Genomic DNA, 139,002 nt, shown 5'->3' on the forward strand with positions numbered 1-139,002 from the left:
AAGTCATGCATGTAGTGTACTCATGCACATGTACCGTGCATGTAAGTTCTTATCTTTTTGTACTCGTCTTTGCACCTGCGTCTATTTCAGTGTGAGTTCCTGTGACTGTGTGCAAGTGGTCAGCAGTGACACAAAGTGTGTCTCGGCAGCAGCTGCAGTCTGACTTTGCTTCCTGTAAGGCTGACAGCAGGAGTTTGTCACTTTTCTTTAGTAAACCGTACGTTCGCGGCTCTGCAGGGAGAACAAAACATACATGGTGAGTAGCACAATGTTTCTGCCTCTTCTGTCGAGCACAAACAGCAACACATTGTCATTCTGAATTATGGTTTGTTGGCTTGCTGTGTTTTTTTCAGCTGTCAGTTCAGACTTTCCTCTTAGTCCACTGAAGGTAAAACATACTGGATGCAGTTTCACTCCGTGAAATGCAGGTGAAATGAATCCAGATGAAGCTTGTGATAGCTTATTGGTTTCACCTGTCAAGTCTATTTTATTAATGTGCATCAAAGAAAAAATGAAGAAGAGGTGACAGGTTAAAGCACCTTTTGTGGTACTTTTGCAAATATCAGTTTGTTGTTCCTGTTCCTGTGAATAAGACATAAAAGAAAATATAATAATATTTGAAAAAACAATATATTTTTTTACAGATAGAACTGCTGTTCCCCTTAATGCCTGTATGTGAACATGTAGCGCACGTGGGACTGTAACAGATGTTTATTTTCATTATTGATTAGTCTGTCGATTTTTTTCTGAATTAATATTTTATTGTTTGGTCCGGAAAATAGTGAAAAATGTTGATCACTGTTTACCGAAACTCAAGGGAACATCCTAAAATGTTTTTTTTTGTCCACTGCCCACAAATCTCAAAATATTCAAATTTCAGAAGCTGAAATCAGAGAATTTTGATGGGGTTTTTTTCTTTAAAAAATGACCCATTGGTTACTGGGTTGTTAAACTGTTAAATGATCAAATAGTGTCAGCTAATTTGCTACATTATAAGGTGAATAAAACTAGAAATGTACTATGTAAAGCTACTGCAAGGAACTTTCATATTGTGTTGATTTTGGAGGCCCCTGTGGAGAAAAGCTGTCATGTTTCCACCGTAATAACCACAAAATATAACAGCCAATATAAAATTATCTCAAGCAAACGTTCCCCCTGCTTTTTTACTGGCTGATGTACAACTCACTATAACTTTGGGAAAATGTAAACAAAATTGTTTCATCTGATTTCAAGGGGAATCTCACCCAGTAGTAGGCATTAAAGACAATCATACAGAAATAGCCAATCACTGATGGTTTTGTTTGGTTACGTAGGTCATATGGCCACTTCAAAACTCCTTGTAGTAGCTTTAAGTAAAACAACTAATGCTTTTTTTTTAGTTTGTACATTTGTAACACCTTTATACCCTCTTAACCTTTCTTTTAGCTACTTTACCATGGAGGCTATGGCCAAGTTCGACTATGAAGCTGCGATTGATGATGAGCTGAGTTTTCGAAAGGGAGAGAAACTGAAGGTAAAGGAACGTACACACACTGTACAACACGCCCACGCTAAACGTTCACCTTCAAGTTATAAATATCTCTTAATATGAAAAAACATTCAAAGTGCCGGACTGTTGATGTGGTGCTATCAGCATTTCATGCAAACCAGTGTCACCTAGATGACTAGACATTCAGTATATTCACACAGAATTAGTAACAACAGCATTTGCATCGGTGTCACTGTTCTCCGCAGCGCTTTACAATAGTTTGTGCAGCAGGTTATGAAAATGTTTGTTTCGTATTTGCACGTTCACAGAAATGAGATCATGGTCTTTTGATAGAAGTGTTAAAAAAAAAAACAAAATAGCAAAAGCAAAGACAAAGACAAAGTACAAGTAATACTGATGCAGTGACCACACCGGTCCAAATAAAGTACTGTAATAACTAAATTGTACAAACAGTGTTCAAGCACAGAATGCAAACTGATATCAGTGCTCTAAGTAGAAGGTGAGCGGCAAGTCCAGCAATCAGCGTGCAACAGGTTCTGTGCTTTTGTGCATGGATGGAACTTGTGACTCTCACGCCTAAACCACGTGTTAGTTTTCTTTTTAAGTTACAGTGGTGTTTTAAACCTGATCCTTCACCGTTTAACAGTGGCATGCAGACATTTTGGGGTTGGTGCTCAAGCGAAAAACAAAAAGGCACTCCTCTCGTAATCCTTTATAAATAAAAATAAAGTTTGTAGCACATCTTTTACTTGCGTATTTATGTGTTTAAACACTAATGCAAATATACACTATCACAAGAGACGGCAACAACAAAGAAAACAATGCCACATTGTGTTTTAGTGGTCTATAAAATAAATAACCATTCAAAATGGCTGGCAAAAGGCTGTTCTCTGTATAAATAGAATAAACTACCAATTAGCACAATAAGACTTTTCCATCCCCTTTTTTTATTCTCCACTCCTATCCTTTTCTGTCCTCTCCTCATTTTCTTCTCCTCCTCATTTTGTAACAGTATTTTGTACTTTTACTTTTAATACTTTAAATACATTTTCCTGATTTACATGAGTATACTGTCACTTACATAACATACTGTATATTTTCAGTGCAGGACTTTTATTTGTGTCAGATTATTTTCACAAATTATTTTCTGTGACGGTTTGGATTTTTTCTTGCAGCTGTGACAAAGCAACGTATTACAGCAGGATGGTGGTTCACCAGGACCGCGTGAATAACTACGTTTTTTTGGTCTTTACTGAAACATATGGTTGTTAGCCGAGCGGTGCTCGTTTAAGGAATAGGGCAGTACATAAGTGAAGCAGAGCGAGCGGCAGGCAAGTGACGATGCTGCTCATGGCGGGACAGAAACTTTAACTTAACACTATGTTGTCAATCTGGCAGTAAATGCACAGAACAGGTTACAGTGTGTCAGTTAATAAACACTGCAGCCTCTCGAGATCAAGGAAAGTCTCGTCTGTTGGCTTGGGACATTACCATCATCACTGCAGATTTTATTTTGAAGGGTCAGTCTCATGTTGAGATCAAGAACACAGCCTCTGATTGGTTGACAGACACAACCCAAGGTATTTCGGGATTGCCCATGGGCGGCTAACAATATGCTGACGTCAAAAACTGTTTTCAACATGGAAAAATGGATAAATAACTTCAGAAGTCATTCAATGATGGATTTATCACACACACACACACAGACCTCAAATACACACAGAGAGAATACCATGTGTAATGATTGACACAAATAGTCAAATACTACCCGCAGCATGCACACACATTACGGTAGCTCTCTCTCTCTAGGTTAATGTTCAGATATCCAGATATGATTACACAGACTGTTATTAATCTGGTAAAGCATAGGTGCTTACTTGTTTCAGCTGCCCTATTGCCTAAGTTCGTCTGGCTGTACCGAGATGTTTCAATGGTGGTTTAATTTCAAAACACTGACAAACAATATTTAGGCTCAGGGCAACCACTATCGTGACTTGGCTGTCTGTAACCTTTGAAGGCTGCAGGTCAGGGAGACGTGTGGATCCTGCTGCTCCGTAGGGCCCTTGATTCAGGTGCTGAAGGGAAGTGGAAGAGGGAGAGGCAGGGGTTTGTGCGGTTTTACAGAATTAGAAGTCAGATGCAGTTCGTGGGCCTCACAGCACAGTTTTAATTAAGAATTGATGCCATGGGCCAAATTTAAAAGCTAAAATATAAAATTAGAAAAAAGAAATAGGAAAAAGGTGTCTCATTAAAAAAGCACATATTTGGTCAGAGGCTAAAATGGTTGCTTGAGCACCACCAGGAGTTTATCTGTGCACGTGCCTTCACTTAAAGATCCAGTGTGTATGATTTACAGGGATTTAGTGACAGAATATGGCAGAAATGGAATGTATGAGTATGTTTCATCAGTGTATAATCACCTGACAAACACAAGAAAGAATTGTTGTGTTTTGTTATCTTAGAATGAGTTGTTTATCTAAATCTTTACTTCCAGAGGGTGCGGGTCCTCTTTCATGGAGTCTACCATGTTGCACTGCCGTTTTTCCAAATTAGCCCATAACGGACAAATGAATAAGGCCTTCTGCGTTCTGTGCGAGTTTCATGGCCACCGTAGGTTCTCCTACATGCTTGGAAAAGGAGAGTGATACAAAGTGTTTGCAATCTGCAAGCTGGATGCCGCTAAATCCTACACACTGGTCCTTTAATCAGTACAGTTAATTTACAGTTTAATAGAACTTAGTATTGAAAATGCAGATAAAACTAAACTTTTTCACGGCAGCCATATTAATATGAAACTTTTGACCTGAGTATAATGGAAACTTAATTAGTATCAGTGGGAACTCCTGCGTCTATTACTTCATGTCAAACTGGCCGTTGTGTAAAAGATCTGTTCTAGTCTTTTTGTTTTGGGTGCTCACTGAGCTCATGGCTAATGTTAGATGCATTAACCTCATCCTCTGCACTTTCTCTGGTGGTTTCTGAGGTGGAAGATATGTCAGAGTCTCTTGTTCGAGAAGTTACAGAATGATGTACTGTGACTCACAATTATATGTGAAGACTTTAGATATTAATACAGCCAATTGGCCAGTATGTTTTAATAAAATGTAGCTAACTGGTTTGGCTGACATGAATATGTGGCACACAGTGATTTAGTGAGTTAGCTAGCTCACATGATTGCACAAGGATTAAATGTTTACTTTTTATTTTTTTTTATAAGACCCAGGCCTTAGAATGAGACATTTATATCTACAAAATGTGCCAGTCCTTTCCATAGAGGCGGCCATGTTGCACCGTCATGCTTGTACAGTAGCCCACAACAGTCAAACCAAACACTGGCTCTGGGTACAGAGTTTTGCACATGGCCAACATAGGTTCTCTAGACAAAAGTGAAACGAGGTGTTTGCAATCTGCCAGCTCATCACTAGTTGCCACTAAATCCTACACATGGGTCGATTAAGATGACAATAAATTCTACTGCGTCTAAGAAGTTTGGCTTGTTTTGCTGAATGTCTAAATTCTATATTCCCTTAGGTGCAAACTGCAGCACCAAATGTAGTTTACTCTATGTACTTTGATACTGATTTAATTTCTGTTGTACCTCCATACCAGTATTAAGCAAAAAGAATGCTGTAGCATATTCAGCTTGATGTGAATGTCTTATGTGATTGTGTCCCACTGTTTCAGATTCTGCAGACCACAGGAAACTGGTACAAAGCGGAACTCAATGGAACTAAGGGCTTTGTACCCCAAAACTTCATCAACATTGATCTGCCCAGGTAAAACTTGAACAAAGCCAAAAAATAACTGAAACATAGGCAGAGACAGATAGACATGACCTATTTCTGACATTACACAGAAGAGAGTATGAAGTCATCTTCATGTGAAATTAAACAACCTAAAGTTTCTTGGGGAAGCAAGAACTGAGACAGCGTACAGTGGAAATATAGTCATCACGTCATGCTCGAAAATAAATTAACGGTGATTCATACTTTTTACTTTTTACCCTTTTTCTGCCTCCTGCATGACACCAGCTGGTACCAGGAGGACTCCAGTCGCAGCGACGCCCAGGAGAAGCTGATGTCACAGCCGGTGGGGTCCTTCCTCATAAGGGGCAGCCAAAATGCAGCCTCAGGAGGCTTTTCCATGTCTGTCAGGTGCATTCAGCGTGTCTATTTGTATATCTACAGCCGCCGAGAGCTACAGTTTGGTTACTACTATATTTTCCAACGAACATTTAGAGAGATTTATCTATATGGTTAGTGACTGCTAACAGCATTGTTTTGATTAATGCCCATTACATGTACATAGTACATGTAATGGCCATAGTACATAGTATATTGCCAGCAATTATTGATATTGTGACGCTGCTGCTACTAGCTTTAGCATATGCTAGCCCTACTTTCAGAGGTGGGATCAAGTCACTGTTATGCAAGTCACAAGACTGACAAGTCCCAAATCTTAAACTTTGAGTTGTCAGTCCTTAACAAGTATACTAAGTATAATAAAGTAACATTATCCACCTTCATTGATTTACAAAGTTACCTAACTGGTAAGCTCAGTGGCTAAGAGTTAGCTTGCTAACTATGTTAATATCAGCCTCAACTTACCATTGTTTGTGCGACTTCAAATGTCCAATCCTGTTGGAAGTTGTTGCATCTCCATCTGTAATCGGATTGCAGGTTTTGTGCATTTTCCTTAACCAATGGATGAAAGTATTAACAATCAATTACCAATTAATCAGTAATATTAATAAAAATACACGTCTTCTTTTCTTTAAACAATTCTAGTGGTACATTCCTTTGGTAAAAGAACAATAGCTGCTCTTGATATCACTGCTCTGTAATGTTCCACCCACAAGTTTGCTAGTTTTTGTACCAGAACAAACTTATCTTTGTCATTTTTTTAAAACTCGAGCTAAGTAAACTTTAGATAAGTTCTTTGTGGTTCTCTTCTGCACCATGATTGGCTGCTTTCACCGTGGTTCAAACAATGTGGATCTGTGTTGACTTCAAGGTATCGATTCATTTTCCAATCAAAAGGCTCAAGTCGAAGTCACGAGTCAGTGGTGTTCAAGTCCAAGTCAATCAGCAAATCAAAAGTCATCAAATTTGTGGCTGGAGTCCAAGCTGTGACCTCTGCAAAACATTTTCAGAGCTTTTTGTAGAAATCTCAACCAGTGTTGATGGATGCTTTGTTACTTTTGATAACTTGTAAAAGTGTAAGGTAAAAGGTAAAAGTGGCCTTATTAAGCTCTTCTGCCATTTTCACTTCTCCTATATATATATTTTTTTTTTGTTCTGTTTTGTGTTTCATACCTGACAGTGATCCAACTGTCTTCTCTCATTCTGTCAATATCACATCATTGTGGGATAAAAAGACCCAAGCTCAGTTCTTCTATTTGCACTTTCAGTTTTATGCATATTCTTTATTTAACTATTTGACCACATCATTTCCTCCAGCAGATGAACTTTCTGTTTGAGAAACTTTCCCGCATGCAAGAAAGTGACAAAGAGTGTGGGATGTCATAGCAAAGGTTAGCTAGTGCCTGAATTCACCAGTGACATAAGGCAGTCACGCTGTGATGACAAGCCCTATTCCATACTGGTTAAAGGTTATGAGACAGGTTGTTATACTAATAATTTGTCGATGCAGATGCCAGGCGAGTGGCTACATTGCTGCTAAGATGGAAGTTGTCTATTGACTTGTAAATATTTCTAAAAAAAAAAAGTAATAGGAATCAAATATAGGGAGCTGCCGTCTCCTCTTCTTTTCTGTCTTGTCGTTTCTTACGGCCACTTTTATGTTTGAAAAGCATAACTGCTCATGAAACTACTGTATTATCATATTTTCTTGTCATAGGATCAGACAGAGACTTGATATTGGACAACATCAACATACATGTTACCCAGCAGTCATCAATGACAAAAAATACAAATGAAAATATTAAGTTATTCATTTAATTGAATAGTCTATTTACAATTTCTATAGTTAGTGTAGAATAAGCATATGATTATGTTATAGATGGCTACTGGATAGGAAGAAAAGAGAAACCTTGACAGAAACGGGTTTGCCTTTTTGATAGTATATCTAGCAAATAGCACAGGTTTAATATGGGTTCTTATTTGAACACAAATACAGTATATTTCTGATGTGATCTGAATGTCTTGCAAGAGCCCGTTTTCTGCTGAAGACAGTACTGGAGGTCTCTGTCTCTCTAGGCCACCCACCCCCACCCTACAGGCCCGTGGAGCTCACTTACATTATTTGTGTAGATAATTCTGCAGCTTCCAGACATACAAAGCTTAACTATTCAGTACAGATGGTTATGGTTAACATCACGATGAACGGTGGGCAGACCAGTCAGTACAAATCTGATCAATTGTAACAAGCAAGACATTAAAACGCTGAGTACTGCAGTATTGACCTGGAATCTTTTTTTTGACAAGTTACTGATCAAGATTTTTTTGGATTTGATGAGTTCCACAACTTTTAAAGGTATAAAAACTCAATATTAAAAAAAAAAACAACTAAGTATAGACTCATTTAAACAGAATGCCTTTCAGTTATCACTTATGACCCACTAGAAGTGTGTGGTGGTGGCTGTATCTGCAGAAACGCTGGCCTCTGCCTGTACTTCCTTTTTTTTTCTTTTACTATTTTGCTGTGCTCTGAACACTTTACCAACCCAAAACGTCAATATTTCACTTCCTGATATCTTTCTGGTGTGTTTCCAGACAGCTCAGACAAATCTCATCGATTCTACCTTTAAATTATAACTGCAGGTCTTTTCCGTGTCACTGTTTTGGATCCATATGGATGCATTGCATACGCTTGCCACTGAAAACACTCAGTGCTGATTGACTGGAATAAACTTTTAGTAACCTGATACGAAGCAGGTGTTTCTTTGCAGTTTTAAATGACTGTACCAGTGCTCATCTGTCAGCAAAGACAGCAAATGAGTCTCAGGTAAAGATCTTGGTGCAAACGTGTAACCACAAACACCACCAACCACAAAAAATATTAATAGCTGCTCAGTCTGAACAAAGTTTGACCACATTATTTACATGGTGCATCTCTCTGGCTCTGCTATGCTTTTGAATATTCTTATTTATTCGTAAATGGGATTACAAGCTCTAGAAGCCTTAGGGTTGCTTTTCACACAGCATCTCACATTTTAACCTTTATAAATGTAGTCCAGCTGGGTCCTTCACGACACAAGAAAAGGCATACACAGAAAAATAAAGCATTTTCTGTATTTTACTCCTCTGTAGGCATGCAGCAGATGTGCAGCACTTCAGGGTGATGCAGGACAGCAGAGGGCAGTATTATCTGTGGTCAGAAAAGTTCTCCTCTCTCAACCAGCTGGTGGAATATTACAAAAAGAACTCTATCTCCAAACACAGTCGGGTATTCCTACAAGAGATGCAACAACAGGTAGGAAAACCTACTCGTGGAAACCTATACAAGAAATGTGTCATGTGTTAAGAGTAGAAACATCCATTGTAGTATAGGAATGTAGTCATTGATGTATTTAACCATTTCGAATAAAGAGCACAGAAGGAAAAAAATATGTTTTTGTCTCCCAACAGGAAAAAAGAAGCTCAAAAAGTCTATCGCCTCTCCCCACTCCTCCACTCTCCAAATGCCCACCTCTACCTGCACCACGACAGGTATTCAGCAGTAATTTATGTGTCTCTTATGTGTTTTGCTGTATATTCTGAGTATGTGCATGCTCTTTGTTGTAATGACTGTGTTTTCATGTTTGTTTCTGTCTATATTTAGGCTACTTTGTAGAATAAGTCAATTTAAAGGTCCAGTGTGTAAGATTTTTTGGCAGAATATATCAGAAATGGAATATAATATTCATAAGCTTGTTTTCATTAGTGTATAATCACCTGAAAATAAGAATTATTGTGTTTTTGTTACCTTAGAATGAGCTAATTATATATGTAGTGATTTTGAATGAATAAGGGCAATATGAAAAGAAAATGTTTGTCCTGCTACAGCTGAAGGGGCTGCAACAAAGAAAAGCCCACCATGAAATGTCTACAGATCTCAGTAAATAAGAAACAGGAAGTTGAAACAGTTCAGTTCAGTGACATTTGGTCCATGTCTGTCATCTGTCTGTCCGTGTCTCATCCTGTATGTCCTCCTCTTCTGTGTCCAGGACAAAGCCTCCCCCACGCTGCAAGTCAGAGCTCTGTACAGTTTCCACGCCGAAGAGTCGGACGAGCTGGAGTTCAACGCCGGTGATGTCATCAAGGTCCTGGAGAGCTCTGACCCGGCATGGTGGAAGGGCCAACTAAGGGGCAAAACAGGCCTGTTCCCCTCCAACTACACCAAACCCATTTGAGAGGAACACAAAGACAAACACGTGATATTTCCGTACCCACATCATATATCTAATGCAAAATCTTGCAACTTAACGTAAACCAACAGCAAAATGCTCAGTGTCTGCTGACAAAAAGCATCAGTCGTCATGTTGCTTTAGACGCACATATTGTTCGCTGTCTCGCCGGCGCCCCTCTCAACACTCATTTCTGTAACTTGTACTCTCTACTCACCTTATCATCACTTCATACCCAGCTCCACTGCTTTTAGTTCATTTATAAAACTGTCATTGGCAGACCCTCCCCCCATACCTCTGCTCACTGCTCAGTATCTCAAACAGCACCCACAGTTTACACTCCAAGAATTTCATTAACATGATCATCCCAAAAGTCTGCACCTCCTTCGGCCGTTTCTCATTCCAGTTTGCTACAAAAGAAGCTAAAACTCCACACCTTCATTCAGTTACTCATCTTTAGTAACTCGTTACAAACGATCGTCTTCTGTATCTCAGGAAAATTGTTGTTTTATATTCTGTACGTGTTGTGATGTTTTAATATTGTGTAAGATTGTTTTCAAACCAGTTAAGCTTATGTCAGTATGTAGCCTACTGTAGTTACCTGTCATGATAACACAATTCCATTGCCTATTGTTGCTCTCTTCTTCAGTGCCTCAGTATACTGTACTGTATGTTAGGTGATAGAAATAATTTATTTGTGCACCTGCAAACCTCAGAAAATATAATAAAAACTTGGTCAAAAATAAATAAATAAATGTAAGCTACAATATACAAGATATTAATGAAACAATATTTATTTTCAAACTGTTTTAATTAAAAACAACAAAAAACAATGACGAGCATTATTATTTAGAGTTGATGATACTTGGGAGAAGTGTTCATATAATATCTGTATTCATAAACTGTGCAGCACTGTAAGTACAACATGATGTAAAAATCCTTTAGCGTTCCCTGTAATATTATTGTATTTAAGGAACCTAAGTCTCCATAGTCAGTAATATTCTGCGAAAACTAAACTATGCTATAAATCAGAGGTTTATATTGTCTCTCCTCAGACAAATTTAATATTCAGTCTCAAACTCAAGTGTTTCACTTAATTATTTTTAATCATGATGATGTTATTTGGTGACATATATACCCAACAATTAAGCTGACATAGTCTAACCTTACTGAGAAAGATAATAAATTCGCAGGAGGCCAACTTCCTGCTTTGAAAACCTGTTCTAAACCACTGAGATGACTGATGATGATTTTGTGTGCCGTGATCATGTCTGCAAAGGTATACAAGACGTAGGCTTCTGAAATACTGAACACCTGAGTTTATTGGGACATTAATGGGACATTTGGACACCCTTAAGGTGAGGGAGTAGGACCCACAGACTTCAATCTTCAAGGTACAGAGAGAAGATAGAGAAAATACTACAGAGTGGTTGTAAACCTTTGTCAGATTTAACCTTGGGTTTGTCATTCACTCCGTGAGGTCATGTGACTCAGCTTATCTTGTGTGACCCACATAGAAAGCTGCCATTCACTCAGTTTATTACCTGGGCTGGTTTGTTTTTGAAAGGATGACCAAGAGGTGAAAGACAAGTTCCTTCCTTGACAGCAAGTCATGTTTCCACAGAACCAGTCCTTTCCAAGCTAAACGCTGCTGCATTCAAGTACCATCTGTAAGTCAGGCATTCTGATTGGAAATCCTAAATGTTACCAGTCTAGTTCTACTCTTTGCGTTTTTATGTCATTTTTAACTTCTACTCCATTAAATTTCAGGGGGAAATATTATAGTTTTTACTTCACTACATTTATCTGACAGCTTTAGTTAATTATTACTTTACAAATGAAGATATTTCCATTAAAAACATATTAATCTGTAAAATACAATGTTTTGACATAAAGTGAACCACCCAATGATTTATACAAGTGTAACCAAAATGATTAGTTAATTAATTTATGCCACCATTTTGGTAATCATTTTAATTTATTTTTCATGTAAGATACTTCATGACAAGCATGTCATTTTGATGTTTGGGTGGTTGATTGGATAAAACAAACTTTGTAAAATTGTAAAGGTGTCACTTTTGGCTCTTGATAATTGCATTTCTCACTATTTTTAGAAATTTGACAAACCATACAAATCAGTAATTTAACAGAAAGAGTTGTAAAAGAGTATTTGTACAGTGTGGGACTAGAACTTTTACTTAAAGGTAGAGTTCACCCCAAAATCAAAAATACTTGAAACTGCTCACAACAAGGTCTGTACATTTTCTAACTGGGTCGTGATTTTCGCTATTGAGTCTTTCAAATGCATATTTTTGGCACTTTGAGCACCACATGCCCAGTTCCATTTAGTCCCATTATATTTGAGAGAGGGTAGACATCTCTACAGCTCATATCTCCAAAACTCTGCAACTCACACCAAATCCAGCAAAACAAGATGGATGAATAGCACTACAGATAAGAGGGAAAATACCTATTTTTGATTTTGGGGGTGAACTGTCCCTTTAAGTAAAGGGTCTGAATAGTTCCTGCACAATTGTTTAAAAGATTAATAATTAAATTTATGTTTGAAGGGTCTGGTCGTGGTACAGAAGTGAGTTGTTGCATTTGGGTTGCAAGAGTAAAAATTAAACAACAAATAGCCTAGTGGTTCTCAAATAGAGGTCTGGGGACCCAAGAGGTCTATGGCAGTGTGCCAGAGATCTTTGAAAACTTTTCAGATTCATTCATTTAATTATCATGACTTTAAAAGGCTTCATTATAGCTAAACAAGCATGATTAGACTTTTAGTAATCATTACTTTTTTACACAACTATATCCTTTTCACAAACAATTTTATAGGCTAAGTCCCAGGATAGGACTATTTTATTGCTTCTTTTCATTTGCTATTCAAAACGTAACTTTACCTGACAGTTACAGTATTCACACAGACCTTGAGTAAATTGGCTCATTTTAGCAGTTTATAGACGTGCCAATATTGCAGTCCTCTTTATTCCATTTGCACATGAAGGCAGCATGGGTTGTCCGCCTCGCGCCCCACCTCTCTCCCCCTAAGTCAGGTGAGAAAACTTTCCCAGCTTCATTGTCACCTGTTCGGCTACACGCACAGGGAGAAAACACCAAACAGACCCCACGGGGTGAGCGAGAGGTCCTGAGCTCCAGGAGGGGAACCCGCTGCCACAGCCATGGCCGAATCCCAGCTCATGTGCATGGAGGACGGCCACATCGGAGCCAAGATCCCGGAGTCCAGACCGGAGTTCTACTACAGCGAGGAGCAGCGTGCGGCCATCGAGGAGCTGCTCAAGAACGGCGACGGCGCCTTCAAAATGCGACTTAAAGATGACAACATGAAAGACTTCCTGTCGGCCAGAGAAGTCAAACAGCTGATGGGAACTTTCAAACAGTACGACTCGGAGAATGACGGCAGCAAGGCGTCCTCCGGCACCGACGCGGATTCGGGGGTCCATTCCACCTACTGGCCCCAGATGTCGGACACCGAGGTGCCGCCGCTGGACATCGGCTGGCCCAGCGGGGGGTTCTTCAAAGGGGTGACCCGGGTGGCCGTCCACACACACCCGCCCAAAGACAACGGACCTCACATCAAAGAGGTGGTGCGGCGGCTCATCCAGGAGGCCACCAAGGTGAGGACAGGGACTATCATACAGTATGTCATCTTTATTATCAGGGTTGTCAAGAAATTATATCTTCAAATATGGTACAACACTTTTTAAAAGTTGACATTTATTGTCATAAAATGGGAGCCCTGGGCAAAATACCAAACTTTTTATTGCCACATCTCAATTAATACCCAGTATGTATATGTGGTCCAATATGCCCATATGAAAACTTTTTTTCATGACAACATAATGTAGATTGTTTTTGTTTGCTTTATAAGCAGAATTTTATTGATCTTCTTTCTTAATTCAGGTTTTATATATATGTATATTTTGCTCTATTTGTGTTCTTCTGTTTATACTTGTCAAACTGTAAAATGTTCTGCCTCCATAACATATCTGTAGATTATTTTTTCGATTAATCAATCAGTGATTTGCTCCATTAAATGTCAGAAATGGTGAAAAATGCTGATCACTGTTTTACAAAGCTGAAGCTGATGTCCTCAAATGAAATCTTGTGTCCAAAACATGAAGATATTGAGTTTACTCTCATAAGAGGAGTAAAGAAACCAGAAAATATTCACATTTGACAAGCTGAAATCAGAGATTTGGGCATTTTTATATTGATCGATTATCAGAGTAGTCGGTAATTAAATTAATAATCGATTAATAGCTGCAGCTCTTCTATCTTTGTCACAGGTATTTATAGGGGAAGGTAGTATGGCTTAAAAATAATTGTAATTTTTGGGCTAGGCACAATATATGATATATATTTCAATATGCACATTTTCTCTAAAATAAAGTAAAATAACTATAAATGATCGATTAGTGCAAACATATGATGATCGTATGCAGTATGATGCACTGCTGTAGATAAAGCTAACAAACACCAGTGCTGGGCAATATGGATAAAATCCAATACACAGTATTTTTGACCAATACCTCAATATTGCCACAATAATGTTAGAATATTTTTTGTTGTCCAGTATCAGACAGGTCTGAACTGAGATGAATAAGAAAGGTTTATGATCTACAGTGAGAGGAGATTCCAGATAGAAAAATCTCAGTATTTATGGCGACAACAGTTGACTGAATAGGTGATTAGATGCTGGAGAAAAAAAGAGTCGTGTTGTGTTTTGTTTTTCTTTCTTTTTCTTTTTTTAACCACAGATAAGGACTACAGAGTTATGAAGTGGTGAGTGAGTTTGAAGTAGTTGAAGAATGCAGTTTACACATGAAGTTGTTCTGCTTTTATGACCTGCTTGAATCCCGTAATTTCCTTTGACCCAGTTTACTTAAGCCACATTACATTTTATCACACACATACTCATATCTACACTGTTGTCAGTTTGCCTGATCACATAATTAAATTGGATGTGTAGTTATTGTTTGGAAAATTAATGATGTTTAGGTGGAAACAGTCTGACATGTTGAGCTCAGCCTCAGTGGGCGGGGCAAAAGAATTATATAACTAGAACACATCATCACACATGTGACCAGGACAAAATATTATGTTTGTTAAATATTATGTTTAATTTATGATGATTAAAAGTCAGTTTACGAACACGCCTTTGATAATTCTAATTTAGTGTGGTTTATTTAATCATGGAAGGCCAATTGGTTTCTGTTGCAACGCTGCCACACTATAAGGACAAAAATATGTGGACATTAAAATGAACCTTTATGGCAGAACAGTCATATTGGATTGTACAGATTTACCCAATAAAGTGGCAACTGAGTGTGTTATTATCAATCACTTACTAGATTTTTTGTTTCTTTTTTTGTTGCCAACAAAGGGACCAAAATCTGAATTTTACTTTTAGGTTATTTAGACAACCAGCAAATATCCACACACGAGAACCTGGAACCAGTTTTTCTGGCATATTCTCTGAAGAATCTCTCTCTTAAAAAAAATCTTAATTTATCCAATAATCATTTTCTTATGATCAATTAATCAGTCAATCTGCAGGAAGGGACCTTCCCCAAACTGTTGCCACAAAGTCGGCAGCACTTTTTCTTTAAAAATATAATTTTATGTTGCAGCATTGCATTTTTCAGAGTCACCTCAGATAAAGCTTGGTAAAAGTTCTCCCCCTTTAGTTTTCTAGCGTAGTTTTGCCCAATTCCCGGTTAACTGTGGTATCATGATTATGTTATTTGATCCAGTTGAGCAAAGATAGCATGATATTTGTTTGTTCAGACGACACCAAATACATTGGAGAGATTTTTCAAAAGACACTGCCTTAAAAAAACCACTTAACACCCTCTGACATCTGGCCTTTGTCTTCAGTGGGAAAGGGTACAATTTACATTCAGTCCGGGGTCAAGTGAAGGCTTTTCACCTCCACCTTTGGCCCTTCAGTCATCCATACCTACGTGGCATTTGGCTTGACTCAGCTCGACTCCATGCGTCAGCGCAGCAGAATTTGCACCCACTCGAAGGCGTGTGATCGACTGATGAAGCACTCGTCCTGAGTCGAGCGGCTGAACAGTAGATAAAAATCTTGTTTCTTAGAAATTCTTCACAGTAAAAGTTCCACATTATTTTCTTATCTTGAAGCTTTTATCATTCCCTTCACTGATCCTCCCCTGAAACTGTTTGGACCAAACCAAGAAGACAAAAAAAAGTGCCATTATGTGGACAGGCATGTCCATATACTTTTGGCCATGTAATGCACATTATTAGTAATATTGCCATTGTATTAACTTGCAAAGTTCCCAGGTGGGGTGAAGTAATGTTTGAGTGATTAATCCCTCCCCACACAGGAACTAAGAGCTTCAAATGGGTCTGTGTTTGAGTTGCCCATCGCAATGTTTACTCATACGCTGCTGGAGCCCGGCTGAGTCATCTGTTCCGCCTGCTCACGGCTCGCCCTGCCTCATTATGACTCTTTTTTTCTTTTTTTTTAAACTGGGTCAAGGAAAGACTGATACAACTTTATTATGCAACTCATCTATGGATTTCCCTCAGAATTTCTTTGGGAGTCCAGCTTCTCTTCTGTGTTTACCTTCCCTCCCATTCTTTCTTTCAATCTTTTCTTTTGTTTTCTTTTTTTTTGCGCTTTCTTGTTCCCTTAAGCTTTTCTTCCTCCCCTCCCTCCTTGTGTCAAACAAGTTCATGCTGTACCTCCTATACAAGAAGCATTGTAAGTGGTGAAACAAGATCACCAGCCCTCCTCTTTTCCATGCTTGCAGTTTTTAAAGACAGTGATTTACAGTATTTACATACGAGTCTGTACACATTACCCTGCTCCCTGGTTGTTCAGCCTTCCAGTTATTACCCTGTCATGTTGGGAACACAGAGTGAGTGTTTTATTTATAAGTTTATTTCCTCTCAGTTCTAAATACTTAAATTTATATTATACATATTTTTTTCCAGTCTTTTTGGGGTGTTTCCTGGAGTAGTCAGAGAATGATGGTAAATGCATGGTGTGCATGTGTGGAGCATAACAAACATACCAGCTTTGTTGTCGTTTATCAGAAAGGGAAGGAGCTTTTCTTAAAATAACACACACACACACACACACACACACACACACACACACACACACACACACACACACACACACACACACACACACGCTCAACATAACTCAACTCATGTTGAGCAACCAGTTCTCCAACAGATTAGTCTTGGCATGCAGATATCAAATTTCTTCTCAGTTTAGTTGATGATGATCCTGTCAGGAGGCTTCATGTCTCTGAGTCTGCCGTCCGCGCACGTCCCAGCTTGCGTCTGTGTTGTTCACCTCACTCAGAGTCCACTCAGCATTTTTCCTCAGTGAGACACTGTGTGGAAAACAACAGGCCTTTTCTGCCTCACACAGGAGCATTTGTTACAAATTTAAATACAGGACACTTTTCTCTTTTTTTTCCATGACTTTGCTCTCCGGGGGAAACAGTGGAACATTTGAATATGATACATCTCCTAAACCTACATCCTCTGTTTGTGCTGAACATGTCCTAACATGTTTGAAATGACCTTCTCCCTCTTTCTGTGGCCTTTCTTTGTCTTTCACTCATATCGATCATATCATTCTATGGACATAACATGCAACTTCTGTCTAAGTGGTTTGACTCTGAATGTAACCTATAAAGTTCATTAAACATTCCTGACCTGAAGACTTTGCCCTGTACTCTCAGCCACAGGGCCTAAGAATGCCTCTTTTGGTCATGTGTTGGTCTGTCCAACACTTGTCTACATATCATAACTACAACACACCAGACTCACCTTACATTTTGATATTTTATGGTCCTAGATAAGAAATCTAATGTTTTCTGTAACCCTGTGACTTTTTGTGTAGTAGTACTACTCATATTAAGGCCTCGTGAGCAAAAATATGTAGTCATTTACATACCAACAGCATCATATTAAAGTATGAAACAACAACTGCAACAAGCCACAAAGGCAGACAAAATAGGCTCCCAGCGATGGAGTACAACCGAAGAGTCAGTTCTAGGGGTGTCACAATTTCAGTACCAAAAAGAAAATCGATTGAAGTGAACCTTCAATTTCAAGAATTGAATCACAAGGCAGAATCGGTGTTTCTTATCGCCAGCGCAAGAAAAAAAAAAGAACACTTCAAAGACGACACGGCGTAGCTTACCGGCTATTTTATCACACTTGATACCAAGAATATGAATAACAGTTATCGGGGCATAAAACCAACAGTCTGTTGATCTTTGCTAATTGAAACTCAGTCAAATAGTCTAACAATGACATACCCATCCGTGAAAAAAAAAAAAAAAAATGCTGTTGCTGTTGCCTGCTGGTTAAAAACGGTACTAAATGTGTTTTCTAAATAAAATATTTGAAAAAATTAACAATTTTCTTTGTATGGTACAGTCTACTGGAACTACTTTGCAGGAGCCTAAATGCAATTGTTTGTTTTTTGGTTAAAAAGGTTAGTAATAAATCATTTAATTTAACAGTTTAAATGAACAGTAATATAAGTTAATAGATTTAGAAGGAATTAAATGGTATAGTTGCAGGTGTTTTCAGTTCGTATGTATGATGTTGTAATAAGAGAAATCATTTAAAATGTATTTAGATGGAGTGTAATTTAAAAGTGTAATTTATGTAATATTTGTAACGGATGGGAGCATATAACCATTTGGTGTTTTCAAGTTGCTGCACACCTTTAATTACTTTAATTGAGGCTCCCATGAGAGGTCAGTCAGACAGTCAGGCAAGAGTGGACGTTTTTTTTTTTTTTTACCTCTCTCCTTTTTCTCCTCTCGTTGTTGATTTTTACGTGGATGTGATGGATGCTTAATGCACAAGTTTGACATTTTTTCTGTACTGCCTTTTTTTGTGTGTGTTTTCAAGAAGTTTGTACGAGTGGTGCTGTGGAATTTTTCATAGATGTGGATTATAATTAGAGCGCAGAGCTAAGCTCCATTCTATGGAAACCTATTTTCTTTCTGCAGCAGAATCTACTGGAACTATTATCTTTCTACTTGAAAGAAAGTAGTTCCCACATGAAACTGCTTACAGCAACGTTAGTTCTAGAGCAGGCAGACATCTCTACGGCTGATATCTCCAAAACACGGAGACACCAAGTCCCCACCAATTCCAGAACAATTTAGATGGATAAATGGCACCACAGGTCTGAGGAGAAATATGTATTTTTGGCGTGAACTGTCCCTTTAATGCCAGGTGTAACAGGACGCTAAACTTCTACACTTGTTTAAACTTCCTCTAGCTGACCCTTATTCTGACAAGACTCAATTTTTGCTGCATAATTAACAGAATAGACTAAAAACTATTAAATACACCACAGGTGGACACAGTTTAACCTTTAACTTTCAGCATATTGTTGTCATTTTTGCAAGTTACAGTTAAATCTGTTCGATTTTGCCAACATACACAACTACTGGGTCTGATTTCCTTTATTTGGTAAAAACAAACGTCTCCTAATTCCAATGCTCTGACAGAGGAGAAAGCAAAAGCTGTAGGGAAGCCTTTCTTAAGACAGAGACAGATTTAAGTCCTAAATTCCTCCACTGCTCTCCTTTTGTTGTTGTACAGCTCTGTGTCTGTGATGTGTCAGCCTGACTGGAACTCAGCAATGGGATGAAACTGTGGTTTTCTCCACTGTTGCAAGACCAGCCCCCGGGGTGAATGCATCACTGGGTGGCAAAGTGCTTCACTGAGACAGATTAGCTTCTTCTGCTGGTTCCTTTGTTAGCTGTGTAAAAAGACATGCTGCCCGTAAGCATCTTATTGGCTTTTTTGAAAGGGAACATGGATGAGAAACAGAGCGCTTCATTCATGCCTTTAAATGGTTAGTCTGTGTTTTTTTTTTTCCTGCCCCAACATGATAAAAAATACCCTGACCCAACCATGAAGGAAATTTCATAAATTTACATTAAAATTTTCTGTTCTGTGAACAAAGCTTTGTCTACAAAAGGATTACATAACATGACGCACTCAGCGAAGTCCATTACAGGCTTGTCATTAAGTCAAGAGTCATATTAAGAAGTTTGTTATACAACTGTACATAGTTTTGGTTTGGCCACGTAGAATCATCTGTGTTATTCACATCATCCAGCCAAATAAAATCCAGTGATTTCTGTGTTTTGTTTTGTTTTTTTTGCTTGCCCAAATTAGATTCCTGGTTCTGGTTAGTTGTAGTTATGTAACTGACACTGGTTTCTTTTTCTGTGAATACCATTGTGCTGGTGCTGTGTGTACATTACGGTTGGGTTGGGTGCTGGCATGTCGCTGAACAGTGGCTGTCACTTGTTCTTTAACTTAGCAAAATAAAACAACAGAAATTACCCGAACATATGCCCCCCGCCCAAAAAAGTGACCGGCGATAAACTAGCCAGTCATCAAACACTGATATATTTCTGTAACCCTAGTATACATTTGTGTTGTTAAGTGGAGGTTACCTGCATTTTTAATTTGTTCCATGGCAGTGAATGAATGAAGACTCACGATTTGTTTTAAATCTTGCAGTATAAGTTGCATTAAATTGTGATTTCCTCAGGCACTAATCTGCATGCTCTTGTCAAAACACATTTTGAATTGTCGTCGCCTTTAAAATAAATCAGTTGAACCCGTTTCTCTCGCAGGTCATAGCAATAGTGATGGACATGATCACAGACCCCCAGATCCTGCAGGACCTGATGGACGTGGCCTCCCGTCGCTCCGTGCCCGTTTACATCCTGCTGGATAGCCAAGGTGTGCCGCACTTCCTGGACATGTGCTCCAGGCTGCAGATCGGCTCACAGCACCTTCGGGTAAGACGGCCCTTTAACATTGGATACTGGGGGAGCACAGGCATGCGAGAGGATGACCCCGAACATATTTACATACACCATAAAACCAAATGTTGTGACTGATTATTCATTGTTTATCGTGTTATTATATTCAATTTTTGCCTTATTCTGCTAGAATAGATCCTTGAAAATCTTAAACACTGGTCCTTTAAAACATGTACCCAGGGTTCTGTGCAAAGCACTTTTACAACTTGTTAAACTAGATTATCCTGGGAGAATGAAGTAACTTGAATTAAATTATTCTCATGTCAGAACCTGTTGACAAAACTCAGTCATGTCTTACTTACAGTAAGCACCATCTCAGAAAAAAACACATAAGGCACAGCATATCGCTCACAAAGTCTTTACGTGGGTGAAAACTTTTGTCCAGTTTTTAGCAGATTTGTACTCCGGTCATTACTTAAACAAATCGGCTGGCTGGTTGGGAAATCTGCCACATAAAAGGTGATAGCTTGAAATGAAAATAGAAATGAAAGTAACAGAAAAATATGTAGGCAGAGGCCAAACAATAAGGACAACTAGAGAAGATCTTGAAAACAGACAATCAGTGCCATCATCAGAGTTATGTGTTTCGTTTAATCCTTAAAGAGACCAGGCATAATTGCAGCACCAAAATCACCATATTTCAAGACATATTTCCATTCAAGCTTTAGTTTTGCTTTATTTTACATTTCATCTGTACATTTTGGCCTAAAATATAGACAACACTAAATCGGTCAGCATTTGTGTGGCTGCAGTGTTTAAAAAGCAGACTGCAGGATTTGTTTGTGACCAGGAAGGAATTTAATTTTAAAGGTCCTCGTGGAGGAGACTGAGAGAATAACATTCACGTTTCATCAAATTATAGATTCAGCAAACATCATTGCATGAAACATCAATTCTCTTCCATAAGCAGCCAGTAGAAAGTTGGGGTGCAGTGAACCTTGGTGATTTTCTAGAGGACGGATCCCGTCAACTGTCTCCTGTTTTCAACTCTGATATAATGTCACCCTGTTGACGTTGCTGTCTGTGTTTATTTCCCATTCAATCCTCTGACTGTGACCCTCTGCGGCTGCAGAACATCAGAGCCAGATCACTTCAGGGAGTCGGCTTCAGCTTGTCCTTCGGCAGACTGCCTGGGTCACTCTGTCCTAAATACATGCTGGTGGACGGAGACAAAGTTATGTTTGGCTCATACAGGTGAGGACTGTCTGTGTGTGTGTGTGTGTGTGTATGTGTGTGTGTATGTGTGTGTGTGTGTGTGTGTGTGTGTGTGTGTGTGTGTGTGTGTGTGTGTGTGTGTGTGTGTGTGTGTGTGAAGGTCTGCTTATGTGTACAATAAGCCCATGCTAGATGGATAAATATGGAAAAATATTTGTGTTTGCAGACTATTGTTCCTCTTCTGTTCTCTAAAATTAAAAAATTTGAATGTCTCAAAATAAATTGGTCCTACAAGCAGAGAGTTCTTCATGGCCGGCAGCCAGTGCAGCCAAAATGTTTACGACTGTGTGAGAGAGCGTGAGCCAGAGCGAGCTTAATGTTGTTGAAAGCAAGGCCAGAAGTATAACTCACTCCTACACTTCCTAGAAGTCTGTATGTCACATCCTGCAAAACCCAAAGTGCCTTAAAAGTGTACGAAATCTGGACACCTGTGACCTTCTAGTTCAGAAGAAATGTGGCAATATATATCTTTGAATAGCAAATATACATAGCATCACTACTAAGCAAATATTAAGCTTGTGTGAACATCTGTGAGTCATGCAGTGAAGTAATTATCAGAAAAGTACAACTATTTTTCTTCTTCTTATTATTATTATTATTATTTAAGTTTCTCAACAACTTCTAGCTTCTTCTTTATCACAATGACCACAAAATATAGGTGCGGAAATAATATATTATTTGTTCAATACATCGGTTAGTTTACTTCCTGTTTCCTTTGTATAAGTGTGGACTGAATGGCCACAATGGGTATTTTATTTTGAAATCTTTTTATTGAACGTTTTCATGTCCATTTACTCGTCACAAGATGCATCACAGCAAACAACATCAACAACAAGCTTGACAAGGCACACTAATGTCAATACACAAATAGATATATGTACACATACAGTTACAAAATACAGCAACAAATATACACACAGAAAGAGCCAGACAGATGTTCAGAGAACCCGACTTAATGCTTAATGTTTTGATATGAAATTTTGTTCAAAATGAGAGAGGAAAGGTTTCCAAACATGAACATGTACTGAGCGCCTAGTGGAGCAGTTAAACAATGTATTTAACAATGTTTAAAGTTTTCCGAGGGCTTGTCTTTGTTTTGTGTTAATACATTTGCATGAGCTACAGTACTTAGTTACAATCATCTGTCAAGTATTTAGTAGAATAATAGCATACATAGAATGTGACATAGATGATTTGTGCATACGTGACCTCAGTCTCAATAAAAAATGCTCAAATGATAGAATGTAACATAGAAAACTTGGATTTTAAAATAATAAATACACAAAAATGTTGCTGTTTGTACTTAGTATGCAATACTGAAAATGTGTAAGGACCCTGTTTTTTATTGTCCTTCGTTACAAATAATGATAACAATAAAATGTTCTCAAAACTGCAAAATTCAGACCCAAGTTGTAAAAAACACAACCTGGAATTATCTTCCAAGGACCACAGATAAAAATAAACTCCTAGCTACATCTGGTATAATATGAGTATTGTACCTTGTCCCTTTAAATAAAGCATGAAAAGTCCACATTCCTTGATTTGATTCTTTGGACACATGCTTATTGCATTTGTGAAATATGTCTTTTATATTTAAATATTAAATTTCTTTGTATAATCATATTTGCTGTTAATCTAATGGACCAATGAGGACACACAAAATCTAATGAAGATGATACCTGTTGTGAAACATTTCTCTGTCTCTGTCCCAGTTTCTCCTGGTGTACGTCTCGTATGGACCGGAACATGATCACTGTGATGACGGGACAGGTGGTCGACTTCTTCGACCGGGACTTCCGTGAGCTTTATGCCATCTCTGACAACATGGACCTCTACAAAGAGTTCCACGTCAGCCCGCCTGCTGCTAAAGTGACCACCACATTGCGCTCCAAAGTGGGGCCCAAACGCCCGCCTTTACCGGCGACCACATCCCGCTTCCAGGTTAGCTTGGGGGATTCACGGAAAGCGGGCATCCAGGTCCCCGCACACAAATTCTACAACCCCAAATACTCGCTGGTGTTTGGCGACACCCCGCGTCCGCCGGGGTCTCTGCAGGAACGCGGACCCAAGAGGGGGTCGATTCTGGCCGAGGCTCCTGAGGAGGTGGAGCAAGAAAGCCAGCGATTGTCCCTCAGTGAGAGGAAGGACCGGTTTAGCCCGATGCCGTCAGAAGCGCCAAGCGAAAGCTTCCAGAGACCCAACGGAGTCAAGCCGGAAAAGAAGGGGTGGCTCAGTTTCAAGCGGAAATTCTCCAGAGGGAAATCGTCCAGTAAGCTTTCGGTTAACAGCCTGACGAGCAACACGTGTCCTTCGCCCACAGAAACCAACCGGACTGAAGAGAACGAGGACAGCTTTGAGGTTATCGTGAAATCTCCATCCAAGTGGAGGAGTAAGAAGCTGGGCAAGAAGACAGACTCTGAGCAAACTGTCAACACTGTACAGGACAATGAGAGTAAGTCAGGACTAAAGTGGATTTGTAAAGATTGGATCAGGAAATGGTGGTAAATCTGAGGGGTCACGAGTAGATTTGGGCCTCAGTCAGGCAAGTGGGGCAGAAGTCTACCTATCTGATAGTAATTCTTACTTGCCCCTGTGCAGATTGTGTTAGTGGTTATTAAATAACAACAAAGACTAAAGTTAATTGTCATGTTTAATCTAGGGCTAAAACGTTTATAAAATAACAGAAAATAATGGAAAAATGTCCGTCCCAGTTTTTCTGTGAAGATTCTCTGTTATCCAGGTCACGGCGTTAGTAGAAAAGGTTGTTTAGCCTCTTGGATGAACCCTACCAAGTCCAGTTGCTTACAACAACCTTTTCTTCACGTCTCAGTTTCTTAAAGTCTTTAAATGTCTGGTTTTGTCAGTCTGAAACCGAAAGATATTCAGTTTAATAAGATAACAAACAAACAAAAGGAAATCTCTATATCTGAGAGGCTGAAAACGGCAGTGTCTACCATTTTGCATGAGAAATTACTTAAATGTTTATCAAAGGTAGTTTAATTCCTTTTTATTTACTTGCCCAATATGGCATTTTACTTGCCCCGAGTGTGCAGGCAACCCTTACTGTTGAGCCTTGCCATATACTCTAGTGAAATGCCAAGAGGGTATGAATAGGTAAATACCACCAAAGCCAAGAGACAATTTTAAACTTTTTTTTTTTCTCTAGTCTTGAAAAAGGCTCTTTAACTCTGTCATGATCTATGGATTATGCTACTGGCTACAATCGATTTTCTGTCAAAGGGTTTAAAACCTCCAATCCAGTGGTTCTCAAACTGTGGGGCAGTGGGGACTGAGGGGCATAGAGCCGCTGCTCTGTGAAGTTGAATCAATAGAATTTATTTATGGAAAATCAACAAACAATAGTTTGCTGATGCTATTGTGCTGAGCTTTACATTACTGGAATTCAACTTCGTTCATTTGTTATTTGTTGGTTCCCATATCATTGTTGACAATTTATGGAAAAAAGAAATGTGGGGTTGGAGGTGCTAAACTTTTTTTAGACTTCTGACTGCTGTTCTGATCTTATTTTATGGCAAATAATAGTTACTTTTGAGTAATCCTGGTTTAAATATTTTTAAATATTTTTACAATATAGTGATGAATTCTATGTAATGATTTTCTCACCTCACAAATCTCTTTTTATAATAATTTTGTGACTGTTTCTCTTTTTTCTCACAGGTGTTAAGAGTCGACGTCGAGGAAGACAAGGCTGTAAAGTCTCTTGAGGACCCCAGAACAGAGTACAACATTCTTACAGATGGATTACAAAGTGACTTTCTTAAAACTAATGCCACCTTTTTTATTGTGCAATACAGTAAGTACTTTATCCAGTGCCTTACAGAAAGACCAAATGAATGTACAGTCCTTCAGGTACAAATGTTACCAAATGTTACAATGTTTAAATGTTTGCCGCCAAAATGCCAAAACTCAATAATCAAAGTGTTGTGGGATGCCTGTTACCCATATGGGCTGCAGAAAGGTCTGATGGGATACTTCCTGGTGATTACCTGCATCATGTTTGCTCTGAACCTTGGTGGGGCTTGAGGGACGTCGGGCCGACTGTTTACCCCCTGGACACGTGTATGTATACTTGCATAGTGAATATTTGAGAGCACAAAATGTGAAGTCTTCTTCGGCTCATTCTGGAGTTTTAAAGAGAGCAGTCATCAGACAGACTTAAAGGGCCAGTATGTAGGATTTAGTTGCATCTGGTCGTGAGTCTGCAGATTGCAAACACCTCATAGAAGAACCTGCACCATGTAGATTTCTGACTTCCATTCAATACTTAAAAAAAAACATCCGTTCAATACTATTTTCTCTAAAGAATTGCCACAGCCCTAACCCTAAAATCTTTTATTTGTATTAAGAATAATTCAGTATTTCCCCGACAATTTGAAGACAAAACATTTTATTGTTATGTTGTGAAGTCATCATTTTCACAGTAATATTGAAAGACCTTTATTCTGAAATGACCTTCCATTTCCTCTCTATCCGCTTATAAAAAGCTATGAGCTGTTACGTTGACTGTATGAAGATCTAAGGTTCTAAGGTTCTTCTTGCTCTCTGTCTGAGCTGTTCATGATGTTGCATGTTACTGAAATCGTTTCAATTGTTCAAAACGGATACATATTGAAAATCTTCATATCTTACAATACTAGAGCCTGTGGTGGCTGCAGAACGTGAAAGGCCTGTATCTAGAACCAGTGTTTGGTTTGTCCGTGCAACATGGTGTTCTTCATTGCAGAGAACCCGCTCCCTCTGTAAATACAGATTCTTATTTACATACTTATGAATATTACTTCATTTCTGCCAGTAAATCCCCATCAATCTTACACACCAGGCCATTAATTTTGTCCTTTACACCTGGTGTTAAAATGGGATCTGTATCCAGAAGTGTTACCTGAATCTCGCCTTTGTGTTTACATCTGTTATCTTTAATGCGTTCTGGTTATCCTCATTGACACTGGATCCTCACTGAGACTGGATCTCTGTCCTCCAGAGCAAAACCTGCACTGTGTAATCTGAGATAGAGGCGGATCAGCCCCAGACTCCTTTTTTAAAAAGCAAAGGTTTTGTGAGTTATTGAGTCAGGTGAAACGTTAGAAACTTTGCAAAACACTGTTTACAACATATTCTTAATTTTTTGCCCCCTCTTGTAAATTTGGTAAATGCAATATGTCAAGTTATCCCTTTCTTTGTGTTAAAAGTATTGTCAGTTTGTGTTGCAGTACCAGTGTGTAGGTTGCTGTGTAATTAGATACTGTTTATGAGGCGTATTAAATTTCTGTGGGCAGCAGCCCTTTAACAGCCTCAATCTGGCCCTTTGATTACTCAGAAATGTCAAACAAAAATTATGAATAAATACATTTTTCAAAGTAGAGAGGCTGATTAGCCCATTCATTGATTATGTCTTTTGTGAAGCACAAACATTTATTTCAGTTAAAAGTTTTAACTCGGGTTGTTAAAGCAGAGGGAATTCAGGAGAGTTGAACAGAATTTAAAAAATGCAACACTGCTTTTAAAAACAACTTTACTTCTAATCTAGGATTACAATGGTGTTTTGTTTTTTTCCTGTGACTTTGTACATGATGTTTCTTTTCCAGTTTTGAAAACTAATGAAGTGGAGAAAAAAAATGAAAAGGTTCATTGTTTTACCCATTTAAATTCCTTACTTTAGGTCAGACAGAGGAAATGTGATAAAGTAATTGAATTGGCCCACTGCACAGTTTATCGTTCACTCCTCAGTCCAGTATTGCTTTCTTTTTTCATGCAGTCATGTTGAATAATTTATCTTTTGGTGCTTAAATCCTCCCTTGTTGAAGAGCAGACTCACCTGCAAGACCCCAAAATGGATCAATACCACTCTGATCATTAGCAGCTTATAGCAGGACATTGTCACACCTTGGATGAATCTTACTTTTGCACAGAAAAATTCTGCTAAAACAAAAAGTAAATGTCAATTGTACCGTGGCATTGTGGGTCATTGCATGTGTACAGTAAAGTACTGCAAACCTTTGTTATTTTTCTTTGTTGAATTCATATAAATGTCTGTTTGATGCACTAATAAGCTGTGGGATCTCTTGTTCACCGTGCTTAATAAATGGTTTCAGATAAGGAAAATTCTGATTCTGATACATTGCTAGTTTTGTGTTATATTTGTACAACAGAAGTATGCTTGCATTCAAAATTTGAGTTAGATTTTGCCTCGTTTAAAGCAAGTGTGTTAGGAACTTTATTGTGGAAAATCTTTCAGTGGCTTTACAAGAGCAATACAGAACATGAGACGAGGAAAAGTACCACAAGCTGTCCCAAAACAGTCCGTTTAAGAAAAATAATAGAGTAAAAATGAAATGGGAGATGGTTTAAAGTAAGCCCTTTGCATGTCTGTGCAAACTTGAGGCATCACTTTGACCGCAGCTCCACCTAGTGGTGTCACACAGCGATGCACCAATACCTCAGGTGGAAAAACTAACGATTGCACTGCACAAACCCACCGCCAGCCGCCTCCACTGTCCCCTCTCTGCTCGTCTTCTTTGGGTGTTTGCTCATCAACTCAGACCTCAGAGGGAACCACAGGCCTGCTGGGACCTCAGGGCCTGAGCTGGGGGGGGCGAAGGGGGGAGGGTGGAGATATGGTGCAACACTGAAACAGGAAGTTAGAGCTGCAGCAGGAAGAGGCGTTCTCGCACTGCTTGACACACACTAATTTTACTGACACACCACAGGCATAAAAATGTTATTTCCTGTGAGCACTGCATGTAAATGTTTATCCTTGGGTTCATATCTTGTCTGCGAGAGATCATTTTGTTTATCCCAAGATAAATTGTGTTTTAACAGCCAAACTGTCCTCAAATTTCACACCTAGCGGACACAAGCTTGATTAAAACTAACACAAATTACAGTATGTGACAGTTGATGCTCAGTGGGAGAATATAGATCACATCTGTTTACTGTTTTGGATTACTTATCTGTTTGAAAATTGATGTTTTTGCTGAGAAGATTATGATAAAATAACACGTATCGTGCAAAAAGAAACAGATGTACAGGTCAAGGTGCAACATTGGCCTTTTAACAGTTTAAAGCGATAGTTCACCGAAAAATTAAATTTCACTTAATATCTACTCCCCTCTGTGCTGATGTGAGGATGGGTGAAGATCTCCAGTTCACAAAACACTCCCGGAGCTTCAGCAGAAAACAGCGTTGCAGACAAATCCAGAACAATTGAAGTGAATGGTGACCAGTTTTAAAATGTAAAAAAAGAACACAAAAAAAACCCCACGAAATGTCTCCATACTGTTCGTGTGGTGCAATCCAAGTGTTCGTAAGCCACAACATTAAAATTTGACCCAAAAAGACATCATTTACGACATGTTTTTAGGCTCTAAGACCTGTGCCACGTGCACACGCCTGAAGCGGCTACACAGGCTCTCGCCCAAGCGGTACAACATGATACGAGTGCTTTGTGAACTGTATATCTTCACCCATCCTCACACGAGCACAGGGGTGAGTAGATATTGAGTGAAATTTCGTTTTTGGGTGAACCATCGCTTTAAGTAACTTAGTGGAGCTTGTCGTACTTGAGTACATTTTTGAAAATGAGATAAATTAATGCAAGACAAATAGTACCTCAGTTTTTACTTTGGTTGTATCTTGTAGAACCGCATCAAGCAGAAGATATTTTACTAACTGCAGAAGGCACAAGCAGGTCACCTTAAAGAGACAATTCAGCCCAAAATCAAAAATTCAGATGTTCCTTTTGGCCTGTATGTTAGATTTCTGCCTTCTCTGCTCAAAGCACCAAAAAACTAAATTGAAAAATTCAAAGCCGGTGTCTTGTCAGCACGGTTTTGGTCAATTTCAGGAAAATAGATGTCAAACTCAGCACTGAAATGGCTTTAACTTAGCATTAAGAAGTAAATCTTGATTGCATGGTACAATGGCTATAAAATAATGTTGATCAGCATTTAGAAAGGTTCCCATTAATCAGGTCCACATGGAATCTGCGCTGCAGAATTCTGACAATATTTGTACAGATTTTCTGCAAATTTTAAACTAATAGAGACGCTGCTTGTAAGACTCAGAATGTTAACAAGCACATTACCTGTTACAGTATTTATTTGCTCTGTCTGCTCCACGTCGACCCTTTCATTTTAGCAGCCATGTGTCCTACATTTTATGCTGATCAACTTTTCTAGAATACACTTTGTTTTAAATTCTTGGTGATGAAAAAATTTTTAAAGGTTCTACTAAAATCTACACAGATTCCATTTGGCCCTGCCTTTAAGCCTTATTTCAGCAATCTGTCGATTTTCCTCAGGAAAATGTCTCCCAGACAGACTAAATCAATCAAAAAAGTTTATGCTTTTCCTCCTAATGTTTCCTTCTAACATTACTTCTGTAGTTACTTGTTTGTGCGAAGCAAAAGGCAAACGTTACTCAAACAATATTCTTCCTATGCAATGCACATCACTGCAAAAACTTTCATTTGACTCCTTCGGTGAAAACGCCTCTTTCTTCTCTCTTACCTCCAAAGTGGTGTTAATCGTTTCTCTGTGGCGCTGGACTCTCAAGGAAACAGAAAGCGGTCTGACAAACAATAATACCACTTGGAAATGCTAAGGTGAGAGTTGAAAAGTTGTGTTTCCACTTAATGCCATTGACAGAATGGATATAATGTAAAGTACACGTCCAAAATTTTACCTCCTCAACAAAATCTAGCATGAATCTTTTCTTATTGTTTACTGTATGTGAGATTTTCTAAAATGAACTTTGCGCTATCCAGATAAAATTAGATGGTTTTTACACCTCTATGTGTGATATTGCATCTAACCACAAAGGTGTTTTAGATGCTTCACCCTTCGAGAGACACATATGAGGATGTGAACCGAGCATGTCAACATGCTCACACATACAAACATAGACACAGTCAATATGAGGAAGTGAGGAGTGGCCTGATGGTTTCAGAGTGCACTCGGCTGAAAACACAGCTGTCACCGTGTTCCTTAAACCATAAAACAGTATCCAGGCTTACATTTCAACAGGCACCTGAATTCTTTTTATTAAATAATAAATTCATGAGAACAGAACTAATGTAATACTTAAAATGACAGATAAAAGAATTTTCATTTACAGTACAGTTTACACAGGGCAGTTCAATCAAAGCAGACAGAATGCATATTGCACTTATTGCACTGTGCTAATAAAGATTTGTGAAATATAAACAAATGCAGGCTTGGTCTGATTAGAACAAGTGTTCTATGTCATGCTATAAAGTACCAGAAACGCTACAACAAAAACATTAATATATTTACAAGCACTCGTCTTCAGACGATGCTTAACTGTAACAGTGCGGCACAGGGCTTTCTTTTCATGCAAAACATAATGACCCACTAGACTGAAGCCGTTTCCTGTCACTTCACTTGTTTTTTGAGCCTTTTGAAAGCTCTTAAAAAGCTGAGAAACATCTTGCCTTTTTTATAGCATACATACATATACATACATGGGATATCACATGCTTAAATTGATGATCTGGATGATTTGAAGTGGAGTTGCATGTGGCATCTGTGTACTACCTACAGTAGACGGTATGTCAGCATATCCCCAGTTTGGAAAAGCAAGAAGCAGCACCAGCACAGAAGCTAAGCAATGAACTGCTGTGCACAGGGTCAGCAACAAAAGGTATTTTAGTCACTTATGGAATGTCAGCCTGAAAAAAATAATATAATTTTTAGTGTACTCTGTACAAACTGCTGTTTTAAAAAAAGCCAAATATCACTCTCTCCAAACCCACCAAACCCCACTGGGAAAATAAGTAAATTTACCTCACAGACCACCAGAGTTTGTGGTCTACCTCAGCCTTGAACGGTTCATTTGTTTGTATTAATGTGTCACTCCGGTGTTTTAGAAGGATAGTTCAGATCCACCCAAGTCACCAAATAACACAACAAACTAATAGATCAGTCTAGCAGTACACTGACAACTAGTGTTGTGTGAGATAAAAATGGCTAATTTTTCCCATGGAGTTTGGTTTGTTAGGAGAGAGCAGTATTTGGGTCATAAAACCACAGTTTCCCTAAAGAAAAAGCTGTCTGCCAAGTAAAGCAGAGAAAATACTCTATAAACATCATATACATCTTCTTTAAGTGGTTAGAATACCTTTTGCTGCTGACCCTGTCAACAGCAGCTCTTTGCTTTGCATCCATGCTGGTGATCCTCTCTGCTCCTCCAAACTAGAGGCACGCTGACTGGCATCTACTGCAGGTACTACTCTGACTATGAACAAGTGCCTCATACATCCCCGCTTGAAATGATCTGAACTGTTCCTTTAATTTGTCCTCCTGATCCTTGAAGCTAAATCTTGTGAAGCAGACGGACATAAACCAAAAATCAACTTCTCATGGTAAATTATATTACAAAGTGCATAAATACACAGCCATGCTTTTATAACTACTGTAAACCGAAAAAATGTCCACATCATGTACTGACAAAGTTTCTACTAACACCGTTCTGTCAATAAATTCTTCGTGGATTGTCAGACCGACAGTGAGAACAACAAGAATGAGTCGACGTTTCCACCTTTGACACCGTGAAGTCCAGTCTGTAAAAAGAGAAGTGGAAAGAGAAGTCCCACTTTTAGCCCGAACAACCACAGTCAGTGTCTCGTCTCCAGCGTCCTCACTCAGCTGTGTTGCAGGGTGCTGAAGACAACTTGGGAGGGGGGGAGGAGGGACTGAATCCCACCGCGGTGCAGTACCTTAAATGTCCATGGGGGGATGCTGGACAGCTCAGTCCTGGGGAGCTTGGTTTATCACCTTCTTCTTACGGATTGAAACCAAGTCATAGAACGGATCCTTCGTGATACTCGCTCTGTTTGAAGGAAAGAAGATCATCATTATAGAGACACTAACGCACCAAAATCAGTGTGTGTGTGAATGTGTGGGCTTGTAATGCTGTCTGCATAAGGTCCAATGTCAGTTTTAAAACATCATAGTGAGGACATTTCAGTCCCCACAACTTCAAAGGATAGTTTGAAGGTTAAGACTTGGGTTTACGGTTAGGGGAAGGTTTAGGTTAGAGAAGGGTGGGCCAAGGATTTAGGACCCACTCTGTGTTACCTGTCGAGCACCAGACGGTGGACAGGTAAAGTTAATTACTAGCTTGTGAACATAGTAGATGTTTTAGCAGCTAATGAACTTTTCTCAGGAGTTCGTCAGGCCGGAGGGAAGCAAGAAGCGAGATATGTTGAGTCTAAGCCAGAGTTTTCAGTGTAACCAAGGTGGGTTTCTTTTAACTTGCCTCCATCACCAGGATAACTTATGCCGAACCCAGAAATAATCACAGTGCAGCTTACATTCAGCATCTCAGATTAAATCAACTATAAAACACGCTTCTCTTTTATTAATTTATTTTTCTAACAGCACAAATTGTATGCATCACTTCGTCACAAGAACCTCATCATTTTTCCACCGTTTTGCTTCAGGTCATGTCAACACAGCAGATCATCCACACACTAACAGAATGATGAAGCAGCTGCAGACCCGTTTGTCCTAAAACTTAATTAATTTCCACATTTCCTTCATTGTTGGAGGGTGTCAGATCAATAAGATCATGTTTCAATATGCTGTATCAAGTTCGATTACGAGCGCATTAAGTTGATTTGTAATTTTCTGCAGCATTCCTCTTGCAGCAACGGTGTTGCTTTTTGCTGTAAAAGTTGTTATATCCTTCATAGCTCTTTAGTATAGCAGCCTCTTCCTCTTGACTGAAATAGCTTCATGCAATCAGCCCATTCTGTGCACAAGACGAGTCAAATGCTGCACTGAACGCCCCTTTTTACGGGTCTACGATCTCTGAAAAGGCGAGTGAACGTTGGACTTACATCCAGCAGGTGGCTGCTGAATGCTAAACCATATGCAATATCAACTTTATAAAGTGATAACAAGCTATACTGCACAACCCAGTGACCAGAAGTACATGTTTAGGAATATAATTTGTATTAAGTGGATTTTATATAGATTTTACTCTAAAACAAGTCCATTAAAGCATGCAGCAAATGTGGTTAGACTGTAGAGTTTAACTGGATTATTTTAAGATTGATGAATCTTTTATTATAATCTTTCCTTGTAATTTCTCAGTGCACTATGGTCAAAGCTGAAAAAGGAATAAAAGTATCCAACAGTCATTCACAGATTTGTTTAGCCGCTGAGTTAATGAGTAAAATGTTACAATCAAAACATGAAGAAGTGGTGGCTAAAACTGCAGAAATAAAAGGTAGGTTGTAAGTTTGTAGGTTGTAAGCAGCCATGATCTTCACTGTAGTGGTAACAACATGCTCTTTCCACATCCTGTTTAGCGTAGCACTCCATAGTCGAAGACCTGTTCAGTACTGGATGTGGTCTCAAGCAGAACACACCACACCTGACTTCACCCAGCTGTGATGTTGGGTGTGGACAGATGTTTAATGCACTTTGATTCCACAGATGTGAGCGCAGCAGCTTTTTTCCTCCATACAACCTCAAGCAGACGGTTGGATGTAAAAATATTACAAAACGAACCAAATTAATGATGGTCTTGAAATGCACAGTAATGCAAAGAACTAGATTGTGCAGGTGTGTGTGGTTATGTATGTTGCTGATTGTGTGCGTGTACATGTATGTATTTGTTTGCATGTGTGTGGCCTGACCTGATGGCCTCGATCCAGGAGTCTCTCTCCTCTGCGCTGGCAGCACAGATGGTGTAGGACTGGTGCTTCCCCTCCACCACCCTGCCGTCCGTCTCTGTTTTGCACGCTTTGATCTTCTGCCCTCGACTGTTGGGGTTGTACAGCTCCAGACAGTACTAGACGACACCAGAACCACGTGATAATCTCTAAGTCTATCTGTTCACCTCACTTGAGTATTAGATCCACAGACCCCCTAATCAAGACTGTGTAATTTGCGGCAGCTGATGGTATCTTACCGGTTTGCGAGAATACGGCACTTCTCTCACGCAAAGGTTCTCTAGAGGGATGATGCCTCTGGGCTCTTTATCCTGCACACAGATTAAAAAGACATAAGAGTGAGTCAGGTGATGCGTCAGGAGGGCGAGAGGGAAGAGCCGAGAGAAAAAATGTCGTTGATGTCACAAAAAGAAGAAAAGCAGAAGAGACAGAGACTCACAGTTTGAGGAAAGACATTCTGACAATCAGAGCCAAAACAAAACAAACCCTACACTGATAATAAAAAATGTATGACTCTGAGGTGTGGTTATCAACCTTTATGATGAAAGAAGTCAGCGGAAAGGCCTCCCAACGTGAACCAAATAAACAGCTCATTTAGGATTTCACAACTACAACCAATTGGTAAATGTTGTAGGACAGGTCTTTTCGATTACTGTTTTAGAAGGACCAGATTAGAAAAAATACATTACATTTCTATGTCTGACCTGTAACGCGAGGAATTTAAATGTGTAAAACAATGTACCTTTTTGTTTTTGTTGGTTTTCCTTCTCCATTTTACTAGTTTTCACCACTCGAAAAGAAAGAACGTATACAAAAGCACAGGAAAAAACAATATACATTAATCCTAGATTTTCTAATAAACATAAACATAAGCTTAGAATGTAAGCAGGTTATTTAAATAAAATCAAAACCCACCAGCGGCCAGTTGCAGAGTTTTCTCCGAAATTAAAGAAACTAATGGCACACCAGTGACGCACAGGGTAACCTTCATCGTCTGTATGTGATGCACCAGACTTCCAAGTAACTTCGCTGTCAACTCATTCACGTCAGGTGACACAGTATAAAGAGCGAGAAAGTCAAGGGGCCTCATTTATAGAATGAACTTCTGATCAATTTTGATCTTCAGCAGAAAATAAGTATAAGCCTTACTTTGACATGGAAATGATCTTCGTTCTTAGCAAAGTTTAGACTTGACTTGCCGGTGATTTTGCTGCTGGTCATGTCAGGATATTGTAAAGTGTGGTGAACTTTGCATTTGTTTTATGAAGAATGTGAATGGGAATATTAATTAAAGATGAGGAAATTATTACAACCCTGTCAACCTACTGTTTTGTGCACTGAATAATATACTGTATGTTGCCTGGCTTCAGTTTCTTTTACCTTTGCTGTGATCTCGCCTTCCAGAAAGTTTGCTTTCCTCTTTTTGTCCTTGATTATTCCTGATTGAACCCTCATTTGCGCAGCATTATATAGTGCAGGTGGCAATTTTAAGTACGTTTTAGATCTATAAATCACGTGTGAAAGTCACAGATTTTCTTCTTAGAATCTGCTGAAGCAGATGCTTTTATGCTCAGTATCTTTTATAAATCAGACTTGAGCAATCATTTGAAATGATCTTAAGACTATGTACAAATCGAAAAGCATTTTTATAAATGAGGCCCCATGATTGGAAGACTTGGGGTGGAAAGATGGGTCATGTGAAACCAAAAGCCAACTTAATGTTACATGTGCCACTTTTGTCACGTGACTTTTTAGCAATCAAACCTAACCAAAGTGCGACAGTTTCACAACGTAAACCACATGTGAAAAAGGCCTTCTGGCAGCATCTCACACAGAAGCTAAAGCATGACCTGTGCATCGGAACGAGCTGTTACAAAGCGGTGACGGTGTTTGACAACCTGGGATGAGTAAATGTTGCTTTGCGGTGACTGTTAACGGTTATCGTAACAACAAAAGGTTATTTTAACCTATGACTGTTAAAAATAAGGAATAAGGAAGAGTGTGTGTGTCAAGATGATTTAAAAGGAGCAGTTTGGGAGTCTTACAGTGGTGTACTCGAAGTAGTAGAGGCAGTTGTCTGTCAGGATGAACCATCGTCTCTTCCACGTCTTAACCCGACCTCCTGAAATACAGACAAAGCAAAAAAATAAATAAATAAAGGCCTCTATATGCAGTTATTTTCTGGGCTTGTGAAGTTGTGCAACTTTACAACAAGCTGACTAAAAGAGGCTATCTGAAGTTTAACTTCTGCATAACCTAACAGTGACGTTATGTGGTTTGCATGCAAAGTGTTTTCTCCACTATTGGGTCATTTTCTCACTGCTTCCTCTGTACTTTCCTGTTTTTTTTAACCAAAGTCTAGTTGATATAAAGTGGCACAGCAGCACCTGACCCTCTTCTCCTTTGTTTTATGAATTTTGATGTTTAAAATGTTTTGGAGAGTTTACCCAGTTTGAGGAGCCAGCCTTCTCTGTCAGGGTTGAAGAAGGTGTGAGTCAGATCATTCCCATCATCCTCTGGGATTTTGAAAGGCTCGTTGTGAATGCTCTCGTAGAGTTTCTGAGTAGGAAGGAGTTTAATAGATGAGGGAAAAAAGGAGAAATTCAAATTATGGTAATACATATACATACAATTCTATTTAATCAAACTGAGAACCAAAAAAAAAAAAAAAAAACCCCACGTCGGTGTGGTGTCAGCAAAGAGTGACACTGAATCAGCTGTATTCTGTGAGAATGAAACTTTTGTGCGATCACACATCTTCATTCTAACACCAGCCCACAGGCTGGGGCACCATTAAACATCACCACCCTCTGCAGGTTTTTAGTTGTGACTGACCTGCAGCTGGAAAACCAGGCCTGAGAACGAGCTGGATGTGGTTACATGTGTGTGTTTCTGTTCCTGGTGATGTGGTGGGCGTGAGATCGTGGTATTATTCAGCTATTTTATACATTAATTTCATTTAATTTGACTATTTTTACTGAGTCTTAATCCATTTTCATATCAGCCTCTGACAGGATAACCATTTTGTGGTCCTTTATACACTTTATAAATAAAAACTATGCATTCAGAAATGAAACTGACACTTTCTGGTTTTCTTAATCGAGCCGTGGGATTCGCTCAGATAACCTAAACATATCTGGCATCCTAAAACAGGCACACCTCACACTGCATCAAACTGTACGGTGAAAGAATAAAAAGTCTCCATTCCCGTAAATCCACACAAATAATCCTGCAAGTGAATTCTAAAGCAGAAAATCCACTTTTTAGGGATGTAAAGTGATTTGAGTCATCGAAAACTTTGCAACTGGGTTTTTACTTATTTCACAATCTAACACTGAGGCTAATAGGGATTGGCTTGAATAAATTGTCAATTAAATAATTTTTTTTTAAAAAAGTGCAGAATAACAACAAAAAATAAAGAAAAATAATCCCTCTCAATCGTCACTAATGACACTCTAGAAGTGTGTGGTGGTGTCTGCATCTGTATCTGCAGAGATCATTCCCTCTGCTTGTATTTTCTTATTTTGTCATTATTTTATTGTGTTTGGGACGCAGATTAATTTAATTGCTCTAGAAAAATAGTAAATTACATTTTCACAGCTTTGATAATCAGGCATTATATGTTTGTATCCTGGAAGAGACATTGTCCAGGTATGGGTATAAAACAGGGACAATCTCTCATATACTTACATTTTGAGGCCTTTGCTCTACAAATAATCAGTAATATAAATGTGTGAAATATTGATCACTCTTTATTTTACTCTTGAATGTATGTTTTTGATTGATTCACTGGTTTTTGCATGGTCACAAGTCAAAATGCAGTTTTCTCCTGTTTGCTCAGCTTCCACTGCTGATATGGGTATTGTAGGGACGCCACAGGGTAGATGGTAAATTTAAAACAGGAATAAGATGGGGTTTTTTTACATAAATATTAATAGCTTATTGTTTATTCAAGGATTAGATTTGTTTCTAGCATTCAAAACATATCTGAATAACTATTGCTCCGTTTTTTTTCACTTTTTAAAACTTTTTTATGTAAAATATAAAGTAGCTAATTAACAGTTTATAAAATGTTTTAGAAGTTGATATGCGAACCAAATTAAAGAAAAACAGGAAAACGTCATATTTGTACCCAGAACAGGCAACGTGTTTCAGGAGAAACTTTGTCAATATATCCTAGATACATCAGAAAAATAGTAATAAATTAATTTGATATTCCCTATGAAAAAAAGACCAGCTGTATTAGTATTTCGGTTATCACTTCCTGGCGTGTAGTTTGGACATTGTGATTGGCCGGTGGATCTCACCGAGAGCAGGTCGTCGGGTAGATTCTCTCCATTATTGATGCCTCTGTTCATGGAGATGAAACGCTCCAGAGTGGTCTTGTCCTTCACGTTGGGGTTGTGGAGGCTGGTGTTGAGCATGATGATGGCGAATGACAGGATGTAGCACGTGTCTGGTTCACACGCACACACACACATACACAATAAGAGGAAGCAACATTAAGTTCCTAAAGTCCTAAAGGGATGAGTAATGCAGTTAACATAAATATAAGGTCAGCAAAAAAGAGAAAGATATGGACGGAAAAAAGCACAGACAGTGTCAGCTATTATTACCGAGAAGGCAAAAAGAGAAGGGGCAATGTGGTCTTTTAACCTCCAGCCCCCCCAGCCCCCCTCCCACCACATACACACGTCTCACACAAACACACACACACACACACACACACACACAAACGAAGTCCAGACAGGAAGTAGGTAGACGTATATTTAGTGAAGCTCACCAGTTGACTGGAAGACTTGAGTGTTGCAGTCACAGTAGCGCGTGGCGAAGGCCTCCATCATGCGGTCGATCTTCTGGGCTTCACCGGGCAGACGGAAACTCCACAGGAACTGTCTGTTTCACACACACACACAACACACACATTAACATGAAGTCTCTGTATGTTAATACATGTTTATTTAGGTGTGTGAACGGTATGTGAACTGCAGAGGCGCCACACGTCCGGAAACTGAGTGTTTCTCCAAGTGACGAGTATGATACAGACTATCAGTAATGTGTGTGTGAGGTCAGTGATAATGATAATTAATATTTACTAACAAACAATAAAAGTATTGTCAATATTAGAAGTACAATTTACTCCTCAAAGGGCTGAACAATTTTGAAAAGATATCTAATTGTGATTGATATGATGATTGCGATATGATCTGCAGTATTAAAGATACTGATAAATTTACATCTTTATTCTTATTTTGATTGAAAAACATGCTAAAATGACTATGGTGTGATATGTTTTTTCAGGAATTGTTACTAAATGAAGATTTTGTTTTTCCAGTCTGTAGAATCTGATTCGTAGGACAGGACATTTCTGCCTCATGTCATTCATTAATTTTAAACATTTTTGACACACGTTACCTTTAACAAACATTGCAGCTCCTGCAATTTGAAATTTGCAGAAAGTCATGTTGCAGTTTCGGTCAAATCTGCAGCCCCAATATGTGCTTTGCTCGAACACTTTCCAGATGAACTGAAAAATGCCTTTTAGATCACATCCTCAGTCATATTGTGCACCTATTTAACAATGTACGCTCTATGAGGCTGTATTTGCGCACGGTGGTGATTTGAATTCAACATCGATATTCACATGCTGGTGAAAATGCTAACGTGCTAATGTTAGGGTAAGCAGGTGGGCTATAATGGTTAACATCGTCACCATCTTAGTTTAACACATTAGCATGCTAACATTGGCAGGAAAGGCCGCAGCACAGGCAGAAATATTGCAACTTTTAGTTACTGATGTTTGTCAATCCTACATTTCCCACAATGCTGCCAGTTTTATCTTCATAAGACTGTTCCTGCCAATAAGTTTCACACTCTGCATCCCCCAGTTTGTGACGCAGGGTTCCTGTTATGACTGTGGTGACCCTGATAACATCATTATGACATCTTCAGGGTGTGTGTGTGTGTGTGTGTGTGTGTGTGTGTTTGTGTGTGTGTGTGTGTGTGTGTGTGTGTGTGAGAGAGAGAGAGAGAGAGAGAGAGAGAGAGAGAGAGAGAGAGAGAGAGCGAGAGAGCGAGAGTGCACCCCCACAGCCACAAACAAGATCAAACAACTGTTTTTCTAAGATGAGTAGTACTCCCCATGAGGGGTAAACTGATATTTAGGTGCAAAATTGTATGAGAGTTTTTGTCTTTGCTTGACTCTGATTTATTTGTCAGTGATGCAGGTAACACAGGTAACAGGTGTTACTTTCCACTGATGATGTGACAGTTCCTCTCATCTTCTTCATGGAAACTAACTGAAGTTTGTGGCTATGCGGCTAATGACTGGTATGTAATCACGCTATACAACAGTGGTAAGATGGTTAGTTTGACAGTAGCCGCACTTTAGTGATTGTGTGATGACTTATAAAGGTATGTTTTTCCATTTTCTTTGAGTTTGCTATAGTAAAGCATGTCATAGTAATATAATACAATGATACCAAAAGCTGAGGAACATTGAGAAATGTGTGTTGAAGATGGATTCAACAGTGCTTCAAGAGTGTTTCGCTCCTGGTAATATTGTCACTATTTCATATGCAAAACTCTGTACAATATAAACATCACTGCCAACATATTTTTGTCATAATTCTGTGAAAATTGTAAAATTCACAGTTGCTCTAAAATGTGTTTTCCAGTCCAAAATTCGTTTAAGCAGTAACAGATAGATTTGTCAAGTCGTTACACTCCACTTCCATCTTCAGTTGAACTTTGTCTCCAATCTTTAATGTTTTCCGTGGAGGCGGGGGGGGGTCAAGTTTTCCTAACCAATCAGATCAGTGTAAACGGCACATAGCTTAACAGCTCTTAGTCATTAGTCCCACTGCATTGCTCATGGATTGTTTTTTTTTACAACCGAGAAACTGATGTTTCATGTCATGATGCCAGATGAATCAGTCAACTTGGAACAGTGGGCAGATTCAGAGGCTTATAAAGGCCACAGTCAATCCTTCGTGACTCTACATCCAACTACACTTTATACTCTCTAGTGTGGAATGACTAAGTATGACTACATGAAAGCACTTCCATCTACTTTGGTTTTTTTTGTTTTTAGGGTCAGGATTTTTATCAGTTTCTCCTTGTCTTTTTAGCCGCAAAAACCAGTCACTCTGACAGTCAGTGGTGGCCACAGTTTTTCACAAATGGATTCACAGACTGGCAAATAGTGGGTGTGGCAGTGGGAGTGGCCTATAAGAAAAAGTTGCATAACCCCTAAACAGACTCGTGTAAAACATGGCAAAACTAATTTACCATAATTTTAGAGCTAATTTCTCATTGTTGACGTTTTGCCTCGCCCCTTATAATTTAGCCACGCCCCCTTTCATAACTCAAGCAGTTGTGTGTGTGTGTCTTGTGACCGACGCTCTTATCGTGTATGAATCTCGATAAGACCTGTACATGTAAGCGTTTTTGTTAATTCTGCTCATGATGGCGATGAAGAGTGAGAGTTCTGTAGAGGAGACAGGGGTGAAGATGAAGGGAGCTGACCTGAGGGCCTGGACCAGGTTCAGGTCGGAGAACTCGTGCAGCTCCACAAAGGCCTTCAGGGTCTGCAGGTGGAGCTCCTCCCTGCAGGACAAATGTGGGAGAAGGAAGACACATGAAACGAGAGGAAGCTGTTCACTTTCCCTGATAAAACCTGACCTCAAATCTTTCTTTCGTCCTCATGCTATTAAATTCCCCTCGTTCCCCATATTCCCCTTCACATGGCTGCTTTTCCTTCCTCCATATTTCTTTTTACCATCTCTCTCCAACCTGTTCTCATCCCAACTCATCACACATCAATGTTTTATGCAGCTGCACAAGCGACTTTCGTTTTATGCATAAAAACTACTTTTACTTTTACTTTTCCTTGATGACATCATTAGTGCATTCCTCATTTTTATCTCTGATGTTAATTCCTTTCATCTTTGTCATTATTCTTCTGCACATCACTTTTCCTTTCTTCATACTTCTCCTACTTGTCCTTATTGTCCTCATCATTTCTATACCTCTCCTCACCCTCTTTCTCCTACTGTCTTCCCACTCCTCCCTCCTCCTTCTCCTCTTCCTCACCTTTCTCCCAGAAATTCTCCAATGGCTGTCTTGTTCAGACCTTCCTCCTTGTAGAGGAACTCAGCAATGGTTCGAGCACTTCCATCCAGCAGCTTATTCTCCACCAGGTAATTGATACCCTGCACACACACAGTAGATTGTTCACCGGATGTATGCATTGCACTCTTCCGGCGTTTTCTGTTTGTTATTTATTGTTTTGCACCTTCATTTGGAACACGTAAGTGTCATTTTTGCTCATGACACACATGCACTAAAACATACACACACACACACACACACACACACACACACACACACACACACACACACACACACACACACACACACAGACTGCCAACTGTGCTCAGTTTCATAATGATCTCATCTTTGGCTGGTAAAGCAGCGAGCTCACAGTTTCTGTAATCCTAATTCCTTAAAACAAATTTCTCTTCCTCTTTCTCCTCCATCACAGGCGTTGGAGAGGAAAAGGCTGGTTAAAAATATATTTGGTATGAAATCTAAAAAGAAAATTGAAAATAATCTCTAAAAGTAGCAACCTTTAGTGAAGCATTTTTGCTTATGTCTGCAGAGGCTAAAATAACACATCAGTTTCTGTGAGGCTGGGATTCTCTCCTGAAACGCACATGATCAATGCCAACTTTCAATTTAAGAAAAAAAAATGCAAATATAGTTTTTTATGACTGTTTCGATGTAAAGTGAGAGACCAAAATGATTGAACAGAAAAATGAAAAACAAACAGCACCAAAGTATATGTGAAAGAGTGTAATGTTTTGAATATAATTTACTTAAAACTCTCACATATCACACTTTCATATTATTAGAAAGCTTAATATTTCTACGAAATTCTGATCTAGGAATCTAAGCTTATTCAAGTCTTACAGCGGGGGTGTCAAGCATATGGCCCACGGGCCAGAACTGGCCAACCAAAGGGTCCACTCCAGCCCAATGGATGATTTTGCAAAGTGTAAAGAATTGTAGAGCAGCTTTATACTTACTAGTGTCATATTTATAGACTGAACATTATGGAAACATTATGGTTCATTGATTGTGAACATTTTCAGAATGTATTTCTTATCACTAAAAAGAGAAAATGTTGTAAATCATTGGTTATTATGCACAGGTTTTACTGGTCTGTATGAACTTAAATGAGTTTGACCCCTGTCTTACAGTCAGCACAAGTAAATATACACTAAACAGAAAAAGAGCCTAAAGTTAACCTCTAAAGTCTGTCTAAAAGTTCAGGTGACCTAAAACAGCAACTTGCTTATTCCAGTAAGCAAAAGTGGCGATGCTTTTACTTTGTATTTGTTGTTACAAACATTTGCGTCGGCAACAAGGTTGACATATCTCTCAAACCACTGAAACTGTGCTGTGGACCTGCATCAGTGTCAGTTCACAGACTCACTGCAGGTCCAGTGTGGTTAAAATGAGAGGAAGCCCACACAGATACTGTGTGGGGTTTTTAGTTACTGAAGCTCAGAGACACGCAGAGAGATGTGCAAGGTATTTTCAAACCACTCAAAAATAGCAAGAAGTAATTTCTTTACAAGCATTATGATTACTAAGATATTTTAACTAAAATATATTCAATTTATATTGATTTTTGTCTCAAAAGACGCATGCACAAACTTCTGAGCTCACCTTTTTGGGGTCCATGTTGAATTTCTTCTTCCCATTTGAGAACCGTTTGCTCTTTTCTATGGTCTTGCTGCAGGAAAAGCAACATTATAGAAAGAAAAACAATAATATTAAAGAACAATTTCAATAAAATAATATTATGTATAGATTTGAGTTATTTCTCATTGAAAGTTTCTTTCATTAGTCCTTACGTAAAGCTGCAGAGGTGGGAAGTAACAGAGTAGAAATACTTTGTTACTATATTTGAGTAGAATATTCAGTAATCTGTACTTCATTTGAGTCAGGATCGTTAATTTGGTTTTGATGCATTTGAGGAGAAGTATTATCTTTTTTTTTTGCATCATTGTGTGACGCCTTTCCAACATCAAGACTGATTTCAATGTAAAAAGACAAGAACACATAGAACCCTCGGTGTGTCCATCAGTGCATATCACACATGACAGACAGAAGAAGACCAAAAAGACAAAAAGACGTAACAAGATGTAAACAAAGTAATAAGACCTAAAAGACGTTAAAGATGGCACAAGATGAAAAATGACATAAAAGACTTAAGAAAAAAGAAGTCATGTGACAAAGATTTTGCCTAAGAAAGCAAAAAAGACCTAACAAGACAAAGACAATGTAAAAAACAAAAAAGATTTAACAAGTCAAAAAAAATGTTTTATTTACTTATATATTCTGAGTGTATTCCAGAGCCTGTAGTTTTTCACTTTTACTTCAGTACAGAAGTTAAAATCAGTACTTCTACTTTCACCAGAGTCATTTTTTTACATCTGTATTTCTACTAGAATAAGGGATGTGTTTACTTTTACCACCTCAGTAAAGCTACAACATGATACCGAGGCTTTTTGTCCATATTCTATGAGTTTTATATACTTTGCTGGAGTAGCACAGCAGCTTCTCATTTTAACGTAGATGACCTACATTTTACCGGCATTTAAACTTCATCTCCCACAAGTTTTTGTTAGAACTCCCACCCAAAGACTGGAAGCTGTAGTCGTTGGATCCCAACAAAATCATAATTCTCTCTTTGCAAAGATTATATTTCATTATCTCTTATATTAATGTCTATATCATTTGCTAAAATGTTGAGATGCTCAAATGTTACGATGCTGTGCCGTCACTAAGTTAGTAGCTTAAAGGAATAGTTCTGCATTTTGGGAAACATGCTTGCTTGCTTTCTTCCTGAGGGTTACATGAGTATATTGATATATTTATCCACTAAGTATGACGCTACAGCCAGCAGCCAGTTAGCTTATAGCTTAGCATACAGACCAGAAAACAGGAGCTACCCTCTGTCTAAACAAAGCTAAGAAATGCGCTGCTGTGGACAGGGTCAGCTGCAAAACGTATTTTAGCCACCTAAAAAAGAATCGATATCACTTCATGTGCTTGCTATATCTATAATATTTTCACTGCTTTACCTCGCAGTCGAACGGCATTTTCTGAGGGGAAACAAAATTTAACAAGCCAAATATCATTCCCTTCAAAGCAACCAGATTCCTTTAGCAAAAACAGTCATTTTACCTGACAGAAAACGGGTTGCTGGTCTACCAGCGCCTCGATCAGAAACACCCAAAACATCGCTGCTTCTCTAAACTGAACACTGATTCTGGCTAACTAGCCTACATCAACCCACTCCCAAAAAATCCAAACTATCCCTTTAAGCTCATTAATTATCATATTATATCTTGTATGTTTAATCTACACACACACACACACACACCAAAAAAAGTATAAAAAACTTAACATTTACAGTGTGGGATATGTGTGAACATAATATTAGACAAACGGTTAATCATTTTAAATTTAATTTAAAACAATGAAATATTAGGTATCAAGAGAAAGGAAGTCTGAAAGTTTGATGTTGTCATGGGAACCAAAGTGCCCATTTTAACAGAATCAAGAGAGCAAATAGTATTTTTAAAATTAAATTAAACTTTTTTTTTCTAAATCATCCCCAGTGAGAACCAACATTTTGTGCCACAACAGGGTGAAAATTGTCGATGACGATGAAAAGACAAGTAGGAGTGTTTAGTGGGAGTTCTAAATAGAGGAGCTGTATTAAAAAAAAAAAAGAATAATTGGTTTGTGAGGTAGGTGCGGGGTTTTCCCAGACTGAAACTTACTTTTCCTCCGCAGACTCAAAGCTGAGTATTTCCGCCATGACAATGTCTATCTCCATCTTCAACTTCTGAAGAGGGCAGAATGAAAGACAGAGCTTTAATGTTTGTTTCCTCGATATCAAACTTTTTCAGACTAAGAAAAGACTAAACCAAAACGACTGACAAAATGCATGTGTATGTACCTGGATATCATCCAGAAGATCTTCCTTATGTGTCTTAATGCTCTCGATCTCCATCTTCTCATCTGCTGTGAAATCCGAGGAAACTGGACAAAAGTGGAGCGAACACATCAGAAAAATTCTCAGGAATTCAGATTCAGATCTTCATACAACTTTTATGATCATTTATTTTTAGGCTTCCTTTGAGATATTAGCAGATTTGTGGAAACAAACTCGAGTTCTGTCACGCTGATAAACAGACAACCAAGTTTTACCAACCTTGTCACTTTAGTTTGAAACGGATCCGATTTTGTGCAAGGGAAAAAGTGTCAGCAACTTTTTTAACTTTAATGATACATCTGTTCTACTCTGAAGTGTTTTGTATAAATCTACATACAGGATCACTGCATAAAACCACAGAATGAAGGAAAAATGTTTCTCTGGAAGATATGCGAAACAGGTGGTGTGGTTTTTACATGAAAGATATCTGTCACCACAAAATATAACCAGGAATAGATTTCTCAAAAAAAAAAAAAAAAAAAAAAAAAAAAACAGACGCTAGCATGCAAATGCATAAACTCGCACCATCAGGCTCTGTGTTGGCGTCTTCATCACATTCCCACTCTGTCTACCACCATCTCTCCCTGTCCTCCCACATTAGAGAAGTTTAGTGACATTCAGAGGTGGTGTACAGTATGAATCATAAAAAACTTTCAGTCATTCTAAGAAAAGTTTGTCATCATGGGCTTTGTGGTTGCTTGAGAAATACATCTGAAGGTCGCTAGGCAACTTAAGCCTATGGCAAACCAATCAAACGTTCTCCAGCGACGGGGAACAACAGACTGCCCACAGCCAAACACATTCAAACAAAACAGCTGATCAAATGTAACACGTTTAAGACCGGGTTGTGCCAGGAAAGATTAATTTAAACTAAATCCAGCTATAATTAGACTAAGGCTTAAAATCATTAAACCCAGATTTAAAATAAAGCAGAGCTCTGTTGCACAATTCAAAAACAAATCTCAGCTCAGTGAATCCAATTTTAAGGATTAACCGAAGTTAAATCAATACAGTTGATGCTTCTTATTCAAATTAAAATAGATAAATAAATGCATTTGAGTGCTGTTGGACCCCAATCAGTATAAAAGAAGGTGCGGTTGCTCTGTATTGTTTGCTGAATAGCTAGAAAGTTAACAAAATGCTGCATTGTTTGCTATTTTAAAAGTTAAACCTCCTCAAGTTTAAGTAAATTCAACACAGGATCACATTTTAAATTGGGGCTTAATGTTTCGGTGCGATAGAATTCAATTTAAGAGTTTAAAGAGAGGTTTAAATTGATTCTGACTGAAGTTTTGTACAATGAAAGTTAAACCATGATTAAATAAAAAAATAAAAAAATAATCTTAGCCAAACTGTTGACTTCAAAAATTCGAGATTCAAGAAGTTTATTAAGAACTGTTATATACAAGCGAAATAAAATTACAAAAAAGACCTTCAAATGGAGAGTAAGGAGGACACATACTGAAATCTGGAGACACTGTCTTAGAACTGTTGTGCTTAGAAGTGGAAAGACATCTTCAAAATACGACAAATATCAGAAATATTGGAAATAAATCTGGAGCAGACAGTGGTTATTAAGATAGAACAAGAGACATGACACATCTCACAGCTCTTTTTTTTTTTTTTTTAGATGGATGGATGGATGGACATGCGTATTATATGCATTCTGTCTGTGTTTTTTGGAGAATGTTTGATGTCGTAGATCCCTGAACACACATCTTTTGATGACTAATTACACTTTGATGGTCTATTATCATAAATCTAATGTGGTCGCTGCATTACACGAGTGCGTAACCCTCAGTACCTCTGGGTTCAACTATTCAGGTAAGATTTGTGGGAAAAATAGACCTCAGATAAATTTCTGAAAATAGCATTGCCATTAAACGCAGCATTCTTTGACAAGGGTCAGAAATCGATGACTAACGTAAGAAATACCGGAGACATGAGGGAGAGTCTACAGCCACACCGGCAGCTCTGTGAGGCACAGAGTCAAATGTTAATGTCAGCTTTGCAATAAGTAGTTTACCATCGTATGTTAGCATGCTAACATGAGCTATTTCGCACAAGACAAAAAGTACAGCTGAAGCCAATGGAAACTTTCTGGTATCTGGTCATAAAACAAACTGTATCGCCAAGGTTTTTGCGATTCATTTTGAGGTGGAAATAATGATCCATCCCTGAGGCCTCTGAGACATTTTATTTACAGTTAAGAGACAACAAAAATCATGAGGATTCATCCTGCGGGAACCGCGAATGTCTGAAATGAGTTTCATGGCCATCCATCCAATACTTGCAGATATTTCACTAAAAGCTGAAAATGTCTGTAGGATTCATTGTCTGGAACGTCTGTTCATAGCAATTCATACAAATCTATCGAGCGGGATTGACACTGATTAAAAAGTATTTCAGTGTGGATCAAAGTGGTGGACCAACCAACAGACGCTCTCATTCCCAGAGCCGTGCTGTTGGAACAGCTAAAAATCTGAATTTTTTTTGACTCGTCTCAAAATTCTGGCTTTCGTATCAGATTTTTCTTCCTTTCCTCTCTGAATTCTGACATTTTCCCACTTCAGGATTCACATTTTTCTTCCAGAATTCTAACTTTACACTCAGAATTTTGAAATGAATATCAAAACTATGCTTTTCCTCATTTGTGTTTTTATGCATATGGCTCTTATGTCGGAAAAATGTGTTCCCCTGACCTGTCATGTTCAGCAAAGACGCTGAATGCATGTTTACAGGTTTGATCTTCTCGATATTTATTCAGCCTGCTTATTCATTCATTTATTTTTTTGGCCTTTTCCTGCGTTGATTTTCACAGCAAATCTGGAAATGTACAAGAAAGGCGGTAGAGAAGTGAGGGAACGATGTGCAACAAGGGGCCAGAGGTTGGAATCAAACCTGGGTCACTGCTGAGGACTCTCACCTCACCCACGTCTCCCTGCACAACCTTATCGAGTCTCTCTTGATTGGCTCAAACACCATCATACATTCGAACGTGACAACTTGGTCCTTTGCAATGAAGTAAATCGCATTCTTGCAGCCTTGCAAAGAGCTGCAGCCATTGTATGTTGGAAGGAAGCTTTAGGCAAAGTTAGAGGGCCGACTTGAGCCTCAACAAGGCACAGAGTGTTGACCACAAGACCAAAACAGAAGTAATACAGACGACTTTCTCATCATAGAAGAATATATGAGCTCTGCAGTGCCTCCCTCACAGTTAGAGACACCAACATGTAAGGTTTTTCTTGGGTGAGAACCAGACCTAGTAGGATATAAAGTTAACCAAATAACAACACTTCCTGTAGAGATCAGTGAGCCGTGTGGTGTTAATGATCTGAACACAGGACTTCCACTTCCCCACCCTTCCTTTACATATTGTGCAATACAGCTGACAGGCTTTAAGTCATTTAACTTTTCATTTATATCATTTAAGATTATATGAAAAAAAAAAACAGTGGACACAGTAAATATCCTGGCACTGTGACTTTAAATGTCTATCTATCTAAGATAACAACTTCTGTTTTTTATATTATTATCCATGGTGTGTGTGTGTGTGTGTGTGTGTGTGTGTGTGTGTGTACGTGCGTGTGGTCCTGTGAGCTCTGACTGATTGACTCTTCCCTATTTCAGCTCACACCGTGCATCTTCTCACCACAGGATTCAGATGGTGACAAGCGATATACCAAGAACTATTTCAATAATTTCGCAGCTTTTTGGTATAACAGCTTCCTTGTCATTTCCTCACATGGTTTAGAGGACAGACACAAAATAAAAGTGTATTAAAAAATGAATTTCATTCTCTCTGGTGTGACCATCTATGAGAACAGGCGGAGAAAAGTTTTACTGTTTCTCACCAGTGTGTTAATAACCACAAATTAGGGTTCTCATTTTACAAATATCAAGTTTGACAGGATAGTTAAATACCTCATCATTTGTAGGAATAAATAATTTTTTAAAAATGCATGTAAAATAGCAGCAAATAACAATGCCCTATTTTTCAACATAAAATATGAAATAACACATTTAGATCCAAAATAAAATGCCAACAAAGGCTTTAAAGTCTTTGTGGGCATCTAAAATAAAACATAAAATATGAGAACCAGCATTAACATAAGAGAAGAAGATCAAGGCAGGTCTTACCCATTTGGAAATCAGTCATTTATATCCAAGAACAGAGGAAAGAAATGTCAACACCAAAACAGTTACATGCAGTCAAGTCGAGATATCAAGATATGCACACTGCCTCAGTGCCTGAACACTTGAATGAAGATGCTGGGTTTTTTTTTTTTTTTTTTTTAGCTCCGCCTCTTCCTCATCCATCACACGGACAAGCTTACATCACCAGAAAGACAGACAGAATGATAAGTAGAACCTCCTTCAAAATAAAACTCTCACTGACTGGATTAGTCCCTGAAGCAGAACTATCTAGGAGGGTTAGACGGTCCTTTTAAATTTTATTTTAAAGGGGTTGTAAAATCTCTACAACTGACATAACTTTTGTTGTGTTGGTGTGTGACTGACTTGAACAAATGACACACTCCAACAGAGACTTCTAGAAAATATGAGGCAGCATCCCACCATTAAAAAAAACAATAACAAAACAGCTTTGTAATTGACTTTTGTGGCTTGAATTTGACATTTCACAGGCCTGAGATTTCTTAAAACACCGGTAGTGCATCCGTCATTGCATAGAGGAGGTGACGGAGAGAGTTTTGAAATTTGCTTGGACAATCAAACGTGATTGCAAAACGCAGGCCGGGCCAGGAAGTGAGTTTTGAAAGGCAGGAATCGCATCAGATGGTGACTCCTGACATTTATTAGCCCTGCTGTTCATATCAAATGTGCTACTGATGAGCGGTCATTTGGTGCTAACTGATAAAAGATGAACCTAGCTCCAATTGAGCCCCTTTTAACTCTTTTATTTTGAAGATTAGATCAGCTTCCCTCTTTGTCTTGTTATGCTGCACTAAGTGAGGCTGACTTGACAGTTAAAACTATTTAGAGCAGAAGTCATGAGCGGTTAACAAGGTGGTTTTGTGCACAGCATCAAGAACAGTATCTGCCTGTAAACTTCTTCTAGTGGTTATTAACACTGATATGCAACATCTGCTAAAAGACAAAAATATGAACACAAGAAAAAATGAATATTAATAATTTTACAGCACAGTTAAGACATTATATGCAAGTTACAAGAAGAATATTATCATAACACAGTAGGATTTAAGAATATGACTATATTTTATCAGGCATTAGTGGATGTTCTTCATGGTTGATCTGACAAATGCATCAGCTCTTTGTCTAAAACCTAAAATATTTCCCTACCTTTGAAATATTAAACTAAAATGCAACACAAATAGGTCAAACAGTTCCTCTGATGCACATACTCAGAGTTTTGGACATGATGATTACTGTGATGATGAAGATGATGCAGAAGTGCCATCTAGTGGAGAATCACAGGTATTGTCATCTGTAGTGTATGATCATGTGTTTGCATGTTTTGTCTTATTTTCATTTCATTTTATTTCCATCTCTATCAATTTGCAAAGTAAAATCAGACTTAAACCATGTAAACTAAATTTAATCTAAACTACAAATGTGTGTAGTAGTTGTATTAGCAGTAGTCAGTGGTGGTAAGAGTACTGGTTACATTGCTAAAATATTACTAAATTACTAGTAAAAGTAGTGCCAGGATAATATATTAGTTACTGTTTAAGTGTTGATGTTTAATGTATTATGAGTAGGAGTTTGCAGATTTTCCTTAACCAATAGTTGTAAACTCAAACAATTTTTTTTCTCATTTTAGGTCTAACTTTAAGTTGACTTATTCAAGAAATGGCTCCACCAGAGGTGCAGTTATTACAGCCATGGCTATTGATTAAATATCCATCAATATATATTTTAATTGATTAAATTCTTAATGACAAAATGAGTCACTTCCTTACTACATATGTTTTGTTTTTCATTTGTATGTCCTGGTTTTCATTTGCTTGTTTGTGATCAGATCGGTTTGAATTTGAATTCAAATTGTACTCAGTACGCAACTATGATTTTAAAAAGTAACTAAGTAGATTACATAGTGTAATGTGTACTTAAGTACAAGTAAAAGCACAGACTTGAAAATCTACTTACAGAAGTACAAATCTTCAGTCTAAACTTGTGATCGTATAGCCTTATTGGCAACAAAACTGTAAATGAAAGGTTTGAATATTGATTTTAAAAGTAACTAAGTAGATTACAGAGTGTGATGCATACATACGGGTAAAATTACACCCTTGAAAAAATACAGATAAAAGTATACAAAAAAACTGAGTAACTGTAATTAGTTACTTCCACTCGTGGGAAATATTAATGGAGTCCTCGACTGAGCTGCGGCCTCTCGTCCATGAGTAGATGCACACTTCCTTGTGCACGGTGAAGAAAATTGTTCCTATAAAACTGCTCACAAAAACATTGTTGATGAGCTTTTCAAATGTATTTTTGGCGCTTTGAGCACCACAAACTGAGCGACATTTAGTTCCATTGTATAAGGCACACACACACACATACACACACACACACACACACACACACATCATTAGGCTTATTAACAACAATGTTTTGGATTTTACTGTTTGCAGATATTTTAATTGTCAGATTTTTCACCTAAACTCCATACATCACATTAAGACTTGACATCATCAAGATCAACATCAACATCAATATACATATTACCCAACAATAATCATTATATATCTGTATTTGGCAAAAAATACCAAAGAAAATAAGAAGTATTCATTTAATTGAATAGTTTGTATAGTTTATTGTGAGTAAGGAAATCATTTTGTTAAATATAGTTACTAATATTTTACCAAAGAAAGAAAGAAAACAATGACGGAGATAGGTTTGCCTTTAGAAGGCATGTATAACAAATGGTACCGTGTTTAAATTAACCTGAGTTCATCAATAAACACAGATATACCTCTAATGTGGCAACTGGAATCAGAAAAAGTCCATTCTCTGTATAATTCATTGTTGAAGAGCCTAATCTCTTTATGCCCCTCCGATATCCACGGGTCCAAGACTTGACAGCTCACACTACAGGTAGGAGGGAAAATATGTACTTCTGATTTTGAGGTGAAATGGTCCTTTAAGTTTAACTGTGTGTGTGCGTACGCATGCATGATTGCAAATCCACGCGCACACAAAAGAGGAAGTTTTAAATACAGTCCCTTGTTATTGTTGCTGCATCTTCCCCCTTTCAAAACACCCCGCAGCTATTTCACAGCTCTCACCTCTTGCAACAGTGTCTTTTTCCACATCTTTCATATCACATTTTATAATATATTTTATACCAATCTGCTTGCTTAAGTACTGTTGTTTAGAAGAAGAAGAAAAAAAAACACAAGAAAACAGGAAGGAGAGAGTGGTGCAAAAATGAAGGAAGAGAGACTGAGAAAGAAAAAAAAAAAAAGAGGCACCGAAGGGAGGAGGGGAGGTGGTGAGGGAGGTGTGTAACAATTTCCTGTAGTTGCATGCTGATCTGCGTCTCTGAACCTTCCTCTCTGGGTCTGTTTCTGTCAGAGTGAAGAGCACAGACGAAGCGGCGCGGAACAGGATGCAGGCTATCAAATGTGTGGTCGTGGGAGATGGGTACGCCATTATTTTACTTTACCTATGCTGTTGTAACTTAAGCTGCCTTCAGGTGTTGAATCGAGACATGTTATCCCAGCTGATGTGTGATGGGGTCCGTTGGCCCCCAGACTCAGTTTGGGGTTCTTTGATAGAACTGTCACAGACTTCACATGGCCCGAGCAGCCTTGAGGAACAGTTTTCTCAACTTCCGCAGTGATGTGGCCTTGTGTCGCTGACTTAAAACTTTTGGCTGCTGTTACTCTTAAACTTGTTGAAGAGCGCATTCTGTCCAGTGTTGCGGGTGAAACTTTAGGTGTGTGTGTTTGACAGCACTGATTCAGAGTGAGGGTGTTGGATGGTGCAGGCCACAACATGCAGGAAAATTCTGTAATGCAGCGAGCTCGGAGCACAGACTCCTGTATGACTGTAGGTGAAAATCCAAGAAATTACCAAGTGTGTGACTCCATAAGACACAGAAAAGAAAATAATAGACAAGAAAGAAACAGAAAAATGCATAAAAGCTCCATTTTGCTAAAATCTACCACTTTTACAGTCTTTAGTATGAAAAAATCTGGTGGGTTTTTTTTCAGTTTAAAGGCTTAAATTCACTCTCAGAACAAGTTTGGACAATGTGTCGTCTACCACGTCAGAAAAACTTTAACACACTTTTTGCCCTTGAAGGTGGGGCAAAAGCACCACTTGTCATGATGGGGGAAACTGTGAAGCGGAAGTGTTGTAGCTGTTGCAGCAAGAGATCAGCAAACAGTACCATAAGATTAAAATTTTACAGGTAGTACACACCTACGGTTGCTCCATTTCCTTGTGTGTGTGTGTGTGGAGCTTCCTGGTGTGTGTTGCATGTGGCACTGTGATTTAAAATTGTAGAGTGGAGAAACTGCGAGACTGAAGTCTGTAAACACTTGAGACATTTTGGATTGGTTTACTTAAGCATACTGCATTTAAAATAAAAACGGCGTCTGTGATGGTAAAGTGCTGACTCTCAGCTATGATTTGGAGGTGGACACACTCAAACAAGACTGTCCTCCGTCTGCCCGGAGCGAGGATGGGAGCGGTGTGACGCTGTTATAGAGCCACAGAAGTAGGTTGGAGGGAGGCCGAGGTGAATGAATCGATCCACAAAATGTGGGACTTTAACGCAGGAGACAGCTGTTAAGTTTCCTGTTAACAAACCGACAGTCTGTGTTAGTTTCTTTAAACCATAACCACAATGATTTCCCAACCAACACTTTATTGTAACCATGGCAACGAAGATGCCCCAGCTTTAAGAAACAACTTTATTTCTGAAACAGTGATGTAGTCTCGTATGGAGCATCGGATCTCATGTCATAGCGTAGACCAACCCTGTATTTTGTCATTTAATTCAGAGAGCTTGTTAACAATGTATTTTAGAAGCATTTTTTATATATTTATTCACATTCTCTTTACATCCTGATAGCAATCAGTAAATCAAATGCTCTGACAAAAAATACAGAAAGAAAATATCCACAGTGAAACATCACGATGGACGATGATATTGCTGTTGTATTTCTGACACATACTTTAGCAATAAAGCTGAAAAAAAGTAGTAGATTTGAAGTACATTTCATGTTTGGGCCTAAATCATTATTGTGATTAAATAAGCTGTTTTTTCCTTTAGAAAATCAGGTGAAACGAGCCTAATAATAACTAGAATAATAAACCCATTTTTCATTTTTGCACTCTCTTTCTGACGCATCAGATCTAAGGTACAAAATTTTTTTTTTGATAAATTACTCATATCGGCTTTTTACTCGCAAAGCATTTATTGCACTCTCAGTAACAAGACGTGACTCAGGAAACAGAAAATCTACCTCGTAATTTCAGATGCTGTCCATTCTGACCCTGGGTGGCTTTTAAATCATGATGGTAGGATGTTAGAGGGCTCAGTGGTCGATGGCTGTCAGGCATCACGACGGACGATGGCATCGTCTGTGAGCCCAACCCTAGTATCCATGGCTGTTGCACGCCAAGTCAATCAGATGGCCTACCTGGCTATCTACCTGCCAGCCCAGTCGCACTTCCAACTTGCCACATACCAACAATTTGTCACCACTCCTCGCTGACTCATGCAGATGCAGATGGTACCTGTTTGTGGCTGAAAGTGACCCATCAGGGTTTTCACGTGATTTCCATGTAAACCCACCTGCGGCTGTATGAGATGACCCCAGCTGCTAAACATCGACTATTGTCGTGTGACGTTCGTTTTTGTGTGTCGCTTCAGTGATGTCTCGTGACATATGTAACCACAAGCGTGGTCTTATCCTAGACCTAGCCAGTAGTTGTTGTCATTAAACCGATCCAAATTGCAAGAATCTTACAGCGTTAATCACAACTTAAAAAGACTTTCAGGCTTCACCAGATACAGCCGCTAAAGGGTATTTGTGCTTCAGTATCAGAAGCAGAGGGACGGGGTCAAAACGGTATGTGACATGTTGGGATGAGAACATGTACCACCATGTACCGCACAGCTCGTCGCACCAGAACGGTTTGACGGCTATAAGTAGGAACAATTGTCAGGTGTTTTCCTTGATGTGAATGAGACATGTGGATATAGTTAGCGACTCATCCTCCAGCAGTAATGTTAACAACGCTCGCTTTAACCAGAATGATGTAAGATAAGAGGACAGTTTCTTTTTTGAAGGACAATATCATGTCAGATCAGAAAATGCGTTGATGTGTCGTTCTTGAGATTAGGAGGACTAAAAATCAGTTAAAGCTGAAAGTCAGTTCTTTCTCTGTTTTATTTAAAGTCTGAAGTGCTCGATGACACGGAGTCCAAAGCCAAGATAAAATGTGTCCGATCTGCTGTGTCTCAGTTTCAAATGAGTTTGTGTTCACTGTGTCCTTTTTTAAAATGCCTATGGACATGATTTAAAGAAAACTTTAAATGTGGAACGTGACAACTTTTTTGCTTTAACTTATCATTGTGAAGTAAAAGTTGATTACACAGTGTAATGGCTATAGAATAATGATGCCATTTAGAAATATGCTTTTTCTCCTGATATCACTCCTCCCTCCAACCTGACACCAACCCCAAATTTTTGAAACAGCAATGTCCAGGAGACAGTGTTGCTAACAACAAACATTGCGCACGTCTTAAATCACTTGAATGACAAGCTTGACTTCTTATTTTAAAAATGCACCCACGTGGATTCTGTTTAATCACAGCATCTGTCATGGCCGCTGTCCAGAACTTGACCCAGATTGCAACCATACCCAGCTGAACAAGAGGAAGTAACATGAGTTTTATACCTGTGACACCCGGTCAATCACTGCAGAAAGGATTGATTTGTATATTTTTAAATGCTGCAAAAACTGTGTGGAAAGAAAAATTGGGGTAATGAAATAATCTATGGCCTCATGAGAGCTGAGAAGCCGTTGAAGCTGGTGGTGGTGTGACTAATTTCTGCCATGATTTTTCAGTTTTTGATCAACTCTGGAAGGGGGTTAACGTGGCATCCTGCTGCAAACATCCTCTGCTGTGCGTAGCAGCAGTTTGAGTTTGGGGCCCTATCAGTTTCTCAAGTGATGAACCCCGCGCAGGTGGACCTTGTGGAGACTTTAAAAAGGAACACAGCCAAACTGTCTGTGTGATGTGTGAATATGTGTGTCTATATATGTGACTAAACCGAGATGTCAAAAATGGGATTTAAAGGTTCCAGTAAGAGAGAGAGAAGAGGAAGCTGGTCTCAGGTTGTGGGGAAGTTCGCCGTCTCTCAGCGAGTCACTGTGTACATACAAGCTAACGTGCTGCTGATATACGACCCCGCTAAAGTGTTCACCTGTTGGTTGGATGGATGGAGTGTTTCAACAACAGCTTAGCTCAATGGAAACTTAAAAAAATACACAAATCTTTATCTTAATATACAACTTAACATTAAACACACATTTCAAAACCTTTTAAAGGGAAATCTTTGGATTTTTCTTCTAAATAAACAATGTTTATATTCACCGCTACTCACCAAAAACATATTTAGTGTATCGTAGAGGTGTAACAAATGTTTCAAGTGCATTTCCTTCCTCCTTAAGCATTTCATTTTTATTCTTTAAAGTATTTTAAACCTAGCATTGATAAGTTATGTTTAGGTGGTTGCAGTTTTTCTTCTTTCGCACCCTTTCTGACACTTTACATCTCATCTTGTTACTGTTACCTGCTGATCAGTGTAATAGTGTGACACCAATGGTCTGACATAAAGGTAAACATTATGAAACCCTGAAACCTTTATAGATTATCAAATTCTAGTGGAGATCAAAATCTTCCAAACATACCAAATATTGCAGGTGGAACTGAGGAAAGTAGAAAGTCATGAGCAGGACGACTAGAATATTTGTATTAAATGGAATGATGCAGATAGCATGGGTTCTTGGGTTTAATATTTGACTCAGTGAAAATATCAGAGATTAAAAAAAGGAAGAAAATATATCTCCTACCCTCATAAAAAGTTGAATATTATTATTTAAATAACCTTAAGAGGGAAGTTCAGATTTTTTTAAGTGGCGCTGTTTGAGGTACTTATCCATAGCAAGTGTATTACCTACAGTAGAAGACGATGTCTTGAGAAGCAGCAGGTGTACTGGTGGAAGAAGCGGTGGACATGGTCAGCAGCAAAACATATTTCAGCCTCCCTGAAAAAGGCCAACCTAAAAAAAACATCAGTATCAGTTTAAGTGGTTGCTATATTTAGAATATTTTCACTGATTAACCTTGTTGTCAGACAGTCTTTTGCGATGGGAAACAATTGTTATATAAGCTAAATATCGCTCTCTCCAAAACTGCCAGACTCCTTTGAACAAAATCAGTAATTTTACCTCACAGAACATGGGAGCTGCTGGTCTACCACTGCCTCGATCAGTTAATTTGGGTGTATACTCAACACAACAAACAGATAGAAGCAGCAGTAATCCTTTTTTTAGGTGGCTAAAATACAGCACATTATGTTGTAATGGGTTAGTACTCTTGTGTTGTGTAGATTAAATGATGACCCACTCTCAGTCACTGTTTGGCTTGGACCCCCATTCATTTAGGCACCGGTGAATAAAACAGAAAATCAGCGTCCTCGGCCAGCTCTCATTAACAACGCAGTTCAACATCCACTGAAACAAAACGAAACAAAACATTTGAGACTTGCGGCTAATCAAATAGCTACATCACCTGCATTAGTACATACAGATGTACATAAATTGGTACATTAATTAGTTTTCTGTAGAGGTCTTCATGCTGATTTGCCAAACTGGGGACCTGCTGTCAGGTCTGACAATAAAGTTGTTCTATATGCTACAAGTGTTGCAAGAGTTTTACCTTTTAAACTCTTTTCCTTTCTCTGTGTATCTTGGAAGTTAGCGACATTGTGCTGAATACTCCTTTAATGCTTCTACAGTAAATTTGGGGCATTCTCACCTCCGTCTGTAGGTTATAGTGACTATGGATAAGTAGCTTACCTAATACATCCCCACTTCAAAAATTCTGATGTATTTCTTTAACAGCCTGCTCCACAAATGAAGAACGGTTTGCAGATAATTGACTGTAGGTCTACTCATATTGTAGGCTTCTGTTACTGACCAAGCTAGCAAGTTTACTAGCTTACTGGTAGCTCTGAGGGCTTAAACAGATGGTATACATCCCAGGAGCAAAAATTAGGGCGTATTAAATGTTTCGACAGCTACTGTGACTGACTAACATGTTCCAGACTGGCTAGCCCGTTAGCGCTTAGCTTACCAGCCAGTTCACTAACAGGCCCTGTGGGCAGTCAGAACATCTCCGAGCCTCCAGCACCACTTGTTTCGTAATGACGTGTGTTTCACTTTCTGGTGTGAGCAGGCTTTAAGCTACTTACTCACGTTTGAGGATAAAAAAAAACTTAACTTATAATTGCAAGGAAACAAACTCACAATCAGCTAATAGACCTTTTTTACTGCAGATGTACTGAGATGAAGTAGCAGGTTAAACACAGGTGTTGATGATACTAATTAAGGTTGTGTTCCATTTAGTGTAGCAGGGCCTTTCCAGTGGGTCAACATGCACAATAGCAGCACCACAAAGGATGCAACTTTAATTAGTATCATTGGTCACACCTGTGTTTCATGTCAAAATGGCTGCCGTGAAAAAAGTATACCGACACTTTTTTCTTGCTGTGGCTTGTGCTTTTTAGACTGAACCAAGTGAAGAGAGAAGGGGGTGTCTCTAATTAAGATGTAAGAAATTATAAAAACAACAACAACAACAGTGTTTTACAATATTACAACCAACAAGTGGACATGAACAAAGAGAAAAAAGCTAAAAATATTCAGTGCAGGAACTAATAATGAGGAAGTGAACTGAAAAAAAAGAGAAAAGGGAAGAAGATTAAGACAGAAAGAGTGAGAATAAATCTCCTTTTGAAGAGTTTGCCAAACCAGAACCAGATAATGTAGGATGGCGTAAGCAGGGGACAGAAAAATTGATGGAAAACCAGATTAAGAACAAAGCGACAGAGCGAGATCAGAGGTTGAAGCTTTTTTGATAACTCAGTTTGGCTGGTTCCTGTTTTCAGCGCTAACTGGTGCTTCTGAAACAGATCAGTTCCTATTTGACTCACGCCCAACCACGAAACACACACACTACTACTTCTATACTTCTGAGAGCCTCCACTGATGTAAAACACTAATCCTTATCTTAACCATCACTTTTACACTCCTAACGCCAACCTTGTAATTTTGCCTAATCCTTACTTTTAACCGTAAGATACTCGAACAGCTTTTTGGAGAAGTGACGACCTGATAGCATGCTGTCAAACTCGACGTCTAAACCTCAAACTGGTCCTCACAAAGACAGAAGTACTTACACACACATCCAGACGCACACACACAGTTTTTCTGAGCTGACAGCTGTGCTGCTCACACTGTCCCTGACTCATCTTGTTCCTGAGCTGGCCTTCTTAAAAATGTCAACTTGTATGATGAGACCTTTTTTTTTTTTTACACCAAGCGCCAGCTCATAGTATAAAAAAAAGTTAGTTTGTCAGGCTCTCTTTAAAGGGTCATTCCACCCACATCACAGAAAGATATAGTTGCTTCGTTATCTTTAGTGGTGTCTATTCATTCAGGCAATTAAGTTTTATTATTCCCTCCGCTGAGTCTAGTTAATGATTCTGCAATACAGTTGGGTGGAGAGAAATGTACGTTTTTGTGCCCTAAGGCTACGTCTGAAATCACTCATTCATTCCCTACAGATGTGAGCAGTAAATCAATCATTAAATCATCATTTTGTGCCCTCACTGACAGGCGTAGAGTCATATAACTGTAATTTTTACATCTAGGGTGAAACATTTCATCTTATACTTAAAAAAAAAATCTATTAAAACTGTTTTTTTCTAGCATTGTGATAATTTCTGAAGGCAATTTGAAGTTAATAAATATTACACACGTAATTTAAGAAGGCATAAAATAAATATTGTACAGTGCACGAGCATCCGAAAGACATTCCTCTTTTGCGTTTTACTTTGAAAAGTCTATTTGACAAACTCAGATGCCATAGCTCTACTACAATGTCCCCATGGACAGATTTTGTAGTTGTTTTGTGTCTCTTTGTGGTCATTCTTTGTAATTTGTGGTCCTTATGTGGCTCTTTGTAGTTGTTATACATTTTGCAGGTGGAGTTCAGAGCGGCCCCTGACTCTTTGGGCCCCTGGGCCCAGTAGGTCCGGTCAATAATCACTCTATGATTATCCTAGACCAAAAAAATAAAAAATAAATACTGAAAACTGTAAGTGGGACTTTTCGGTGTTGCACCACGGACACAATTCCATTCACTTCAGTTACTTGGTATCGTCGGCAGAAGTGGTCAGTGGCAGATATTTTTTTTTGTCATGACAATGAACAAACTGAAACAAGCAAACAAAACTGAAACTGTCGGCATGGCGAGACACCAGAAAGGGTAATTTTTGCGTGGGTTTTGGGTGAACTAACACTTAAAGAAAATAGGAGAACAAAATTATATCTCTTTGTGATTCATTGTTAATGTATTTAATCAGTCTTGTTTTGAACATTTTATGTTATGTAATGTAGCTTTCCTGAACCACTGATAAAGTGTTTATGAGCAGTGGGGACTTAAGTTTCATTCAAAGGGACAGTTCACCCCAAAATCAAAAATACGTATCTTTCCCCTGACCTGTAGTTCTTTATCCATGTTGATTATTTTGGTGTGAGTTTTGGAGATATCGGCTGTAGAGATGTCTGCTTTCTCGCCAATATAATGGGACCAAATGACACTCGTGCTGCTCATACCACCAAAAATCATGACCTGGTTACTCAAGATAATCCACAAACCATGTTGTGAGCAGTTTCATGTGGGAGAAACGTCCATTTAAGCTCTCAAAAGGTTCACTGTGCAGGCTAGCAGACCTGACCTAAGATCTGTTTTTGCCTTTAAAGGGCGGTGGTGGTGAACTAGTGATTGTGATGAGCTGACGGGCTCCTCACACACTGAGCACGACCTGGATTTGCTTGGGCACGCCTGCTTACAGCCATTATGTGAGCAAAAGAGTGAGATTTATCTACGATTATAAGACCTTAACAGAAGCTGTTCACTATATTTCTACTACATACTGAAGAATCAGGGCCTTAATATCAGCCTTCAAGGAAAACCGCAGGTACAGCATTTGAGCCCTGAGCTGCCGGTGACAGGCTCTTTCTGTGCTGTGCAACTTTTGTTTGCCTAAAGCAAGAAGGATAAAGCAGCTCCTCAGAGTTCTTACCAATCAGATTTATCTGGAGTGTTATCTCCTCTGTGCATCAACGCCTTGGCGCAGGCAGGCACGAGCTGTAGTGTTGTTTTTGAAACGCTGACAGGAAAAAGCTCTGGAACGAAATAAGGAGAGGGCCAGCTGATACTTGTTCGATCATCTCCTGCGTGCAGCTGTGCGGTTTCATCACTGTGGATGTTGAGACAAGCTCTTCACTGCGTTCCTGTTGTTGAACACGTTACTGAGTCTAAGACTTTTGTCTTTGTTATAAAACATGATGATGAGTGCACTAAGCTCAGTGTATCATCTCGCTCATCTCTTCTCTTTTTTATCTTCTTTTCTGTAGCTGTGTCCCAATTCCACTCTAGGCATTCATGAATGTTGTGCTGATCAAATACAGAGGGACGGTTGTCCATAGTGACAGACTCGGGTTGTCTGAGGGGAAGGGGCAAAAAGTAACCAGTTGTATGTGGTGGGGTGCAGGCTGTATGTGGGGACCAACATGGGAAAACTCGGAATGCACGTTTTGTCCTCTGGACGGGCACTTTACCACATTTTGAATACTCAAAGGGCACTCTAGAGGGCACTTCATTATATTTGTCTACTGGAAGAGCAGTTTTAGAGGGCAATACATTACATTTTGTTAACTGGAAAGGCACGCTACAGGGCACTTTACCACATTTTGTCCACTGGAAGGGCACCCTCGGGGTATTTATCATGTTTACCTACCATAGGGGGCATCAAAGAGGGCACTTTTGCTGCATTTTTTGAACAATCATGTTCACCAGTGGTTGTCCCACAATGCATTTCATTAAGAAAATGCAGGAGCAGCTCACAGCTGGAAAAAAATGTTGCTCTAACGTTGTGAAGTTTAACTGGGAGTGGCATAATAAAGTTGTAACTCATGTCTGTCAGTGCATGTGTAACTGTTTGGGACAAAGCTCCTCCCATTAAAACCCCGCCCACCCTCAGTCTTTATCTTTATCTCCCACTCTTATAGCCTGAAACAATATTATTATCTGTTCATGATGTCTAACTGTGTTTGTTTTTACTTGTGTTATTCAGAGCTGTGGGAAAAACATGTCTTCTCATCAGCTACACCACCAATGCCTTCCCCGGGGAGTACATTCCTACCGTGTGAGTATGACGCACACAGACCCATGCTCGCTCTCTCTCTCTCTCTCTCTGAAGGTAGTCTACATTAAAGTACGTAACCAGGGCAAGTAAACAAACATGTCACACATTTATGTAAGAACACTAATTATTATGATATGCAATTATGTGCATGCATAGACACACACTGTACAGTCAAAATAGCTGACACACACACACACACACACACACACACACACATGCAGTACATCTGAAGGTATCTGATGGTACCACACCTTTAAAAACAAAGTTACAAGATGCTCTAAAAATTAAATATGTCAGGACTGCAAGTTATCACTCAGAGATAAGTCAAGTCAGGTAATAATTGTACAAGAATTTAATCAAATCAAATATGACTCAATAAATAAGATAAAAGAAAATGAGGCTGACAAAACAGTTAAGATATATTTGAAACAGGAAAACAAAACTGGCTGACATTAATAAAAGGCTTTTCTTCTTTCTTCTTTTCTTCTGAGAAATGATTTAGATGTCCCGTTTAGTCTTTAGTGACTGTGATTCAGGAAAAGAGACAAAGTGCCCATGAAGTGCAGTAATATTATATTATATAAATGATATTTAAACAAACATAAAACTCAACTCTCAATCTGAGTGGTAACAAGTGAAGAGAGGAGAAAACAGGTATGAAATGCTATTATCACTCTCGCTGATTGCATGTCTTGCCTGTGAATATGAACAAATACATGACGAGGAAGCAGGATGTTGCTAAAGCAGTTGCGTGTGTCCATCAGAGTTGCACAAGGAAAAGCTAAAATGATCGATGAGATAAACCAGAGTGAAAAAGTCTGTATCACTGACTTTTCTTTCTCTCCATCTAAAAACAATCTAAAACAATCAATGGCATGCACTTATTGTGCCTTAATACCGAAGCTAGTTGGCCATTGTGTTTGTTACTTTATGTGTAGCACCACATGCACATACAGGAAGTTTAGAAAAAAAAAACCTCACAGCTGATTGATGAAACTGTTGTGTTTCTAAGTGACCACATGGGGGCAGTGTTGCCTAAATATTACTGAACTGGTCACTGTAGTGCTTTTTGTTGGTGCTGGGAGAAGTGCCTATATAATATTTTTCAGCAAAAGCAGCAATACTAAGAATTAATACCAACACTACTGTAAAAGTACTCCAGTGAAAATCTTTTACTTCTACTGAAGTATAAGTACAAACAGAAAAATGCACTTCAAGTGTCAAAAATACAAGCACTCATTGGGCAGAATGGCCCCTTTGAGTGTGTATCTACGTATCATATCATTAACATTGTCACAAAAGCAGGATTTTGCTTGAGATGGAGCTATTTTTTTAAACACAGCATACACAATCTGTGACAGAATATCATACTTTATATGTATTGTATATAAAATTATAATCTGCAACATAACTAACTATAGTTTTCAGGCAAATGTAGTAGAGTGCAAAATATTTTCCTCTGAAATGTAGAGAAGTAGGAGTATCAGGTAGGATAAAATGGAAATACTAAAAAATAAAGCACCCAAAAATACCTCAAAATACTTCAGTATATGCACTTAGTTACATTCCATGGCTGGTTGTTTCCTTGAACACACACTGTTACAACAGAGAGCAAAGATATTATGCCTTTTTATGGCAAACAAACACAGCAAGAGAATAAAATTCCTGTAATCCTCACAGTCTATAAATTAGTCTAGTGCTCATTAACTGGGGCAGAAATAGTCTGTTTAGGTTTAATGAACTATTTATGTTGCTAAGCAACATATTTTTCTGACTGCAAAATGCTTTTAATGCTATATAAACAAAGGCATTTTCATTATTATTCATAAACTGATCTTCTTCATATTTTCTGTAATAAAAAGCTGTCTTATGTATATCTTATGTCTAATTGTAAGACCTTATTTTGACATGATGGCATTTGTGTGGCATCAAATGATTGTTGTTCAAATAATCAATTAAATGAAAGGCAAGCTCACTGACTGAAGTGACTGATCACCCAACTCATGCTCCACACAGATTCGACAACTACTCAGCTAACGTGATGGTGGACAGCAAGCCAGTCAACTTGGGCCTCTGGGATACAGCTGGACAGGAAGACTACGACAGGCTCCGCCCACTGTCCTACCCACAGACGGTATACCATCGCACACACATTAGAAAAGATAAAAATCCGCTTTGTCTCCCGCTGTGAAACCCAGGAGTGTTGAGATTGCAGCCATCAGATCGATACACAACACTGCAGCCTGATTGAGCTACATCCCATTAAATTAAGAGGCACGAGAGGAAGGAAAAGGAAAGAACTGACCGAAGATGTTTTATGTGTGAAAACAACCTATCAAACTGAAAAAAGTCGACAGATTTTGATTTTGGTACAAATATAAAATGGAAAAGGAACAAAACAAATGTAGTCATATATGCAAAAATGTAATAGATTACATGCAAACCTTTATAAATATAAAACCAATTATAGTGTGACTGACACTGGCCAAAATTATGGCTATAAGGTTGCACTTCATTTTACGTATCACTAATAAGAATGTATTTTATATTAAATTAGACAAAAATTAGAAATAATACCTCATTATACCACCTGGTCGCCTCTCTAGAGAGGTGTTCCAGGCACGTCCAGCTGGCAGGAGGCCACAGGGCAGACTGAGGACTTGGTGGAGGGATTATATCTCCATCCTGACCTGGGATCGCCTCGGGGTCCCCCAGTCATAGCTGGTTAATGTAGCCAGGGAAAGGGATGTCTGGGGTTCCCTGCTGGAACTGTTAACTCCACGACCCGACTTCAGATAAGTGGTTCAAGATGGATGGACAGATGGGTAGATATAATATGTTCTTAAGTTGACACCATACACTTAACAGTTCACAAACATGAAGGTTTGCACTTTGCATCAAAGTAGATGAAAACTATAAAGGCCAAAATTATAGCGGTAAAGGAATATTTCATTTATGGGTGACTGCACAGATTTACTGTTATACTGTAGGCAGATAATGTGATCATTATTTCTAGTCGGTGACACAAAGTACGACTTGTTATGTTTCATTACTTTACTGTAAAATAAAGTGCAACCAAAGTTCAAAAGTTGAAAGTACCTTTATTGTCCTTTAACCAGGAAACTGATTTGCAATTTCAGGATCATACAAAAACACAAAATAAAACATATGCAAAGAACAGGAAAATCAGCAATTTTGTGCCACAAACAGAAACTTCTTTCCCCTGCCGTTTACGTGCATTTCTCTGTACTGAATTCCCTTTTTGATAAACTCAGCACAACAGTTTGTTTCACATCTGAAACTCGTGTAACCTCACACACACATTAGGATCAACTCCAGAGCACTAACAACATTTTGTCTCCCAACAGTAACACTCATTACACAATGACCTAAAAACCTCTGACGACCAGTACAATCACAGTATGCATCACTAATGTCTCTGAACTCATTTTTGCATGAATCAAAATTCCATCATAACAACAAGAATAACACCTCTTTTGCTACCCTACAGTTCTTTGCTGCAGAAATGAATAAGAGATTATGCTCCAGTATGCTTTGTTTCCTAAATTAATTACATTAATGCAGTACAAAACTAATGTGTATAGATTAACTGTACATGTATAGGGGAGCTACAGATTTACAGCAGGTCTTCTGTCTTCTGCATTTAGTTCTCATACACACCCTGCCTCATGTCTTCTTGTGCAGTAATCTTTTTGCATGTTTGATCCAACCCTGACAGTCATCTTCAAATATGTCCAGACATCCATGGGGGACAATAGATCATGTTTACAGGTGTCATTAGCTGTCCACCTCTATGACAAAAATAATTCCTCTGTGGGGTTGAAGGAGTCTCTCTGTGTGTTGTTTTTGTGTGTATATGTAGAAAATTTCAATAACATTTACAATAACTGTGTTTTGTGCTAAAAAAAAACATTTACATTTACATTTTTTATGCTTCTAAAAATAGCTAAAACACTGACACAAAATGAACACAAATGAACTGTAAATGCACAAACTGAAAAAAAATGATTTAGTCCAAATTGCTGAGTGAAAAGTTTTGTATTGAGAAATGTTTGTAACAAACTCTAAAAAAAAAAAAAAAAAAAAAAAAAAAAAAAAAAAACAGGTCTTCATATTTAAAGACGTTCATTTATTAAAAAATAAACAAGAGGTTTCATATTGGAAATACTTTTACCGTGTTTTTTAGTGACATCTTTCAGTCTTCATCAGCAGAAAACGTTTGCTCAGTTGTCATGGAGATGGTTTAGTTGTGATTCTGTGACCAAGTTTATTAAACTACTTATTTTTAAAAAGAGTAATTCACAATTAAAAAGCAAGCCTTTCCAGAATTAAAAAATTCAGTTGGCTGAATTTAAAAAGCCAAGTTGGGGTAATTTTGTAATGATTCAAAACAAAAAGTCTTTTAATCTGTGTTCAGTAAGCTTATTAAGTTAAACCAACAATTCTTCAGTCACACTCATAAACATTACAAATGAAAATAAATACCAGACATTTTAATTTAAATCAACTTGAATAAATAAAACATATTACTATTAAATACATATTTACATTAATATAATGAGAAAAGATTTGTTGAGTCAAACATTTTTCATTCTGTTAGGAGAATAAAATAATTAACTATATAAACTTATAATAGAGAAAGTCCCAGTCCCAGAGTGGTCAGATCTACCATCTAATCCACTCTCTCTCTCTCTCTCTCATCTCTAGGATGTTTTCCTGATCTGCTTCTCCCTGGTGAGCCCAGCATCCTATGAGAACGTCAGAGCTAAGGTGAGTCTCATCTCTGTGGTACATTCACCTTATCATTATTTCCCACTTTTACACATATTTTTAGCTTTAAAAATCAAGAATGCCTAAAATAAAAAAAAATAAAAAAAATGACTGTTTGCTGAATCAGATAGGTGGGAGGTGGGTTGCATGATGTTTTGTATGCAAGATAGACCAAGCAAGAAATAATCAAGGATAGCAGAAATTATTCCTGTGTAAAATAGGCTGTGCGTGAACATTTTGTATCATTCAGACTGAGCAAACATTTCTTACATGATATGTTTATTTCTTGTGTGACAGATACATTTACATTACAGGTGCATGCAAACCTGAACATTTTACTGTTGTATTCTGGCATATTAACTCATAATCACTGTGAAGTAGTAAGTTAGATGACTTCAATTATCTTTTCCAGCCCAGACTCTTAATTGTCTGTCGGACAAGATGTCAAATGGTCACAATTTAAATTTCCCCCACTGTCGCTGTCAACCACAGTGACACTGGTTTCCATTAATTTCAGAGCTCACCTGGACAATCTAGAAATCAGTTTGGAGAATCATGGCACAGATCATTAGAAGCTTTCTTTCTTTTTCTTCTCACCTCCATATCTGATCGGTCACTCAGGGAATTTTGAGGTACATAAAGAGAAGGAAAATGATGTGTGTAACAAAGGATCCTTTTATATCTCACACTCCTCTGTGAAAACGAATGAATCTATCCATTGTTTAATTGATATTAATATGATGGACACTTAATAACTAGATATTAAAGATGTATATACACCCTGTCATACTGACTGAATAAGACTAATGACTGAATGAATAAGTTTGGCCTGTACAGGCACTGTGCAGAAAACTAATATACTAGAAAGTCTCTGAAAACGCACATCAATCAAAATCATCACTCCAAAGTGGAGACAAATACAAAAACAAGGATATCCAGCAAATGAAGGAACACATGCAGCATAAAAAGTGCATATAAATGCTTGAATGTAAAATTCATATTGATTTTTTGATTGATTTATAGTAGTATCAGTAACGGTTTGGCTATCAAACTTCAGAAAACAGTGAAAACTAATGCCCATCGTGGTCCTAGAGCACAAAAAGATTGTTTCAGATGTCTTGTTTTGTCTGATCGACAGTCCACAGTTTAAAAATATTAAATTCACATCTACATTAACTGTTTATGAAACCAGTGAAGATCGGATATTTCTGTTGATGCCTGCCTCTGGGTCATATTCTACATGAAATCAGATGGTTTTCCCAGTTAAAGTTACAGTTAAAAAGAAAGAAAGAGGAGATTTTTATTTAGATACTTATATTTTATTAAAGTGCCATGAGTCACTCAGTCAAGACCTCTCATAGGAGTCATGTGAAATTAGTTTGTTGTTATCCAAAACTTGGACAGGGAAACATCCTCTGTTACATTGCCTGCACGTGCAACATCACCTATAAGGGCACATGATGTCCACCTCCATGATCAGGACTTCCCCTTGACCCCAGCAACTCTCCATCACCTTTAGATGAAATTTTCAGATGAAAACCATTTCTTCTTTTCAGTGACAGTATGACCCAAAGGTGACACACTCATTTATCATGTTTACATCTGTCATTTACGCAGTTATCTGCAGTTAGGATTGTTTGTGAGTCTGATGCGGCATACTTGTACGAGCCCACTGCATGGAAAAAAAGTAAAGGTTTGCATAAAGCCCAATTTCAATTACCAATCACTCCATCCATCCCTCCATTCATATTCTATTCCTGTTTATTTCTATTCAGGGTCATGTGTGTTAAATCATTCAGTCCTTCAATCTGAACACATTGAATAGAGCACCGGATTGCATTTGTAGTATTGTGAGATAAAACCTTTCCTGTCTAGCACTCTTATCTCAAGGGCTTTTTGAGTTTTTCCATTCTCCATTTCCCATGCCACTATAACGCGAGGATGAGCAGCAACAAAAGCAGAGCCTCTGGAAGAGCTTTCCAAATATGACTCGCGAAACCACTCACTGCTCTTAAAGCAATGAATATCCTATAAGAACATCAATAACAGCACAACGACGGAAATGATGGCAGGAATATTGATTAGGCTCTTTTTGGTACGATTCACCGCTGCTTCGCTCTTTAGTTTGACTCCCATGTGAGTCACCATAGTAACAAGGGGCTGGAGTGGTGCCATCAAAGTAGTTCCTGCGAGATTAGTTGGGAGGGAAATTAAAAAGGAAGATGGAAAAAACATGAATTCTATGAAGGATAATTTCGGTTGCGGAAAGAGGACCTAAGTCCTAATCCTCTGTTCAGAAAACAAAGTTGTTTTAGGCCTTAAGATAATGAGACGGAAATGTATTTTGCACATTTGTGTTCATGAAAGGCACAAGGAGGTTGAATGTTTTTAGTATGTGGTCATTTCTGAGATATAGCTCACTCTGCAGGGCAAAAAAACTTTATTCTCGACCTTAAAAACACCTGGCTTCAAACTAGACCTTATAGAGTTAATTTAGGTTAAATTTTAGATACAGTTATGGGTGCGGGCAGAGCCTTCTGTCCATACACTGCATTTATTTCTTACATATTTCTGCACATTTTCTGGAAGTTCACAGCTCCGTTTCTCTATCAACCATGGAGTCGATGTCCCAAACACGGCCAACATGACCACAGGACATGATGAAGTAGTTGTAAAAAACCAAAAGTATTGGAAATAACATTTCATCGTCAATTAGTTAGTTAAAATAACTCAATTGTTGCCATGTTTGTTGTCAGAGACTTTCAACCCTTCTTTTTCTTTGACATAACTTTTGACTCTGAGCTGCGCCTTCTAGTGGATGCAGTGCTTAACATCCCTGCCAACATAAAGGATGCATGGAAGTTTGTGGGCAGTGGTTGTTAGATCATTTAAAACAAATGTATATTTTCGTAGGTAAAGGGAGCATAAATGAGCCTTAACCTGTTTCTCCCTTCACACTTGCCTCCTTCATCCCTTTAAAAAAGCTAATTTATGTGTGCAGAGGTTGGCAGCTATTGACAGCAGGGCACTTGAGAAGCTAAATGTCAAGCGAATCAAAGCATAATGACACTGTGGAATTGGAAAATTGACCAGCATCCTGTTCACTCCATGTGCATCTATCACTACTCAGATAGCATTCACTCTGCGCTATATTACAACACTCAGATAGAAAGGTCAGACAGATTAGTGACGGGGTTAACGATCATTTCAAAGGATTGGAAGGAAATTAGGTATTTCATCTCATGACTGTGACACTGTTGTACTACAGACAACAATAAACATGATAAAAGCAGCCCGTCTTCGACAGTCGAAAGTGCAAGCAGCTTATTCCAACTGATATGCAAGTTCATTGTTGGGTGGTGCCCCCTAGTGGGACATAGTAGGTATGACAGGAGAAGTATAAAGACTGTGTCCACATTTGGCAGGGGTTGGGGTGGATGGCTGACTCAACCAAGCACAGGACTTTCACCCAGGAGACTGGCTTATGAGTGCTGTGTGAACTGAAAAGTAAACGATGAATTCTACTTCTAAGAAACGTCTAAATAACTTAATTTCGATATACGTGACGTCGTTATTTCAACCCAAACCACTATCTTTTCCTGAACCTAACCAAGTAGTTTTACTGCCTAAATCTAATCAAACTGAAACCGTTTTACAATGTCAAACACGTATGTTATGTAATGTGACATATATCATGTGATATAAGAAATATAGTTAAGGTCCGGTTACCTTTTGCTGCCAGTAACTCTTCACAGATGTTGTTTTGGGAGTAATTGACAATCAACATATTCTGTCGTTTAGGTATGAGGATGTGTTAGATAGAAGCTAAAGCAGATACCAAATTACACAAACATATGTCAAATCTCATCTCTCCAGTCCAAGTCAAGTCTTAAATTGATTGACACAAGTCCAAGTTGTCTTTCAGAGCAAGTCTCAGAGCTTAAGTCATTGAAGATAGAAGTCCAAGTCATGTGTCAAGTCATTCAAGATGAGACCAACACATTTCTTAAGTCATTCATGGAAAGTCAGTATCAAGTTTTAAGTCAACTGACACAAGTCCTTAGTCAGATCTGAGGTCTTTCAGACCAAAACTTACGTCATTGAAGACAAATCCAAGTCATGTCTCAAATTATTCAAGACAAGTCCAACACAGTTTGTAAGTCACTGTCAAGTCCTTCAAAGCAAACCTCGAGTCAACTGAGACAGTCTTAAAACTTTTAGACCGCACTTCATGACAAGTCCAAGATAAGTCTCAAAGGCAACCAAAACAAGTACAAGTGAAGTCTTAAGTCCTTCTTGGGCAATTCCAAGTCAAGCCATTGCTAAGTCACAATCAAGTCTGTTAGGTGCCTGAATAATGACCATTAAAATAACATATTGTCCATATTAATAGCCCTTAATTGTTATTCTGGTTAGGTCAAAACTTTAATAGTCTCGCTTTCAAATCTCAAGTCATGTTTAGTCTTTAGGGAGTTTTAATAGCAGTCAAGTCGAATTCAAGTCCCAAGTCCTGTATTTTTTCTTAACTCTTAACTTCCATAAGAGAATTTCCCTAGTGACTGTGACCAAGATTGGGTGTCAGGATTTTATTTATTTTTATTTAATTTATTTTAATGAGACTTCACAAGAAGATAGAGCTGGTGAGGGAGAAGGAAACTCAAGGAGTTCATGCATCTGTATTACACAGTGGTTTCAAATTTCATCTATACACAGTAAGACATTTAAAAAGAATTGACTGGAGGAAGCAGCAGAAGGATTCATCAGGTAATACACATAATCCCCACATGTCAATCGACTGGCTTTTGAGCAGACCACTCCGCTAATCAGGTTGGATTTGCCAATCAAAAACTACAAGTATCACTGGCCTGTGAACAGCGCAACCAGAATCAAATTAATTCTTTTAGCAGATAGCATCTCTCATTTCCTCACTGAAGAAAATGGATGGAGAGAGGATAAAAGGCACGAGGAAAACAGGGTGAAATAGAGGGTGCCTGGGTAGAGAATGCGCAAAGGCAAGAATTTTGAGAAAGACTGAGGAAGAGAAGAAGACAAGGAGACTAGAGGCAGCCAGGACAGGTCAGAAAACGAAAACCATACTCATATCCTGAAATTATTTGGAAGGTTGCTTGAGCAAAAAAGCAAATGTGAGGCCTAAACTTAACAACCACCATATATTTTCCTCATTTTCCATTAACATGTCATTAGCATCTTTAAATGTATTTCATAACAATTTAAAAATCAGGCTGTGCTCTTGTCCACCCCAACCCCCCATCATCTCTGACACATACCTTCACTTTGTGTCCTCCCATTTCTCTCTTCTCATTTTCTTCTTTTTTTGCTTTTTTTACTCTGTCCTCCGCCAGTGGTACCCTGAGGTTCGCCACCACTGCCCCAGCACACCCATCATCCTGGTGGGCACCAAGCTGGATCTGAGGGACGAGAAGGACACCATTGAGAAGCTGAAGGAAAAGAAGCTGGCGCCAATCACCTACCCTCAAGGCCTGGCTCTGGCTAAAGAAATAGGTGAGGAAGGTTAAAATAAGTAAGTTACATTAGTTACAGAAGTTAACGTACGAAGCTTGTGGGAGTTAGCGTACATAACATAACTTACAAACGTTACACAAGTTAAATACATTGCATAGGTTAAAAAGAAGCCACCATTGACTGGTGCATTTGAACAGGACACAAGACCCAGTTTCCTGTGTGAAAGATCAACAACACACCCACAAAATAATGCTAGAGTGGTGCCTCCAGAAATAAAGCAAGACCTCAGACCAGGGTACCTGCGGTGTGATCGGTTAAAGCCAGCCTGTCGTCATCAGAAAAACGTGCATTGGTCAAAAGTGCGAGCAGCTTATTCCGACTGATACGTCCCATTATTGTTATGTGGGCATAATAAGTATGACAGGAGAAGTATAAGGAGCAAGAAAATTTGGAGGAAGTCTAGATACATACACATCATTATCAAATTTCAACTTGTTTACCTCAGCCTCCTATTTATTTTTCAGTTTATGTAGTTTTATTGATGTGTGTTATTCTGTGTCTCCTTGCTTGTGTGTATAGACGCAGTTAAGTACCTGGAGTGCTCGGCCTTGACCCAGCGCGGTCTGAAGACTGTGTTCGACGAGGCCATCCGAGCCGTGCTCTGCCCTCAGCCCACCAAGGTCAAAAAGAAGCCGTGCTCTCTGCTGTAAATGGTAAGACTGAAGTGAACGCAGAAGGAGAGGAGGTTCAAAGAAGGAGAGCAAAGAAAGGGAACAATCAAAAGATGTAGTGAACACATGAAGAAGAGTAGGAGGTGTATGATGATTCGTTTAATTGGTTTTCCTCTGAACTCATCCTACACAACTTGTGAGGATTCTTGAACACCTTCTGTGCTGCAAGAACCCACTGATCAGTGATAGATGATTCAAAGGCTTTGATAGATGAGAGGATGGGAATGTATTTTTGATTTTGGGGTGAACTGTCCCTTTAAGGGACTTTAGAAACAAACAGGGCACTCTCCGATAATACACAGAGAGTGAGGCAGAATCTTGTGAAGTCATTTTACAAATGCGTGCATAATATGTGAAATAAAAGTTCCTATCACAGCACTTGGGTAATTATTTCCAGGCCTTCAGGGCAGGTTTCCAATTTGCCAGGAGGAGGACAGACAGAAGGCACTGAGGTGGAAAATACCGCAATGATGTGACAGACAACAAGACGAGCCTTTTCTCCACAGGAGACTCATTAGCAACTGACAAACACTAAGTCCAAAGAAAAAAAAAGGAACTAATTTTGAGCTCTCGTCTTTTTTAAAATTACCATAATAATTGCGGCACTGAAAACACCCTGCTGGCATTTCAATATGCCAAGGTACAGCAAGAATTTAAAGACATATTATAGAGAAATTATCTTGACAAAATTGTCACTTCTTTGGAAGAAAGAATTGTTTTTGTCCTTGATGTTGAAGCAGGAATTAATTTTCTTGGACGTCCTACATGCACTGCAATTTCAATCTGTGTGTGTGTTAATGGAGTTGTTACAGATTCATGTGGTCTTCATTGTTTTAGATTCATGCAGGACGAGAACGAAGACAGAAAGAGATTCAGACTGATGACACCGGCGTAAAAGAAGACGATTTGAAAGTTCTGTAATGTTTCTAAGAGAAAACTATATTTTAACTTGTTGAAAAAAAATGCTTTTGCAGTTATAAGAAAATGGCAGCAAACCTTTCTGTACAGCATACTCTGTAAGTGACTTTTCAGGTGCATTATAGACACTGCACCATGCAGAATTTCTCTGTAAAATACACAGATTTATTGGAATACATCACTATATGTGGATGCACAGACAGCCCAAGCGTGCACGCTAGAGATTCAAGCTGTTCGCAGCACGCTAGTTTTATCCAAAGTAGCAAAATTCTTGCACACCAGACTACACCTCATGTGTCTTGCACAGCTTCAAATAATAATAATATTTGATAGGCTGCAAAGATAGTATTGCAATGAGATTAGTTCATGTTGACTTATGACTGTTATTTTGAGTGACGAACAATGATAAAACATAAGAATCAGGAATGTTTTGAGTTTTTTTGTGGGAGCAGGAAGCTTAACAATGTTGTGTTTGAATAAAAGAGATGAATAAACATATTAAATGTTGTGATATTAAAATAAAAGACATTTGGTCAAGTAAAATATCTGCAGAGAAAATTTCTTCAGAGTTGACATGAATGTGTTGATCAACATTATGATGTTTTTTTTTTTTTGTGGGTGGAGCTTTGGTGGAGGAAAAACAGTTCCCTAACATGTTTGTTGGCTTGTTTTTTTTAAACAATGCCTGAAGAAAATATGAGTTTTTCTGAACATGTATGGTCACTCACCCTCCAGGACTGCAGGTTTTACCTGAAAAAGTTCACATTGACCAATGGGAGCAGACTGGCCAACCTTGACTACTTTCTGTCTGCCGTAGAATCGACCAGAACTACTTTCTTTCTTCTAGAAAGAAAGTAGTTCCTACATGAAACTGCTCACAACAAGGTCTATGAATTATCATGAGGAATTGGCTTGTGATTTTTGAAAATCTAATTTTGAACTTGTGCCATTTAGTCCCATCACATTAGAGAGAAGGTAGAAATATCTATGGCTGATATCTCCAAAACTCGGCAACTCACTCCAAAAAAAAACTTATCATGGTGTTATCATACTGTAACATTCTGGTATTGTTACATCCCTAGCTGTATGAACTAAAACTTTCATTCTGAGCCTTTACTACTTCGATTCTGGCACCAAACAACACAGCAAAATGAGTTTTGCTTGTTTATGTGATCACTCTGATGCGATTCTAGTTTGCCTCCAGCTCACACCCTGATGTAATCATGAAGTCAGCGCTAAAAGGGTTTATTTTCACTCTGGTAAAACACATGGCTGCTGTATGAGGATCAAATCTGGTTTTCCAGTTACTACATAGTCCCTGCAGCTTCCTGCATGCTGCATGCTGCCCAGCAGTGAAATGGATGAGCACAGTGCGGAGGGTCTGTCTCAGGTAACGCTGATGTATCTGTCTGTATTTCTACCATCTGCTACATCATCATCTGTCTTATTTTGCCTCCCTAGAGGGCAGGACGTCAGGACAGTCATATCAATCTGACTTATTTCTTTGTGCCGATTAACAGTGGCTCACTGATTAATGGCGCAAAAAGGGGGAGAGGTTATAGTTATCTCCCCACCAGGTGGGCAACATTGCTCATTAAGTGCTTGTCTGCGTGTGTGTGTGTCAGTGTGTGTTTATAAGAGACTCAGAGCACGAGGCACAATGAGATCCTGAACTTCAAAGTTGAATCTTACAGCTGTTCCTTAATGAATCAACAGTAATGGATTATAGGGATTAGTTTATGAGGCATATCTAATTTGTTTCACCAGTTATGTTTTGAGGGTGATGTGACTGATGCAAGGATTATGCTCTGCAAAGACTTTCAGGATCAGGGTGGATGGTGGGTATACAAAGCTCACTTTGCCTCATTAAAGCAAAGTACTCAACCCCAATGCAACCAAAAATAAAGAACAGCTACTGTCATTTTCTGATGTAACTGTATTAAAATTATTGCATAAAATTAGACTGAAGCCAACTGTAAGGAGTGCTTCAAGTCTGTTAAATACTTGAGATTGCTTTCTGTCTTCAGGGGCAGTATAAACATTAATTATGTGGTATTTTTCACCCCAATAAAAACAGTCCAACATTAAAAGCCTACCTGGAATTATTTCTCTTTTTCAAATTATAATAACATCTTGAGATTTAAGTTTTTAAATAATTTGACATGAAATATTAATTTAGAAATGATTATAATGATGAAAGAATAATTGTACTGCCTCTCCAGACACTATGATCAAAACTGCATCATTAACAATGGCCTCTTATTCACAGCAATGGTCTGGAAATAACAGACCTTAGAATGTAGACTTTAAGACTCGCAGAGCAAGGTCACTGACAACAGAATTGCGATGACTTATCTTTCATTAGAAATTACCAAATATTTGTATGAAACTTTTTGCAATGCATTGCTAAACTTCTGCAAATTGATAGTGAATAATGCATTGGTCAAAAACTCACTGATTAGTTAATGTACTGCTAAAAAGCACACGTCCCGCACCTGTGCACTCTTATAGGACATAATAATATCGCCTAAATTATATCCTTATGGAGTAGTGGGCTGTAAATAAAGCAAAGGTTTTGCTTTAAGTGGAAGCTGAAAAAAAATATTAAACTTGCTGAGAAACATTTCTTATTGAGGCTTAAAGTGAACATACGGATTCTCTGTCTTTGTGTCAAACTGCAAACAAACTGTCATACAGTAGACGTGAAGGAATAGCTTTTTGTGCATCACACAACACATCTGTGCAATAAATCAATTTGTCTTTCTTTTCAACCTAAAGCCTCTTCAGAGGCTTAGCAATTTGTCAAACGGCAGCCAGCAAAAAGGTGTTTGGTCCGCAGCAGTGAGGTAGGCAGCCTTTTCAAAACAGATTATCCCTGAGTTGATGATTACAGAGAATTTGGGCCTGACAGCTCAGATTAGGATCAATAGGGACACTCTTCACTTGACAGGGGTATAAATTGTTCCACCATGGCAGGTCTCCCTTTATATGTGCAGTCTGGTTGAGTACTTTTAAACATCAGAGTGCTCTGGAGACACAAAGTGCACAGAGACGGATTAAACTGAGGTTTACAACATGAAAAACTGCATGACAACTACAAAAACTACACTTGTGAGAAAGCTAAAAAACTAAAAATTCTTGGGGAAAATGGTTTATTTTGCTCTCTAAATAAATCTTGCTAACCTCAATCTTAGCCCTGCAAGAATTAGAGAAGTCTTGTTTCCAAATAAATCAGATTCGCATCAGATATTCTGCCTTGTCTCTCCAGGAAAATCACAGGTGGAACTAACATTAGTGACAGCTCGGTTCCAGCAATTATTACAAAACATTGCAGCAATTAATATCAGTTAACTTCTGTGTAAAAGGTCTAATACGGTCTATCAGCTTTACTTTCACACCACACTTGTTTTCTCATTTCACACTCTTACACCCCTTATTTTGGAAACCACTGAATTCACTGATTTAATTAACATGAAAATGTATAATTTTAGGTATGTGAGACCCTAGAAGTCCACATTTTAACAATGACAGGGTTAAAGCCCATCCCAAGTTCTCTTCCAGACGAGCTGCACATCATGCACATGTGCTACATAGTGATGTGACCAAGTAACAGAGCAAAGGGTTGATTACAAACAGACATGTTACATGCACAAAAGAGAAATCTGATAGGTGAATAATTGTGTAAACACGAAATTAATAATTGTTCAGACATAAGTTCAGTATATTCTCACTGAATGATTATATTGTTTACCCTTTTTTTTTTAGTGTTTACAGTAATGATGATATTCTGGTTTTCACCTGCATGCTGTTACTTAGACCACTAGTTGGTGCTGTTGCAGCATTTTTGTGGTGCTGTTTTGGAGATGAAGAAGCAGACAGCAGGAAGGGGCAGAGCAAGAGTAACAGGGATTCAAGCAGGTGTAATGATTTATTCCTTCACACACACTCACATCGTTTACACTATTTATAAACCATATCGCCGAGTCGTACTTCGCACTAATCTAACAGATTAGAGCCCTGAGCCCTGCTAGGGTCAAAAAACTCCATCCCCAGCTCAGCCATGGCCTGTGATGTTCAGTCTACAAGATTTTAGTTCCAGCCCACTGCAATCCGAGACCAGCACCAATATAACTTTACACTCCCTCTCATGCACTTTCAGCTGTCAGAAAATAAGTAAATAACAATTTACAGCTGCCTTTCTTTGTACTGCACATGATCCTAATTGTTTGTAGTGGTAATCAAACCAAACTCCCTCTAAAATGCAAGTTTTTCCAAAGCATTAGAAACATACACACTCCCCACACACCCTCCAACTTCCCCCCTGCATGACACTAACTTTCATGTGAAATGCGTGTGAATGAAATTTGTAGGCTATGTATTAATATTTACAATATAATGTAATCAATAGAGGAATTTGTCACACAGTTTGCTCTGCATGTAGCCTATATGGACAAAATAAAAAGAGAAAAATGAAAAAATCCAACCTGAGTCTGGTTGGATTTTGGACCAGCTGTCATGGATTACATCCAAATATAAAACCAGGTAGTATAAAATTTGTTTGACCACCTTTTCTGGATTAAAAAAAACAAAGACGCCACATGAAGATTCTTGTTTAGCTGGAATCTCAGATTTTAATTATGAAAGTGTCTTTACAGTTAACCACATTCTGTAGGAATTTTTTTCTTAGGCAATAGTATTTTGGATCCATTCAGCATATTCTGGGTTGCAGAGGTCCATGAAAGCAGCTGCTTTCATACATACTTTCTGAGGATCACCAAGGAAAGAAATGACGCCGTAGATCTTGTCTTCATACACCGCTCCACCACCAGAATCTCCCTGTGAGAGACAAACACATTTTTGTTTGTAATATAATTTAGTCCTATTGAAATACTTCTAAACTTTTAAAATGGTGCCATGTCATGTCAACCCACAAAACATATATCCTTTCCAGGTGACTGGCCACAGAACCAGTGTTGATAAATCTTCACTTGGTAGATCTCCTTTAAACGTTCCTGGAAAGTTTTTTTCAGATCTTCACAGCTGACGAGATCAATGTCTGCACAGTGGAGAGAAGACACTTTACCGGGTTCTAGAGAAAAAAAAACAAAGTTTCAAAAAAATCTGAACTCAGTTGAAAATATAATATTTTGTTTATGCGTTTTATTTAATGCAGAGCTGTTTCTTTGTAAGATACGTACTGTTACAGACTACAGTAAACTTGTATGAAAACAGATCATTAACTTTATTAAAAGTATTAAAAATCATCTCACTCCTTTCATCATTAGGGCCTCCAGAAGTGGCAGCGTGACCTGCGACCTCAACTCTGCAAAATAACACCAACAAGACCAAACTCATTATATTATATCTTCATAGAGATTTTGATGCAATCATTCATGGTACTACACCTACAACTACTAGAATCATTGTTGAATACACAATGACACAGACACATAACACCACAAATTCAATGGAAAAAAAGGCCTTAAAACAACAGACAAACTGATATAAGGCACAGGATCAACAAAATGCTGCAGCAGGCACTTGTTTGTTCTTATCCCAACTTGTCACATACAGTACGTCTGATACTGTGAGGCACGAGGTACTCGTTGGCTGTATCTGAAGCTATCTGACCAGAAAGCCAGAAAGACATATGATTAACTGTGAGATTGTTGCAGTTTGGTTTAGGTGCATAAAAGTTGGTATTGGGTATCGTGCACATCTTTATGAGTTTCTATGGGGCAGTGACGACTCATCAGTATGCATCAAGTTGGGAATGAGGTCAGGCTGGGTTTGTAAAAGCGACCATGATCACTGAACAGAACAGTGCTATTGATTTTGCATTAAACATGAATGGTTACAAAGTAACTGATACTCTGAGTAGTTTTTCAGACAAATACTTTTACTTTAGTATTTTTCTAACACCAGTACTTTAATTGAGTCATATTTTCAGTAATGTATCAGTACTTGTTCTTGCGTACAGACTCTTGCGTACTTTTCCACCACTGCTATCCACATAAATCCGAAGCTACTGTTAGCAGCTACGCTGCCCATATCCAGAACAAACCTCCAGGATTTGCATCCTTTTAAACTTAAAAAAAACCCCCAAACAAACGTGCAGAACGTTGTACATATAGAGCAGGGCTCCATATGCATTAGTATCTGTCAAGACAAAAAAAAAAAGTCTAGCACTGCTGCATTTTTTTAGATGAGAAAAATCACAACTCACTTTTTAGGACGATATTCACAGTCAGGAAGGGCTATGGGTGTAATACCAGAGAGATGAGGTAGCTGCAGCAGCATGACATCATGTGACCTGATGTTGTTGTTCTTGTCTTTGTCTGTGTAGATCACTGGCTTTGCTGTGATTTGCACTTCTTGTGCTGGACCCTCTGGATGCACACTTAAATTTGCAAACATGGTCCTACAGGTGGGAAGACGTTAAAAAAACACACACAGTTACATTTGTAGTTGTAGCAGTTTTACAGTATTTTAAGCAATACCATCACTTTCTCACCTTCTTGGTGTCAGACAGTGAGCTGCGGTCAGAATCCACCTGTCACTGATCAGAGAGCTGCCACACAAATTAGAAGATCCACTGGCAGCAAGTCCTCTCAGTTTGACGTGGTACTGACGCTCACACGGTCGACCTCCAATGATTCTCTTCTGCAGATCCAAGACTGCGCTCACTGCGACGCCTGAAAGAGAAAATCCTCCAGGTGACGGTAGGTTAAAACCTAATGGCAACTCCATTAGTAGGCCTGGTAACCAGACAAATGTTTCTGATGAATCAATACAGAAACTGAAAGAGACACAACAATCAACTCCATTTTAAAAGCACTTGTGAAGCTGGGTTTATGCTTCATGCACAGGGATTAATGTGGATCCAGTTGTAGAAGGTTCAGCGTTTGATTTCCACAGAACGATTGACCTTACTGAGCTAAAAATCGTTGTCCATCTTGGATTTGAAGGTTAAACATGCGTGGAATCATCAGAACAAACAATCAATAATGAATTCCTGGACTTCAAAAGTTCCAGAAACCATGTGCTGTGCAGCAGCACAGTTGTAAGCATCATAAGTATAAAGGACAACTTTTTTAAATACTCACCAACCCACAGCAAAAGAAGAAGCATCAGATGAACCCACGCCATCTTTCACCATCGACTGCCTGCCTTTCTGTCACAACAGTGGTGGCTACCAATCATCTGATAAAAGGCTTACCAGCTCAACCCTGTTGGCTGCGAAGCTCCACACATGTATGCAAAGTTTGGATCAATTATCAGCAGTTCCTGCCTTTGCCCTCCATAAAGTGAGAGCAGGGAAGTGACACTCTTGTGTTACGCAGTGAGAGAGAAATGTGTTGCTTACAATATAATTTGACTCCACTGACTAAATTCTGGATTCATCTTGATGATCAAAAGTTTAGTGGTTGTGCAGAAGATGTAAGTTTAGATGCCATGTGGACTCACAGTGCGGACATCCTCTCCAGGAAAGAACACAGAACCAGAGCCTCATTACTATGATCACAACTGACACCTAACAATGTCTCAGATAATTCCTCACACATCCCCACCTTTTCTTGACAAATTAAATGTGTCTATAGGATTTCCATGTTCATTATATTTTATACTCCTGGGAGAAGCTTCTATTAAGCTGTTATCATTTACATTAAACATACAATATTTCTGCTCCTTTCTCATATGTGTAACATTAATAACTCCAAACAGTGATAATGGGTACAATGATAGATAAAAAATTTGATGTTTGTCACTAAAATAATGAAGCCACATGAAAATGATAAAGGTATGTGTGCATTAATAAGACAATTAAAGCAGATATTTAAAACCAACACAAAAGTTACTGTCACTAGTAACTAATTACTTTTATATGAAATAATTAGAAAAGTAATTTGATCAGTTATGAGAGAGGTAACTAGTAATTACCATTGCTTACTCAATTTCAGTAACTTGCCTGAGTATAACCTACTTAATACATCTGACCACCAGAGGGCAGCAATGACTACTGTTCCTCTGTGTAAGTGACTTTTTTCTTTTTTTGCTTCGACGTCCAACAAAATGTTTTTGTGCCTCTACTGAAATGTCTTAAAAAAAATTAAAGTGGACAAAAGGCATTTGAGAACACATACTGATGCAAGTAAATTCACACTTGTCAAGCACATATACATCAAGTACTGTACTTATTTTGTATTTTAGTTTCATTTTATCAAACATTATGCCTCTACACGACATCCCAGAGGAAAATACTGAACTTTTTAATCCACAAAGCTGAAAAAAGGCTGTTTCTGACTTTTTAGAGATACATGGTTCTCACAGGACAGTCATTTGACTAGATACATTTTATGGTTTGACACTGACACCGATTTCACTGCAATGTGAATACTTTTACCTTAAGTATATTTATCTGATAATTATTAGTATTTTTACAGTGTGATATTAGTACTTTTGCTCAAGTAAAGGGTCTGAATACTTTTTACACTCCTGGCCACCTCAGAGGATGACATCATGTCCATATATTGTTTGGACAGACAGACTGAGGCTGCTGCAGGAAAGTGTGCACACGTATATGAACACATGTTCACAGTTAACTATGTAATGGCTGCTTGAGGTGGGGACAGTTGTAACAGTAACATGATGAGAACTTCTGCATTGTGTGAATGGAACAATTTGCAAACTCCAAGTAAAACGTGATTTAACATTTATATCACACATGAACATTCAGGAATACAGTCCACATACATACACATAAAGTGTTTTTTGTCACTTCAAATTTTCATGTTATTTAAAAGTGTTAATTATTCACTCAGTTCTTTCATTAATTGGAAAGTGTGGATTTTATGTCAGCAAATTACCTGTTACATCTTCGCCTCAGTAGGGAAGTAGTTTGTAATTCTGTTCTGATCTGTTTTTCTGTTGTAAATGTCAAAATGAGTCTTATTTGTAGTAGACAAATGTGGGTAAACTGTATCAAAGTTTGAGAGATCTAGCATGAACAACCACTGAGCTAGTGATGCTCAATCAAAAAGTGTTACCAACAGCCCAGGTCTCCCCTACTCATTTATTTCACTCGTTATATAAAGCAGCAATAATAAATATTACATATAAATAATAATGTATCAAATGACAGTGTGAAAACAGTGTGACAGTGTGCAGGGAGTAGCTGGTAGTTATGAACCTACAGAGAATTATCACTCAAATCTGCAGCTTTCCTCAAACATTTAGCAGCTAAAGAGACAATTCTCACCCTCAGGAGTTGGTAGTGACCACAGCAGAGATAAAACTGAAGTGAATATTGGACTTTGATTTATCAGGTGGGCAGAAACACGACTCCAAATGAATAAAAACACTTTCTGAAACTGCTGAATGCTTGATACCTGTTCTAACAAGCATCAAGTTTTTGTTTTAATTCATGTGTAAATATGTATGTTGTTTTTTTCATCAACAGTTTAGCAAAAAATCTGTAAACATTTGTGACTCAGACACTTCAAACTACAGTCAAGTTGTAGAATCAAATTTATTGTTTGTCTGAAGGGGTTTTACAAATGACAGTTGAACATTTAAATCAATCAAATGTAAATGTATCAATTTGCAAATTTTGAGGAAATTTTCCAGTAAACTTTAGACAACTCTATGCTTTGTTCTTGGTTTCGTTGATCCAATCTAAGTATTCACAGACATCCATGAACATAATGCCAAAAGAAATGACACCATAGAGCTTTTTGTTATACTCCACTCCTCCACCAGAGTCCCCCTGTGAGACAGATGTTTATATTGTTTGTTAGACTTCAGCAACATTTAGTCAAATACATATTTACTCTATATTAAACTGGTAAAACTTGTAATAACTGTAGTAAAGATATTAATTTAGAAGCAATACCAACTCACTGGCATTGGGAACGCTGGTGAGTCCAGACCAATACAGAACTCGTGTCCAGGATCGTTTGACTCTGGACAGTCATCAACCTTGGGCTTTGCACATTGGAGAGTCGGAGACACTATATAATAATAGAAACACAACCTACATAACTTTACTTCACAGAGAATCTGATTATTCATACTTTTTTTTTCTTTAAATGTATCTCAACAACAGCAAAGACTATCTTCAAAACTAGGTTATGTCTCTGCTTTTCATGTTGAAGCAACACATTTTAACAGAAAAATAAAAATGTATTTAATGTTTGTGTCAAAAATGTTACCAAACATACAAGAAAAAATAAGAACACTAATAAACATTGTCATCATAACAACAAGATTCGGCTTACGTCCACCATTTTCAACTGTGGCTGCATAACCAGCAATCTGAACTGTATCACCTCTGAAATACAATAAACAGAATAAAAAGAAATGTTTTTTAAATGTTTTTTGAAGAAAAATTCAAGAAGGTGCAATAAAGCTACTTTCACCACTTTACATTTTAAAGCACAATATATAATTTATCTGGCCAGGAGCCTCTCTTATATTAAAACAATACTGTAAGACATAGTTAGATAACATTGTAAAGCAGCATTGCATCATGGGAGTTGTGGTTGTTCCATGTTAAAGAAACCACTGCAGATGCAAATGTGTGTGACATGACTCAGGCAGAAGTCATGTTCATGTATTAGTAAGATATTAAAGTTTTATTCATGTTTATTTTAGACACAATCATTGACTTCCTTCTTCACTCTCTGACTTATCCTGTGTTTCTCCAGAAGTTATAGCAGCTAAAAGTTTGCAAGGAAACACTTTGTTATCTTGAATAAATTATAGATTTCTCTGGGTTTGATCATTGTTGGAAACATTTGGGAAAATGTAAGAAGAAACTTAAAATATATAACGTCAAGCAGTTTTAGACATTTTAATGCAGAAATCTTAAATCTAATACCTTTAAAAAATGTTTCTACAAAGATTTCTCATTTCAAATTCCTCCAGAGTTTGAGAGATTTCACACTTATTAATGAAGTAAATCACCACTCACTTTTTAGGACGATTCTTACACTCCTCAGGCAGTGGAAGTGTTGCAGGTTTAATATCTCCAGTATTAACAGCTTTATCTAGCTTCATCATGATGATGTCATGCCCTTCAGCAAAGGGCTTCTGTTCTATGATTTTCATCTCTGGTGTATTTTTTCCAGTACGTGGATGCAGACCTAAATGTGCAGTACTTGGGCTGAAAATAAGCAGAGGATAAAGAAGAACATCACTGAATTACTGCAAATACGCCGTGATATAATGTTGTAGGTCAATAATTCCTGAATATGAACATAAGAAATGCTATCTTTATTTCTGGAATTCTACAAAAAATTGTTTCTGATTGTCGCTTCAAGACTTTCAGATTAAATTAATGAGTGAGAACTATATTGTTACTAGTTTTGAAGTAAAACTGTCACTTCCTCACTTTTCGCAATGTTTTGCAGTCAGAACCCAGCGGTCACTGATCAGAGAGCCTCCACAGATGTCCCCATTATTAAATTTTAATTTCACGTGGTAATGACGCTCATTATTTCCGCACTCTTGACCTCCAGTGATTCTCTTGTACAGATCCATGGCTGTGCTCACTGTGACACCTGGAAAATAAAATCCACCACCAGGTGACGGTGAGTTAGAGCAGCTGTTGTTGTAGAGAACAAATTATTTACTCTATAGTTATCTCTATTGATAACTATATCAACTGTACCAAAAGTAGTGTGAACATTGCTGTGGAAGCCCAGTAATATATTTTTAGCATGCATTTTAGGGCTGCACGATATTGGAAAAAAATGACATTGCGATGTTTTTTAACCCTGCGATATATATTGCGATATGAAAAAATACAGGATTGTTTTATTTTCGGATCGTATCACGGTTTTGAGTGACGGATTGGATCAGGTTTCGGATCAGCAAAAAAAAAGTGGTGGTATTAGGGTTAAATTATTTTAAAATGCACTTGTCTTTGATCTTTGTCTGTAATTATCACCATAGTTATGTAATGTAATAATAATGATAATGGTAATAATATTAAAAACTTCAAACTTATACAGTGCTGTACTATGTATATACTATACATATATTAGATCATTATACACTGTACAGTATAATACACAACTACGCTCTGTAGTCTGGCTCAATGTCCCGCCTACAGCAGCATATCTGATTGGTTAGAAGTCATGATCAATCAGCAGACACACTGTGTCACAGACAGAGCTGCACCGGTGAGCAGAGAGGAGCTATGTAGAAGTTAAGACAGCTGATATCACCAAAGTTTCACTGAACATCACAGTTTTATGATCTGTTTCTTTGGTGATAGCAGAGTTACATCAGTGAAAAAAGTTATGGTCTGGATTTCACTCGAGGCGATTTGACGGCTTTTAAATCAGTCACTCTTCACAGAGATGAGCTGCACACAGCAGCATCTGTCCTGTCTGTTCACTGCAACTCTGCATTGAGATTTCAGGTATTATAACTTATACAAAAGTAACAGTGACAGTAAAACTATGATGCTCACATGTGGTCCGATTCAGATCTGGCTTTGCATTCGTCGTACTAAACTGTGTGGTGCCGACGAAAATGGTCAAACAAATTAGTTGTGTTACCTCTGGTTGTGTCAACAGGTGCAAGGCACTGTCGACACAGAACACGTGTTTGGTCAATATCATCCTTGTAGCCGAAATAATTCCAGATAACTGACATTGCTTTTCTTTTTGGCACCAAGTCTTCGTTTTCGGTGACTGTCTCTTGTTCGTTGCTTATTTTTCAGTGTTGTTACCAGCGACTCACTCCATATGCAGGGGCGTGGTCCGCTTTTGCAAACAGATTAAGAACGATTGTGATTGGTGGATCGCTGTGCGCAGTGTGTGTCAGGTACCCTTGAAATTAGATGAGAACGCCTCCTACATCGCATGACCTGCAATGTGACTATTGCGCACAAGTACATATACGATATATCGTGCAGCTCTAATGCATTTCTTTTTACTGAATGAGTTTTTTAAAACTCTTCACAAAGTTCTCTTTAATAAACATGAAGCTCAGTACAACAGTTTATTTCACACCTAAAACAAATGCAACCAAAACACACATCTCAGGACTTAAAACTGAAAACATCTAGTGCATTGAACATCAGAGGTTAAAAAGTAACTAATACTCTGAATAGTTTTTGACAATACTTTTACTTTTACTTTTCTGACACCAGTTCTTGTAATTGAGTAAGATGTCAGTAATATAACAGTACTAATTACTTACTAGTTACTCTCCCCAGTCAACTCTAGTTGTTGGTGTTTCATGGCAGAGTCACCTGCACTTTTTTAAAATTTCACCACTGTGGGACTAAAATGTTCAGTACTCTTTCCACCACTGCTTGTATAGGATAGCTGCCAGTGCTAATCAATGAATCTGCTGATCTGTCCAGACAACCTCACTGTGTCCCAGAAGGACATCTGATCATGTGTCTGTTGGTCTTAAATGTTTCTCCTCCATGAGGAAAATAATTTCCTCTGTGTGGCTGAAGACTGGAGAGTGTGGTTAAAGGAGAAGTGACTCCCTCCTGTGACGAGCTGTAAACTACTCTGACTGGGAGAGACTGATGAAATGTCTAATTGTCTCATACCAGTCCAAAAAAATTCTGTATTTCCACTTCACTCACCTCTTTCCTCACCTGGCTCAAGTTCTTTCTCTCTTAAATAAAATAAAAATAGCTTCTCAGTGTTGTGTGTCCTAAGTTGGAGTTTATGTTCTTGCACTATTTTCTTGCCTGTGTGGATTCTCTCTGCTCCTGTTTCCCCCTGCAGCACAAAGACATGCAGGTTAATTACTGACTCTAAATTGCTTGTAGGTGTGAATGTGAGAGTTAAAGGCTGTCTGTCTCTATGTATCAGCTCTTAAATCGCCTCCCAACCTGTCCAGGCTGTACCCCGTCTCTCATCCAATGTCAGCTAATAACAGGTTGTCTGATGGATTCACTCAACATAAAATGAACATTTTTACAAGACATTTTATAAAGCAAATCAAATGTTTAAAGTAAGTCACACACATGTAAACAATAGTTGTCTACTCACCAGCCAACAGCAAAAGGAGAAGACATGTCATGTCACCCATCTTCAATGACTGTCCTCCTGGTGAAACAGTGGTGTCTTTTTAAACCTGTTCACGATCTCCTGACGACCTGCAGGCCACCAATCACCTCATGAAGGTTTATCATCACAACCCATTTGCTGCAAAGGCGTGCACTTGTGCAAATGTCTGACCACTTATCAAGTGTTCCTGTCCTTGTCTCACAGAAAATGACGATATGTAAAAAAAAAAAAAAAAAAAAACCTAACATGACAAAACGGTCACCTCAGCTGTGTTTTACATTTTATTCAGAAAACAGATTAGACAAACACAAAGTCACCATCACTGTGTATCAAGTAGACAAACACATATTGTTAAAGTTCATGAGTTTAAGATAAGTAAAAGTTGTCCTCAAGTTGATATTTGGATTGAAATGAACCTATTAAAACAATAAAGAGAAGTGTTAGTTTGTTTGTTTGTAGTGGTGATCTGGTGATCTAGGGTGAACTCTGCAGACCCTCTGCACATTTTGTAGATCTTTTCTTTCTTATGACCAATTAAAAATAGCATGGCCTTTACTGGACCAAGGCTGTCTGAGGGGCGGGGCAGAGCGAGCACAGAAACTTTTACATCATCATGTAGGGCAGCTTACACTGATGCAATAATTCATCGTTGGAAATGTTTAAAGTTGCTTCACTTGCTTCTGCTTCATAAAAGTACAGAGATGAGAGGAAAATGAAGTTTCATGGTGGAGACCACACTGAGCGCAAACATACTCAGACACGCTCACTCAGTGTCAAAGAAGATTAAACTGCTTCACTTCTGAGTCTCTCTGGCTCTCGTGTGTTTTCTGTCTTCAGCGCTCAGGCTATTTTCATAACTTGAATAGATTAAACAGTTTTTCTCTGTAGTAAAATATTTCCTTTTGTGGTTGGAGAGGACGAGGACGGCAGGTCAGTAGATCATGAGCCTGAGTTTTTATTGGCCTCATGATGGGACGTATTTTAACTTAACTTAGCTTAGCTACAGTGAATATATTCAAATGTCAATTTAAATCTCACTATCTCAGTGTAATTACACACAAGGATCTCTGTGTTCACTGACATTGTATTATTGATAGTCAGCTAACAGAAACATACAGTAGGATATTTTTAGGATATATTTTTTCACATAATATGACGGGTATCGCTATGTATTTGGGAAAAGAATACATTATTAGTGCATTTGGCGATGCCTCTCTGTGGAAATGCCCCTGATTACACTGTGACAAGGAAATAAGACTAAGATAAAATGAACCATATACGATTAACAACTTGCTCCGCAACCTCACAGCTCTCTGTGCCCACAGACGACACTGTGTAAAACAAAACTTGAGGTTTTTGATAAGTTTATGTCAGTTACTTAGTAAAATATTTCATCTTCCTACTGGCTTTTCGGGAGGAGCTCAGGTTCGTAAATTCACACTCCCTGAGTTTTTATTGGCCTCATGGTTTACATTGAATTTGAATAAAACTTGGACACACTTACAGCTCCTCTTGTCTGTGCAGTAAGAGTATTCAAATGTCAATTTAAATCTCATGATTTCAGTGTAATTACACACAGGTTCTTTGTGTTCACTGATATTTAATCATTTGTGATCATTTGACAGAAAAGTAGTACAGTGTCACTGCATGCAATGGTTTTACTGCTGATGTGTGTATGGAAGCAACAGGGATTAAGGATTATCTCTGTATATATTTTTTTCTACAATATGACTGTATTATCTAAAAGAAACTTGGCGGTAAAATAATCTTCACTAAAATATATATATCTTTATTTGTATATATCTATAAAAGTACAGTAAATAGTATAAGATTTGGGATTTATTCCAAGTAGATTTTCAAACACAAGGAATTTGCTGTAGTATGTTAGTGTGTAACAATAAACATAGCACAAGAATATAAACATAAATAAAGATGAAAGTCAAGAAGCATAAATAGAAAAACAGAACATTCACACAACGTGAATAACAGAGTAAAATATGTACAAAATGGTCGTTTTTTAAATGAAGGAGCTGTGGGCTGCAGTTTGTGCAGGAATGTGCAAAATATGCAGAAGTTCAGTTGATGAGGACAACTGCAGTCAGGAAGAAACTGTTCCTGTGGTGTGAGGTTTTGGTCCTGATGGACTGCTGCCTCCTGCTGGGTGGGAGTGTCTCCAAGAATTTGTGTCCAGGGTGGGAGGGGTTTACTAGATTGCAGCCAATCACCTTCTCAGCAGAGCAAATGATATGCAGCAGGTACTTTGTCTTCAACAGCAGCAGTCAGCAGCAATTATATGAGCAGTATTTCTGACCCATGGGCCATATGTTTGACACCTCTACTGTAAATGGTCATAAATTAATAAAATGTACTGTTTTACAAGGCTGTGTCAGTAAAAATAAACTGAGATGACAGTAAGTAAAAATATCTCGACTGTATATATTACTACAACTTATTACAACAAAATGAATTAATATTTAACTACATGAGTCTCATAATTCATTTTCAAAATTCATATTTAGTGTTCCCTTTTAGTCAACTGAATCATTTCAGTTTTATTCTAGTTTTTGTCAATAAGTAACATAAGATTTCATTCAACTGAAACTACAGCAGATTTCAGTGACTACAATAATGGATACAATGTGGAATAATTCATTCCTTAATGTGTCTCCACAATTTCCTTGTTCATTACAATGTATCCTCCTGGGAGACACATCTATTAACCTGTTATCATTTACATAAAGTATACAATATGATATACTTAATATAATAATGATAATGGGCGATAATGGGTACAATGATAGATAAAAATTGGCGTTTGTCACTAAAATAATGAAGCCACACTGAAACGATAAAGGTATGTGTGCATTAATAAGACAATTAAAGCAGATATTTAAAAGTAACAGAAAAGTTACTGTCCCTAGTAACTAATGACTTTTATATGCAGTAATTAGAAAAGTAATTTGATCAGTTATGATAGAGGTAACTAGTAATTACCATTGCTTACTCAATTTCAGTAACTTGCCTGAGTATAACCTACTTAATACATCTGACCACCAGAGGGCAGCAATGACTACTGTTCCTCTGTGTAAGTGACCAGTTGGATGGATTAAAAGAAGATCACAGACGGTGATGGATAGACATTTAAACCAAGGAGATCTGTGGCTAAGCCCAGAGACTGCGACCTTTTTTTTCTTCTTTTGTTTCAGCATTGACCAAAATGTTTTTGTGCCTCTACTGAAATGTCTTAAAAACTTAAAGTGGACAAAAGGCATTTGAGAACACGTTGATGCAAATAAATTCACATCTGTCAGTGATGCAGTCTAAACACATATACATCAAGTACTGTACTTATTTTGTATTTTAGTTCCATTTTATCAAACATTATGCCTCTACACGACATCCCAGAGGAAAATACTGAACTTTTTAATCCATAAAGCTGAAAAAAGGCTGTTTTCTGACTTTTTAGAGATACATGGTTCTCACAGGACAGTCATTTGACTAGATACATTTGATGGTCTTATAGACCATGATGCATTGCTGCAAATTAATCAACAGTAACCTACAGTATAAAGTAGTTAAAATGAGCTCAACCTTAAACATCTACAGCAGTAAACAGCAGTAATATTAAAGCAATAGTATTAATCCAAGAACATCAGACATAATAACACTGACAGGGAAGATTTCACTGCAACATGAATACTTTTACTTTAAGTATACTTATCTATGGTATATTTACCTCAGTTGGGTTTTGTGAATGCAGGACTTTTACTTGTAGTGAAGTATTTTTACAGTGTGTGATATTAGTACTTTTGCTCAAGTAAAGGATCTGAATACTTTTTACACTCCTGGCCACCTCAGAGGATGACATCATGTCCATATATTGTTTGGACAGACAGACTGAGGCTGCTGCAGGAAAGTGTGCACGCGTATATGAACACATGTTCGTGTGTGACACGGTTATCTTTTCTGAACTACAGATTATGAAGGCTGCTGCACGCTGGCATTCATTAAACCTTTTCTGTCCCTTTCCCACACTGTAAGTTTGGCCAACCAGGAAAGTGCTGTCATGATGTCACCAATATTGTACACAGCCATTCCTCCTGTGAGAAACACTGAGGATTTTATGATTCTCAGCTGAGAAATTATGTTTTGTTTTGTTTTTTCTCAGGATTATTTTTTTTGCCTAGCATTCATTGTTTTGTAGATACAACAGTTGACTTACATAACCTGAATAAATGCTACGTTCAAGCCCACATGTTAAAACAGTTAGCTATGTAATGGCTGCTTGAGGTGGGGACAGTTGTAACAGTAAAATGATGTGAATTTCTGCATCGTGTGAATGGAACAATTTGCAAACTCCAGTTAAAAAGACACTTATACCACTTATATCACACACCAACATTAAGGAATACAGTCCACATACATACACATAAAGTGTTTTCTGTCACTTTAAATTTTCATGTTATTTAAAACTCTTAATTATTCACTAAAGTTTTTTCATTAATTGGATAGTGTGGATTTTATGTCAGCAAATTTCCTCTCATTGTTACATCTTCACCTCAGTAGTGGAATAGTTTGTAACAATGGAATTCTTTATATTTGACATTAGATCACATGATCTGTAATTGTGTTGTAAATGTCAAAATGAGTCTTATTTCTAGTAGACAAATGTGGGTAAACTGTATCAAAGTTTGAGTGATCTAGCATGAACAACCACTGATCTACTGATGCTCTAGCAAAAAGTGTTACCAACAGCCCAGGTCTCCCCTACTCATTTATTTCACTGTCAATATAAAGCAGCAATAATCAATATGACATATAAATAATAATGTATCAAATGACAGTGTGAAAACAGTGTGACAGTGTGCAGGGAGTAGCTGGTAGTTATGAACCTACAGAGAATTATAACTCAAATCTGCAGCTTTCCTCAAACATTTAGCAGCTAAAGAGACAATTTTCACCCTCAGGAGTTGGTAGTGACCACAGCAGGGATAAAACTGAAGTGAATATTGGACTTTGATTTATCAGGTGGGCAGAAACACGACTTTAAATAATGAATAATAAAGTTTTCTGAAACTGCTGAATGCTTGAAACACGTATTAACAAGAATCAAGTTTTGGTTTTAATTCATCTGTAGATATGTACGTGTTTTTTTTTCATCAACAGTTTAGCAGGAAATCCGTAAACATTTGTGACTCAGACACTTCAAACTACAGTCAAGTTGTAGAATCATATTTATTGGGGCTTTAGAAATGACAGCTGAACATTTAAATCAATCAACTGTAAATGTATCAATTGCAAATTTAGAGAAACTGTCAAATGATAGGACATTTTCCAGAACTCTTTGGACATCTCTATGGTGTGTTCATTGTATTTCGAATCTCATTTAAGAATTCACAGACGTCCACAGACGAAATCTGGTCAGAAATGACACCATAAATCCGATTATTAAACACCACTCCTCCACCAGAGTCCCCCTGTGAGACAGATGTTTATATTGTTTGTTAGACTTCAGCAGCATTTATTTAAAATACATATTTCCTCTATATTAAAGTGGTAAAACTTGTAGAAAATGTAGAAAAGATATAAGGTTAGAAACAACAGTGACTTACTTCTGTAGGATGTGCTACATTTCTATTAAAACAGATCTTTCTGTCAGGGTTGGGGACCCACTCTGGTGGACAGTCATCAACCTTGGTGTTTGCACACTGGAGAGTTCTAGATGCTATATAACAATAGAAACACAACTTACATAACTTCCCTTCAAAAAAGAATCAGATTATTCATGATTTTTTCAACTTTCATGAATTCCATTCAAGCAACTTTGAAACATGTTTAAGTATCAAACAGAATCTTCAAACTAAGTTAGGTGTCTGCTTTTTTTTTATTTTTATTTTTTATTTATTGACTGGTTTTCAAAACATCTTGAAACGTGCAGAGTTGAGTTTGAAATGAAACAATATATTTTAACTGAAAAATAAAAATGCATTTAATATATGTGTCTAAATGTTAACAAAGACACAAGAATAAATAAGAACACAAACTGTGATAAACAAAAAAAGATTCAGCATACGTGTGCCACCAGTTGCAGCTGTGGGTCCATAACCAGCAATCTGAACTTCATTACCACTGAAATACAATAAAAAGAATAAAAACAATTTGTTTTTATAACTGTTTTTTTTTTTTCAAGAAAAATAAAAAAGGTGAAATGAAGCTACTTTCACCACTAATGATTTTTTATTTAAAAGCACAATATATAATTTATGTGGCTAGGAGCTTCTCTTATATTAAAACAATACTGTAAGACATAGTTAGATAACGTTGTAAAGTAGCATTGCATCATGGGAGTTGTGGTTGTTCCTTCTTAAACAACCATCATTACAGATGCAAATCTGCATGACTCAGGCGGAAGTCATGTTCATGTATTAGGTAAGATATTAAAGTTTTATTCATGTTTATTTTAGACACATTCATCGACTTCCTTCTTCACTCTCTGACTTATCCTGTGTTTCTCCAGAAGTTATAGCAGCAAGCAGCTTGAAAGGAAACACAGGATTACCTTGAATAAATTAGAGATTACACATGACCACTGTTGGTAATGTGGAATAATGTAAGAACACATCTCAACCAAATAGATCGCCTAGTGTTTTTAGACATTTTAATGCAGAAATGTTACATTTTATAGCTTTAAAAAAGATTTGACCCACATTTCTCATTTTAATTCTTCAAGGGTTTGAGAGCTTTCACACTTATTAATGAAGTAAATCACCACTCACATTATAGGACGATTAACACAGTCCTCTGGCAGTGCTACAGGTGGAATCTGAGAAGCTACAGGTAGCTTCAGCATCATGATGTCATGGTTCTGGTCAAAGATCACAGGTGGTTCTATGATTACAATTGGATCTATGGTTCTTCGTTGACGTGGATGTAGACCTAAATATGCATTCAAAAACCTGCAAAATAAGCAGAGGATTAAGAAGAACATCACTGAATTACTGTAAATATACACTATTATAATGTTGTAGGTTTTTCCTGAACATGAACATAAGAAATACTATCTTCATTTTTGGAATTCTACAGTTTTACATAAAATCGTTTCTGATTGTTGCTTCAAGACTATCAGATTGAATTTATGAGTGAGAACTATATTGTTACTAGTTTTTAAGTAAAACTGTCACTTCCTCACGTGCTGCAATGAGCTGCAGTCAGAACCCAGCGGTCACTGATCAGAGAGCCTCCACAGATTCTGCCTGTATTTGAACTCAACTGAACATGGTAATGACGCTCATTATTTCCACATGGTCGACCTCCAACGATTCTCTTGTACAGATCCATCGCTGTGCTCACTGTGACACCTGAAAAATAAAATCCACCACCAGGTGACGGTGAGTTAGAGCAGCTGTTGTTGTAGAGAACAAATTATTTACTCTCTAGTTATCTCTATTGATAACTATATCAACTGTACCAAAAGTTGTGTGAACATTCCTGTGGAAGTCCAGTATTATATTTTTAACATGCATTTCTTTATACTGAATGAGTTTATTAAAACTCTTCACACAGTTCTCTTTAATAAACATGAAGCTGAGAACAACAGTTTATTTCACACCTAAAACAAATGCAACCAAAACACACATCTCAGGACTTAAAACTGAAAAATTCTAGGGCATTAAACATCAAAGGTTAAAAAGTAACTAATACTCTGAGTAGTTTTTGACACGAATACTTTACTTTTACTTTTCTGACACCAGTTCTTGTAATTGACTAAGATGTCAGTAATATAACAGTACTAATTACTTACTAGTTACTCTCCCCAGTCAACTCTAGTTGTTGGTGTTTCATGGCAGAGTCACCTGCACTTTTTTAAAATTTCACCACTGTGGGACTAAAATGTTCAGTACTCTTTCCACCACTGCTTGTATAGGATAGCTACCAGTGCTAATCAATGAATCTGCTGATCTGTCCAGACAACCTCACTGTGTCCCAGAAGGACATCTGATCATGTGTCTGTTGGTCTTAAATGTTTCTCCTCCATGAGGAAAATAATTTCCTCTGTTGGGCTGAAGACTGGAGAGTGTGGTTAAAGGAGAAGTGACTCCCTCCTGTGACGGGCTGTAAACTACTCTGACTGGAAGAGAATGATGAAATGTCACATTGTCTCATACCAGTCCAAAAAAAATCTGTATTTCCACCTCACTCACCTCTTTCCTCACCTGTCTCAAGTTCTTTCTCTCTTAAATAAAATAAAAATAGCTCCTCAGTGTTGTGTGTCCTAAGTTGGAGTTTATGTTCTTGCGCTATTTTCTTGCCTGTGTGGATTCTCTCTGCTCCTGTTTCCTCCTGCAGCACAAAGACATGCAGGTTAATTACTGACTCTAAATTGCTTGTAGGTGTGAATGTGAGAGTTAAAGGCTGTCTGTCTCTATGTATCAGCTCTTAAATCGTCTCCCAACCTGTCCAGGCTGTACCCCGTCTCTCATCCAATGTCAGCTAATAACAGGTTGTCTGATGGATTCACTCAACATAAAATGACCATTTTTACAAGACATATTATAAAACAAATCAAATGTTTAAAGTAAGTCACACACATGTAAACAATAGTTGTCTACTCACCAGCCCACAGCAAAAGGAGAAGACGTGTCATGTCACCCATCTTCAATGACTGTCCTCCTGGTGAAACAGTGGTGTCTTTTTAAATCTGTCCACACTGTCCTGTCAGCCTGCAGGCCACCAATTACCTCATGAAGGTTTATTATCACAACCCCATTGGCTGCAAATGTGTGCACTTATGCAAATGTCTGATCACTTCTCAACTTGTCATGTGTTTTTAGTCTCAAATTCAAAGACAAAAAAACTGCTCAGCAGCATTTTATTCAACATTCAGGTTGTTCAGACATGAAGCCAACATCATCATGTATATAAATAGAGGAACACAGAAATTATTTAAGTTCAGGAGGAAAAGATAAGTAAAAGACAAGTTGATAATTGATAGAAAGTTGATATTTAGGTTGAAAAGAATCCCTTCAAAGCAGTTAAGTGAAGTGTTACTGTGTAGAACTATTGTAGGCTTATATTATAAAACTGACACACAAACATATACACCCCATCTTCAGCTTTGTCCCACAAACATGAGCAGAACCATGTTAGGATCATCCTCCAAAGGTAAACTATTTTATTTCACAACCTTCACCATGTGTACATAGAAGCTGTCAGAAATGCTGCATTCTTCACCAGACTCAGTCTGTCTGAGGGGAACCAGCAACTTTTCTAGCATCTGGAGTGTTGATGCAAAAACTCATCATGAGTTGAAAATGTTTCAACTTGTACAACCCCAATCCAAAAAAGTTGGGACGTTGTGTAACATGTAAACAAAAACAAAGTGAAATCATTTGCAAAAACTTTCTGACCTAATTGAATACAGTACAAAGACAAGATATTTAACAGGGACATGTTTATCACTGTGTTAACATCCATGCTTATGAATGACTCAGCCTTTGGAGGATGTTCCTTTAATACCTAATCATGATACTGTCACCTGTTATCATTTAACCTTTTTATCTGCTGAATGTTCCTCAGAGGTGTTTTTTGATCAGCTTGAACATTAAATATCTCATCTTTGGACTGTATTCTATTGAATATAGGTTAAAGTGTTTTTGTAAATCGTCGCATTGTGTTTTTAATTTGTTTCTTGAAGAATGAATTTGTTTCCTCTTTTAAAAGTCTTCAGTCTTTCTTTTTTTTAAAAAAAAAAAAAATCTAATTTAATGAAAATTAAACTGATAAAATGAATTTGGTGTCTACAGTGTTCACACAAAGGGGTTCAAAATATATGCCAACTTCTTTTTGCCCTTTTGTTTTGGGTTTTGCAATTTTATTATTTATTTCTGTTTGAGTGGAGAGGACTATGCATTTGATGTGACATTCAAAAATAAGTTTCTCAGAGGTGGATGAAATAAAACTTTAAGAAACATCAGTGATGAAGTTTTACAGACGGAGCTCTGTAACACCACAGTTCACAAGTCTGTCTGTTGTATTTTCTGTCTGTATTTCCATGTTTAACTGTCTAAATGTCCACTGAAGATAAAATTCAAAGTATGTTTTCATTGGCCTCCTGATAGTGTGTCATATTTGAATGAAACTTCAACACTGTGGCTACTCTTGTCCGTGTAGTGAATGAAACTAAAAGTCATTTTAAATTTCACTCTCTTACACAAGGATCTTTGTGTTTGCTGACATTTTATATTTGGTGGTCATTTAACAGCAGGGCCATGCAGAGACCTTTGGAGGGGCAGGTGCTCAAAGTTAAAAGGGGGCCACGAATTTGCTCCATGGTGCTGATTCATAATCTGCCCTTTATTATTCCTAGTGCTAATAATAAAGTAAAAAAATAATTAAATGATATAGAAATCATGTATTTAAATGTATTTGTGCTTTTATTCAGTTTGACTATCCACTTTGCACAAGACAGCAAGGTTATAAAAGTTATGTATTTTATATTTATGTATATTATATTGAATTTGTGTGTATATATACAAATGTTATAAACAAGTACTGATATGTTTAAATGAGAGGTTGAGAAAGTCACAATTCAAATTCTTCTAATTATTATTGTTATTGTTGTTGTATTTATACTGTAATAGTCCAAAATTATGTGAATTTGCATGTACATTGCATAGTTTTAGTGAAATAACAGCCTATGCCTCATTGTCTCTAGAAACATAGGAAAAACACTTGACAGTAAAATATTACATCTCTCTAATGCACTTTGCCCATGACAAAAGAAACATATGGAAACAAAAAGAAGCCTGACATACTTTTTCCCCTCAGCACACTGTGTGTGGTTAACTAGCGGCTATAACTTATGAGAGGTGTGTGTAGAGTCAGACACACACACAGGATGCTCACGGATCGTATCACGGTTTTGAGTAATGGATTGGATAATTTTGCAGATCAGCAAAAAAGAAAAAAGTGGTGGGATTAGGGTTAAATTATTTTAAAAATGCACTTGTCTTTGATCTTTGAGTGTCTGTAATTATCACCATAGTTATGTAATGTAATAATAATGATAATAGTAATGATAATGGTAATAATATTAAAAACTTCAAACTTATACAGTGCTGTATGTACATCATATGACATGATCATGATGATGATCACATAGATCATTATACACTGCACAGTATAATACACAACTACGCTCTGTAGTCTGGCTCAATGTCCCGCCTACAGCAGCACATCTGATTGGTTAGAAGTCATGATCCATCAGCAGACACACTGTGTCACAGACAGAGCTGCACCGGTGAGCACAGAGGAGCTGTGTAGAAGTTAAGACAGCTGATATCACCAAAGTTTCAATGAACATCACAGTTTTATGATCTGTTTCTTTGGTGATAGCAGAGTTACATCAGTGAAAAAAGTTATGTTCTGGATTTCACTCATGGTGATGTGACGGCTTTTAAATCAGTCGCTCTGCACACAGCAGCATCTGTCCTGTATTTTCACAGCAATTCTGCATTGAGATTTCATAACTTATACAAAAGTAACAGTGACAGTAAAACTATGACGCTCACATGTGGTCCGCGGATCACATGCGTGCCGAACCGTAGAGGGCGATCCGTACGGACATGGGTCAACTGCTTAGCAGCACTTAGCTACAGGGCACATCTGTTTCTAATAGAAACACACAGATGTGCCTCTGGTCTTCCTGAGGTCCTGCACATGGAAAAACAATACAGACATACAAAATAAAGTACAGTCAGAGTACAGTTAAAACAACAGTAAGATGTTTACAGCAGATGAGTGAAATTGATGTTGACGTAATAACAAATACTAGTATGACTAAACATAAACAAGGAAAAAAAAACACTTAAAGTGCTACTAATATTCATACATGTAGGGGTTTGACCTTCGTTCTTGTTATTTGTTAAGATATTTCTTTGTATGTTTTCTAAAAGATACCTTGTTATTATAAGTAGATATTAAATCTTTGGACAAAGAGTTCCAGAGTTCTGTTGACCCGTATGTCAATGTTAATTTATGAAAATTCATTCTAGTAGCAGTATCATGTGACCAGAGGTTGCACCTCTTGTGCTATAACCACATTCAGAGGCCACGTGTCTGATGAGCCAAGCTGAGCGGTTTGCTGGTACTGATAACTCTCTGCAGCAGCATTAAGAGACACAAAGACATCTTCTGTTCAACATCCAGTTATGTCAGTTGTGTATCCAAATAATCAAAACTTGTCCTGTACGAACAAGACAAGCTGGACGAGCCACCTTATTTTGGGAACCCTGCAACAGTTCAAGATCAGATTTTGATCATCAGGCTACAGTACAATTTTTGAGGGAGTTGTGAAAGCAGGACACTTCCCAGTCACACTGACTCCTCTTCACATTTTTGTGACAATATTATTTATGTTTATGTTGCTCACCCTGTATGTGTGTGTGCGTGCAAGTGCATGCATATGTGCGCACATGTGTGTGTGAGTGTGTTTGTTAGTGGTTGAGAAACTTCAAAAAGGAACAGAGGTCATGACTCCATCAGAATAGTCATACCATGACCTTCCATTCATTTCTATGGACATAATAGTCAATGTGACCCAACCTTATGGTCACTGAGCTACATTTCTCTCATTTTATGTTTTTGAATGAACATATGATCAGAGGAACTTTTGTTTTTGTGAAAAATGATAAAATGAGTAACCCTCTATTACTAAAGACTAGAAACAGACTGTTACTGAAATGGCTGTAACTCAAAAACGTTAAGGAGGTATATCAAATGCTTGGTATGGCTGGATTTAAGACAACAGTGTAAATTTGACATTAAGCATTGCAAGTTAATGCTTTTTTTTTTTTTTTTTTTCACGATTTTTTTCATCTCTAAAAGAAAAAAAATCATTTTTTCTACAGTATAGAGGGATGAATATGTGTCTAGCAAAACCAAAGTCCTGTACTAAAGTTATCTTGTTTTATAGCTTTAGCACATGTGCCACTGTGGGGCAAGTTGTCTCAGTGTATCTGGGGCAAATGTCTCATTACAATTTGCCCTGGTACAGCAACGTTATCCAGCTGCATCTCTGCAGAAGCTTGCTTTGCTTGATGCTGAAGTTGATGGTTATGCAAAGTGTAAACTACAATGTGTGTGCATTGATAAATTGCTTCACACAGTATTAGTCGTCATAATCAAATTTTTATAAATGATGTGGTCACAAAATAGTTAAATACCCCGGGGCGGCATTATAAGCCTTGATGATAAAACACTGAGATCATACATTTTGTAGGAATATGCAAACAAAATGAAGAAAATAAAGAAGGAGAGGAGGAAAAGGAAAGCATTACCTTATCAGTATGTCTTGTCCACTGGAGAATATTTGCTGTTGGGATTTGTTAGTTTTTTTTCTATTACATGGGTTGTTCTTTTTTCATACACTGTCACTGATGAAGCCCTGTTGTTTAAAACATGATCTGTGTTTTAACTACTCTACTTTATACATTCTCTTATTTGCTCATTTCCTTTTTTAAAATGTGATCACTGGCTAAGTTGTATTTTCTGTCTTTTGTGCTTAGAGTTTTTTCATGTTCAACTGTGCATTGAATATTAAGTTTATATCAGTTCTCTTAGTAAAATATTGTCTGGCTTATCAATGCAGAGGAGCTCACACACCCTGAGGTTTTATCTCCTGAATTTGCCTCATGGTGTGATAGTACATCATATTTTAATAACTGAACTCTGGTGCACTACGGCTACTCTTGTTCATACTGTGAATGATTCCAAATATTGATTTGAATCTCAGTGTTGGTTAATTATACAAAAGAAACGGTCACTTGCATTTTATAACTGGTAATTGTGTAACAGAAATATTAAGTATTCTGAACAGCTTATAAGTATAAGTCAGGTTATGTCTTACATTTCTTATCATGCCAACAGTTCACTCATCAAGAGTGAGAATGTCTGTCTCTCTCTCTCCCCCTCTCTCTCTCCTTCTCTCTCTCTCTCTCTCTCTCTCTCTCTCTCTCTCTCTCTCTCTCTCTCTCTCTCTCTCTCTCTCTCACTCACACACACACACACACACATGCATGTCCATGTTCAGGCATATAATGCTGTATCAAAGCTTAAAGAGCACCAGTTGTATATAAGAACTGATCAGTTATTGTACTAAAGAAAAATTAAAGAAGAGAGGTAATTAAATAATCAATTAAAGGTATTAGAACACATAATATATTGACTGATTTTTTTTCTTTTGTAAAATGCTGGATACTTTTAATCTAAGTCTCTAAATAAACATCAAATAAAACAATCTTTGAAAGGACAACGCACTCACAGCTCATGTCAACAAAAAGGCCATAACGTGTGATGAAGGGTCGCAGACAGTGGTGGGATGTGATTAAGTACATGTACACAAGTACTGTGCTTAGGTACAGTTTTAAAATACTTGTATTTCCCTTTTACCTTGGGTTAGACTTCTGCTCCACATTTTTAAGGCAAATATTCTGCCTTCCACTCCAAAATAAAAATACAATCAAATAAATTATGATGTATTTTATCGCTTCACTCCACTTTTACTGCAGCGTTAGTGATTAGCTTACACATAAATATAGCAAAAATTCATTCATTCATTCACCACAATAAGTTTTTTTTTTATATTCGGTACTTATTTTAATGCTGATATATTTGTTCTTTTACTGAATGCAGTAGTTTCATATATGAGACATAACAAATGCATTTAGGTGGAATCTCAAGACTGTTATAGAGGCATCAGTATTAAACTGAGGCTGTTTCATTACCAGATAAAAACAGCTTGTATTTGCTTTAAGTAAAAGACCAGAGTACTGCAGATTAGAAAAGAGGAGAGGAGAGAAGAGGCCAGAAAAGAACAGAAAAATACAAGAGATGAGAAACCAAGGAAAGACTCAAGCTGGAAGAGGAGGTGACATAAGAAAGATGAATAAAAGAGACGAGGTGAGGAGCAGGGAGGAGGAGAGGAAAGCAGGAGAGGGAGCGAGGAAAGGAGAGCAGAAAGGAGGAGGACACAAACACTCACACAGTGTGTCGGTCCAGCTGTCAAATGTGAGCGAGGTTAACATTTGCTTGTCTTTCTGTCTGAACACCTCTAGAGGTCGAGTGTTTCATCTTTCACAACCTTCACATCAGTGTTTTCTTTATTCTCTTTTTTTTATTTTACTCAAGCTGCTGACAGTTCATTTTGCCCTCTTGTGTAGAGTTCATATATACAAACTGACATGAAGCAGGCCATTCAAAATTAGTTTTCCCAGAGGTGGGAGGAATAAAAAATACCTTTAATAAACAATGGTGAGTTGTAGAAGGATGAAATGTTAAAAAAAAAAAAACTATGTGGATTCTTATTTATTTTAACTGAGGAAGTCAATTAAAAAAACTGAAGTTTGTACCCAAGCATTTAGAGGAAAAGGCTTTCTGTAACCTGAAGAGGGGAAGTGATAAAGTACAATGTGGGACCTATAATATAGTGCAGTCATTCCCAAACACTGGGTCGTGACCCACAGGTGGGTCACAGGAGCTTTTATTTGGGTCGCCAAATAAATCAGAGATTATGGAAGAAATTCTGCAAATTTAAAATTTATATCTGCAGTTCACCTGTCATAAAGTATTTAAAATGTGAACATGATACATATGTATGTACTTATTTTGCCTCATTTATGAATTTGGCTAAAAACATTAGAGCTGCAATGATTATTCAATTATTAATCAAGTATTAAATTCATAAAATCAGTAGTTGAAAAATAGGTCCAAATATGTGAAAACAGGCTGTGTGTGTGTGTGTGTGTGTGTGTGTGTGTGTGTGTGTGTGTGTGTGTGTGTGTGTGCGTGCGTGTGTGCATGTATGGGTTCGTGTGTGGAGGGTTTGAGGGTGGAGACTGTTCTCACAGCTCTCACTGCCTACAGATGGAGCTCCACAAGTTTATATCAGTTCCTTAGTAAAATGTTTCATGTAGAGCTCAGGTGAAGCAAAAACAGCTTGCAAATTCACACACTATGAGTTTTTATTGATAGCACATTGAATTTTACTAGAACCTGGTCACACTACGGCTCTTGTCTGTGCAGTCAATGTTTCAAATGTGAATTTAAATCTCACTATCTCAGTGTAATTACACACAGAGACATTTTTTTCTTTTATAATTAGTGGTTTTCTGACAGAAACACACAGTACAGTGTTACTTGTAATACATTCAATGGATCAACATTATTACAACAAAAATGTCTATGGAATGATTAAGTACAACAATTCAGGACATTTCAAATATATATCAGGTCAATTAAAGAAACTGTCTTTAGTTTTCCTGGTTCACAGTAGGTTTTCACATACAAGGAATTCACTCTGGTACGTTTGAGCATAACAATAAACACAAGTAAATATTAAGATGAAAATCAGGAAGCATAAGTGGAAAAACAGAAAATGGACAATAACATATAAAAAGTATATAAAAAACAATAGAAGAAAATATGTACAAAACGATCAGGATGTAGGCTGTGGTTTGTGCAGGAATGTGCAAAATATTATGCAGAAGTTCAGTAGATGAGAACAACTGCAGTCAGGAAGAAACTGTTCCTGTGGTGTGAGGATTTGGTCCTGATGGTCTGCTGCCTCCTGCTGGGTGGGAGTGTCTCAAGAGTTTGTGTCCAGGGTGGGAGGGGTCAACCGCAAAGAATGCCTGTGGAAGGTAGATTGCAGCCAATCACCTTCTCAGCAGAGCAAATGATGTTCAGCAGGTACTTTGCCTTCAACAGCAGCAGTCAGCAGAAATTATATGAGTAGTATTTGTACAACAAAAACAGTAAAAATCAACAGAAATCATGTTTCAAAAATACAGTAAATCACTCATTTTAGTGCACGAGACATATTCACCATGATGAGTCTGATAGTGGTGTTGAATATTACTGAAATGTTCTGTGAACACACTAAGCACACTGACATCCCACCTACCTGTGTGAAGAAATAGGAACTGGTCCATTTTTCTTTGAAAACCAGACGCTGCACTTTTATTTTTTGCATGTTTGCGTGAACAGTTTCTCACGACTGACAGTGTTGTGTGATGTGGCCTGTAGCCTCTGTGAGCACGTGGGATCTATAATAATAATGTATCCAGCACAGGAGCTGCTGTTATTAGGACAGTGTGACCCCTAGTGGACAAAAGAGGAACAGCAGTGCATTTTATTGAAATGTTGGAATTAATGACATTTTGCAAAGGTACCCAGTGGACTCGTTCTGACCTGTGGGCCATATGTTTAACACCTATTCTTCAAATGGTAATAAATTAATAAAATGTACTGTTTTACAAGGCTGTGTCAGTAAAAATAAACTGGGATGAGGACGAGTCCTGACCATTAACATTGTTACTGTTTTAGGTTGTTACTGAAACTGGACTGTTAGTTTCACATTTAAAATATCATGACTGTACATATTACTACAATTTCAATCAACAAAATGAGTAAAATAATAATTTTGGGTTCACAGTGTTTGACTGAAATGTCATTTAGTGTTTTAGTCATCTGAAATGTTTCAGTTTTATTCTAGTTTTCGTCGACTAAATATAAGATTTCATTCAACTGAATCTACAGCAGATTTCAGTGACTACAATAATGGATATAACATGGAATAATGCATTATTTAAATGTGTCTCTAGGATTTCAATATTCATGATATTTTATACTCCTCGGAGAAGCATCTATTAAGCTGTTATCATTTACATTAAACATACAATATTTCTGCTACTTTCTAATATGTCAAACATTAATAACTCCAAACAGTGATAATGGGTGCAATGATAGATAAAAACTGACGTTTGTAACTAGAATAATGAAGCCACATGAAAATGATAAAGGTATGTGTGCATTAATAGGAGAATTAAGTCAAATATTTAAAAGTAACAAAAAAGTTACTTGTTACCTCTCTCATAATTTATAGAATTACTTTTCTAATTACCTCATATAAAAGTCATTAGTTACTGGAGACAGTAATTACCATTACTTATTCAATTTCAGTAATGTGTATGAGTAAAACCTACTTAATACATCTGACCACCAGAGGGCAGCAATGACTACTGTTCCTCTGTGTAAGCAACCAGTTGGATGTATTAAAAGAAGACCACAGACATGCTGGATTAAAACCATGTATCTACAGCAGGGGCAGATCTAGGATCTGCAACCAAACTTTTTTTGTTTCCACGTGCAGTAATTTTTTTGTTTGTTTGTTTGTTTCAGCACCCACTAAAAATGTTTTTGTGCCTCTACTGAAATGTCTTAAGATCTTAAAGTGGACAAAAGGCAGATTAATGCACATAAATTCACACCTGTTAGTCACGCAGTCTAAGCACATATACATCAAGTTCTGTACTTTAGTTCCATTTTATCGAGCGTTATCCCTCTATATGACATCCCAGAGTCAAATATTTAAGTTTTTAACCCAGAAAGATGAAAAGAAAAATGCTGTTTTCTGACTTCTTGGAGATACATAGTTTTCACAGGACAGTCATTTGACTAGATACCTTCGATGGTGTTATAGACCATGATGCATTGCTGTAGATGAAACTAGCCAACATTGTCCTATAAAGTAATTAAAATGAGCTCAACCTTAAACATCTACAGCAGTAAACAGCAGTAATATTAATGCAAAAACAGACAGCCAAACACATCAGGCGTAATAACACTGACAGGAAACAGTGTTAGCAACAGCCCAGGTGTCCCCTAATCATTTAATTCACTGTCAAGATAAAGCAGCAATAATCAACATTAGATATAAATGATAATGTATCAAATGACAATGTGAAAACAGTGTGACAGTGTTCAGGGAGTAGCTGGTAGTTATGAACCTACAGAGAATTATCACTCAAATCTGCAGCTTTCCTCAAACATTTAGCAGCTAAAGAGACAATTCTCACCCTCAGGAGTTGGTAGTGACCACAGCAGAGATAAAACTGAAGTGAATATTGGACTTTGATTCATCAGGTGCTCAGAAACACGACTCCAAATAAATAATAAAGATGCTTTTTTCATCAACAGTTTAACAAAAAAAATCTGTAAACATTTGTGACTCAGACACTTCAAACTACAGTCAAGTTGTAGAATCAAATTTATTGTTTGTCTGAAGGGATTTTACAAACAACAGTTGATCATTTAAATCAATCAATTGTAAATGTATCAATTGCAAATTTAGAGAAACTCAACAATTTTCTTAATTAATGTGAAATGCCTGTTAAATGAGAAGACATTTCTGGTGAACCATGACTAGATATTTCTATGGTTTGTTAATGATTTCTTTGATGTCATTTAAGAATCCACAGACGTCCATGAATGAAATCTCGTCAGAAATGACACCATAGAGCTTTTTCTTATATTCCACTCCTCCACCAGAGTCTCCCTGTGAGACAGATGTTTATATTGTTTGTTAGACTTCAGCAGCATTTATTGAAATACATATTTACTCTATATTAAAGTGGTAAAACTTGTAATGACTGTAGAAAAGATATAAGGTTAGAAGCAACACCAACTTACTCCCATAGGGTACGCCATATTTCTGTCAAAACAGAACTCTTTGTCAGGGGTGAGGATCAACTCTGGTGGACAGGGTTTAATCTTGGTGTTTGCACACCGGAGAGTTGTAGACTCTATATAACAAAAGAAACTTAAATGAAACATGTTTAACAATCAAACAGCATCTTCAAACTAAGTTATATGCCTTTTTTTTTTTTTTTTTTTGACATTTATCGACTGCTTTTCAAAACATGTTGAAATGTGTTGAGTTGAGCTTGAAATGAAGCAAAAGTAAAAATGTATTTTATGTTTGTGTCAAAACTGTTACATAAACATACCAGAATAAATAAGAACACTAATTGTAATAAACATTGTTATCGTAAAAGCAACGAGATTCAGCTTACGTGGACCATTTTCAACTGTGGCTGCATAACCAGCGAACCGAACTGTATCATCTCTGAAATACAATAAACAGAATAAAAAGAAATGTTTTTTAAATGCTTTTTGAAAAAAAAAAAAAAAAACAAATAGAAAAGGTGCAATGAAGCTACTTTCACCACTTTACATTTAAAAGCACAGTATATAATTTATGTGGCCAGGAGCCTTTCTTATATTAAAACAATACTGTAATAAGCACATGATGTTGTAAAGCAGCATTGCATCATGGGAGTTGTGGTTGTTCCATGTTAAACAACTACCACTGCAGATGCAAATCTGTGTGACATGACTCAGGCAGAAGTCATGTTCAGGTAAGATATTAAAGTTTTATTCATGATTATTTTAGACACATTCATCGACTTCCTTCTTCACTCTCTGACTTATCCTGTGTTTCTCCAGAAGTTATAGCAGCTAAAAGTTTGCAAGGAAACACTTTGTTATCTTGAATAAATTACTGATTTCTCTGGGTTTGATCATTGTTGGAAACATCTGGGAAAATGTAAGAAGAAACTTAACAAAATATATAACGTCTTGCGTTTTTAGACATTTTAATGCTTTAAATATATAGCTTTAAAAAACATTCCACACAAATTTCTTATTTTAAATTCCTCAATAGTTTGACAGCTTTCACACTTATTAATGGAGTAAATCACCACTCACTTTTTAAGAGGAGTCTTACAGTCCTCAGGCTCTGGCAGTGCTACAGGTTGAATCTGAGCAGCTTTATCTAGCTTCATCAGCATGATGTCATGCCCTGCAGATAAGATTTTCTGTTCTATGATTTTCATCTCTGGTATATTTTTTCCTGGAGGTGGATGCAGACCTAAATGTGCAGTCTTTGGGCTGAAAATAAGCAGAGGATAAAGAAGAACATCACTGAATTACTGCAAATACACCATGATATAATGTTGTAGGTCAATAATTCTTGAACATGAACATAAGAAATACTAACTTCATTTCTGGAATTTTAGAATTTTACATAAAATAATTTCTGATTGTTGCTTCAGGACTTTCAGATTAAATTAATGAGTGAGAACTATATTGTTACTAGTTTTGAAGTAAATCTGTCACTTCCTCACTTTTTGCAATGTTTTGCAGTCAGAACCCAGCGGTCACTGATCAGAGAGCCTCCACAGATGTCCCCTCCATCAAATTTGAATTTCACGTGGTAATGACGCTCATCTCCACAGTCTCCACCTCCTTTGATTCTCTTGTACAGATCCATCGCTGTGCTCACTGTGACACCTGGAAAAGAAAATCCACCACCAGGTGACGGTGAGTTAGAGCAGCTGTTGTTGTAGAGAACAAAATCATGTGTGTCAAAACTTGTATGAACATTCCTGTGCAAGTCCAGTATTATATTTTTTAACATGCATTTCTTTATACTGAATGAGTTTGTTAAAACTCTTCACACAGTTCTCTTTAATAAACATGAAGCTCAGCACAACAGTTTATTGCACACCTAAAACAAATGCAACCAAAACACAGGACTTAAAACTAAAAACATGTAGTGCATTAAACATCAAAGGTTAAAAAGTAACTAATACTCTGAGTAGTTTTTGACAAGAATACTTTTACTTATAGTTTTCTGACATCAGTTCTTGTCATTGAGTAAGATGTCAGTAATATAACAGTACTAATTACTTACTAGTTACTCTCCCCAGTCAACTCTAGTTGTTGGTATTTCATGGCAGAGTCACCTGCACTTTTTTAAAATTTCACCACTGTGGGACTAAAATGTTCAGTACTCTTTCCACCACTGCTTGTATAGGATAGCTACCAGTGCTAATCAATGAATCTGCTGATCTGTCCAGACAACCTCACTGTGTCCCAGAAGGACATCTGATCATGTGTCTGTTGGTCTTAAATGTTTCTCCTCCATGAGGAAAAAAATTCCTCTGTGGGGCTGAAGACTGGAGAGTGTGGTTAAAGGAGAAGTGACTCCCTCCTGTGACGGGCTGTAAACTACTCTGACTGGAAGAGAATGATGAAATGTCTCATTGTCTCATACCAGAACAAAAAAATCTGTATTCCACCTCACTCACCTCTTTCCTCACCTGTCTCAAGTTCTTTCTCTCTTAAATAAAATAAAAATAGCCCCTCAGTGTTGTGTGTCCTAAGTTGGAGTTTATGTTCTTGCACTATTTTCTTGCCTGTGTGGATTCTCTCTGCTCCTGTTTCCTCCTGCAGCCCAAAGACATGCAGGTTAATTACTGACTCTAAATTGCTTGTAGGTGTGAATGTGAGAGTTAAAGGCTGTCTGTCTCTATGTATCAGCTCTTAAATCGTCTCCCAACCTGTCCAGGCTGTACCCCGTCTCTCATCCAATGTCAGCTAATAACAGGTTGTCTGATGGATTCACTCAACATAAAATGACCATTTTTACAAGACATATTATAAAGCAAATCAAATGTTTAAAGTAAGTCACACACATGTAAACAATAGTTGTCTACTCACCAGCCAACAGCAAAAGGAGAAGACGTGTCATGTCACCCATCTTCAATGACTGTCCTCCTGGTGAAACAGTGATGCCTTTTTAAATCTGTCCACACTGTCCTGTCCGTCTGCAGGCCACCAATCACCTCATGAAGGTTTATCAACACAACCCCATTGGCTGCAAAGGTGTGCACTTATGCAAATGTCTGATCACTTATTAACTTGTCATTTTTCTTTAGTCACCTCAGCAGCATTTTATTCAACATTCAGGTTGTTCAGACATGAAGCCAACATCATTATGTATATAAATAGAGGAACACAGAAATTGTTTAAGTTCAAGAGGAAAAAAGAAGTAAGAGATAAGTTGATAGTTGATAGAAAGTTGATATTTTGATTGAAAAGAATCCCTTCAAAGTACAGTAGGTTTATATTGTAAAGCACACACAAACATACACACCCTGTCTTCAACTTTGCTGCACTCTTCACCAGATTCAGTCTGTCTGAGGGGAACCAGCAACTTTTCTAGCATCTGGAATATTGATGCAAAAACTCATCATGAGTTGAAAATGTTTTAACTTGTACAACCCCAATCCAAAAAAGTTGGGACACTCCGCAGCACATAAATAAAAACAGAATGATTTGCAAAAACCTTTCTAACTAATTGAATACAGTACAAAGACAAGATATTTAACAGGGACATGTTTATCACTGTGTTAACATCTATGCTTGTGAATGACTGAGACTTTGGAGGATGTCCCTTTAATACCCAGTCATGATACTGTCACCTGTTATTAATTAATCTTTTTTTTACCTGCTGAATGTTTCTCAGAGGTGTTTTTTCACCAGTCTTTTGTTGCTGCTGTCCCAACTTTTGTAATCAACTGAATATACATTGAAAAATTTTGCAAATCATTGCATTCTGTATTTATTAATGTTTTTGAAAACATGCCAGGAAAAATAAAATGATCAAAACTGATTTGGTGTCTACAGTGTCCACATAAAAGGGTTCAAAATACATGACAGCTTCTTTTTGCCATTTTGCTTTGGGTTTTGCAATTTTATTATTTATTATAATTTGAGTGGAGAGGACTATTTATTTGATATGAATTTAAAATTAAGTTTTCACAGAGGTGGATGAAACGAACCTAAACATCAGTGAGACACTGTCAGAGCTGTGAAGGGATGAAGAGTTACAGACGGAGCTCCGTAATGCCACAGTTTACGAGTCTGACTGTTGTATTTTCTGTCTTTGGTGCTCAGAGTATTTCCATGTTTAACTGTCTAACTGTCCACTGAAGATTAAGCACGATGTGTTTGATAAGTTCATGTCAGTTACGTAGTAAAACATTTCCGTTTGTCGTTGGCTTATCAAACCTGAAGAGCTCAGGTGAGGCAATAATAGCCCGTAAATTCACAGCCTGAGTTTTTATTGGCCTCCTGATAGTGTGTCATATTTGAATGAAACTAAAAGACATTCATTCTCTCACACAAGGATCTTTGTGTTCGCTGACATTTTATATTTGTGGTCATCTAACAGAAACATACTGTAGGACATAGTCCTTACATATAACGTCAAATATTGTTCTGTGTTATTGGGATAATTTTTGATCACACCAACAACACACTCATTGTCTTTCTCTCACACACAGATCAATGCATGTGTGCATTTATGCACACAATGTTGTATCAAAGCACAAAGAGCATCAGTTAACCTGGTATATGAGAAGTGATCAGTTATTGTACTGAACAATAAGAGGAGAGGAGAAAAGAGGAGAGAGGAGGTGACAGCTGGGAGAATGACACAGTGGTTTCCAACCTGTGGTTCTCAAGATGAATCTGAGGGGCCACAAGATGATTTAAGGTTTTAGAAAACATAAATATGAAGCTCAGTGTTTAGGTTCAATCAGGCAGACCAACTTTACGCTTTATTCATTCACAGTCTTCTATCTCTCTCACTCCTCCTGCTTAATCTGTGGCTCATGGTTGTTCCCTTTTTTTCTGTTCAACCAATCAGATTTTGCCACAGTCTTCACCAGCCAATCATATTTCTGCTGTCATATTTTCATCTGTTCTCCTGTCTGCTGCAGTCAGCTGTCATTTGAGACAATTGTCATGGTTCTCCTGCACCCCATTCACCTCCAGTCCACACGCTCATCTTATCCAGATCTTCATGCTTCATGCTAATTATTTAACTGTCGTTTTGCAGTTTATTTTGCCATAGTCTGCCCTCATTCTGAGTTCTTATGTTCCATTTTATTTGAGTTATTTTGAGATTTTGCATGTGAGTAAACGCAAAGGGACACAAAATAGACTGCAACATTTTTGTTGAGGATTGCTGTGATATTTGCTGTGTTGCACCTGTGGTGAGTAATGTTAGCACTGTTGGACACTCCTCACTCAGTGTAGTCTGCCTCTCCACAAGTTTCTCTAGTTTTAGGTTTATGCTGGACTGACTTTTATATTCTGTAATATACAGTGACATTTTTCAACTTTATATTATGCCCTTTTAGTGTCATTTTGTAAAGTTATTGAAGAAGGAGACCTATTAAGCTTGGTTGGCTTGTGGGACTCCTGAGGCAGCTGACAGGTATGGGAAAAAGGAGATCGGGAGCTGTTGACTTCAACTGGGGATATTGTCGGATGGTGGAAGAGGATCTCCTCACTCCCACTGACACGCCTTCCGTAGAGGAAGCAGAGGCTGGGGACCCAGAGGTTGATTCATTCATCACCCAAGCTGAAGTCAGTGAGGTAGTTCGGAAGCTCCTCGGTGGCAAAGCCTCAAGTCCCTGGATGTTGTAGGCTGTCTTGGTTGACACACCTCTGCAACGCTGCGTGGAAGTTGGGGACAGTGCCTCTGGACTGGCAGACCGGGGTGGTGGTCCCTCTATTTAAGATGTTGAACTGGAGGGTGTGCTCCAACTATCACGATCAATGATCACACTCCTCATCCTCCCGGGGAAAGTCTATTCCAGGGTACTGGAAAGGAGAATTTGACCGATAGTCAAACCTTGGATTCAGGAGGAACAATATGGTTTTCATCCTGCTCGTGGAACACTGGACCAGCTCTATACCCTCCACAGGGTGCTTGAGGGTTCATGGGAATTTGCCCAACCAGTCCACATGTGTTTTGTGGACTTGGAGAAGGCATTCGACCGTGTCCCTCGTGGCATTCTGTGGGAGGTGCTTCAGGAGTATGGAGTTCGAGGCCCTCTGCTAAGGGCCATACAATCTCTGTATGGCCGGAGCAGGAGCATGGTTCACATTGACGGCAGTAAGTCAGAAATGTTCCCAGTGCATGCTGGACTCCGGCAGGGCTGCCCTTTGTCACCAGTTGTGTTCATTATTTTTATGGACAGAATATCTAGGCACAGCCAGGGGCCAGAGGGAGTCCGGTTTGGGGACCACAGGAGCTCATCTCTGTTTTTCGCAGATGAAATTGTCCTGTTGGCTCCTTCAAACCAGGACCTTCAGCATGTACTGGGGCAGTTTGCAGCAGAGTGCGAAGCAGCTGGGATGAGAATCAGCACCTCCAAGTCCGAGGCCATGGTTCTCGACCAGAAAAAGGTGGCTTACCCCCTCCGGGTCAGAGGAGAGTTCCTGCCTCAAGTGGAGGAGTTCAAGTATCAGGGTCTTGTTCACAAGTGAGGGGAGGATGGAGCATGAGATTGACAGACGGATTGATGCAGCGGCAGCAGTAGTGCAGCCGTTGCACCGGTCTGTCGTGGGAAAGAAGGAGCTGAGCCAAAAGGCGAAGCTCTTGATTTACTGGTCAATCTACGTTCCTACCTTCACTTATGGTCATGAACTCTGGGTCATGACCGAAAGAACAAGATCTCAGATACAAGCGGCTGAAATGAGTTTCCTCCACAGGGTGGTGGGGCGCTCCCTTAGAGATAGGGTGAGGAGCTCTGTCATCCGGGAGGAACTCGGAGTAGAGCATGATGGCTTTAGTTATAGTTCAGCTGTAACTTTAGTGATGCTTTTAAGTTTATGTCAGTTAGTAAAATATTTCCCCCTGCCGTTGCCTTATCAAAACGGGAGCTCAGGAGAGGCAATAAATTCACACACCCCAGTTTTTATTGGCCTCAAGATAGTCCATCGTATTTCAATAAAACTTCAGCGTGTTACAGTTGTTCTTGTCTGTGTAGTGAATGTGAATTTAAATTTCACTATCAGTATAATTACACACAGTGATCTTTGCATTTGCTGACATCTTATTATTGGTGATCATCTAACAGAAACATACTGTAGGATGTTGTCCTTATATTTCCACATACAATGTCAGGTATTGTTCTCATTCTCTTTCTCACTGTATCAAAACACAAAGAGCACCAATAAGCCTGGCATGTGAGAAATGATCAGTCAGTGTGTAACATAAAATACCAGGCTGGGAAGCAGACAAACGTGTGGGCTCATGTTTTGTTTGCTCTGGCAGATGCTTTATAAAGTCACTTTTCCAAACTTATCTGGCGATGCCAGGTTGCTGAAAAAAGATGAGAACTGGGAGAAGGAGATGGAGGTTGCCATTTTTATGGATTAAGCCACCAGGCAGTACATAAAGTAATCAAAATTAGCTTCACCTTTACCAGCTGCATTATTAGTTATGTTAACAGATTAATGCATCAGATTCCATTAATATAATTATTCTCAAGGGGACCATTCTGCATAATAAACTTTGGTACTTTACATATACTTTAATGCTTATACTTTTCTACTTTTACTTCAGTGAAGTATCTGTACACTCTGGGATTGCTTAAGTAAAAGGTAAGAGTACTTCTTACACTACTGTACACTTATTTTGAAGGGTGAGAAGAAGAGTAAGGAATGGAGTGAAATGGAAGAAGAAAGGGTTAAATTGAGAGGTGAGGAGTAGACAGAGAGAGGGAGACTAGAAAAGAGAAAAGAGGAGAGGTGAGAAAAGGTGAGAGTAAATAAGAGGAAAGGAAACAAGGAGGGACTAGCATTGAGAGAGGAAGTGACATAAAGAAATGTAAAGGAGATGACATGAGGCAAGTGGATATGAGAGAGGAGGGGAAAGAGAGAAGAGGAAAGAGAGGAGGAGAGGGAGAGAGGAAAGTGGAGCACACAAAGTTACACAGGCACAGTCACACACACAGTAGCTGTCCAGGGTGAAGAAACACACACAAACGGTCCAGTGGTCAAATTTGGACAAAAGCCACACATTGACAAATCTAACTTAACACCTGCTTTTTCTTTCTTTTCTTTTTTTATCATAGAAAAGTGTCATATTGTGCAGTATTTTTTCAGTTTCTTTATTTTTCTGTACACTGAGGCAAAACGAACAGTGAGCAGATCATGATGGCAAAATTGATTCTTGTTAGAATAAAAATTTTTGTTTCATTTGATAAATTAATCTTTGTTAGATTAAACCCCTTTTGTTTCGTTGATCCCTCATGTGCACTTATCTTATTTGCTGTGGTCTCAGAGCCGGGCCATAACAAACTGGGGGCTTTTCTCACGTTACATAATTGTATGTGTGTGTGTGTGTGTGTGTGGCTAGTTCATAAATTCACCTTCCCTGAGTTTTTACTGCCTTCATGATAGCACACTGGATTTCAATTAAACATGGACACACTATGGCTACTCTCGTCTGTGCAGTAAATGTAACCAAATGTGAATTTAAATCTCACTATCTCAGTGTATTTACACACAAGGATCTTTGTGTTTTGACATTTTATAATCAGTGGTCATCTGACAGAAATATACAGTAAAGTGTCATTTGTAATACTGATTGTTATGAAAGCAATAGAGACTATGGATGTCTATATACATTCAATGGATCAAAATAACTATAGCAAGAAAAGTATGGTATCTTAGAGCACTACAATAGACTTCAATAAATATGAAGATGAAAGTCAAGAAGCACAAGTTGAAAATTGGCAATGACATATTAGAAATAAAAAAACAACAGATTTGATTGGTCAAAGCATGAGTGATGAAATGACAGGTAATTAAGACAAATACTGTGTGATACGGAAATGATTTGCTTATTTTGAATGCATGTTATATATGATAACACACTGAAGAATGAAATGAGGCTTTGTTGGTATGAGCAAGCTAAGAAAAACAATGTGTATTTGTGGTTAATCTTGTCAACCCTCCTTCTTGCAGAGCTGACCTGATAGGCCAGTCTGAACTGGCAAGGTGGGCTCTCATGCTATATATGTGAGAGCACTGAGAGAGAGAGACAGGACTGCTTTAAGAAGAGCAGCACCGATTTGTTCTAAGCTCAGTAATGAGAGCAAAAGTGTATTGTTAAGTTTTTTGGGTTTTTTAAAGACTGACAATAAAAGTCTGCCTAATTTTTTTCAGCATAAGTCTCTGCCTGCACCATGTTCTTGTCCTCTTCAAGTCTCACCTCACTGTGCAACAGCCTCCAAGAGTTTGTGTCCAGGGTGGGAGGGGTCAACCACAATACGCACCTGAGGAAAGCAGATTGCAGCCAATCACCTTCTCAGCAGAGCAAATGATATGCAGTAGGTACTTTGCTTTATACAGCAGCAGTCAGCAGAAATTATATGAGCAGTATTTGTACAACAAAAACAGTAAAAATCAACAGAAATCATGTTTCAAAAATACAGTAAATCACTCATTTTAGTGCACGAGACATATTCACCATGATGAGTCTGATAGTGGTGTTGAATATTACTGAAAGGTTCTGTGAACACACTAAGCACACTGACATCCCACCTACCTGTGTGAAGAAATAGGTACTGGTCCATTTTTCTTTGAAAACCAAATGCTGCACTTTTATTTTTTGCATGTTTGCATGAACAGTTTCCCACGACTGACAGTGTTGTGTGATGTAGCCTGTAGCCTCTGTGAGCATGTGGGATCTATAATAATAAATGTATCCAGCACAGGAGCTGCTGTTATTAGGACAGTGTGACCCCTAGTGGACAAAACAGGAACAGCAGCACATTTTATTGAAATGTTGGAATTAATGACATTTTGCAAAGGTACCCAGTGGACTCGTTCTGACCTGCGGGCCATATGTTTGACACCCCTACTGTAAATGGTAATAAATTAATAAAATGTACTGTTTTACAAGGACAAGTCCTGACCATTAACCATTACTGTTTTAAATTGTTACTGAAACTGGACTGTTAGTTTCACAGTAAAATTATCGTGACTGTACATATTAATACAATTTCAATAAACAAAATGAGTAAAAATATTTTTGGGGGGTTTTGTGTCATAGTGTTTTGACTAAAATATCATTTAGTATCAAATATCATAAGATTTCATTTGACTGAATCTACAGCAGATTTCAGTGACTACAATAATGGATATAACATGGAATAATGCATTATTTAAATGTGTCTCTTGGATTTCCATGTTTGATCAATACAAGCATCAAGTTTTTTTTTTTTAATTCATGTGTAGATATGTTTTGGGTTTTTTTCATCAACAGTTTAGCAAAAAAATCTGTAAACATTTGTGACTCAGACACTTCAAACTACAGTCAAGTTGTAGAATCAAATTTATTGTTTGCCTGAAGGGGTTTTACAAATGACAGTTGATCATTGAAAACAGTTAAATAACTTTCCAGGAAACTTTGTACATTTCTTTCGTTTTTTCATGGTATTATTGATCTGCTTTAAGAATTTACAGACATCCACGAACGAAAGTTCAGTAGCGATGACACCATAAATACGATTATTAAACACCACTCCTCCACCAGAGTCCCCCTGTGAGACAGATGTTTATATTGTTTGTTAGACTTCAGCAGCATTTATTGAAATACATATTTACTCTATATTAAAGTGGTAAAACTTGTAATGACTGTAGAAAAGATATTAATTTAGAAGTAACACCAACTTACTCCCATAGGATACGCCATATTTCTGTCAAAACAGGACTCTTTGTCAGGGATGGCCCACTCTGGTGGACAGGGTATAACATTGGTGTTTGCACACTGGAGAGTCGTAGACACTATACAACAATAGAAACACAATTTACATAACTTTACTTTGCAGAAAATGGAATCAGATTATTCATACTTTTTTTTTTAACTTTTATTTATCCAAGTAACTTTGAAACATGTTTAAGAATAAAACAGAATCTTCAAACTAACTGCGTTTTTTAACATTTATCAACTGCTTTTCAAAACATCTTGAAATGCGCTGAGTTGAGTTTGAAAAGAAGCCATACATTTTAACTGAAAAATAAAAATGAATTTAATGTTTGTGTCAAAAATGTCAGCAGACATACAAGAATAAATAAGAACACTGATAAACATTGTCATCATAACAACAAGATTCATCTTACATGCGGGATTATCTTCAGCTGTGGCTGCATAACCAGCAATCTGAACTGTATCACCTCTGAAATACAACAAACAGAATAAAAATAAAGATATTTTTTAAATATTTTTTGAAGATAAAGTTAAAAAGGAGCAATTAAGCTACTACCACTGATGACTTTTTATTTAAAAACACAATATGTAATTATGTGGCTAGGGGCCTCTCTTATATTAAAACAATACTGTAAGACATTGTTAGATAACATTGTAAAGCTGCATTGCATCATGAGAGTTGCAGATGCAAATCTGCATGACATGACTCAGGCAGAAGTCATGTTCATGTTTTAGGTAATATATTAAAGGTTTATTCATGTTTATTTTAGACACATTCATCGACTTCCTTCTTCACTCTCTGACTTATCCTGTGTTTCTCCAGAAGTTATAGCAGCTAAAAGTTTGCAAGGAAACACTTTGTTATCTTGAATAAATTGCAGATTTCTCTGGGTTTGATTTTTGTTGGAAACATCTAGGAAAATGTAAGAAGAAACTTAACAAAATATATAACGTCTAGCATTTTGAGACATTTTAATGCAGAAATCTTAAATATAATATCTTTAAAAAAAAGTTTTTACAAAGATTTCTCATTTCAAATTCCTCCAGAGTTTGAGAGATTTCACACTTATTAATGGAGTAAATTACCACTCACTTTTTAGGACGATTCTTACACTCCTTAGGCAGTGGAAGTGTTGCAGGTTTAATATCTTCAGGTTTGACAGGTTTATTTAGCTTCACCAGCATGATGTCATGCTTTGCAGAAAAGATCTTGTGGTCTTCGACTGACATTCCTTGTATTTCCTCTTCTGGACGTGGATGCAGACCTACCTGTACAGTCATTTTCCTGCAAATAAGCAGAGGATAAAGAAGAACATCACTGAATTACTGCAAATACACCATGATATAATGTTGTAGGTCAGTAATTCCTGAACATGAACATAAGAAATGCTAACTTCATTTTTGGAATTCTACAGTTTTACATAAAATCATTTCTGATTGTTACTTCAGGACTTTCAGATTAAATTTATGAGTGAGAACTATATTGTTACTAGTTTTGAAGTAAATCTGTCACTTCCTCACGGATCATAGCAATGAGCTGCAGTCAGAACCCAGCGGTCACTGATCAGAGAGCCTCCACAGATGTCCCCTCCAGGATAATTGAATTTCACGTGGTAATGACGCTCATTATTTCCACATGGTTGACCTCCAACAATTCTCTTGTACAGATCCATGGCTGTGCTCACTGTGACACCTGAAAAAGAAAATTCACCACCAGGTGACGGTGAGTTAAAGCAGCTGTTGTTGTAGAGAACAAATTATTTACTCTCTAGTTATCTCTATTGATAACTAAATGAACTGTGTCAAAAGTTTGTGAACATTCATGTGGAAGTCAACTATTATATTTTTTAACATGCATTTCTTTATACTGGGTTGTCTTTTTTAAACTCTTCACACAGTTCTCTTTAATAAACATGAAGCTCAGAACAACAGTTTATTTCACACCTAAAACAAATGCAACCAAAACACACATCTCAGGACTTAAAACTACAAACATCTTGTGCATCAAACATCAAAGGTTAAAAAGTAACTAATACTCTGAGTAGTTTTTGACATGAATACTTTTACTTATAGTTTTCTGACACCAGTTCTTGTCATTGAGTAAGATGTCAGTAATATAACAGTACTAATTACTTACTAGTTACTTTCCCCAGTCAACTCTAGTTGTTGGTGTTTCATGGCAGAGTCACCTGCACTTTTTTAAAATTTCACCACTGTGGGACTAATAAAGGAATACTGAGTACAAATTTTCAGTACTCTTTCCACCACTGCTTGTATAGGATAGCTACCAGTGTTAATCAACCCTGTCTGAACTGGAGAGTGTGGTTAAAGGAGAAGTGACTCCCTCCTGTGACGGGCTGTAAACTACTCTGACTGGAAGAGACTGATGAAATGTCACATTGTCTCATACCAGAACAAAAAAGAAATTCTGTATTTCCACCTCACTCACCTCTTTCCTCACCTGCCTCAAGTTCTTTGTCTCTTAAATAAAATAAAAATATCTCCTCAGTGTTGTGTGTCCTAAATTGGAGTTTATGCTCTTGCACTATTCTCTTGCCTGTGTGGATTTTCTCTGCTCCTGTTTCCTCCTATTATAAAGCAAATCAAATGTTTAAAGTAGGTCACACACATGTAAACAATAGTTGTCTACTCACCAGCCAACAGCAAAAGGAGAAGACGTGTCATGTCACCCATCGTCAATGACTGTCCTCCTGGTGAAACACTGGTGTCTTTTTAAATCTGTCCACACTGTCCTGTCGGTCTGCAGGCCACCAATCACCTCATGAAGGTTTATCATCACAACCCCATTGGCTACAAATGTGTGCACTTATGCAAATGTCTGATCACTTATCAACTTGTTCCAAAGAAGGTGATGACAGGAAAAATACAAAGAGAGAAAAAAAAAAAACGTTACCCCAGCTGCATTTTATTAAACAAACATGAAGACAACACTATCATGTATTCAAGTAGATGAACACAGAAATGGTTTAAGTGCAAGAGGAGAACAGAAGTAAAAGTTGGTCTTAAGTTGATATTTTGACAGAAAAATAAGTGAAGTGTTACTGTGTGACACTACTGTCGGCTTATATTAAAAAGCTGACGCCTCCTAAATGTCTAAATAGTTCCTGTCCATCTTGTGTCGACTCTACAGTCGGCACTCTGGCATGTTTTGGAGATCTTTTCTTTCTGCTGGTTTGTAAGAGTGAATAATTTAATGACCAAGAGTCATGTTGGCATTATTTGTACTTAAAGGGACAGATCACCCCAAAATCAAAAATCCAATACAATCTGATGTAATGAACAAGATCACATTAGTCCTGTCTTGTTCAAAGCACCAAAAATAAATCTGATATAGCTCAGTTCATATGTTAACTAAGCAGTGTGTGTGTGTGTGTGTGTGTGTGTGTGTGTGTGTGTGTGTGTGTGTCTGTGTGTGTGTGTGTGTGTGTGTGTGTGTGCAGAGGGCTGAGCGGGTGGAGGCTGGTCTCACAACTGTATGTTCATGCCTAACTGTCCACGTTGATAAGTTTGTGTCTACTTAGTAAAATTATTCGTCTAGCCGGTGGCTTATCAAGACAGGTGAGTCAATAATAGTTTGTAAGTTCATTTTACGTGTGTGTGTCCGTCCAATTCAATCCCTACATACCCCACCTACCCACTCTTGCTCCATTTGCATGTTCGTGTGGAGGGTTCGCCACACTCAGCATCATCCCAAACCAGTCAGTCTTGAGGGGCTTATGTGCAGTGAGCGAGGCTTACAGACCACACTCCTCTCAAGTGCAGCACCTCTGGCATGTCCAGGCTCAAAGAAATCCACATTGACCTTTCTTCCCCGTTCTGATGCTCAGTTTGAACTTCAGCGGGTTGTCTTGACCACGTCTACATGTCTAAATGCATTGAGTTGCTGCCATGTGATTGGCTGATTAGATATTTGCATTAATGAGCAGTTGAACAGGTGTACCTAATAAAGTGGTCGGTGAGTGTAGTATTTAGAATATGTTCCCTTTCAGTGCGAAATGCAACATTTGGAAATGCACGGATATATTGACTGATTTTACAATGTGGAGAGAAACACTGTGTGCAGCACTGGTCTTGTGTGTCGTGTCACATGAACCATGTGTGAGCTAAAATTCTCTAAATTATCTGTGTCACGCTTTGCATTGACTCAACTGCCTGTCCGGTCCAAGTCGTTGACACAGTCAAAGAAAGACATCATTATTGCAATTGACTAGGTGGACTGTGGTGAGTTTTTCTGTTTTTCTTTTTTAAAAAGTACGTGTCTCTGGTGTCTTTTCTGTCTTTGGTGCTTACAGTATTTCCATGTTTAACTGTCTCACTGTCCACTGAAGATCAAACACAAGGGTTTTGATAAGTTTGTGTCTACTTAGTAAAATAATCTCTGACCTATCAGAAACAGAGGAACTCAAGTGAATTCACACAGCCTGAGTTTTTATTGTCATAATAGCACATCATATTTTAATAAAACCTGGACACTCTGGTCCGTGTAGTGAATGTATTCAAATGCGAATTTAAATATCACTTTCACAGTTTAAGGATCTTCATGTTCTCTGATGTTTTATTGGTCATCATCTCAGACACACACTGTAGGACATTGTCATTGGAGTTGTGTGCAGCAGTGCTGGGTCAACATGCAGAATTATTTTTTGTGGTGTTTTTCTTTGCAGTCCACTTCCCTGTTTGTGATTTACAGATTGAAGTAGTGACGTCTCCTTTCTATCGTTATATTACAACAGTGATACAACAGCATCATATTATTATTGTCTTCTTGAAATGTCAAAATTTAAAACACGCATTTATGATATGGCACATAAAACACCCACATTTTGATGTAAATATTTGATGTACGTTTCCTAACAAACCTAAAAACATAACCCTTTCCCACTAATAATAAGGTAGGGTCGACCAACGTAGGTTGTAAAACTGGGTTAATTGTAACACTGTCAGTTTGGCCAATCAGGAAAGTGCTGCTGTGATGTCATCAATATTGTCCACAGCCATTCCTCCTGTGTTTCTCAGGTAAGAAATTATATATATATTCTTTAGTCAAGATTATTATTTTTTGCCTCCTGTTCATTGTACTGTAGACACAACAGTTGTCTTAAACAACCTGAATAAATGATACATTCAAGCTGACGTGTTAAATCAGTAAAAACAGTAAAAAGATGAGAATTTCTGCATTGTGTGAGTGGAACAATGAGCAAACTTCAGGTAAAAAGTGATTCAACACTTACATGACACATAAACATTCAGGAATACAGTCCACACACATACACATAAAGTGTTTTGTCACTTTATTCCGAACTGTTAATTATTCACTAAAGTTCTTTCCTTAATTGGATGTGGATCTTAAATCAGCAAATTACCTCTCATTCTTACATCTTCACCCCAGTAGTGGGGTAGGTTGTAACATTTTAAATCAGGCCAAAAGCCCAGATATGTTATTGGTATTTGATATTATTTGATGTTATTGATATTGTAGTTATGAACCTATAGAGAATCATCACTCAAATCTGCAGCTTTCATCAAACATTTAGCAGCTAAAGAGACAATTCTCACCCTCAGGAGTTGGTAGTGACCACAGCAGAGATAAAACTGAAGTGAATATTGGACTTTGATTTATCAGGTGGTCAGAAACACGACTCTAAATAAATAATAAAGTTGCTCTGTAACAACTGAATTCATGTGTAGATCTGTTTTTTTTTTTTTTTTATCAACAGTTTAGTAAAACATCTGTAAACATTTGTGACTCAGACACTTCGAACTACAGTCAAGTTGTAGAATCAAATTTATTGTTTGTCTGAAGGGGTTTTACAAATGACAGTTGAACATTTAAATCAATCAGTTGTAAATGTACCAATTTGCAAATTTAACAATTAACAATTTTCTTAATTAATGTGAAATGCCTGTTAAATGAGAGGACATTTCCAGTGAACCATGACTAGATATTTCTATGGTTTGTTAATGATTTCTTTGATCTCCTTTAAGAATCCACAGACATCCACGAACGAAATGTCGTCAGAAATGACGCCATAGAGCTTTTTGTTATACTCCACTCCTCCACCAGAGTCCCCCTGTGAGACAGATGTTTATATTGTTTGTTAGACATTTGCAGCATTTATTGAAATACATATTTACTCTATATTAAAGTGGTAAAACTTGTAATGACTGTAGAAAAGATATAAGGTTAGAAACAACACCAACTTACTCCCATAGGACGCGCCATATTTCTGTCAAAACAGAACTCTTTGTCAGGGTTGTCCAACAGTTCACACTTGGCAACCTTGGTGTTTGCACACTGGAGAGTTGGAGACTCTACATAATGATAGAAACACAACTTAATTAAAACATGTTTAAGAATCAAACAGCATCTTCAAACTAAGTTATATGCTTTTTGTTTTTTACATTTATCGACTGCTTTTCAAAACATGTTGAAACGTGTTGCTTGAAATGAAGCAAAAGTAAAAATGTATTTTATGTTTATGTCAAAACTGTTTCATAAACATACAAGAATAAATGAGAACACTAATTGTAGTAAACATTGTTATCGTAAAAGCAATGAGATTCAGCTTACGTAGAGGATGTGTAGCTGTGGCTGCATAACCAGCGAACCGAACCATATCACCTCTGAAATACAACAAACAGAATAAAAAGAAATGTTTTTTAAATGCTTTTTGAAAAAAACAAATAGAAAAGGTGCAATGAAGCTACTTTCACCACTTTACATTTAAAAGCACAAAATATAATTTATGTGGCCAGGAGCCTTTCTTATATTAAAACAATACTGTAATAAACACATGATGTTGTAAAGCAGCATTGCATCATGGGAGTTGTGGTTGTTCCATGTTAAACAACCACCACTGCAGATGCAAATCTGTGTGACATGACTCAGGCAGAAGTCATGTTCATGTATTCAGTAAGATATTAAAGTTTTATTCATGTTTATTTTAGACACATTCATCGACTTCCTTCTTCACTCTCTGACTTATCCTGTGTTTCTCCAGAAGTTATAGCAGCTAAAAGTTTGCAAGGAAACACTTTGTTATCTTGAATAAATTATAGATTTCTCTGGGTTTGATGATCATTGTTGGAAACATCTGGGAAAATGTAAGAAGAAAATTAACAAAATATATAACGTCTTGCGTTTTTAGACATTTTAATGCTTTAAATATATAGCTTTAAAAAACATTCCACACAAATTTATTATTTTAAATTCCTCAAGAGTTTGAGAGTTTTCACACTTATTAAAGGAGGAAATCACCACTCACATTTTAAGAGGAGTGTTACAGTCCTCAGGCTCTGGCAGTGCTACAGGTTTAACATCTTCAGGTTTAACAGCTTTATCTAGCTTCATCAGCATGATGTCATGCCCTGCAGATAAGATTTTCTGTTCTATGATTTTCATCTCTGGTATATTTTTTCCTGGACGTGGATGCAGACCTAAATGTGCAGTCTTTGGGCTGAAAATAAGCAGAGGATAAAGAAGAACATCACTGGATTACTGCAAATACACCATGATATAATGTTGTAGGTCAATAATTCCTGAACATGAACATAAGAAATACTAACTTCATTTCTGGAATTTTAGAATTTTACATAAAATCATTTCTGATTGTTACTTCAGGACTTTCAGATTAAATTAATGAGTGAGAACTATATTGTTACTAGTTTTGAAGTACAACTGTCACTTTCTCACTTTTTGCAATGTTTTGCAGTCAGAACCCAGTGTTTGCTGATCAGAGAGCCTCCACAGATGTCCCCTCCAGGATACTTGAATTTCACGTGATAATGACGCTCATTATTTCCACACTCTTGACCTCCGATGATTCTCTTGTGCAGATCCATCGCTGTGCTCACTGTGATACCTGAAATATAAAATCCACCACCAGGTGATGGTGAGTTAACATTTTTAACAACTTTGAAACTCTTCACACAGTTCTCTTTAATAAACATGAAGCTCAGCACAACAGTTTATTTTACACCTAAAACAAATGCAACCAAAACACACATCTCAGGACTTAAAACTAAAAACATGTAGTACATTAAACATCAAAGGTTAAAAAGTAACTAATACTCTGAGTAGTTTTTGACACGAATACTTTTACTTATAGTTTTCTGACATCAGTTCTTGTCATTGAGTAAGATGTCAGTAATATAACAGTACTAATTACTTACTAGTTACTCTCCTCAGTCAAATGAAGCTCAGCGTAAGTTCAGTCAGGAAGACCTTCTATTACACTGCCTTCATTCATAACTTTCCTTTACTCCAGCTCTCTCCTCCTATTCCCTCTAATCAGCTGTTTGTGGGCGTTCACCTTCGTCTTTACTATCCAATCAGATTTTGCCACGGTCGCGATAGTCAGTCAATTTGCTGCTGCCAAAACTTTAAATCGCCTCTGTCTTTGCTCCATCAGTTGTCATTCAGTCAGTCGCGCGACCCTCCTCCACCCCTCTCTCCTCCAGTCACTGGACCCAGGTAGCCACAAGATGTTCACCTCGATCCTCCCCGACGCCCTCTCCTCCAGCCTTCAGGTCCAGGCAGCAGGAGTCCAGAGCCACTTCACCTCACCAGTCTCTGCTTTACACCTCATCATCACCACCACCACCAGAGTCTAGACCCGGGGGGTTCTCTTCTCTACAGCTTCATCACCCCCATTTATATATATATATATATATATATATATATATACATATTGTTTCATCTCAATGGGGTCTAACCGCCAAAGACTGTTCATGTTTCATATATCATGCACGTGCCAATAAACCATTTCTCTTTTACTCTTAGTCTCTCCTGATTGAACTCTAGTTGTTGGTATTTCATGGCAGAGTCACCTGCACTTTTTTAAAATTTCACCACTGTGGGACTAATAAAGGAAAACAAATGTTCAGTACTCTTTCCACCACTGCTTGTATAGGATAGCTACCAGTGCTAATCAATGAATCTGCTGATCTGTCCGGACAACCTCACTGTGTCCCAGAAGGACATCTGATCATGTGTCTGTTGGTCTTAAATGTTTCTCCTCCATGAGGAAAAAAATTCCTCTGTGGGGCTGAAGACTGGAGAGTGTGGTTAAAGGAGAAGTGACTCCCTCCTGTGACGGGCTGTAAACTACTCTGACTGGAAGAGACTGATGAAATGTCACATTGTCTCATACCAGTCCAAAAAAAATTCTGTATTCCACCTCACTCACCCCTTTCTTCACCTGCCTCAAGTTCTTTCTCTCTTAAATAAAATAAAAATAGCCCCTCAGTGTTGTGTGTCCTAAGTTGGAGTTTATGTTCTTGCACTATTTTCTTGCCTGTGTGGATTCTCTCTGCTCCTGTTTCCTCCTGCAGCACAAAGACATGCAGGTTAATTACTGACTCTAAATTGCTTGTAGGTGTGAATGTGAGAGTTAAAGGCTGTCTGTCTCTATGTATCAGCTCCTAAATCGTCTCCCAACCTGTCCAGGCTGTACCCCGTCTCTCATCCAATGTCAGCTAATAACAGGTTGTCTGATGGATTCACTCAACATAAAATGACCTTTTTTACAAGACATATTATAAAGTAAATCAAATGTTTAAAGTAGGTCACACACATGTAAACAATAGTTGTCTACTCACCAGCCCACAGCAAAAGGAGAAGACGTGTCATGTCACCTATCTTCAATGACTGTCCTCCTGGTGAAACAGTGGTGTCTTTTTTAATCTGTCCACACTGTCCTGTCGGCCTGCAGGCCACCAATCACCTCATGAAGGTTTATCATCACAACCCCATTGGCTACAAATGTCTGCACTTATGCAAATGTCTGACCACTTATCAACTTGTTCCAAAGAAGGTGATGACAGGAAAAATATAAAGAGAGAAAAAAAAAAACGTCACTCCAGCTGCATTTTATTAAACAAACATGAAGACAACACTATCATGTATTCAAGTAGATGAACACACAAATTGTTTAAGTGCAAGAGCAGAACAGAAGTAAAAGTTGGTCTTAAGTTGATATTTTGACAGAAAATTAAGTGAAGTGTTACTGTGTGACACTACTGTCGGCTTATATTAAAAAGCTGACGCCTCCAAAATGTCTAAATGGTTCCTGTCCATCTTGTGTCAACTCTACAGTCGGCACTCTGGCATGTTTTAGAGATCTTTTCTTTCTGCTGGTTTGTAAAAGTGAATAATTTAATGGCCAAGAGTCATGTTGGCATTATTTGTACTTAAGGGGACAGATCACCCCAAAATCAAAAATCCAATACAATCTGATGTAATGAACAAGATCACATTAGTCCTGTCTTGTTCAAAGCACCAAAAATAAATCTGAAAGACTCGACAACAATGAGCAGTTTCATGTAGGAACTACTTTTTTGTGCAGTAGAACGGCCCTGAACCACTTTAGAGTCCATCAGACCTGGATCCTCATGAACCTGCTTCATAAACAGAGATGAGAGGAAAAGTTTGTTGAGACCAGAAGACTGAACACAAACACATTTTAAGTGAGGAACTCAGAAAAAGGTTCTTTATAAATTCATGATAGGAAGTGATATAGCTTGGTTCATATGTTAACTGAGTAGTTGATTTGTGTGTGTGTGTGTGTGTGTGTGTGTGTGCAGAGGGCTGAGCGGGTGGAGACTCACAACTGTATGTTCATGCCTAACTGTCCACTTTGATAAGTTTGTGTCTACTTAGTAAAATTATTCGTCTGGCTTATCAAGACAGGTGAGTCAATAATAGTTTGTAAGTTCATTTTACGTGTGTGTGTCCGTCCAATTCAATCCCTACATACCCCACCTACCCACTCTCGCTCCACGTGCATGTTCGTGTGGGGGGTTCGCCTCACTCAACATCATCCCAAACCAGTCAGTCTTGAGGGGGAGTGGCTTATGTGCAGTGTGCGAGGCTTACAAACCACACTCCTCTCAAGTGCAGCACCTCCAGTGTGTCCAGTTTCAAGGAAATATATGATAAATTTATATAATAAATTTGTTCTGTAACCACTGAGTGTACGACACGTTTTTACAAAGTTTTTTTCATTCATGTGTAGATATGGTATTTTTTTAATCAACATTTTAACAAAAAATCTGTAAACATTTGGGACTCAGACACTTCAAACTACAGTCAAGTTGTAGAATCAAATTTATTGTTTGTCTGAAGGGGTTTTACAAATGACAGTTGATTATTTAAATCAATCAACTGTAAATGCATCAATTGCAAATGTCAAGAAACTCAACAAGTTTCTTAATGAATATGAAATGCCTGTTAAATGAGACGACCTTTTCCAGTAAACGACATTTCAGTGGTCTGTTCATGGTATCTTTGATCCAATCTATGAAATCACAGACGTCCACGAACGAAATCTCATCAGAAATGACGCCATAAATCCGGTTTTTAAACACCACTCCTCCACCAGAGTCCGCCTGTGAGAGAGATGTTTATATTGTTAGACTTCAGCAGCATTTATTGAAATACATATTTACTCTATATTAAAGTGGTTTAATATAATGACTGTAGAAAAGATATACGTTTAGAAGCAACACCAACTTACTGGCATTTGCCTCACTGTTTCAATATCACCACAGAACTCTTTGTCAGGGATCACCAGTTCACACTTGATGACCTTGGTGTTTCCACATTGGAGAGTCGGAGACACTATATAATGATAGAAACACAACTTACATGAAACATGTTTAAGAATCAAACAGCATCTTCAAGCTAAGTTATGTATCTGCTTTTTTTTTTTTTTTTTTTTTTACATTTATTTACTGGTTTTCAACACATCTTGAAATGTGCCGAGGTGAGTTTGAAATGAAGCAATATATTTTAACTGAAAAATAAAAATGTATTTAATGTATATGCCAAAATTGTTACATAAACATACAAGAATAAATAAGAACACTAATTGTAGTAAACATTGTTATTGTAAATGCAACAAGATTCAGCTTACATATAGGATGTGTAGCTGTGGGTCCATAACCAGCGATCTGAACCATATCACCTCTGAAATACAACAGATTAAAAAGAAATGTTTTTTAAATGCTTTTTGAAAAAACAAATAGAAAAGGTGCAATGAAGCTACTTTCGCCACTTACATTTAAAAGCACAAAATATAATTTATGTGACCAGGAGCGTCTCTTATATAAAATACCGTAAGATATAGTTAAATGATGTAAAGTAGCATTGCATCATGGGAGTTGTGGTTGTTCCTTGTTAAACAACCACCATTGCAGATGCAAATCTGTGTGACATGACTCAGGCAGAAGTCATGTTCAGGTAAGATATTAAAGTTTTATTCATGTTTATTTTAGACACAATCATTGACTTCCTTCTTCACTCTCTGACTTATCCTGTGTTTCTCCAGAAGTTATAGAAGCTAAAAGTTTGCAAGGAAACACTTTGTTATCTTGAATAAGTTACAGATTTCTCTGGGTTTGATTTTTGTTGAAAAGAAATTTACGAAAATCTATAACCTCCAGTGTTTTTAGACATTTTCATGCATAAATGTTACACTTTATAGCTTTAAAAAACATTCCACACAAATTTCTCATTTTTAATTCCTCCAATGTTTGAGAGCTTTCACACTTATTAATGGAGTAAATCACCACTCACATTTTAGGACGATTAACACAGTCCTCAGGCAGTGCTATAGGTTGAATCTGAGCAGCTTTAGGCAGCTTCAGCATCATGATGTCATACTTCTCGCTAAAGATCACAGGTGGGTCTGTGATTTTTATCGGTGGTATTTTTTTTCCTGTCCGTGGATGCAGACCTAAATGTGCAGTAATGGTGCTGAAAATAAGCAGAAGATAAAGAAGAACATCACTGAATTACTGCAAATACACCATGATATAATGTTGTAGGTCAATAATTCTTGAACATGAACATAAGAAATACTAACTTCATTTCTGGAATTTTAGAATTTTACATAAAATCATTTCTGATTGTTACTTCAGGACTTTCAGGTTAAATTTATGAGTGAGAACTATATTGTTACTAGTTTTGAAGTGAAACTGTCACTTCCTCACTTTGCCTTGCAGTGTTTTGCAGTCAGAATCCAACGTTCACTGAGCAGAGAGCCTCCACAGACGTAGCCTCCAGTTAATACCAATTTCACGTGGTAATGACGCTCATTATTTCCACACTCTTGACCTCCGATGATTCTGATGATGTTCTTGTGCAGATCCACCACTGTGCTCACTGTGACACCTGACAAATAAAATCCACCACCAGGTGACGGTGAGTTAGAGCAGCTGTTGCTGTAGAGAACAAAATATTTACTCTTGAGATATTTCTATTGATACAATTTATATTTTTAACTGTGTCAGACGTTGTGTGAACATTCCTGTGGAAGCCCAGTATTATGCTTTTAACATATACTGAGTTCCCTTTTTTCAAACTCTTCAGACAGTTTTCTTTAATAAACATGAAGCTCAGCACAACGGTTTATTTCACACCTAAAACAAATCTCAGGACTTAGAACTAAAAACATCTAGTGCATTAAATATTACCTGGTGTTGGACTGATAAAGGAATACTGAGTACACCACTTTCCACCACTGCTTGTATAGGATACCTACCAGCGCTAATCAACCCTGTAATCTGTTTTTGCTCATAACTTCTCATTGATATTGTTGCACGGTGAGGTGCAGGGAAGCATGATGAGACAAGAGGAGGACAAAAACATGACGCTGGCAGGGAGTTTTGCTGCAAAAATTCGGCAAACTTTTATTGTCAGTCTCCAAAAAACAAAACAAAAAAAAGGTTACTTAACATTACACTTTTCCTTTTTAGTACTCAGCTTAGAACAAATCTGGTGCTGCTCTTCTTAAACCAGTCCACCCTCTCTCTCAGTGCTCTCTCATATATAGCATGAGAGCCCGCCTTGCCAGTTCAAACTGGCCTATCAGGTCAGCTCTGCAGGAGGGAGATTGACAATAAAAGTTTGCCGAATTTTTGCAGCAAAACTCCCTGCCAGCGTCATGTTTTTGTCCTCCTCTTGTCTCATCATGCTTCCCTGCACCTCACCGTGCAACAATTGGTGTCAGAAGTGGGATCTTTTCTAGGACTGGTGGGCTGGTACAGAAGGTTTGTTCCTCATTTTGCTACGCTGGCAGCACCACTCACCGAACTGACAAAAAAGTCAATCACTAAAGTGATTTGGAATGATGAATGTGAGCATGCTTTCCAGATGTTAAAGAGGCAGATTTGTCAAGCCCCTGTGTTGCAGAGCCCTGACTTCACAAAACCTTTCCTGGTCCAGGTTGATGCCTCTGGGGTTGGACTAGGAGCCGTGCTAGCCCAGGGAGAACCTGGCGAGGAGAAGCCTGTCTTGTTCCTGAGTAGGAAACTATTTGACCGAGAAAAAAGGTACTCTACTGTGGAAAAAGAAGGTCTGGCTATAAAGTGGGCTGTTGATTCATTGAAATATTACCTTTTGGGAAGACAGTTTGTGTTGCAGACTGACCACAGGCCTTTGAAGGATCCTTGCATTCTGATGCTGCTTTGAATGCATCCACTTCAAAGGCCTGTACCTTCTGTACCAGCCCACCAGTCCTAGAAAAGATCTCACTTGTTTCTTGGTCAGGGGTCTGGTAATCATCTGTATGGCCTTTATCTTTTCTATTTGTGGCTTTATTTGCCCACGGCCAACCAGGTACCCAAGGTATTTCACCTCCTCCCCCCCAGTTTGTGTTGCAGACTGACCACAGGCCTTTGAAGTGGATGCATTCAAAGCAGCATCAGAATGCAAGGATCCTTCGTTGGTGCCTAGCCCTCCAGCCATACCAGTTCACTATACAGCATTGTCCTGGTAAGAAAAACCTCATTGCTGACTATCTGTCCCGTTTGCCTGACTTGTGTAAGCCAGAGGGGGAGGAGGTGTGAAATGTGAGGAAGCCTCAACTCCCTTTTGTATTTGCTAAGCCTTTGTTTTTGTTAAGCAAGGTGGACAGATTCACTCACACAACTTCTTTATTTTCTTTATTGAATTTTTAGTTTAATATTAACATACAACCAATTGTACTCAGCATTAGAAACACACTTTTCTTAAGAGTCTATTAAAGTAATGATATAATCAAAGCCAAAACCTGTCAGGGTGTGAGTCCTTGTGGAGGCCATCTTGTCCTGGTGTTTAAAGAGGAAGCACGCCTGAAAAATAGTCCTTTTATGTGCTGCAGGAGTAGGCGGATTCTCTGACTTGATTGGCCAAAGGGTGAGTGATGAAATGACAGGTAATTAAGACAAATACTGTGTGATACTCAAATGATTTGATTATTTCGAGTGTATGGTATTTATGAAAATCTACTGAAGAATGAAATGAGGCTTTGTTGGTTTGAGCAAGCCAAGAAGAACAATATATATTTGTGATTAATCTTGTCAATCTCCCTCCTGCAGAGCTGACCTGATAGGCCAGTTTGAACTGGCAAGGCGGGCTCTCATGCTATATATGAGAGAGCACTGAGAGAGAGGGTGGACTGGTTTAAGAAGAGCAGCACCAGATTTGTTCTAAGCTGAGTACTAAAAAGGAAAAGTGTAATGTTAAGTAACCTTTTTTTTGTTTTGTTTTTTGGAGACTGACAATAAAAGTTTGCCGAATTTTTGCAGCAAAACTCCCTGCCAGCGTCATGTTTTTGTCCTCCTCTTGTCTCATCATGCTTCCCTGCACCTCACCGTGCAACAGATATCACTCTGTGTCCTTTCTTACAGAATATCTTTGCATGCCTGCATCCATCCCTGACAAACCTCTGCTGATCTGTCCAGACGACCTCACTGTGTCCCAGAAAGACATCTGAGAGTGTGGTTAAAGGAGAAGTGACTCCCTCCTGTGACGGGCTGTAAACTACTCTGACTGGAAGAGAATGGTGAAATGTCACATTGTCTCATACCAGTCCAAAAAAATTCTGAATCCCACCTCACTCACCCCTTTCTTCACCTGCCTCAAGTTCTTTCTCTCTTAAATAAAATAAAAATAGCCCCTCAGTCTTGTGTGTCCTAAGTTGGAGTTTATGTTCTTGCGCTATTTTCTTGCCTGTGTGGATTCTCTCTGCTCCTGTTTCCTCCTGCAGCACAAAGACATGCAGGTTAATTACTGACTCTAAATTGCTTGTAGGTGTGAATGTGAGAGTTAAAGGCTGTCTGTCTCTATGTATCAGCTCTTAAATCGTCTCCCAACCTGTCCAGGCTGTACCCCGTCTCTCATCCAATGTCAGCTAATAACAGGTTGTCTGATGGATTCACTCAACATAAAATGTTTTACAAGACATAATAAAAAGCATATCAAATGTTTAAAGTAAGCCACACACTTGGAAACAATAGTTGTCTACTCACCAGCCAACAGCAAAAGGAGAAGATGTGTTATGCCACCCATCTTCAGTGTCTGCCCTCCTGGTGAAACACTGGTGCTTCTTTATATTTTTCCACACTGTCCTGTCGGTCTGCAGGCCACCAATCACCTCATGAAGGTTTATCAACACGACCCGATCAGCTATAAATGTGTGCACTTGTGCAATTTTCGAATCACTTATTAACTTGTTCCAAAGAAAGTGGTGACGGGAAGTCGCCCCAGCTGCACTTCATCAAACAAACATCAAGCAAACAGTATCATGCATTCAAGTAGGTGAACACAGAAATTGTTTAAGTACAAGAGGAACAGAGAAATAAGTCGGCCTTAAGTTGATATTTTGATCAAAAATTAAGTGAAGTGTTACTGTGTGACACTACTGTAGGCTTATATTAAAATCAAGTATCATGTATCAAAGTTTGAGAGATTTAGCATGAACAACCAGTGAGTTACTGGTGCTCAAACAAAAAGTGTTACCAATATGCCTGGTCCCCCCTACTACTATTTAATTTACTGGTTTCATAAAACAGCTATAATCAATATTATTATATGATTACAGCGTATGAAATGCAAATGTGAAAACAACGTGACAATGTGTAGCGAGTCCCTGGTGAACCTACAGAGAATTATCACTCAAATCCGCAGCTTTCATCCAACATTTAGCAGCTCAAGAGCCAAGTCTCACCCTCTCTCAGGAGCTGGTAGTGACCACAGGCAGAGCTAAAACTGGAGTGAATATTGGACTTAAATTAGTCAGGTGGGCAGAAACACGACTACAAATGAATAATAAAGTTCCTCCGTAACTGCTGATGTATAAATAAACAAGTATTTACTAACAGTTAGTATAAAAGTCGATGATATGTAATTGTTCATGCCAAAGTGGGCCATTTCTGATCCTGTGGAGGTATTTAGAAACCACATGAATCCAGCTGCTTCAGCATGGGAGGTGTGAGGATTACATATGACTGAAATGACACCATAAATCCTGCAGTTCCACACCAATCCTGCACCAGAGTCACCCTGAGAGAGAAGGAGAGAGAGAGGGAGAGAGAGAGAGAGAGAGAGAGAGAGAGAGAGAGAGAGAGAGAGAGAGAGAGAGATTGTTTGATGCATGACTTTTGCATCATTTATGAAAACACTCACTTAAATGAAAGTGGTGAAATGTGGTGAGATATACACTCACCGGCCACTTCATTAGGTACACCTTGTGAGTACCGGGTTGGACCCCCTTTTGCCTTCAGAACTGCATTAATTCTTCGTGGCATGGATTCAACAAGGTGCTGAAACCATTCCGTACAGATTTTGGTCCATATTGACATGACAGCATCACGCACCTGCTGCAGATTTGTCGGCTGCACATCCATGATGCGAATCTCCCGTTCCACCACATCCCAAAGGTCCTGTGTTGGATTGAGATCTGGAAACTATGGAGGCCACTGGAGTACAGTGAACTCACCGTCATGTTCATGAAACCAGTTTGAGGTGATTTGAGCTTTGTGACATGGCGCATTATGCGGCTGGAAGCAGCCATCAGAAGATGGGTACACTGTGGTCAGTGAGGCTGTGGCATTTAAATGATGTTCAATTGGTACTAAGGGGCCCAAAATGTGTCAAGAAAATATCCTTTACACCACTACACCACCACCAGCCTGAACCGTTGATACAAGGGAGGATGGATCCATGCTTTCATTATGTTTACGCCAAATTCTGAGCCGACTATCTGAATTTCGCTGCAGAAATTGAGACTCATCAGACCAGGCAATGTATTTCCAGTTTTCTGTCATCCAATTTTGGTGAGCCCGTGTGAATTGTAGCCTCAGTTTCCTGTTCTTAGCAGACAGGAGTGGCACCTGGTGTGGTCTTCTGCTGCTGTAGCCCATCTACTTCAAGGTTCGACGTGTTGTGTGTTCAGAGATGGTCTTCTGCATACCTTGGTTTTAATGAATTGAGTCACTGTTGCCTTTCTATCAAACCGGTCTGGACGTTCTCCTCTGACCTCTGGCATCAACAAGGTAGAGATCTGCTGCTCACTGGATGTTTTTTCTTTTTCAGATCATTCTCTGTAAACACGAGAGTTGGTTGAGCGTGAAAAATCACCTTTCTTCCCCGTTCTGATGCTCAGTTTGAACTTCAGCAGGCTGTCTTGACCACGTCTACATGCCTAAATGCATTGAGTTGCTGCCATGTGATTGGCTGATTAGATATTTGCATTAAT

The 139,002-nt window shown here is 38.0% G+C and overlaps 10 protein-coding genes and 1 long non-coding RNA gene across 11 annotated transcripts; 3 read left to right on the plus strand and 8 right to left on the minus strand.

Moving 5' to 3' along the window:
• The first annotated feature begins 212 nt into the window (after positions 1-212).
• grap2b (GRB2 related adaptor protein 2b) lies at positions 213-10,986 on the plus strand. Its single transcript, XM_084712256.1, has 7 exons — positions 213-256; positions 1,426-1,513; positions 5,174-5,265; positions 5,521-5,643; positions 8,761-8,923; positions 9,079-9,159; positions 9,657-10,986. The coding sequence occupies exons 2-7, from the start codon at positions 1,436-1,438 to the stop codon at positions 9,840-9,842; spliced, it is 723 nt and encodes a 240-aa protein (XP_084568382.1). The 5' UTR covers positions 213-256; positions 1,426-1,435; the 3' UTR covers positions 9,843-10,986.
• A 1,814-nt stretch (positions 10,987-12,800) lies between these two features.
• On the plus strand, positions 12,801-25,717 carry LOC146329524 (protein FAM83F-like). Its single transcript, XM_084712268.1, has 5 exons — positions 12,801-13,474; positions 20,528-20,695; positions 21,792-21,913; positions 23,647-24,386; positions 25,613-25,717. Exons 1-5 carry the CDS (start codon positions 13,019-13,021, stop codon positions 25,657-25,659), a joined length of 1,533 nt encoding a protein of 510 aa, XP_084568394.1. The 5' UTR covers positions 12,801-13,018; the 3' UTR covers positions 25,660-25,717.
• Positions 25,718-31,840: 6,123 nt separating this feature from the next.
• cyth4b (cytohesin 4b) lies at positions 31,841-51,052 on the minus strand. Its single transcript, XM_084714796.1, has 13 exons — positions 50,869-51,052; positions 46,693-46,775; positions 46,514-46,578; positions 44,388-44,454; positions 42,747-42,865; positions 42,180-42,260; positions 39,436-39,548; positions 38,960-39,108; positions 37,100-37,211; positions 36,698-36,774; positions 34,892-34,963; positions 34,617-34,771; positions 31,841-32,800 (listed from the first exon to the last, which is right to left on the minus strand). The coding sequence occupies exons 1-13, from the start codon at positions 50,885-50,887 to the stop codon at positions 32,719-32,721; spliced, it is 1,194 nt and encodes a 397-aa protein (XP_084570922.1). The 5' UTR covers positions 50,888-51,052; the 3' UTR covers positions 31,841-32,718.
• Positions 51,053-54,205: 3,153 nt separating this feature from the next.
• Positions 54,206-76,702, plus strand: rac2 (Rac family small GTPase 2). The gene is made up of 7 exons (XM_084714797.1): positions 54,206-54,357; positions 64,164-64,235; positions 66,252-66,369; positions 68,964-69,026; positions 74,390-74,549; positions 75,090-75,223; positions 76,079-76,702. Exons 1-6 carry the CDS (start codon positions 54,323-54,325, stop codon positions 75,218-75,220), a joined length of 579 nt encoding a protein of 192 aa, XP_084570923.1. The 5' UTR covers positions 54,206-54,322; the 3' UTR covers positions 75,221-75,223; positions 76,079-76,702.
• A 4,138-nt stretch (positions 76,703-80,840) lies between these two features.
• On the minus strand, positions 80,841-82,982 carry LOC146329527 (kallikrein-6-like). The gene is made up of 5 exons (XM_084714799.1): positions 82,674-82,982; positions 82,386-82,580; positions 81,430-81,482; positions 81,091-81,248; positions 80,841-80,995 (listed from the first exon to the last, which is right to left on the minus strand). Exons 1-5 carry the CDS (start codon positions 82,907-82,909, stop codon positions 80,843-80,845), a joined length of 795 nt encoding a protein of 264 aa, XP_084570925.1. The 5' UTR covers positions 82,910-82,982; the 3' UTR covers positions 80,841-80,842.
• Positions 82,983-85,669: 2,687 nt separating this feature from the next.
• On the minus strand, positions 85,670-90,434 carry LOC146329528 (anionic trypsin-2-like). The gene is made up of 6 exons (XM_084714800.1): positions 90,184-90,434; positions 87,552-87,720; positions 87,132-87,323; positions 86,437-86,489; positions 86,060-86,169; positions 85,670-85,925 (listed from the first exon to the last, which is right to left on the minus strand). Exons 1-6 carry the CDS (start codon positions 90,221-90,223, stop codon positions 85,803-85,805), a joined length of 687 nt encoding a protein of 228 aa, XP_084570926.1. The 5' UTR covers positions 90,224-90,434; the 3' UTR covers positions 85,670-85,802.
• Positions 90,435-94,179: 3,745 nt separating this feature from the next.
• LOC146329529 (trypsin-5-like) lies at positions 94,180-98,955 on the minus strand. Its single transcript, XM_084714439.1, has 5 exons — positions 98,815-98,955; positions 97,391-97,559; positions 96,978-97,157; positions 96,275-96,330; positions 94,180-94,301 (listed from the first exon to the last, which is right to left on the minus strand). Exons 1-5 carry the CDS (start codon positions 98,852-98,854, stop codon positions 94,180-94,182), a joined length of 567 nt encoding a protein of 188 aa, XP_084570565.1. The 5' UTR covers positions 98,855-98,955.
• Positions 98,956-109,288: 10,333 nt separating this feature from the next.
• Positions 109,289-112,706, minus strand: LOC146329530 (kallikrein-8-like). Its single transcript, XM_084714801.1, has 6 exons — positions 112,603-112,706; positions 111,225-111,390; positions 110,806-110,988; positions 110,112-110,164; positions 109,729-109,841; positions 109,289-109,594 (listed from the first exon to the last, which is right to left on the minus strand). The coding sequence occupies exons 1-6, from the start codon at positions 112,640-112,642 to the stop codon at positions 109,472-109,474; spliced, it is 678 nt and encodes a 225-aa protein (XP_084570927.1). The 5' UTR covers positions 112,643-112,706; the 3' UTR covers positions 109,289-109,471.
• Positions 112,707-119,951: 7,245 nt separating this feature from the next.
• LOC146329531 (uncharacterized) lies at positions 119,952-120,945 on the minus strand. The gene is made up of 3 exons (XR_014769820.1): positions 120,874-120,945; positions 120,428-120,537; positions 119,952-120,293 (listed from the first exon to the last, which is right to left on the minus strand). It is a non-coding gene; the product is annotated as an uncharacterized LOC146329531 (long non-coding RNA).
• A 5,329-nt stretch (positions 120,946-126,274) lies between these two features.
• On the minus strand, positions 126,275-130,232 carry LOC146329532 (snake venom serine protease HS112-like). The gene is made up of 6 exons (XM_084714803.1): positions 130,082-130,232; positions 128,175-128,343; positions 127,747-127,938; positions 127,053-127,105; positions 126,687-126,793; positions 126,275-126,552 (listed from the first exon to the last, which is right to left on the minus strand). Exons 1-6 carry the CDS (start codon positions 130,110-130,112, stop codon positions 126,430-126,432), a joined length of 675 nt encoding a protein of 224 aa, XP_084570929.1. The 5' UTR covers positions 130,113-130,232; the 3' UTR covers positions 126,275-126,429.
• Positions 130,233-131,549: 1,317 nt separating this feature from the next.
• On the minus strand, positions 131,550-136,927 carry LOC146329533 (snake venom serine protease-like). Its single transcript, XM_084714802.1, has 6 exons — positions 136,775-136,927; positions 133,475-133,655; positions 133,059-133,238; positions 132,397-132,449; positions 131,998-132,101; positions 131,550-131,869 (listed from the first exon to the last, which is right to left on the minus strand). Exons 1-6 carry the CDS (start codon positions 136,812-136,814, stop codon positions 131,657-131,659), a joined length of 771 nt encoding a protein of 256 aa, XP_084570928.1. The 5' UTR covers positions 136,815-136,927; the 3' UTR covers positions 131,550-131,656.
• Positions 136,928-139,002: the final 2,075 nt, after the last annotated feature.

The sequence above is a fragment of the Lutjanus erythropterus genome, chromosome 3 (assembly GCF_056507025.1).
Source record: "Lutjanus erythropterus isolate fLutEry1 chromosome 3, fLutEry1.hap2, whole genome shotgun sequence".
In the NCBI taxonomy this organism is placed as follows: domain Eukaryota; kingdom Metazoa; phylum Chordata; class Actinopteri; order Lutjaniformes; family Lutjanidae; genus Lutjanus; species Lutjanus erythropterus.

Bases quoted from the DNA above. Each gene is read 5' to 3' on its own strand.
- grap2b (XM_084712256.1), top strand. From the start codon at position 1,436: ATGGAGGCTATGGCCAAGTTCGACTATGAAGCTGCGATTGATGATGAG. The intron at 5,266-5,520 runs GTAAAACTTGAA...GCATGACACCAG, and splicing joins ATCAACATTGATCTGCCCAG to CTGGTACCAGGAGGACTCCA. The intron at 8,924-9,078 runs GTAGGAAAACCT...GTCTCCCAACAG, and splicing joins TACAAGAGATGCAACAACAG to GAAAAAAGAAGCTCAAAAAG.
- LOC146329524 (XM_084712268.1), top strand. From the start codon at position 13,019: ATGGCCGAATCCCAGCTCATGTGCATGGAGGACGGCCACATCGGAGCC. The intron at 13,475-20,527 runs GTGAGGACAGGG...TTTCTCTCGCAG, and splicing joins TCATCCAGGAGGCCACCAAG to GTCATAGCAATAGTGATGGA. The intron at 20,696-21,791 runs GTAAGACGGCCC...CTGCGGCTGCAG, and splicing joins TCGGCTCACAGCACCTTCGG to AACATCAGAGCCAGATCACT.
- cyth4b (XM_084714796.1), bottom strand. The intron at 46,579-46,692 runs GTACATACACAT...TGCCCTCTTCAG, and splicing joins ATCTTCTGGATGATATCCAG to AAGTTGAAGATGGAGATAGA. The intron at 42,866-44,387 runs GTGAGCTCAGAA...GTGTGTGTGCAG, and splicing joins TCAACATGGACCCCAAAAAG to GGTATCAATTACCTGGTGGA.
- rac2 (XM_084714797.1), top strand. From the start codon at position 54,323: ATGCAGGCTATCAAATGTGTGGTCGTGGGAGATGG. The intron at 54,358-64,163 runs GTACGCCATTAT...TGTGTTATTCAG, and splicing joins TGTGTGGTCGTGGGAGATGG to AGCTGTGGGAAAAACATGTC. The intron at 64,236-66,251 runs GTGAGTATGACG...TGCTCCACACAG, and splicing joins GGGGAGTACATTCCTACCGT to ATTCGACAACTACTCAGCTA.
- LOC146329527 (XM_084714799.1), bottom strand. From the start codon at position 82,909: ATGGAGTTGCCATTAGGTTTTAACCTACCGTCACCTGGAGGATTTTCT. The intron at 82,581-82,673 runs GTGAGAAAGTGA...TCCCACCTGTAG, and splicing joins CACTGTCTGACACCAAGAAG to GACCATGTTTGCAAATTTAA. The intron at 81,249-81,429 runs GTGAGATGATTT...TTTTTTCTCTAG, and splicing joins AGGCCCTAATGATGAAAGGA to AACCCGGTAAAGTGTCTTCT.
- LOC146329528 (XM_084714800.1), bottom strand. From the start codon at position 90,223: ATGGGTGACATGACATGTCTTCTCCTTTTGCTGTTGGCTG. The intron at 87,324-87,551 runs GTGAGGAAGTGA...GCTTATTTTCAG, and splicing joins ACTGCAAAACATTGCGAAAA to CCCAAGTACTGCACATTTAG. The intron at 86,170-86,436 runs GTAAGCCGAATC...ATTATTATATAG, and splicing joins CACAGTTGAAAATGGTGGAC to TGTCTCCGACTCTCCAATGT.
- LOC146329529 (XM_084714439.1), bottom strand. From the start codon at position 98,854: ATGGGTGACATGACACGTCTTCTCCTTTTGCTGTGGGCTG. The intron at 97,560-98,814 runs GTGAGTAGACAA...TTTATTTTTCAG, and splicing joins TCTCCTTTTGCTGTGGGCTG to GTGTCACAGTGAGCACAGCG. The intron at 94,302-96,274 runs GTATGCTGAATC...TGTTTCTCACAG, and splicing joins AGCTGCAACTGGTGGCACAC to GAGGAATGGCTGTGTACAAT.
- LOC146329530 (XM_084714801.1), bottom strand. From the start codon at position 112,642: ATGGGTGACATGACACGTCTTCTCCTTTTGCTGTTGGCTG. The intron at 110,165-110,805 runs GTGAGTGGTGAT...ATTGTATTTCAG, and splicing joins TGTAAGACTCCTCTTAAAAA to AGATGATACAGTTCGGTTCG. The intron at 109,595-109,728 runs GTAAGTTGGTGT...TCTGTCTCACAG, and splicing joins ATATGGCGTACCCTATGGGA to GGAGACTCTGGTGGAGGAGT.
- LOC146329532 (XM_084714803.1), bottom strand. From the start codon at position 130,112: ATGACACGTCTTCTCCTTTTGCTGTGGGCTG. The intron at 128,344-130,081 runs GTGAGTAGACAA...TTTATATTTCAG, and splicing joins TCTCCTTTTGCTGTGGGCTG to GTATCACAGTGAGCACAGCG. The intron at 127,106-127,746 runs GTGAGTGGTGAT...GTTGTATTTCAG, and splicing joins TGTAACACTCCTCTTAAAAT to AGGTGATATGGTTCGGTTCG.
- LOC146329533 (XM_084714802.1), bottom strand. From the start codon at position 136,814: ATGGGTGGCATAACACATCTTCTCCTTTTGCTGTTGGCTG. The intron at 133,656-136,774 runs GTGAGTAGACAA...TTTATTTGTCAG, and splicing joins TCTCCTTTTGCTGTTGGCTG to GTGTCACAGTGAGCACAGTG. The intron at 131,870-131,997 runs GTAAGTTGGTGT...TCTCTCTCACAG, and splicing joins AAACAGTGAGGCAAATGCCA to GCGGACTCTGGTGGAGGAGT.